This window comes from Amphiura filiformis, chromosome 11, assembly GCF_039555335.1.
Source record: "Amphiura filiformis chromosome 11, Afil_fr2py, whole genome shotgun sequence".
In the NCBI taxonomy this organism is placed as follows: Eukaryota; Metazoa; Echinodermata; class Ophiuroidea; order Amphilepidida; family Amphiuridae; genus Amphiura; species Amphiura filiformis.
The window spans coordinates 15,093,879-15,201,112 of NC_092638.1; the positions used below are offsets into that span (position 1 = coordinate 15,093,879).

Sequence of the window (107,234 nt, forward strand, 5' to 3'; positions counted from 1 at the left end):
CCCATAGAAACCAATGGTTAAAAGAAAAATTGGGCGACTTTTCGATTATTTGACCCGCGATTCGGGCTGAAATCTTTTGGCAACCCTGTGTGCAGCCTTCCCCAGCCAAGTTGCAGCTAATTGCAGCCACAATACTTAAGCTCCCATTGAATAAGGGATTCCCCAGTCAAGCTGGGGTATGCACATTGGTATGTTGGTATGTTCCCTTAGGTCCTACTAGATTTGAAAGGAACTGGCGATTATGAAGTTGTGTGTGTGTGTCATTCTGTTGATATATAGTTAAGCCCATAATTTACTGTTGGAGATTTGTAAAAATGTTACCATGGATTGAATTGTGTAAATTACTCAGATTTATTGTATTATTAATCAGATCTTCACTTAAAGTGGTGGAAAAATCAGTGTTGCAATGAAACAAACCCTTTGTGCTCTCAGTGTATTGATGCTTGTCTAGAATTAGACTGATCATCATCCAGGTCAGCTGATGCTTCTAGCAATTCAAAGTATGAGTTTTTGTTGGTAAAACTAATACATGTACCGTCCCCCGTAGAATTTTCTTGGCCAAGAAAATTCTATTTTAGGTTTTTGGTGGGATTGTGATATTGGGCTATTCCATTTGAAATCCACACTACTTCTGTGGAAGATTTTGGAAATATCTTCCACAGAGGGAGTATGATTTTATATGGAATTAGCACATTAGGCAGCTTAATTTGAATTTCATATACCCTCTGAGAAAGATTCAACCTGAATCTTTCACAGAGGGAGGGTGAGTTTCAAATGGAGCTGCATAATGTGCTAATTCCATATAAAATTCACACTCCCCCTGTGGAAGATATTTCCAAAATCTTCCACAGGGGTAGTGTGAATTTCAAATGGGAATAGCCCATTTTAAGCTGGTTCTAATAAAAGGGTGCATTTAAGGGGTACTACACCCCTGCCCAATTTTGTGCCTATTTTTGCATTTTTCTCAACAATTATATCGCATTGGTGACAAGTAAGATATGTACATTATAGGGGCAAGGACTACAACTATTGGACTGGAAATTGTATTTCAGTACAGACAACAGTTGTGGAGTTACAGTCAAAAATAAGGGAAAACCAATATTTGATCAATAAATCAATAACTACTTGCCTTGAATTGCTGAATTTTCAGTGCAGTAGTTGTAGTCCTTGCCCCTATAATATACATATCTTACTTGCGCTATAATTTTTGAGAAAAATGCAAAAATAGGCACACAATTGGCCAGGGGTGTAGTACCCCCTTAACACTCTGCCAGTGTAATGCTCCTTTCATTTGAACATGTCACATGCTAGTTTCGGCAATTTTGAGAGTAATATAGTTGGCGCTCGAGAGTGTTTTTATTGAGAAATCAACAATTATTATGTACTATGTTTCATCCATTTGCAGGGTTTGTGCGGCCCAAAATATAATCTTTTGTTTTAACCATACAATCTGTCCCAGCAAAGAAATGGGCTATTCCCCGGGGCTATTCCAGTTGAAATCCATACACCCTCTATGGAAGACATGGCCTTAAGGATGCACACAGGATCACTGAAGTGTTACATGGCCAAAATTGAGTTTTCTTCACTAATGTCATCTTCAAACCGTATTTTATCTTGTCATTAATAGATTTTAAAGAAATCTTAAAATTTGAACCATAAGAAAAGCTATTTTAAAGACCCTTCTTCATTAAAAATTTGTCAAAATGCAAAAGCAAATAAATCATTGTTTTCCCGCAATAGATCGCGTTCTCGTAACGCGTACTGCGGCGTACAGCTAGCAAAGACACGCACACATGGTAAACTGGATGGGCGAGGTGATTACTGATTGAGGCGCTGGAGTCGCCAATCGCGATCTACCGTATTTTATCGTATTGATCTCTTCCAAGGTAGGTAAAGCTTGCACCATTGCATTGTGAAACTGAGGGCCGACAGACCACCACCGTCCCGTCCCAGAATCAGTAGGCCTACTCGATAAATTTCGCCAAAAAAGTGCTGATTATAGTGGTATAAATTTTAGTTGTTTTTTTATATGAACATAATAGTGAATTTTTTGTTTGTTTTTGTTTTGAAAAGTGAAAAGATGAAATTTATCTGTAAGAAGTAGTTACCCGTAAGAAGCCCTGTAATGATTACGTTAATCTGGTAGATCACGATAGAAAGCGTAGGCCCTAAATATTTTGCTAGTAGGCTAGACTTAGCCCGTATAGTACATCATTAGGCTTATTATTTTATGTTTAAAAATTTGTTTTGTTATTTCATTCATTCATTCATTCATTTCATTGTTATTATTTGATTTACCAATTAGTTGGTGTAGTTGGACAAGAATATAGGCCTATTATATTAGCTTATATTTAATGCAGTCCCAGCCTTGGTTCGGGAGCCTCTCCGGTCGTTCAGTCTCGTCTTCATTTTGAAGTCCATAAAAAATAGGCAAGCAGTTACTATACCGGTAGGCCTATAATTATAAAAAAAAATATTAGATACCTAAGGCCCTGAATAATGTTTCAAAGTGTTATTAAAACACGGATTTAAGATTCGTTTTCAAACGTTCTCTACTCCCGATTGACCGTTGACAATTCAATACATCATATCGACCATCTAGGCATAGGTCGAAAATGTCGATATTTGAAATCGGCATAGCGAGCACGCGTTTAATATGAAAGCATTTTCATGAATGTTTTAATGCTAAATAATAATTTCAAACGAGAAATATAATCGAAAGCATAAATTCGTGCTTTTTCATAACCCATTTTAACTACATTTCCATTAGTAGGCATAGCGAGCACGCGTTTAATATGAAAGCATTTTCATGAATGTTTTAATGCTAAATAATAATTTCAAACGAGAAATATAATCGAACACGCAAATTCGTGCTTTTTTTCATAACCCATTTTAACTACATTTCCATTAGTAGGCCTATTAGGTCTACCATATACCATGATTGCGATAAAAGCCTTTGGTTTTACAACACTTTTTGCGAATGTTTTGGCGAATGCCTTTTTATTTGCAATGTTTGTCTGACTTTCAACTTTCACGTTTATAATGTTTTCTGCATACTTTAAAAGGTAAACTGCTTTAAAGCATGCACTGTTTTAAAACGCTCTTTATAGCATGATGTCTATATACGGTATATAGGCCTACTGCATAAACCACAATCTATAATTTAAAGCCATAAAGTGTTCCGTTTTCTACTTTTGAAATTCGGTTTTGTTAGGCTATGTAAATATCCGTGGTTTTTTTTTTCAGTTTTCTTGTGACCTCTCCGTGTTTTGCCCATTTAACATATATAAAGGCCTACTTTTTGTCCGTTTTACAAGAAGTTATTCAAGACATATTACAACTTTTACCCCGCTTTTTACATGTTTATTTGATTGAAAACAACAACAGGTTTTTTTTATTTTTGTTGTTGTAGTTTTATTCACTTTTTATGCGGTACAAAATATTTTACAACCTATAGGCCTAATAGGCCTATGACTTTTGTACGTGTTTGATATTCCGTAAAAAGTTAAAAATAAAATATGATAACAACAAACAATTACAATAACAAAAACCGAATATTGAGTATAAATGCGACACATCAGAATCCTTTAAAGTTTTACTTGGGATTCCTGTGGTGTAGGCCTAGCTATATTCAACGGGTGTTAAAAATGCCTATCTTTGGTAGCGGACGGGCCGCTGTGGTGCCTCTCAAGCACCAACTAAAAAGAAAAAGCAACGAATAGTAACAACATCATATTTGCGGTTCAGAAAAGGACAATGAACATAAAAATGCAATATTGTCAACACCAAAAAAAAAAAAGAAAAGAAAGAAAATCACCAAAAACGATAAATTAAAAACATTGCATTTTTAAAGCAATAGGGCCTATTATGAAAATTAGTACAAAACAGAACGCAATTATCATGATTATATCTCAATTTATTCATACAACTTCCTGATTATCTGCTAAAATAATTGCTTGTCAGTTATTCTATGCTAATTTTAATGTTCTGGTGTCCGCAAATTTTGATACAGAGCATGATCTTTTTTTATACTGGAACAGGACAAAATTGTGCTTAAAATCATGGTTTCGTTCGCGGCAACACGACCATGCACTGTGCAACTTATTCGCGTAACCTGTCTGTCTGTCCGCGCGCCCTGTCGCTCCTCAAGCGCCGACGCGACGCCGCGACCTTGCCGGAAGCTCTGCTGCACCATGGAAACAAGACTGCAGTAAATAAAATGGCTGCACCATGTGGATAAACATCTGCCGAATGTGCACGGATAATTTTGTCATATTGTATTTTTTACCTTCTAAATCACCAAAAAAATGCCAATCTGCTGCAGTTGGATGCCCTTCTCATTTTCTAACTTGACCAAGCGTCACAAGTCACGGATTATATCTTTATGGAATAACCTTCAAAATGGACCTAAAATCCGCTGTATTTTTCTAAATCGCGATTTTCGGCAAGTTCACTTTTGACCACTTTTAACCATTTTGGTCCGCCATAGCGTCTAAATGAAGCATCACTGAGGTAAGTTTTTAAGTCAAGCGTTTAGATATGGCCAAAATCTAGATAGTGTTTTTAATTTTTTTAAATTAGGGCCTAGAACTTTTTTTTATCACCCATGATTCAAAAATTTGAACACGGGTCACACGCGTTTTTTACTGATTTTTGCCTATATTTTAAAAACTAAGCAAAATTTGAAAAAAAAAAAACACTTTCTAGATTTATTTGTCTAAATTAATAAAATTCATGTTTTACAGTTTTTGATTTTCAAATAATTTTTTTATGGCGGACCAAATATTTTTGGTCAAAAAATCCGTTTTTAGGGATTTTTTCGAAAATTGTAGTTTTTGACCCAAAACTGACATTTTAAATGGATTTATGAGCTCATTTCCATTCAAAAAATGTATACTTTTATATACTTTACATAAATAGTTTTCGAGTTATGAGGTGAATAATAATGGATAATTAGTGACCCTGTGTGCCTCCTTAATTTTCCAGGGAGTAGGAATTTTTAATAGGGTTACCTAAATGGGTGACTCCTCTTGAAATTAATACTCCCTCTGTAGGAGATTAAGGTGTTATCTTCCATGGAAGATGTATCATGGATTTCAATTGGAATAACCCAATGCACTTATCTGGACATGTTTTAAATTGATAAGTTTATAAGAGAAAAATTAATCATCAGCTGTTTTAGAATCTGGTTTAATGAAGGTGGTTATTTTGTATTAATTATTTTAACATATGATCTCACACAAAATTAAGATGCCCCTTAAATTTTCAGTCACAACTTTGACCTTCCATCAGGAGACTGTTGCTAACCCAGGTTAGACATCACTGACCTTTCAGCCGCTTAACCCCTAAGTTAAGTTGATTGTACACTCTTGGTAACTTGTATCGACCCCATCGCGGCCACCAAATTGATTTGGACAAAGTCAAGAATCCTTCATAGGATGCAAGATACTTTGGAAGGAGTCTTTATACATCAGAGTCAACCAACCATACAAGTTACCAAGAGTGTATAATAAAATTTTTGGGTCAAGTGTCCGAAATTTAGGTCACTGACTCCTAACCTGGGTTGCCAGTCTCCTGCTGAGGGTCAAAGTTGTGACTGTAAATTTGAAGAACCAGTATGTCTTAATTTTGTGTTGAGATCATAGGTTAAAATAATGAAATAATGAAGTCTTGTAACACAGGTAAACCTTTATTCTAAGAAGGATCTTTCTTCTTTCTTTGTTCTGGCAAAAGGCATTTGCTGGATAAATTTCCTTTTTAAATGTGAATGATAATTATGAAATGTAATGCATGAATTTTGTTTTAGTACTTTAATAATGTACATTTCATGTGGATAAACGTTTTTATATAAATGCATCTGATGCCCTGACATCAAGAAAATTATATTGTATCAAGACTTATTTTTTGTAGCCTATATATAAGGTTCTTGAGAGAAAACTACATTCAATTACAATCTGTATGCAATGCACACCCCCGCAGCACAGATTGTATCTTCACTGGGTATCTATGCCTATGTTTGTTTTTCGTGCCCATTGGGGACATTTTAATATGTTTTTCCACACTAAACAGGAACTTCATGACAAGCGGGTCATTCCTGGTTGTCAATCCTTCACGTCCCTTTTAAGTATGCCAACAATTGCAACCAGGGACCTGTATGGGGATAAGGTAGAGGTCCCTAATTAGGCTGGGAAAAATTAAAATGTGTAAAAAAGAAAATTTGCAACATGTCCCGATGAGGCGATAGAAACTGTGTTTGTTCTCCGGTTGGCCAATAATTGCACAGTGCTTTTACACAGGGTGCTTGAAGCATGTGTGGTGTGATCAAGAATTTTTATTTTTAGTGGTCCATTGATGTGAAAAGACTGTGATTAACAGTTATTTTATCGTAAATTAAAGGAGAGCCAACAAATCATGCGAAAGGAGGTTGAATCAATTGATATTTACAAAATCATAAAGGGGTGGACTTTTTGACCTTAACATCAGTCTGGGCATGCACCTTTTGAGTTTATGTAGCTAATGAGCCAGCATCTGACATCAGCCTCAAGACGGTATGTATGAAGGCACCAGATAGGTCGTCACCTGTAATCAGAAGTAGGTCAACGGTCCTCCCCTTTTAGAGATCATCAATTTTATGATTAATAAACACAATGTTTTGAGATTTTACATTTAAAGTAAAAAAAAAAAAAACCAAATAAAATTTCATTGTTGGTAGAAATATGTTGCTGCCATTAATATAACATGTAAATTGTGTGCTCTTCCAGCCTGGTCATTTAGAGGAACTAGCAAGCACCTGGTTATTGCTTTCATTTGTCTGCACCATTTTTATTTATGAGGGGCTATGATGCTAGTTGCACCCTGGTCTTGTAAGCAAGACTTCAGGTTCTTTAATAATCATTATGACATCTACAGGCCTGAAGTCCTGCAGCAGTACATGGAGATACATTGTACTTTTAAGAAATCCAAAGTTGACGTATCAAGAAATGTACCTGGGATTTGTCAGTTTTACCTCGGAGATGTTGTAGATTTTCACTAAAAAAAAAACATCACAAGAGACTGCTACTCAACGTGATAAATCCAAATCATGGAAATGAAAGCAATTTTTTTTAGTACCCTTTTGACCACATCTGACAATAAGTATGAAGCTTGCAGGTTTTCTCAACTCTCAGAGTGTTGAACCCACTCAAAAGATGAGATCAAAAATCTCAAGTATATTGGGTATTTTTTTATCATATTTTTTAATGGAGAAAAGAAAATCTAAAGTATACAATTCAGGACTCTTTGGTACCAAAAATGTAACCATATGTTTTTTATTCCAATGTTCTGTATCATGAGCAATAAGGCTGAAGGACATGTCAAGAAGGGTCAGTCGATCAGGCATTTGGGGGGGGCAAACGACTCTAAAAGTCACCCAAATCTGCAAATATATAAATCCTGAACTTTGGATTAGCATTCATGACTTTGTGAAGGGACCCCTGATTTCTTTTCATCCTGGGATCTTGTTTTCTCATTTTATGATGCAATCAAACAAAACAAGGCAAAATTAATTGCTTTCTTGTTCAATATCTCATCTTGTTTTCAGACTACAAGATGCTGACAATTGCATTGACATTTGATTTATGAGTTCCTGTGGAACAATTATTTTTGTGTGGTTGGAAATGTTATAATTAATAGAAATTTGCATGTAATTAAACACTCTAAATGCAGAAGTTGGTTGTTTGGTTGTCCACCGCCCACACCAGAAAAAGGTGGGATTTTTGTTTATCTTTGTCTACATAATTTTGAAATAACAGGGAAAAAATATTTTTGACCTTTCGGGATTTTTGCATTAAAAACCCTCACAAAAGCAACATCTTTGATTTTGCCCCTTTCTATAGTGTGTTTCAAATAATTTGAGGCAAAAATGTGTTTTTGTGTGTGTGTGATTTTCTCCAAAAGTTGATATTTTTGCTTATATATGCTTATAGAGGCCTTGCATGTGACGTATCATCCCGTAAATATGGCGGACTACTCAAATGCATTCAACAAAAGCATGATTGCAATCTATCGCGACAGTTCGTCTCACACACATAACCGGCCTACACTACGATCAAATAGGTTGATGACAACATTTGATTGAATGGACTGCACTCCGCCATAACTACGGTGAAGGACACCGGCTCAAATCCTTTGTTTGGAGCCAATCGATAATTTCATGCAGGGCCTCTATATTTAGATTCCTCTAAAATTCCTTTCCAAAAATGTATACTTTAAAATATTTTGCATGAATAATTAAAACTTTACAGCACCATAAATTAATGCATTTCTGAGAGTACACAGTCCCCTTAAATGATTAGCAAGTCGCAAATACATAGTATACATTAAATGAGATGCACAGTAAGGTCACAGGAGCATAGTGGTCATAACTGATGGTACACTCAACTCATGAGCACAAGGTGGCTTGGTCAACATGATGTATTGTGTCCTTGGGCATAAAACTCTATCCCACTCCACCCAGATGTAAAATGGGGAGCTGTTAGGGGCTAGTTATACCAGTGCTGTTATTGTTGCCTGCAGCCAAATGGTGTAATATATCCTAGTGGCAATGGAATCAATGTAAAGTGCTTTGATATCTGGTAAATTAGGGATCAAAGGCAATATAAATGCTTAAATTCAGTTTATTTGTTTTTGTTTTGTTTTTTGGTTTTTTTAGGGGGGAAAACCTGTCAGATCTCTCTAGAACTTTGTCTTTAATGTACACAGAAGAGATGTAATTTTAATATTGTGTCTTTTTTAACTGAGGTTTTATTAAAACCAAAATGTTAACATGTGAAACATGTTATTTTATGTTTACGTATTGTCCTATTATTTTCATTTGTGTGAGAATTTTTAATTGTGATGGCTTTGTTCAATATTGCATCATTGATATTTTATGGTATAGTTGATTTCATGTTGCCACAATTTAGGTCTGTTTATGTGTAGGTATGTGGTTAAGGAATGCCACAGCTTCAAGATAGTTGCTATCTCTTTGGATGCACCATTGGGTTTCATATTGTCACAGCCTTTTAAAGGGGTGTAACCCAATTGACAGCCTCATCCCTCACTGCACTTCACTGCATTAACATGCAGATTTTGGTATTGGGGTGAGGAAAGCTTGTATTTTGTTCATAACTCCAGTATAATTTGAGTCCTAAATTATGTTGTTTCATTTAATAGGCAATATGAACAACAAAAAGGTGTTTGGTGGTATACCAACCAGGAAGTCATGTGATACACCTTTTATCTTAGTCTCCGAACAAATTGAGCAATATAACTCAAAACCGGGAATAATATTTGGGTGATGGGCTTCAATGTGAGGTAAAAAACAGCATGTGTTAGTACAATTAGACAACACACCTTTAAGTGGCAGTATATACACAACCAGATTCCTATTTCTGCAGACCCCAGAGGTATACTGCTGCCCGGCTACTTAGTGTGGCTACTCTGGAGTTAGTGCAGCACCAGTGTGTATACTGTATGTGTAATTCTGATGTGTGTACTATAGAGTACCCACACAGGTACTGTAGACTACCAATGAAGTAGATGCACAGCAGTGTACCTCTGGGGTGGCAGTACTAAGAATCTGGTAGTATATATTCATAGTTTGATGTTTTCCATGTGTGGTTTACTGTTGTGACAAACACAGCAAACTGTAGGAATTTTCTACTGTGTCAAAAGTGAGCTATTCCAGTTGACATCCATACACCCCTTATGGAAGACATGACCATAATCTCCCAAGGGGCGTAAACTTTAGATGGAGTCACCCATTTAGGTAAGCCCATTTGAAATTCACACTCCTTGTGTGGAAGATTAGGGTCATGTCTTCCATAGGTGTATACATTTCAACTGCATAACATGATTCTGTCTGATTGGAAAATACCAGGTAACAATACAAATTCCACTCAAGATTTGAGGTCCATGTATTATATCTGAACTAACTATATATTATTCTTGATGAAGAAAGCATGGAAACTGTTACCCAGCACAATCATTGGTGACAATAAATCCTATCATTACCCAAGGTTTGAGGTTAGGATTTGTATTCCAATTCCATAACTGAATGTACATGTGTTACTTTATCTGATTGATGCAAGAAGATTAAATGAAACCCAACACATACAAATGACTCCGTACACCGGACGATCTTACCGTTTCCGATGTTGATTAAGATACTTCTTGCATCGATCCCGAAAAAAAAAAAAAACCAATAGTCATTTAGTCTCACATGAATGAATAAATAACAACACCCTGCCCCCCCGATCCCGCGGTGGAATCACCTTTTCGGTGACGTAAAACCAGATAATCAGTCCTTATCCAACTTGGGCTCCCCTACTCGGACTTTTTCCGCATCTCGGGATCAATGCAAGAAGTATCTTATCAACATCGGAAAGGTAGGATCACTCCGGTTTGGAGTCTACAAAACATTTCTGTTTTGGACTATTATATATCATCAGATCATAATCTCATACCTAATTATAGAGCTCTGGGCGCTTAAGTCTGTCATTTTCAGGGGTACCGGGTGCGCTTATTAAACCACTAAATTTGGGATTATGAAAAATACAGTCTATTTGAGTCATAATTATGATAATCCTAAGCCAGAAAGTATGTAATTTTGTTTAAACTTTTAACCAAAAATATAAGTTTACATGTATGTTGAAAACGGGGCACTTAGACAGGTAAGTTGAAACATTTTGCAGGAAGGGAGAAGGATGCTAATTTGGTAAAATATGTTAATATTGGATCTGGATGAAGAAAAAAGATAATGGATTCACAAAGGCATCGTATATTGATATTTTTATTAAGAAACAATTGGATTAAAATAGATGCATTTCAACTATGTGACATAACCTCATTTTGTGTTATTTGTGTAGTCTTAAACAGAAAATGGTACATTATTTAAATGCCCATTCAGTGATTCCAGCGAAAGTGTAAAAAAATTTGCATAAATTGTTAAATATATGAAGGATAACTCATTAAAATGAAACATGGCTAAAAACGAGGAAAAACAGCACTATAAAGTCCCATTCAAATTCATGAAGCTGGTTTGTCTACTTCACTTCAGTAGAGAAATTACAGATTCATCAGGGATCTGAGAGTTCCTCTTTTCAGCTGATTTCCTCTTTTTTTGTTGCCAAAATTTACACATTTTCTTTTATTTTCAGCCCAATGAGCCCATTTACGCTGTTTTTTCAGCGTTTTTTTTTGTTGTACTTTTCCTCTGTTTTAATCTGTGGCCTTTCACACCCCTGATTCATGTAAAATATCTTATTTTGTCTTTAATACATGGTGTATGGCTCAACCACTAGCAGGCTTTGTTAAACAAAGGTGCCAAAATCCGAATTTTATAATGATTTTTATGATCATCAGGATGAGCAGATCACTGAATAGGTCTTTAATGTACCATTTAGAAACGTTTACAATTCGTCGGTCGCAACATATAGTGGCGTAGAGTGATATTTGCCGTTTCACATAGTGACCTAAAGGTTTACAGCTAGCTTTATCCTCTGATATTTATTCCTTTTTAACAATTAAAGATGCATTTTAATTTGAACCTACAATTTCAAATGGAATCACACCACTGAGAGATAACAGTGGGGGAGTATTGACCCGTTATTAGTAACATATCCTTCAGACACGTTTTTCTCGGAAACATATTTTGTCTTCCACGTACGCCACTCTGTGTTGTGAGCGACAAATTATTCCTACTTACTCTACAATGGTATGAAACTTTTCACTCAATATATTACCCAGCAAACAAAATGTTTTAATTGTCGGTATAAACAAGGTTAAAAATGTTTTCATAACATGTTCAAAAGTTGTCACTAAACATTATAACAATGATAATTTTATTCACTTGGTGATTAAAGAATGATTAAGGGACAGTGCACTAACACTTGTTGGGGGCCTGATGTAAAAAGGGAGGCCTCAAAAGTTTTCACCCTCCTAAGGGTGGCCTGAAAAAAAAGGTCCACACATTTTCCTGGGAAAGTTGAGTTTATATGCTTTTCTATGGGGTTGACCCATAATTTTCATGTCAAAAAGGGGGGCCCTGACATTTTTCAGATCTGAAAAGGGGGGGCCCGAAAAATTTTCATGATGAAATTTTTTTGCATCAGGCCCCACCGTAACAAGTGTTTGTGAACGGCCCCTAAGTGAAACAAACCTTTTTGAGAAAAGAAAACATGCATTTGCTGGGTTATTGTGCAGAATCATATTTAAACATGGTTACATAAAAAAGTTGGTAATTCCCAATTAATATAAAGGATAAACTGTGTAATGTAATGTACAAGTCCCTACAAGTCCTTACCTCAAATATACTAGGTATTGAATGAAATTGATGTACGTTAAAAAGGAGGCTAACATTTCGGGTAAAAATTCTATAGAACATTGGAAACATATTGGAAATATATTTTAAAAAATACAGTAGTACTTTTGGGCTAATCACTGCCGCTACCCTTAAGGTCCGTATGCGCAAAAGAGTTAGACTGGGTCTAAAGTTAGACCTGGTCTAAGTGGAATTTACTTCTGTCAGAAATGGGAATTTAATCACATTTTCTGCATAAAATGACAAGTAAATTTTAACGATTCAAGTGTAAAGTTCAACAACAAATCAAAATAATTCATCTTGGAATACTGGAAAATATATTTTTTGGTGAAACTGAATTCCACTTAGACCTGATCTAACTTTACTCTCGGTCTATCCCTTTTGTGCATATGGACCCAAGAGATTAGAGTTTAGGGTTAAGATCAGGGTTAGGGTTAGGATTCAACTTCTAACTGTGAGGTAGCTCAAGGTTGTGGGTTCAAATCCCCACAGCATCAAAGTGTTGTGCACTTAGGCAAGGCTCTTCACTCCTATTGCCTCTCCCTACCCAGGTGTTCAAATGGGTACTGACTTAAAACAATACGGGGAAGGTAACAGACTCGCTGTGGAGGAGGTGTAGCGATCTCCCCACATCAACAGTAACTTTGAAAGACAGATTTTCCTATGGGATTTTCTAAATTTTGCAATCGATGGGGGCACGTGTCCCCCCCCCCCCACCCGTGCCCCGATGATGCTACGCCACTGCGCCAGTGTGTTGGTATTCATTCATACTTTGCCAAACAGTTATTTAATTATATCTGGCACCAAAATTAAACTATGTATACATAATACATTTTTATGTAGGTTCTGAGTGCATAATTATGATCCCTGCCAATATATTTTGCATAATTCCGTTAAAAATCGTAAGACTAACGAAAGTTGATTCGAAGTTTCCAATCATTCTTCTTATCACTTTTTTATTTAGATCAAAACTTAAATTATTTTCATTAAAATGTCAATTATCTGAAAATGTAGATGGAAATAATCCAACATTTAAACTCTCAAAATGTCAGCAATGTTCTGCTGGTGATTTCTGCAGTTTGCGTCAGTTGTAGGGGTAGATAATGTAGTCAATAATGAAAGAAGTTCCTGGTGCTTACTAAAATGCAAATTTCTTTTCATTTTAATAAAAACAAACTTTTCTCAATCTGTTGCAAAATGTCTGTAAAGATGATTTGAAGCATGAACCCTGGTTTGACATGGTCTTACATCCAATAGGTAATAATAAGCTACAATGTATAATAATAAAATACAGTAAAATAATGATGAAAACACTTGCCTCCATAGGCGTAGATCCGGTCCGGGGAATGGGGGGGATAAATCCCCCCAATATTTTGCCAGGGGAGGATGCTCCATACAATCATCCCCCCGAATGTTGACGCCTGAATATGGGTTTCTGACCAAATTAACCTCATATTTGCCCATTTTAGCTCCAAAATTGCAAATTTTCGCGCGCATTTATTCCACTTTTGCACCATATTTCATCAGTTTAGCTTCAAAGTAGCAAAATGTACCATAAACTTATTCTGTCGCTAAAAAGGTGCTGGATTTCAAAAAAAAATTCGAAACTTCAAGAATATTTTTCAACTCACCCCTCAAAAAGAAATCTACGCCACTGCTTGCCTCTTAACTCGACAACAAATATATGACTGAAACTTAAAATCAACTTTCATTAGCCTAATGTAATATAAATTTGACTGTTAGAATTCATTGAATTGGTTTTCTTTATGAGAAAGATGCTTATATTTGTAATTTTATATTGAAAAACAAAGCCTACTACACTACAATCTTAGGTTTAGGCCCCTATACCTTCATACTTTACTACAGGGTATCCCAAAAAAAGAGAACCCTCGTTGCACCCTCTTTTTCTCCTATTTTTGAAAAGTTGATCAAATATATTGTGGTATGTAAAGAAACATTTAATCGTTAGCTTTAAAAACTAAAACAATTATTTCAATCAGCTCATAACTTTTGAAGATATACTCTTTTAAAGAAATGTACCCGTTTTTCACTCTGTCCACGGAGGTTTGGCTACTTCAAGATTGAAAAGGATTAACGTACCATGCATGAGAATCAATTATTCCTCAATGATAACTTTTTAAAATAACTTTATTTAGGGAATGGGCTTTACCGATGGGTTTATGGGCAATGGATTTTGTAAAGTGTTATTAATTTCTGGGTAACATGGATGCAGAATGGGACTTCTTTTGCTATACTTGCAATTACTTATTTTTTCTTGGTTATTTATGCCTTTTTGTTTTATTATGTTTCTTACTTTGTTGTTTCTTGCTTTCTTTTTATTTACAACATATGTAATTTCTCTTTTTAGGATAAAAGGTAGCCCTGAAAAGGGATGTTTGGTATGTCTTTAGTTCTTCTGAAGTAAATTTACTGTGCTGCTCTGCCCTCTACCTGGTTGCCGCCTTGGCGAATACAGGTTTCAGCCCTGGTCCTCATTGCATCAATTGCGTTGCGTACCATATTTGTGCGCAGGATACCTGTGAATGCAGCAGTAATACGGTTGCGAAGATCTTGGATTTTGGCACAAAGGAAGAAATCAAGTGGTGTGAGGTCTGGTGATCTTGCAGGCCACTCCACAGCATGACCCATCCCAACCACTCTGTTTGCTATCCGTGGACAAATGAAAAACTGGTAATTTTCTTTTAAAAGGCATATCTTAAAAAGTTGTGAGCCGATTGAAATAATAATGTTTTGGTTTATTAAAGCTAACGATTAAAGGTTTCTTTACATACCAACATATATTTGATCAACTTTTCAGAAATAGGAGAAAAAGAGGGCGCAATGATAAACAAATCCCCATTCCCCAAGTTTAATAATAGGCATAATAGTGAAAACTTGTCAACGAATGGCTTTAATTTTGCCTTAATTTCACCAATTTTCGGCTTTTTCAAACTTAAATTGTACACAGTTATAATACCAAAATAAACTCCTCAAAAAAAGGTTTGGAAACTTTCCAAAACGGCTATATATCAGAAATATTTTAAATCTATTTCCGTATTTCATATCAATACAAACATTGTTCTTTCCTGTCAAAAATGACACAACAAATTTGAGACCATAACTTATTCCATGGTTGAGTAACTGTCTTTCAAAGACAAGGAGGTCTCAAACCAAACGTGTCAAATCTGTCATTGTCTGCGCCATTTGCACCAGTATACATGAGTTAAGGAATATCACACTTTCATTCAAACAATCGCCACTTACCTAAAATCAGTAACGAGTAGAGAGCCCATACGCGTACACAACAGCATTGTATCTCCTTCTCATGCTTCTTATTAACCTGGCCACACACTCCTGAGTGATGGCATTCCACTCTTTAAGCAAGATCTGTCTTAAACCAGCCAAGGTGGTTTGATCTGTCGCTCTAGTGCGCACAACCCGAACAAGTTGGTCCCAGAGATGTTCTATAAGATTTAAGTTCGGGCTATTAGCTGGCCACTCCATTCGTTGAATTGCTTCTTCTTGCAGGAAGTCATTTACAACTCTTGCTCTGTGTGGTCGAGCATTATCATCCTGTAGAGCACCTTTCGGTCCAAGGTTTTGCAAAAACGGGACTGCGACTGGTTATAGGATGTCATCTCGATATTTGATTGCATTGAGATTTGCATTGACTACAACCAGTCTGATCTTTCATGTCATCGATATTCCTCTTGACATTGACATCTCCGGTCTGACGAAACTTGGCTTTTAGCGTAGAGATCATACTGAGTTACCAAAAGTTGCCTCAACTTGATTCACTGGAGGTATCACTAGTGGAAAATTCAAAATGAGAATTGTTTCAAAACGATGAGAATTGGACAAAAGTATGAGAATTTAAAATTTTCTCATTCATATAAAATTTTCTCATCCAAATGAATGAGAAATATTAATTACCGTGTCAACAACCTGTCACAAGTGGTTAATTTTCTCATTTAAAACAATGTAACAGGTGGTTGACACGTTAATTGGTATTTCTCATTCATTTGAATGAGAAATTTTTACATGAATGAGAAAAATTTAAATTCTCATACTTTTGTCCAATTTTCATCGTTTTGAAAGAATTCTCATTTTGAATTTTCCACTAGTGTATGCTAGCCTTAAGCTGACCAATAGCTCGAGCCTTATCCAGATCTGATAATCGGACCATGGTTGATTAGAACTTTCTTGCAAATGACCACTAGAAGTGACCAGCAAGAGAGATTGACTTGCGTTGATCCATTTCGATCCAGAACTGTTAATCCCATCCTAGCATTTTCCATTCAAAATGATATACTCCAAACAATTTTTCATTCATTCTTTTATTCATGCATTAACCCATTCATTCATTCATTCATTTATTCATTGATGAGATGAGCGCAGACAATGGTCAGTTTGGCACATTTGCTTTGAGACCTCTCTGTCTAAGTCTTTACTCTTTCAAAGAAAGTTACTCAGTCGTGGAATATGTTATCGTTACAAATGAGGTGTCATTTTTGACAGACAACAATGTTTTCACTGATATGAAACAATATGGAGATAGATTTCAGAAAGTTCTGATATACGGCCGTTTTTGAAAGTTGCCAAACTGTTTTGAGGAGTCTAGTCCACCAAATGGCTTCAATTGGGCTTTCATTTTGCAAAGGGTTCTCACTTCTGAGGGGGCACATCTCAGCTCTCAGACACCCCATGCGTCGTGCATGACTTGCCCCCCACCCCTACACATACACTTTCATAATCGCTCCGCCGCCGCTGCATATCTGTATATTATTCGATACAGCAGTATTGATTATTCTGGCACTTAGATTAATATCTATGACCAATTTTAAAAGGGCATTTCGTGATCCACAGCATCATCCCCCACTTTTCTCAAAAAAGTTGAGATTTTTATATCACTGGAAACCTCTGGCTACATAATGTTTATATACAAAATATTTCTTGCAGATTACTTCGTTTAGCAAAGATATCAAGAAATTTGAATTTCGTTCTGGTATACCAGACTACAACACCAAATTACAACACATTGTCTATGGAACAATGTAATACACATAATCATGATAATCATGCATAACTCGCAAACGCAAAATCGGAATCAACTGAAATTTTGGGAATAAGCTTTTTTCGTGGATATAAAAAGAGGATGCTATCACGAAATACTCCTTTAAGTGAAATCCCGTTTTTGCCTTGGTTCCTTTCCGAGTAAATAACTTCCCGTATTAGATATGAATAGTATGTTAAACTCCTATTCTGTAGAATACAAAACTTAATATGAACCCGCCGAATCTGACTTAAATGTACATAATATACATTGAACCAGTTATCATTTAGAAGTACCCATGACGAAAACCACGGTTGTTAGTTCCTGAATCGGCTCCAAGGATAGGCTCCTCTTCATCTCTTACGTCACTGTTTGAGCCGCCACCATTAGATCTCCTACCATCACCGGAATTACCGTCCAAACCAGCACCGTTTTGTGTCTCTTCATCTCCATGCATTTCGGTATTGTTCATTTGATTGTCTTGTTCATCATTCGCGTCAAAATTGATATCATCCTGTTGATCTTCTCTTCGTCCCAAACGAATCCGCTCAACTTCCGACAGCGGAATTGTGTTCGGAGCAAAAGAAGATCGTCGCATGTCTGGCTTAGTAGGTTGTGAGCGACTGTTGTCGCGTGTGTCGTCGCGCGCAGATGTTACCCGTTTCGTATCGGATGAAAACGTTTTGGAACGTAAACTAATGAATTTGCTACCCACACGTGCTGACCAATATCGACGAGCCTCTGGACGACGTATTACGTACACCATAAAAATGAAGTAGCCTTTCATGCTATTGAGTAGGCAAAAGAGCAGTTGGAATATAAACGTCGCAGCTCGAATCAAAGTCAAATACCCAACAGACCACGTGAGACCCAAAAGCAACAAAAATATCGCGGCATTCTTCAGTCTCGTTGATGTTTTCGATCGCTTTGCACGACCTACTTTACCCGGAGTAGGTTTTGAGAGTTTGATCATGATGAGAACGTAGATGATGATGTTGAATATCAGCATAATGGTGATGGGACCTATGACAGAGGCCAAAAGAGGAACTGATTCCAGAAAACATCTGCAAGTGAAACAGAACAAACATTGCGTTGTCGATCATTTCAACATTATAACATATCGGGTTGATTCAAAATGTTCGGTACTTTATATCAAAAATTTTGGCCCTTGTATGTGAAAGCACTTGCTTTGTCATAAATATCAGCCTGTTCAAAATTCGAGACCATATGAAGTCTGGAAATTTGAAATTTTGATTACCTTAAAAGATTTTTAGTGTTCAAGTTGTAAACTAGGACTATTCCAAACTGATGATCAAAATCTAGGGGAATGTTGATAAGTAACTGAAAAATTTAATTCCAATATTGAAATAAATTCTACTTTTTTGAAGCATCGCAATTAAGCCACAACCCAAAATTGATTTTCTACATTGTATATATTTATTGTAGTGATCGCAGATAGCATACAACTTATAAACCGTCCGCATCCCTGTATATTATTCTGACTTCAGGGAGTGACAGTGCAAAGCAGTTTTTACATATGAATCTATTGTTTGCATTATGCTGAAATCATGACAACGTGACATTATTACTATTAGTCAACTTACGCATCACGTCTCGCATAGTTTTCTCTGGTAACACCGGCTGTAATTCCAACTACCAACAGTGGGCCACCTGTGTACCAATTATTTCAAACGTTTTAATATGTAATAGTACAGTGATTCGTTAGGTTAATATCATCATATGATATGTAACATTTTTCATGAATACATTGCACAAGTTGTGTTTTAATTTGGTGTGTATAAGATATCTTTAAAAGTATGAGACAAAGCCATAGAGAATTACTTGGAGAAGGCACTGTTTATATATAGTATTTACTTATTCACTATTTTCTTACCCAAAACAAACAGAAGGGCCTTTCGCATAAAATTCTGAATATATACGTTGAACACCTTGACAAAGAGCAGGTACATATTGACTGCTTCAACTACCGTCCACGCAAGCGTAGATAACAGGAAGAAATGAACCAAACCAGCAAGAATACTACACGGAATCACTCCTAATTCGGCCACATTTCTCGTAGTGTCCATCGCAATCATAATCACTGTTGTGATGTACAGACCAATTAATGAAGAACAAAGACCTAGAAGAATTTTATTAGGCAGTTTTGCCCGCTGTTTTCTGAAAGAGTGAAAAAGAAGAAGCAATTATATTAATAGCTATTATTTAAGAGTCGAGTGTCTCACAAATTATCCGAACGCTAGAAAGGAAACTTGACAGGGTTAGTTTTTCTTTCGTGAACAAGTTCAAGAGTGAAGATATTACGGCGACAATCCCGAGTTCACTTATGTGCGATTTGGCGTCACCGCCAACGCGAACGTAATCTCTTGCAGCTCTCTATTGCAAACTATTATATTGTAACCAACCATGCTTTCAGAAAACAATATGTCATACACACGGTTAGGGCATTGGAAAGCGAGGATTTTGCTTTTGGAAACGCTTTAATTTTTCTTGTTGTTCCCATAAAGATAATTAACCCAGGTTGGCATGCTACTTGCCTGATAAGTTCATTGACTGTTGTGTTGTTTTATACCACCCTCTTTCAAACACTGTTTATATAAATCCAGATATTTGCTTACTTGTCAGGAGCGTATGTGAATACTGTGATGGTCAACCCAAGAATGGAAAGACCACATCCAATGTAACTCATAAATCGTAGAATATCATCCTGAACGGCAGTCAATCTAGTGTCGGGTCCATAGATATCCTGAAATGATGAAGATCTTATAACATGTATAATGCAACTGCCGGATCACTCACTCGAACAATGTTATGCATTAAACAACGTTATGTCAATATTAAAGCTTTATTGCGCCAGAGACTGAGATGTATAATTGAAGACTGAATTTAAAAAAAAAAAGACTAGTTTGCGTATGACGTCCTGTCAAACAGACCAAAAATTGCTGTACTGCGCAGGTCAGCAACCAATCACGCCGCGTCTTTGCGCTGACGTCAAACGCAAACTAGTCTTTTAAATTCAGTCTTCAATTATACTCGGACGTCTACCGGCCGTTTTGCCGTTGCCACAGATGCATCGGCTAATTTTCCTGTAAATTAGCAGTTTTGTGGTTGGCGGTTTTTTTTCATCCCATTCTGAGTAATATGAGGAAAGTGCCTCGTATATTTGTGACAATAATAAGTTGTCAAAAAGGAGCATAACAAAACTCACAAAATAATGGGTCTTTACATTAAAAACTAAATTACAACTACTAACCATGAGCGTAGCAAAGTTGGTTAGATGATTACATCGGCATTGCACGATGTATTTCTCTGTTCCATTAACGAGTTCACATCCTTCACGAGACCAGTTTCCTCGGCCATTATCTGCTGCGAAGTCCCAAAATACGCACGCTGAGTTGTTGACATGGTCACCATACTGTTTGAATATTAACAACATGATGACGTGTTACAGTCAAAGTAAGATATCTTTAAGTGGAGTATTAAGTTTAAACTAAGATGGGTTAGCGGATTTTGTACGGGACCGACGTTGCTTTTACAATGAACAAATCGCATTTTCGATTAGTTTTAACTGTCCATGTTGCACTAAGCCCATACAAAAATAAATTTTTGTGCGTAGTATATGGTAGGTCTGTAATTTTTGTAATTGTAAAAATGAACATTCCCATGAGAGCCGAGCGGATTTCCTTCCATTATACTGAATACATTTCAATAGAATTTACTGCAACTTTCAAAACTTGGGTTACATTGATTTAAATGTACGCTGCGGCGTCAATATTTAGACAATTGCTACAAACGAGGTGTCAAAATACGCAAAAATAAATTCTGCTTCCAACGCATTTTACAGATTTGTAATACAATCGCTCGTTTTTGAATAATGACCATTATTTAAGGGGGATTAGTTACTTTTTTTCAAATGTTTATGTGTGAATTATGTTCACATATTATGAAGCAATACAATGGAACTCATGAACCCGGGTCATGAACATGATTGTTTCTGAAACTTATTTTGTTTGTTCCAAGTATGTTCATTTTTTGAACACGCACTTCTTGATATACCAGTATCATGCAAGCAATTCATCAATATTTCAAGTTTTAGTTTTAGTTTGAAAATAAATTTGATGACATATTTTGTAACAAACCTCAATGAGTTGATAGGTCGTCGTGACAGGATCCTGAAGATTTGTGAGAGGTTGTGTCCCGAAATTAACGGATACAACTTGAGTATTTATAGTCCGATCGTGATAATTCAGGGTTCTATTTCTTTCTTTCATCATGTGAGGTGCCACGAAAAGCGATGCATCTCGATAAATCGTGACCACTAGTCGTGTAGAATCGTTCCCTTTTGAAGAACAAGTAAACATATTTTGTCAAAATGTTGAACCTGGATTTGCTGATTATATTATGGTGTAAATCAATCGGTGGGTTCCTGACCGTGTTTTGGAACGCGCCCTTATTTCGTGAATATATGTGGTGAAATTCAAGCTGAATTTTATGCTCAGTGGCCAAAAACGACGTTGTGTTTGCACTGAACATGCGTTTGGTTAACTTTTCTGCAAAAACGATCGGATATAAATTTAGCTTAAGTAGAATACTTTTCACGCAGCGAGCAGAATCTTGGACAATTATCCTGTTACTACCACACGGAATAAAGCAATTCTATCGTCGTAATCGGATAGTTGTCCGAGATTCTGCTTTCTGCACCCTTCACTCCTTATAAAAGTTGTGTCACTTGTCTCAACCTATTTTTGAATTGGGTATTCTCTAGCAACCCCTATGGAGGTCGGGAACTACTTGCTGGTAACCCCTGATACATGCAATGATAAAATTAATAACTACGACAAGAAGACAACAACACCTATAAAGATGATGATGGCGATGACTACGGTAAGAAGACGACAGCAACGATGATGATGATGATGATGATGATGATGATGATGATGATGATGATGATGATGACAAAGATCATGTGATAGACGACAATAATGACAGTACTATAGTGGTGGTGTACAGGTTGTCCCTGAAAGAACTGTATCGGCGTAAGCTTAATTGTTTGGGTATTTTTATGGCAGAACTACATAGCCTGCTTTATTTTGAAATTTGACATTTGACCACATCGTTTTTGAAATATAAGAATTTTACGAAACTCCCTCATTTGCCAACCTTTCCACGGATTCAAATATCAATCGATGATCTGTAATCGGAGTGCAAATCGCTGCGCACCACCAGCTCATGAGGTGTCTATTGATAGATATTTGATAGATATTTGACTCCTTGAAACGGATTAAAAATGAGGTAGTTTCGAAAAACTCTTTTATTTCAAAAACGGATCGGTACATTGTCCAAACTCAAAAAGTATGTGATATATTCCTCAACCACGTCAGTTATTTAGTTATGCTTGGTTTATGCCTTAAAATACCCAAAAATCATTTCCCGACGATACAGTTCTTTCAGTTCTGATAAAGGCCCTTAAAATAAAATTTTAAAATTAAAACCTTGTAATGCAGGATGATTTGCTATCGATGCTGGTAGCTGTAATGATGACGCAACAGTGTTCGCGTTAGCTGCTTCTCCTTCTTGAACTGCGATGGTCATGTTAGGCTCAGTAGATAATGTTGGGTTAAAAAACGATAACCCAAACTCTAATCCATCAACAGGTATATCTCGAACTTCCAATCCAAGATTTGGTCTGTTTTGCATGTACATCCCATCGGAGAGGTCCACTGTATCAAGAAAACTTTCTAATGCTATAACTACTCTGTTGGTAGCGCCATGTGACATCTGAGAGTCTGCGAGTGTTTCCGTGTCAAGATCCATAAGATTGTCAACAATTGAAACTACCATATTGGTAATCTAAACAAAACATTTAAAAATGCAGGTAATATCTTAAATACAATCCCATCATGAAATATTCGAGGGGCCCGCCACTAAACTTTTCGACGGCTCAAATGTCGGACTTTACCATGTTCACGGGCCACTTTCAAAATCGAACAGGCCTTGGGCATGTTGGGATTAGGTTTTGTTTGTTTGTTTGTTTTATTTCTTCTTTAACCTGGGACACTCAATCAGTTGAAAACACAATTAATCATCTGTTCTTCCTTGAGGCCCAGGGATCAATACAACATTTACATAACATAATTATTAAGGGTTTTTAAAATACTACATACATTCAAATACACGATAATATTGCAAATTTTGATAAATACAATGCTTACAAAATAAATCAAATTACAATGTGACTTTACAACATGTTTAAAATACTATAGGTATAGTCCATGATGGAATAAAGGGCAAAAACTTTATTCTTACTATATGGATGCAATATTAGTTAACTTCCACTTCGTATGTCGAGTTTATAATATCTATGCAAGTTTTAAACTTTAATTGAGGTATATAGCCTATTCAGAAAATGTAAACAATTAAATTAGCATAAATGTTCACAAATGAATTGTAAGCTTACCATAGCATCAGCCGTGTTTAAATCACTAAGTTTACTTAATATTGTTGCTACGTCATCCAGGCCTTCTGAACTAAACTCCATATCGTCCATTGAGGTTAGCCGCTCAACACGCTCTGTCACAAATGGAGCTACTTCTGGTGTGATGTCGCACTTTAATAATAATTTTTAAGAAATTCAGTTAGGTTGATCTTGGAACAGATACGAATTTATTTTAGTCAATGTTTTTGCTCCTCAGATGTAGTTACTGCAGGAACATTATGAGGAGTCATCGAATGTTGTCGATGATCCGAGTAGACAATAAAAGACAATCATAGGGTGTCAAACCCCTACAAATCAAATCAAATCAATTTCACATCTTATTCCGATTGTATCACCTTGTTGTTGTTAACGTGTGTGGTGTTGCACAACTGCGCCGATGTCGGTGGGGTAAGTGGGTGACTTAAAAAACATCTGGGTACAGACCTGGAGTAGTCCCTCAAGAAAGGCCCCACGAGTGTGTTACAACGACAAGCCACGCCGTAGGCTGACCGGGTGGATTGTCGTGCTAGCGCACTGGGTCCTTTTTGATGGACTACCCAGCACAAGACCAATGATGAGGAAACTCACACTATCACCAAATTGTTCCACTTTAGTAACGTCAGAGATCAAAATAAAACAGTCACTCGTACTTGAGTATAAATTGTGTGCGAGTATTTATGTGATGGTATTTGTTTCTGGGTAGAGAAGTGAGTGTAGGTCATGTCACAGCCATTATGAATGAAATACATTGGCTGCCGCTTCATGTTCGCATCATCATGGAAGACATGATCTTAATCTCCCACATAGTGTGTGTAGATTTCAACTTGTAACGTACCTCTTTTAATTCTTGCAGTTGTTCCATGGGACTACCTGTATCACAATTCAATCTAATGTCTGCACAGCTTAACTGTGGTGATGATATAAAGTCACCCAGACACTCGACTTGTCCTATTGGTTCAGAACCTTGACATAAAATAACAAAGCGTAAGTGTAAGTAAGTGAAGTGAATGGTTAAAAAAATCCAAAGTTGCTTATGGTCATAAAATATATTTTGTCTTGTGGTCTTGTTGGATGATATTTTAACTTACCACAAACACATGTGCCGTTGCTATAGATGACGTCATTGACTCTTCCGGAAGGAAAAACGAGGAACCCATATTCCGTTACGCATTCCAAGCGTTCACATATAGCTATGACAAAAATAATAAATCAATATTACTGAAGAAAGTCACAAGTAACTATAAAATGAAATCTATACATTAAATTAAAATAATTAGTAAAAAAACAGATCAAAACATGCTTTATTACTAGAGTTCTCATATCAAATCCAAACACACACAATAAGCGGTGACTGGCTGGTTGCTTCTTCTTGACTGAGCTGTGTCCAGTACTAGCATTGCTGTCTTCGCTGTAGTGTTGCCAATCAACAGGCATCACTACATACAGCTGATACAGCAAGTGCTAGTACTGGATACAGCTCTGTCAAGAAAAGCAACCAGCAAGTAAGGTTGCGAAACGTCAGTACTAATCGTGAGTACTTGGATTTGATATAAGAACTCTAATAATAATTTAGAAAATCCTGAGGAATCTCTTCAATGAGATCAAAACATGCTAATTGACCAGGTATTAAAGAATAGGAGGCAACCTTAACAGTGGCGTACCGTGGCCGCCCCAACCCCGGGGGGCTGAAGAAGAAACAATTTTGCCGCCCCTTCCTTAACAGCCCGAAAAGGTTGACCCAATTTTTTCACGGTCGTTTGAAAAAGTGAAAACAATTTTATGCTTTGTCAATTTTTTGCGCCCTTTTTTATTTGCTAATTCGTTTTGCCGCCCCCTTCGTTTTTGCCGCCCCTGTTTTTGCCGCCCCTTTTTCTTCCGCCGCCCCTTCGTTGTTGCCGCCCCCTACTTTGACCCCCAAAAAAAATACGCGCATGCTTAAGGGTGAAAATGACAAAACAATCGTCGATACGAAAGATAACACATTAGTATAGCGCAAAAGCAGAGATGAGGTACGCACACGCGAGCACCCCCGCATGCACACACATACACCTACAAACACCCGACTCGCGTGTGTCTAAGTTATAGTTTAGGACGGTGAAGTATCTCGTCAAGAACTGATATTCTTAATATGACTAGAAATAATAAATCATTGAAAAGAAATACGTACAATACAAATTGTGTAAAAAAACAAAAATGACAAGAACATTGACAAAGTAAACACGTTAGTTCTTACCAGTACTTTCAACAATAATGGAATCATCATCAAGAAACCCAGCAGAATTTCTGCCAATATCTACTAATGCAGAATGCAACATATCCCGAGCTTCAAGTTCACGAGTTGTTTCAGAGGTGAATATATTCATATTTGCTATAACACTGCCAGATGACAGGCGCTTAATTTGGACCATTGGCGGAGAATCTATACCAGGAAAATTCTGGAGTTCTGGTTCAACCTACATGATAACAGTACAGTCACAATACATCAAAACAGATCGTAATAATCAGAAAGTATCATATGAATTGCTCAATTTGTGGCTAAATTTAGAATAGTACCATGGTAAATTTATATTGCATAAGTGAAGTCATACTAGCAACTCTGACCGGACATCTGGCACCTCCCTCAACACTTAGACTAAAAAGGTACGTATATATATGCTACTTTATAAGTTGAGCTTGAGTGCTTTTTAAGTACGAGATAATAAAGAAGTATACTTAAAAGTATGCTTCTTTTATTATCTCGTTTAGCCAGATGGTAATGATGGTGAAGATGATGGACGATGATGATTTGATTGGATGGAAGTATATACTTTAGAAAATTTAGAACATCACTCACAAAACGTTGAATTTGCTTCACAACGAGCTTGAAATAGTCCGACTGCGAATCAGCTAGGCTTTCATTGTATGCCAACGTTGGGAATCTTGCTGAAGTTGGAAATGTAGATACGCCTGAAGAAATATAACGTTTGTCATGATTTAAAATGTATCTTAATTTTTTGTTTTAAGGGGGAATAATACCCTGATTTTCATCAGTACCCTCTTCTTTTTTCTTGCAAATTTATGAAGTACATAAATATGTTCATCACCTCATGTCCTGCACTTATAAAATATATCTACATACAAAGTGCTTTTTTAAAACCATTTTAGTAAGTCATTTTAGCCCTATATATATTTTGTTTACTGTATCCTAGTAACTCAGATGCTTGTTTCATAACAAACCATAATTTATTCTATTCAACATGTTCAAGTAGGGTACATGAATAGAATACATTAAATCCTTTGTTAAGTTAAGCTTACGGAAAACTACCCAATATGGTGGTATAGGTGACAAGAAATACAATTTTTTTCAACATTGCTGTAGTATGGTTGTGGTAACCTGTTACCTGTGGCTTAATTAAGTTTCAGTGAAATAATGTCGCAAGTTAAAAATACAAAATATAGCTCAACATTGAAAATAGAAGCATTTTAACCAGTTCCTTTTTGATAGTTGTGGAGCACCAAGTTCATGAAGTCATAAAAGAAATCAGGAACCACTTATTCCCATTTTACATATCAACTTTACTTCCCTAATGTGTTAGCAACACATACCCAAAATTTTAACGAAATCCGTTGATAGTAAGCTTTCCAAAACGAAGTGAATTTAAATCATCAGTGATGTACCACCTTTTGGCTTCTACTTTTAAAAGCATGTAAGCTACGTTGATACCGATGCCACCAATAAAACGAGAAGATTTGCCCCTTCATTTTGCATACCACTTTGTCCAATTTTTTTTTGTAATTTCTTCACAAAATGCAAAAAATGCAAAACAAATCAATGGGTGTAGTACCCCCTTAATGTTACAAATTTATATCGGAATTTGGATAAAGTGCCAATAACCTTAGTTAAATAATCATATTGAAATTATCCATACCTTCTGTTCGCACTGCTGCTACACTCGTACTTTCAGTCTCACCATTAACACCTTCCGCTTCACAGAAATAGTACCCTTGGTCTGACGGCGTAGCCATAGATATCCGGAGTCTATTCTGATTCTGTGCATCTATGATTGGGACGCTATCATGATACCATGTTACGCTGGCGGCGTTATCAAATTCACAGCTTAGAGTAACAGAGTTATACACTTGAACATCATGGGATGTCGGGTGCTCAACTACTTCTAGAACACCTACAAAAACACAAAGTATCATAAAGTATCTGTTTGCTAATTTCATTTACAAAACCCTTAATATAATTCTTAATCATCCGTGCTAATAAAACTTGTTCCTGGTGCCATAATGCACTATGCAAGTGCATCGTAACATTAAGATCATCTTGCCCAGATGTGTTTGAATAATACTTGACCACAAAGTAATGGAAGAAGATGCAAGATATATTCTACAATCGTATTTATTTTAGTACCCGCAATTTCAATTCGAATACAACTACTATTTTGTACGAGTTGTGTAAACTGTACATTCTAATAGATTGAGGTGGCTCAATCGTTATGTCGCTATACTAAAGTGTATTGGCGCTTGAGGATTCGAGTTCAAGCCCCGATGTAGTCCCTGTTCGAGAATTATTGAGCTAACTTGGAATTCCATTGGGCAATGATCTGATTATTTTCATGATTGCCGTAAGAGAAATCGGAGAGCTGATCCTGAATGCGAAGGTTTATTGTGGTATACATAGTATGTACGCATCTTAGCTGTAAATGGTTAATATAGTTTGTCATGTGCCACGTGGTCAGCGAATTCCTTTAAAGTGTGCCGAGGCTTGTGGGTTTTGCGTAGTGCAATATAAATCACAGCGCTTCTTTTTAATACAAACCTGCTGGTAATTCCTCTATGTCGCAGTTATTTCCAATAAACCCTTGTACGCATGTGCATCTATATCCTGATCCTGGTGGCTCTGATACTAGGTTACATTCACCTCTATTAGCACAGGGTTGCTCATCACATGGATCCGAGGGTTCTTAACAATGTAGAAAAAAGTGTAGAAAAAATAGGATTAGAAAGACACTGGTTTTAATTATATATCTCTAGATCCCAATATCACATTGTTACCATTGCAATTAATAATCATCGTGTTCTTATATTTCGAGCTTTAAATGTTGCATATTGGGTATAACATATCAAAATATTGTTCATATTTCTGACTGATCTTCGTCTTCCCGAGCTTTTTTATGAAGGGTCTTATACTAGGCTTATATACCACGAAAGCTCGATTATGTCTAGTGTAATTCGTTCTGCATCCTTACACCTTAAATGATAAAACTAGAATTGGTTCCATATTTTTCTATGCCCTATGCATCCCACGAACTTCATAATGGGGACAAAATTTAAACTTTGTTCTGTCATGTAATACCTCAAATAATGATCTTCTCATCCCATGGAATTTAAAAAAGTCAATTGTCATATTGTAATAGGATGCCTAGTTAAGGAGTTATAGAGTAAAGTAGGTCAAATGTCAATATCTCATGCACATAGGTCGATTTTCTACACCAATCCAATCGTAACTTGTCTCAATGCACTCCTTTAGGCAAACGATATAGGAAAATAAATTGTTTGAAAACTGCATTACCTCAAAATTGGATGAACTCATGAGTCAAAGATGCATGTACATCTATAGGTCGTTGATTGTATTAACTTTGAAGGGGAACATGACAATATGAATTGCACCAAATTTGAGAATGAAGTATATGTTTGAGATTTCTTATGAAATTTGAGATCAGTTTCGACGATATCGGACCATTTTTTAAATTTGACCTCTGTGCATGCATTTTTTGACATATGACCTATTCGATATTATAACCCCTGAACTAAGCACCGTAGAACAATATGACCATTTTAGAGGAACAATTTGAATTACATTACAACATGACAAGACCATTTTTGAGTTTTGGCCCCGTCATGACCGTCGACCCCTCGAGGGAATATAAAAAAATGAAACCAATTTTAATTTTATTATTTGAGGTGTAACGATGCCGAAATAACACCACAAGCACACATCGCTATTGTACTATCAAATATTTTGATAATGCAAATACCTGGGCAATTACGTCCATTGGAAGCTGTTATAGAAGTACCTGGACACATACATGTATGACTTCCAATCTCATTGACACATATTGCATTCTCGCCACAATTATTAAGTGTGTCATCATTGCATTCATTAATATCAAGACAGCGAGTGACTCCGCCAGTAGAAACATCTCTGTAACCGTTACGACATATGCAGGTGAAAGAGCCTATATTATTCTGACACAGGCTAACACTGGAACATGATCCACTGTCTAAGCATTCATTGACATCTAGATATTGAAATCAAGATATAAATATTCTATTGGAGAACAACATTGTCAATACCTACAAACATAATATAATGCATGTGATAGTGAAGATAAGAGTTTGAACAAAAATAGCAAAGTGTAAAATATATATTGAAGGTAAAAGTGCAGAGATCGAGTTACCCTTAAAATCCGCAATCACGTCAAGTGTTTTCACTAACTATGGTGTATTGGGCAAATTTACATGGTAACAAAAGTGATAACGTGTAACATTAAATATGAGAAAGGTAACATTAAAATGTTTGTACAATTCCACTATTTTTGCCTATCATCATTTAGATTGGCACAAAAACACGGGCAAAGACGCAATTGTTGGTCATTTTTTTCCTGGTATTTTGAGCCGTGTATACTCCCACCTTGCCCCGGACGGTACAACACTGGACATACATACTGGACAAGATGTCATTGAATTCAAAAGTGAATCAATATACACATGGGGGTTAAAGTTGTAAATTTGTACTTAGTGGGAATATACTCACCAACACAGGCTTGCCCATTGTATTGAAACCCTTGAGTACAAGTTATCGTCGGTTGCTCAGTTGTTGTGGATTTTCTCCTCGTTGTTATTTGTGTTTTACTTGTCATAAGATTCGGACCATCTGATTTAGTTCTAATCGACGGTGTAGGCGTGGACATATCTGATGCATTCTGATCTGTCTGTGGCGTCGGACTTGTGGCGGCTTCGCTAGATTTGCTAATGCTCGTGGAATCCGTCATTGTGATATCTGTTACAGCTGGGGTAAGTTCTGAAGCTGATGAAACTGACGTTCTGGCTGACGTCGCCATTTGAGGTGGTAAAGTTGTCGAAGGTATAGTTGTAACATCTTGCAAAATTATCAAACACGTCAGAAAATGATTAAATTAACGAACTCGTCTTGCCAAGAAATAGAATACCAGAAGTGTGCAATGGATATAATATAGAATGGCATAGAACGAAGAATGTCTTCAAAACAATATGTAAAATGGCAATGTATCATAAATGCTAGCGAGGTTAAGATTGACACGACGAGACCATATATATATATGTTAACTAATGGTCATTAGAATAAGACCACACATATAATAATAATAATAATAATAATAATAATAATAATAATAATAATAATAATAATAATAATAATAATAATAATAATAATAATAATAATAATAATAATACCATATTCAACCAATGTCACAACAAACGAACATTCCCCTATGTTTCCTGATGAATCAGCAGCCGTATAAGTCACCGTCGTTTCGCCACTTTCGAAGATACTGCCAGATGCGATATCAGACTGTGGTCTTTCTGTGATATCACCAGAGTTGTCCATTGCCGTGGCATCATCCCATGTTACCGTTGCCGTTGTCTGAGAGGGCTCAAATGACATTGTTATATCGGCAGGACAGGTCAAGATGGGTACCTCGGCGTCTTAAAGAAAGATTTCAAAAGATATTTATAACGCTTTTAAGCAACTATTTGATCATGATATGGTTATCCTCGCCAAATAAATATTGCTAAAACAAGTAAATCAACAGAACCCAAGAACAGAACCCAAGAATGCACCAAAAGTTACATAGGGCCTCTATTAAACATTTTGCACTATGTGTTCATTAGACAGGTTTTGAAACACATGTATACATGTTTGACAATACATCCTTACCTACCCCCCCCCACACACACACACCCCAACTTTATTCAACCCCTTACACCAATATTCAACACTTTACCGGACGTCTGGTTACAACACTTTGTCATATTGGCAATGCCTTTGCACCTTAACATACTCTATGACCAACTCTAAGCGCGAATCATTTGTAAATATATATATACCTAGTATTCTCACTGTGAATGAACAAGACGCGGTGTTCCCTTCTAAATCAATGGCATCGTATGTAACATCATGTGATCCAATCGGAAGACTAGAGCCAGGCTCTATGTTCGACTCTAATGTTACATCTTGGTTAGAATTATCAACCACATATGGGTCATCCCAGGTCATTACCGCAGTATTCAAACCACTCTCAGTTTGGAACTCTTGATCAGGTGGACATGTAATCTCAGGTGGTTCCATGTCTGTAAAGAATACCGGTATATCGATTTACAATGCAAGTATGCAAGATTGGACAACAATGTATATAAAAGCGTTATACAAGTTAAAATTTTAATCATTCGTAATATTATGATCATCGGGTGGCATCCTTTTCAAAATAATTATATCTAACACAAAATTGCTGCTGAAATTATATTAAATTTTTCTATGATCTTAAACTTTGAAATTATAATAACAAATGGTATGGTATTTATAATCAAATAAGCCCACAAGACGAATAAGTTGCTAACCTACCTATAACCTTTACAGTGAATACACAGAATCCTCTGTTACCAGAACTGTCTTTAGCGTAGTAAATATATGCCACTGATGGACCGATTGAGAAGAGTCGATTGCTAGGGATATCAGTTGAATACGGTGTGATTGATTCTCCTGAGTTATCAGTGACTGTGGGTGTGTCCCAGTCGTATCCAGCCGTAGAGCTACCTGGATCCGCTGTGAGTTCAACACTTTCCGGGCATGTGATTTGTGGTGCCTCATCATCTGATGGTAATAGACAAACAACCTGGTTTGAGAACTACTCACTTTGGGAAAATGCTTGGATTACGTCATATTTCTGTTACCTCAAACAAGGGGAAATAATTATGACTATCATCGAATTCTAATAATAAGCTTAATGTCACAATAGCTTTGTGATCTTTTGCTTAAGAGGAAAGGTTCGCCATACAACAGGGGCATGGCAGATAAACGTATGGATGTGTGAATTTAATGAGCTCTTCTACTAGTCGTGCACTGACTAAATTGTGTCATTTCAATACTTTGTGCTCAATTCTGCCAGTCATTTTTGTTAGCGAGTCAGCTATTGACACCTACCAGTTATTGTAACCTGGAAAGAACACGACGCACTATTATTATCGGCATCAACCGCCTGAAATTCAACAGTGTGAACTCCAATAGTGAATAAGCTACCAGATTGGGTTTCATCAGCCGTGGATACCTGCACCAGTTCATTCGAGTTATCTCTAACGACGACGTCGCTCCACGAGACTCTTGTTGATGGTTCACCTACATCTGCAGACTCATCTATGTCCGAAGGACAGGTCAATGTGGGTGCTTCAATATCTGATGGAAAATTAAATAATGCAATACGTTGTTGCAATTGTCATATAGAGTGGCTTCACAAGGAACAGCAGCTCTCTTGTTCTTTGTGCAGCCACACTATCTTTACGCAGCCACGAAAGTCAACTTTCGTGCAAAACCATCAGTGGAAGAAGTTTGCAACCTATAATTTGGTAGTTTGGTAGTGACGTCAATGCTTTTTCGCGGTTGCGTCACAAGCGTGCTGACAAAGCGATCTTGTACGCGAAAGTGTATGCTCTGCGTGATTAATTTTACGCGCGCGATTTACTACTGTGACCAGCGAAATACCCACACACACGTCACTACCAAACTTGAGGTGAACCAAATTATATGCGTATATGGAACGACGTTTTTGATCCACTGAATTTATGTGACAAATTCATGACATACATTGGTTAAGTATTGCACTTCGCCACTTCATCCGCTACAAGTAATTTCTCCATTTATACAAAATACAAAACAATACAGACAACGTCATACCTATACAATCGTTTGTATCCTTATCATACAAATATCCTGTTGACGGACAATCACACGAGAAACCACCTTGATATACGTCACAGAGTAAAATATCGACACATGGCTGCGAAATGACACCATCGGAGTCTATGCAACCTTGAAGAGTAAATAAGAAAAAAAGCAAATAAATTTTTGAATAGATATTCTTAAAGCTTTAACAGTTTGCTGCAATATGTTATAACAATCTTTGAGTTAGCGTGTGGCCATAGTCTCGAACCCGCAACCTCTAGTCCAATCCAACTTCAAGTAACTTACACTGCATAGGCTAATCAGGCCGTTTATAGCTGGTTCATGTCATCAGCTAAACAACTTATTGGTGAATCGTGAAGCCTCTGAAAGCATTTCAGATAAGTCTGTACAGAAATTGTTTATACAATACATTAATATACTTTTAAATACCTTCACATCGAGTGTCGTTGAAACCAGTAGGGCAGATACAGCCATAGCCATATAATACATTGATACAGATTGCTTCTGAGGGGCACGGGGATTCTATACAATCATTGGTATCTGAAAGAACAACGCACCAGATTGCAATTTACTGGTATGGATCAACAACACATTGAAAACCAAAAAAACACAAGAACGTTTTTATAATACTCTCAAAATTACAGAAAGGGTTGCCATAAAACGTTTAAATGTCGGGTTTTATAAAGGTTATAAAAAGTTGTTTAGCATTTTTAAAACACAAGTTTACAAAGAAAACAATGATAAATAATGTGGCTAATTAAATACACAAAATATAGTTAAATATTTTAAAAAGAAGTATTTTCACAATTTGGGTTTTTATTTTTCTCGGTTTTTTTTCTTTTTTTTTTTTTTTTTTTCACAGGTGGAGCTCTGCTAATGACCAAGTTCGTGAAGTCATAAAAGAAATCGGGAACCACTTTTTTCCATTTTATATATTAACATTATTTCTCCAATGTGTTAGCAACCCATTTCCAAAATTTGAATGAAATCCGTTGATAATAAGCTTTCCGAAATGTAGTGAATTTAAAGAAACGACAATGTGCTTGAATGTGTTAAAGAAATCAAAACACTAACAACAAAGATTTCCCTTTGGCTCAGTATAAAAAGATTACTAAAATAAAAATTCTTAGACATTTACTGTTAGACGCACAGTTTATTTTTTCCTGCGATATTTATAATAAATTTGACGGTGGCTATCTGCATGAAATTGGAGGACAGATTTTGCCAAAACATTTAGTATCCTTAAGTATCATGTATACATACCAGAGCAAGCATCGTTGGTGTCCGTGTAACCCTCTGGACAAAGACACTGGTGCCCGGTGTTTCCTATATCAGAACAATACGCTACCCCAGGACACAATGGATCACCATATTCTCTTGAGAACTGACAAGTTACCGCAGCTGTAGATACGAAACGAAATATGAAGATATTAAAATGTACTAAAGGATTGAGGCTTTATCTGTGCTTTAAATCTTTAGCAATTATTTACTTTGATTTTGTTGTTGAATTTTTGTAAGATGCAGAATTAGGTTTGGCAATTCACCAGATTTGTTATTGCTTGTTATGCGTTTGACTTGTTGTTGTAATGATTTTATCCAGATGTACTTGTGTGTGAATCAACAATGATGTGGGGTTTTTAAGTGACTTAAAAATCTTACTAATATCTTGCAACAACAAAGTTAAAGATGCATCGCCTTCTACTAAGGCAGAGGCAGAGTTACTAGCCACACAAGACATTTCTTTCCCATTGTGACTTTCAGTCGTCAACGTCTTGGTCAAGAGGGTGTTCACATTTTCAAGTCCAGTTTTACTCAATACAGTGACATCATCTGGGGTTTGTTCCTGACCATCAAACATCCACATTACATTGGCAGCTGGTTTGGTGGCATTAACAACACACTCAAACTCATATTCATCCCCAGGATGGTACAAACAGATGGGTGGATCGCCAGGTACAAGAGGTGTGTTTGCGTTAACAACTTTGAGCGACATCTGTGATGATCTAGGTGCAACTGTATGACCAGAAGTAAACATTGTATCATGTTTCATACTCTCCTAGAATATCATGGAATGCACTATGGAAAGTGCTAGAAAGTTACTTCAAACGAATCTTATATACACACCATTTCCTCTTTATCATGTGCATAGACTTTTTGCATCTTTTTATTCTCTTCTTTTCTTAAATGTTCTTTTCATCGATTCTCTTCTTCTGCTTCGTCACTCTTCTTTCTTTCTCTACTTTTTCATATCGGGCTCCTTTCTCTTCTTCTCTTTCTGTATGTTATGTATCATCTTCTTCTTTTCCGTCTCCTTCACATACTTCTTCCCGTTTCCCTCTATATACATCTACTTCAATCTGCTTCCACAAGACATTATCAAGATTGATAAAGAGAGACAAAAAATTACCATCCACGTCTAGTATTATTCCCGTAGAAACAGATGTAGTCGGATCATCATCACTCTCTGTGGAGCAAGTCAATCTCTTTCTGTTGTGAGCAGCAAAGTCTGCAGTGCCTATAGAATACTGGCTTTGATATATTTCTGTTGTGCAATCAGTTGTATTTTCAGTGTCATAGACAAGGGCCGTGTCACGACCTAATGTCCATGTAAATCGTGTACCCGAGTCAATTGGGTTGGTTGTCTGGCAGGTGTACCCATATTCCAAACCTTTGATTACTTTTATGACTTCCCCCGATGAGTGGACTTCTCCATCTTGAGACGAAATTTGAACCGATTCAGGCAAAACTGTTGTAACAGGAAACAAAATATGACTTTTTTAAAGATATGCTATGAGCCTGAGGTATATAAATGTGTGATTACATTTTCCCACAAAAAGAATTTGACATTGTATCTAAATGTTAGATCAATGATTTTCGGTTGAGAATTTATGGGATTGCAAATATGGGATATGGAATTGAAAAATTTGAACAGGCTGATAATAATACCCAGCCAGGAGTATATTTCATACCTGCTACCTTGATCATGGCTGAAGCCAAAGGTCTGACATTTTCATCGTTGGTGGTATCAAACCAACAGGCTAGCACTTTATTGCAATCTTCTTGAAGGACAACTTTATCAGGAACGCTAGACGTTAGGATGATATTCGGATCGTTATCCGAGAGGACTGAAGCTTTTGTAGCAGCAATAACGTCTTCATCAAGTGTCCAATACATCTCCGGAGACCTGCTGACACTGGAACTTATTGTACAAGAATAAGCTAACTCTTCACCGTTGCGAACTACTAGCTCATCAGCTGCCGAAATCATACTGCTGTATCCTGTTAAAAATAATTTACTAATAGTTGAATGAATTAATGTATGGAAGAATGCAAATAAATTCATATTGATATGATTAAGGAAAAGATTGTGCGTTACGATTTTGAGACGAATTCCTCCCCATGCACTATACTATTACGATTTTTCATACCAAACACGTTCAACGTAAAGGAACACAACGCTTCATTTCCCGCTTGGTCTGTAGCTGTATAAACAATGCTGTATTCGCCAACCGAAAATGAATTCCCGCTCTGAAAATCCATGTCCTGTGATAGAGAGGGGGAAAAATAAATAAAAGAAATTGTCAAATCAAACATATAAATTACCTTTAATGGGTTAAGATTCTTGTAGTTAATAAAGAAAAATTACATGAATTTGCACATCAACCTCCTGTTCATCATTATCATTTGCGGTAGGCTGTACCCACTCAACTATCGCTGATCCGTCAAGTGATTCTTGCAATACCTCAATGTCATCTGGACAATAGCTAAAGGTTGGTGCTTCATCATCTGAAAAGAGAAATCAAATTTCAAAGTGTTTGCGTCTTTTGACCCTACCCTCACATCCATGCTTTGTGTATTTTGCACACATTATACATCGATTACTCAACCTTGCCAACATTTGCGTTTCTACAACCCCCTACAACCTGACAACAACACTTTGCCGTCAATAGCAAATGGACGATGGATTGGTCAGTAAACATAGTTAACGATTTTGTGTGCTTATGAGGGGTTGTCTGAAAAAATATAATTTTCGGCGAATTTCGTGCTCTCTTATGTCAATGTAAGATTAGGTTATGTCACCTAATATATACTTCGTTGACAATCAAGCAGTAATGCTCTCAACTCTTGTCTTTATAATGTGAACTTTTAATGTTTATTTTGTCTTCTTACGCCCACATTTTGAATGTTAATGTACAGTTAAAAACAAACATTTTGTTTTGCAAATCCAACCCAGTTTCTGCTGCTGCATTAATTTCATTCAAATTTACCCGTAAGTTAATCTTTTTACCCATGAGTTAACGAACGCAAAAGCGCGTGAAATGGTAGTCTGTGTATTCCCTGTACCTACGAGACACGCATACTATGTCACGAGCCAAGTCTTTAAAAGATCTCTTAAACCGAAGAGTCTTTTTTTAAGTCAGACCTTAATCAATTATCTCCAGGGAGGGTAGGGGATGTACTATCTGATATTTTAAGAGGATATAAGAGAGAAGTCAAGTAACTATACTCTCTCTGGTAAGATGATGATGAAATGCGGGTCGCAGTTCACTTACCGGTACAGCTTAATCCATCTCCACTGAATCCTGCCTTACAGGTACAATCGAAACTGCCATGGGTGTTGCTACAAGCTGCGTTAGTATCACATGGACCATTCAGGCATTCATCAATATCTACAAAGGGGATAGGAGCGAACATCAACTAATTTGTATTAAGTAGAGAACAAGCTGGGTAATATCTGGAAGGGTTCTCTTAAAACCAGAACTCTCTTTACGAGCTTTATGTGGATCCTTGTATGGAAGGGGATGGATACTTTATCTAATATTTGTGACATGTCATGTCAAAAGCAGACACTTTTGGGCAGGTTATCAATTTCGAGGTTTTTACATATCTTAAATAAAGAGATATTTTGCTCCACAACGCCGTTTTCCTCAATGAAATCGGACATTCCTAAGCGAAGATATTTAGTTCGTAAGCTATGGTATTATAAAATAATAATTGAGATATCGGCCTTCAAAAATATTATTGACAATGTTGAGAGTAGGAAGTACCTTGAAAAATGTCTCAAAAAATTCAAGATGCCAGTTATATTCCGGTCTAAAACTATCAGACAATATTTTTAACATTAATAACATCACGAATTCGCAACAAACCCAAATTGTTAAAAAATCACCCGGGGCAGATTTTTGGCTATTTCTCCATTTACGATCCTGCCCAAAAGTGTCTGCTTTTGACATGACACGTCACATTTTAAGTAGGTATTAAGAGTTATTTTCACCCTTTTAGTTCGTTTAAGACCTCATTCGTTGAAATCGGTAAGGGATTAAGATAGGTTGATCCAAAAATCCCAAGAACGATGCAAGTTTCAGATCGTTCGATAGGATGCCCTATTGATTTGTACCCAATGCGCCCGGGACAAAGTGTTCTAGAACATGAGAACTAGCTCCATTCATTAAAGCATTAAAATGCAACTTTTCATTTCGTTTCTTACTTGGGTTTGTAATCACCGTTTGACTATTGTCTGTGTTTTGGATATACAGGGGTGAACATAATTGGAACCTTTTGCTGTCTGAATTCTTTGATGTGGAATGTACACATTGTCGCCCGCATCACATACTGTCGTACGTTTACTGTCAAAATTCTTTTGGAATACACTTGTTTCGTGTATATTGCTTTATACGTGTATACTTATTTTGTAGTAATTAATTATAAGAAAAGACTAATTTTGTTATGAAGTAATTTTCTATAAAATTACATCACGTTTTCCATCTTTACTAAAAGTCATAGATCTCTATTTGAAACACTTTTTTCCAAATCTGCTCCCGATTTTTGTCAGAGTATGGCGATCGCATTAGATATACAGCATTATGTAAAATTAGCATTTGAGATACGACAGTATGTGAAATTCAGTTGTGGGTGATCTTGTCCCAATGTTGCGCATACGACGCAAATAGGACACTATGTGAAAATGCGTATGTGAGCATAAGGCGATCGAATTAGATAGTGTTAGAGATACGACACAAATGCGACAGTATGTGAAACGTAACCCTACCCCAAGATAATTGGGGTAAACGTAATTACCTAAATAATAGCCCACTAATAGGCCACATTTGGATTTGAAATTTGGTGTATTTGTAGTACATAACAATATAAATACATGTGTCAAATATCTCTATGTCCTGAAGGAAATAGTAATCGCAGCAGGCACTGAATGCCCATATGCGATAATGTAACTTGGGAATGACAAATGAAGTCGGTCTTACGTCAATCTGTAACCAGCGCTAGAAATAAGGCGCGTCCTTGCGTCAAATACCCGTGAAAGTAGGCGCGGACCCGCAAATTTCCTATGGTACGGGTCCGCGTGACCCGTAAAAATTGAAACAAGCAATCCTACTTTTGTTGTTCCAATGGAAAATCTGGTTCACATAAAAAAAACGATATCAACTTTCAAGTAATTACGACTGCTATAATGTTAGTGCGTAAGCAGGAGTGCTTGCTATTGTTTCTATAGTCCACACAAACATTTAATACTTCATAATAGTCGGACCCTTGACAATTGGCGAGGACCCTGGAAATTTCAAAGGCAAGGGTCCGGACCCTTGGATTTTTTTCTTATTTCGAGGTATGTTACATACTGTATCATAGCTGCTGGCGAATCATCTAAACATTTGGAAGTATATCTTCTTAGTCGTATTTTTATGATTATTTTCAATCTATTATAATATTCAATTTACCAGCACAGTTAAATCCATCCCCACTGAATCCTGCATCACATGTACAATCGAAACTGCCAGGGCTGTTGCTACAAGAAGCATTGGCGTCACAGGGACTGGACAGGCACTCATCATCATCTAGAAAGAGATAAAGAACCAATATCAATCACATTTGTATGAAGTAGAGAACACTCACAGGCAAGTGTATGACAAGCTTATGTATGAATGATGCTCTATGAATTGAAATTTAAACATGATCAAGGATGAACAAAAACTCGCACTTGGTACCGAATGACTATTCATTAATATTGGAAAAGTAAATAGGTAAAAAGTTTATAAATGTTAACGATGACGCCTAGCATCAATTTATCCAAAACTTGTGTTTTACTGTTATATTTTCAACCTATATAAAAATTTTTTTATAAATTTTACCGGTACAGCTTAATCCATCCCCATTGAATCCTGCATTACAGGTACAATCGAAACTGTCAATGTTGTTGCTACAAGCTGCGTTAGAGTCACATGGACTTGACAAGCACTCATCATCGTCTAAAAAGATGATAAGAAACAATATTAACCAACTATGAAGTAAAGAACGGGGGGTAACATCTTACACGAAGAAGTACGTGACATAACAAGACATGCATCTGTTTTTGACATAATAAGTGACATAATAAGTTAACAGTACAAATGGTGCAAAAATGGAATAAATTCACGCGAAGCGCAAAAAGAAATTGCACTTTTGGGGCTAAAATGGCCAAATATGAGGTTAATTTGGTCAAAAAACCACATACATGCGTCAACATGGCGGGGAGGGATGATTGTATGGACCATCCATACGGATCTGTCTTTACGATGTCCTGACCTGGCCCGTGTGACAGGTTTTCAGTTGAACGTGATTTATAAGGGTCTTTATAGTGCTTTTCTCGCTTTTAATAAAATATTCATTTCTACCACGAAAATCTATTTCTGTACCGCATGGTAGCAAAATTCGACAACCATTACAACTGAGTTTGACCTGATTTTCCAGTCCGAGTTTGGAAGGTCACTTCGGGGTCACCAGGGTTATCTGAGGTCAAATTAGTACAAACTGTCGTATGGGCATGAAACTTGGTTGGTACAGTCACCATCAGCTAGGTAATCGAGACAGCCGAGAACTGACAAATACGGGTGACCGTTTAGTTCCTTTTATTATGCATGAAATAACAAATTACAAACTTGTCATTATTATTATCGGCCAGCTGAAAGTTTTGACAACTGGCCAATTATGGGCCAGCTGAAATGCTGGCGGGCCAGCTGAAAGTTATAACAACTGGCCCTGTGGGCCAGTTATTAAAAAAGGTAAGCCCTGGGCTTCACACCAAAGAAAATATTTTCATACTTTTCATACAGTGCAACTTTTCCAACAACTAAAACGAGCATTTTCTTGCTTGGAAAAAAAATCTAATCACTTCGTATCATTGTGCTTCCGGATTCAGGGACTAGTCACTCCAATTCATAATATCTTATTTTGGCCCTGTTTTGATCACTGTAAGTCGACAAACTTATACAATAAAATCTAAACAAAATTCTTTAAAAATAAATTTAAATGAGAATTAAAATCTCGTGATCAAAAAAAGTAAACAAATATATGAGTTCATCAGTAGTTTGACCAGCGTATAGTATATGTGGCAAATTATTTGAAACAAATATACTGCGCCAAGAAAGTATCCTTACACTTGGAAAAATAATCACAATTTCAATACTGAACCATATTGGGGTAAATTTGTTTTTGTAATAGATGCACTATACAAATCTACACATTATGACACCACATTGAATCCAATGTGACCTCAAGAAGTAAAGTTACAAGCACTGAATAGACGAAGTTCCAGTTTTAAAAGTGACAAATTGGCCTATACACGGCGCAAAAAAGATTCCAACAAGGGCAACAAAGAGACTACACAGTGTCTTCAAAGAAACTTTATTTAAAGCAGTAATAATTTCAGTTTTTACTTTCCATAACTTGCATTTTGATTGTCAGCTCTTTTGTTTCAGTTTTCTTTTGTTCCTTTTGTTTTAAATTAAAGGCACACACAAATTAGCCATTTACCACTCTTAAATCAAATGTCTTGTCCGTGGAGTTTTGAATAGGCCAGTGTGTCATTTTTAAAACTAGACCTTCGTCTAATCAAATGCTTGTAACTTTGCTTCTTGAAGTCATATTGGATTCAATGGGGTGTCAAATTGTGCCGGATTAGATAGTGCACCTATTAAACAAACAAATTTATCCCAATATGGTTCAGTTTTGAAATTGTAATTATTTTTCCAAGTGTAAGGATACTTTCTTGGAGCAGTATAGTATATATGGTACAAAATATACTAACCTGTGCATGTTACTCCATCGCCACTGTAACCGGCATTACATGCACATGTAAAGGAACCATCGGTATTGGTGCAAGCAGCATTTGCGTCACAGTTATCAGTATCGAACATACATTCATCCATATCTAAGTATTAAATTTATTACGTTAACAATTTTAAGGTACTCTGAAATATAATAATAGAATTAAAATTTAATAATGTTTAAATAAATTTGTTTTGCTTGCCATCAATCACAAGTATTGGTATGGACACAATTTGTTTTTAAATTTCAATTCACCATTTCCAAGAGGTACCGTAAAAATGGGGTCGGTCAAATATATTTTCGTACAGCAGCATTGTTTTTAGTCATATTTGGTGTCAATTTGTTAAGAAATATGTTTGGAAGAAATAATAGTCGCTCATGTGTAATTTCCTTGAAATTTACGAAAAAAGCAGGATTTGTGACCAAAAATCAGCCTTTTTTTACATTTTTTTCAGAAAAAATAAACATCGATATTTGTGAGCAAAGATGTGTGTTTGATTAATTTTGCAAGGTGTCAAATGTCACAAAAAAACAACAACTTGCCCATATTCAGCGTAGATCAATTTTTTTGATTTTTTTTCCTTCGTGGATTGTAATACTGTGACCAAAGTTGCCCCAAAGGCGGGGTAACTTTGGTCAGGTCATTTTTAACCCCTAGGGCACCGTTACAAAATTATTTAAAAATCTTTTTCAACTTCAAGGTGTAGAAGGGAACCCTAATGTCACAAAAAAGAGTTAATTAGAAATATAATTGGTTTTGTTTGGAAGCAGTGGTTTAAAAACTCTGAAAAGTGCCCAAAGTTACCCCATTTTACGGTAGTTTCACACACGTAGAGTATAGGGGACAATTATTTGAAATAAATAAAATGGTGATATGGTACACAGTGGATTAATAAGTCTATTTTATTTCATCGCCACTGTAGCCGCCATTACATGTACATGTTAAAAGACCGTCAGTACTGGCCAAAGCAGCATTTGACAACTTCAAACATTTTTTGATTGCTTACATCACAAGTACTCAATACTGGTACTGAAACAAAGTTGTTTTTAAAAACGTAGATCAGTAATAGCAACCGACATTATTAGACTACCAATTACAGCGAGCGAAATGTTGTGAGCAATCGGAGGAATCGAGACCGTGTGACCCCTACTTCCAAGAACCTGCGCACGCCACTGTATTGCATCTTTTTTGATTGATCAGATCACACCCTCTAAATTGCAATGATTTAAAAATAATTCCTTAAGGTTGTAATTAGGAACCAATATATTTTAGATTTGAAATTAATTAAAATTTAAATTAATTAATTAATCTGATATATTTGAATTTTAGATCTTGAAGATTTAATTTTAGATCTCTAAGATTTAATTTTATATCGAAATTTAGAGAGCAAGTATTGGTACTGAAACAAATTTGACCAGCGTATAGTACGTGACAATTATTTGAAATAAATAGAATAGTGCAGAATATACTGACCTGTGCATGTTTCTCCATCTCCACTGTAACCGGAATTACATTCACATGTGAAGGAACCATCGGTATTGGTGCAAGCAGCATTTGCGTGACAGATATGAGTACCCAACATACATTCATTCATATCTAAGTAATAAATTATTAGGTTAAGACATTGATTTGGAGGTACTCTGGAATATGAAACAGTTTTAATTCAATAATGTTTTAATAAATTGGCTTTGCTTGACAGCATAATGTATCAACTTTGATATCACATCACATGTATTGCTAGTAAAACTAATGTTTTGAAATTTAAATAAAAATGCACCATTTCCAAAAGGTAGTTTGACCCGCGACTGCGCAGAGGCTTGCACTCAGCTAACCAAAATCTTTTTGAAAAAACAATATCGCATACCGGTCATGGGGCGTGGGGGAAAGATCATTTGATGTGTCAGTTCCTTGTCTGTGGATTTCTGTGCTTCTTCTCCTTTGAATTGAACGTATAAATTGATCAGATCAAAAATATTGGTAAAAAAAAAAAGTTTTTAAATTTCGACAGAAATGCACCATTTCTATTAGGTAGTTTGATCCCGGGAGTTTGATTCGCGTATAGTATAGGTGACAATCAGTTGAACTAAATAGGATGACGATATGGTACAAAATATACCTGTGCATGTTACTCCATCTCCACTGTAACCGGCATTACATGCACATGTAAAGGAACCATCGGTATTGGTACAAGCAGCATTTGCGTGACAGTCATGAGTACCCAGCATACATTCATCCAAATCTAAGTAATAAATTGTTAGGTTAAAAAAATTGATTTAGAGGTACTCTGAAATATGATACAGTTTTACTTCAATAATGTTTAAATCAATTGGCTTTGCTTGACAACATAATAAATCTGCATTGATTGATCATATCCAAATATTGGTACTGACACAAATTTGTTTTGGAAATTCAATAGGAATGCACCATTTCCAAAATTTAAAAAAATATTTCTTGTACTCTGAAACATGATACAATTAAACCTCAGTAACTCTTTAATAAATTGGCTTTGTTTGGCAACTTCATCATTATTGATTGGTTACTTCCCAAATTATTGGTATTGATACAAATTTGTTTTGAAAACTTAAAGCAATCACAGTAGAAAATTAGGATAGGAATACAACATTTTCAAAAGGTAGTTTGACTAGCGTATAGGTTACAATTATTTGAAATAATATAAAATGCCAAAATGGTACAAAATAGACTAACCTGTGCATGTTACTCCATCTCCATTGTAACCGACTTTACAGGTACATGTGAATGAACCATCGGCATTGGTACAAGCAGCATTTGCGTCACAATTATGAGTATCCAAAGTACATTCTTCCAAATCTAAGTCATAAATTATTTGGTAATAAGTGGAATTTATGGTACGATCGAACGAAAAGTAAACCATTTCTTGTACTCTAAAACATGATACATTATGACTCAATAACTCTTGAATAAATTGGCTTTGCTCTACAATATAATGTATCAGTGGTGTGCGCCGGAAGTGGGAGCCCGGATTACGACCCCAGCCACTTTTATCAGTTATTCTGGGCAAATTTTTAGAGCACCAATTACAAAAATAAATGTTTTGAGCAGTTGGGGAATTGAGACACGTGCTACCTCCTTACTTTTGTAACCTGTATACGGCACTGTAATATGTCATTTTTGATTGATCTAATCACAAATATTGGTACTGGAACAAATTTGTTTTGAATTTGTATGAATGTATCGTTTCCAAAAGGTAGTGTGACTCGCGTGCGTATAGTAGTCGGGTATCTACCAGGCTTTAATGTGCATCCCCCCCAGGACTCTACCAAACCAACTTTTTTAGCTTCCTTTTATGGTCCTATAACACATTCAAGATGTTAACAAAAAATATTTCCCGGCACTCCGGCCATATTCAAGGTTATAGGTCAACACAGGGGTCAAATTTCAAAGTTGCTCAAATCTGGTTAACAAGCACACCAAATTATTCCTCTCATTGCAAGGATTCAGAAAAAGTATAGTTTGACCTACCTGCGACTTACCGTTCTTGAGTTATAAGCAAAAAGGTCAAATTTTGAGCGGTGGTCAGTTTTTTTTGCCACACAGGGGCCAAAAATTAAAAATGCTCCGATTTCAACGCAAATGGTCTCAAATTGCTCGTCATGCAAAAGCAAGTCAAAAAGGAATTGTTTGCACTGTCTAAAATGCTTCGTTATTGACAAAATTGGCCATAAAGGTCAATCCCCCATTACAGCCTATTGACCACAACCTATGTTGTGACGTTTCCTAGGTAACGAAACATCCTACATGGTTACAACTATTCCTTATTTGACTTATTTTTACATAACAAGCAATTTGAGACCAATTTCGTTCAAATCGGAGCATTTTTAATTTTTGGCCCCTGTGTGGCCAAAAAAACTGACCACCACCCAAAATTTGACCTTTTTGCTTATAACTCAAGAACGGTATGTCGCAGGTAGGTCAAACTATACTTTTTCTGAATCCTTGCAATGAGAGGAATAATTTGATGTGCTTGTTAACCAGATTTGAGCAACTTTGAAATTTGACCCCTGTGTTGACCTTTAACCTTGAATATGGCCGGAGTGCCGGGAAATATTTTTTGTTAACATCTTGAATGTGTTATAGGACCATAAAAGGAAGCTAAAAAAGTTGGTTTGGTAGAGTCCTGGGGGGGATGCACATTAAAACCTGGTAGATACCCGACTATAGTGTAAGAGACAAATATTTAAGATAAATAGAAAGACGATATGGTACAAAATAAACTAACCTTCGCATATTATCCCATCTCCATTGTAACCGGTATTACATGTACACGTGAAGAAACCATCATCATTGGTGCAAGCCGCATTTGCGTCACAGTTATGAGTACCCAAAGTACATTCATCCAAATCTTAATCCATAAGTTATCAGATTAACACAAAATTTCAGGTATGATCAAAAGAAAAGTTAAATCCAGTGTTGGATTTCCTCTATTAATGGTGACGCATGTGATAGAGACTACTTATTTTCTTTCACAACTGTCGTGATAAAAGTGTCTTTTTTCAATGTAGGCCTACCAATTGAGAATAGGGTAAACAAAACATGTGATAGGAATATGCAATCAATTCTTAAATATTACGGCTACTTGCATAGCAAAGTCGTCGATAAAGACTCATGTAAACAAACGCGATGGAGAGGCCCTGTGGGGCAGAAAGGGGGTGGACAACCCCGGGGGACAATGTCATCAATCGCAATGAAGGAACTTATTCGTTGAGTCATGTTTACGATCAGCTACTGCAAACAACTACACACCCTGGGGATGAGAGTAGGAGGACCAGAGGTGGTGCAGCGGCTGTATCGGCGCTTTAATGAACTCTTCCGCACGGAAGATAAAACGTCTAAAACGTGAGAAAATTTCTGGACAATGTACAACAAAATCTGATATTTAACATGGCTACTTTAGTTTTCACAAGGAACGACTCTCAATGTGCGACCGTTGAAGCAATTCATGTACTCCGATAATCACTGCAGGAATCAAGCAAACAGTTTTCATTGATCACTTCACATAATATTGGTACAAAAACCAATGTTTTGAAACCTTTTTGATAGGACTGTACCATTTCCAAACGTTACCTTGTCTTGGGCATAGGTTATAATTACTCTAAAGAATATATCGTACAAATTAGACTGACCTGTGCATAATACTCCATCTCCACTGTAACCGGAATTGCATTCACATGTGAATGATCCATCGTTATTGCCGCAATTAGCATTTGTGTCACAGTTATCAGTATTCAGGAAACATTCATCCAAATCTGAATCATAAATTTATTAGGTAAAAGCAAGGTTTTAGGGTATGATTGAAAGAAAAGTTTAAATATTTCTGGTACTCTGAAACATGATACAATTAAACCTCAATAACGCTTGATCACATCACATAAACGAATACTTAAGGTAGTACTAAATCCGTGAAAATTTTGTGACTAATTTTGCATTTTTCTCAAAAAATAACTACACACTGGTAACAAAAGTTATGCATATTATAGGGGCAAGGAATCCAATTACTTCACTGAAATTTCAGTGATTCAAGACAAGTGGTTCATTATATATGTTAAGAAATGAGGTACATTCTAGCGGTACCTCTTTTCTTATCATAATTATATAACGTACCGCTTGTCTTGAGTCACGGAAATTCCAGTGTAGTAACTGGATTCCTTGCCCCTATAATATACATAACTTTTGTTCCCAGTGTGTTATTATTTTTGAGAAAAATGCAAAAATAGTCACAAATTTATCAAGGGGTGTAGTACCACCTTAAGCGAATTTGTTTTGAATACACAATTTCCAAAAGGTAGTTTGACCAGCGTTATAATTTTAGGTTACAATTATTTGAAATACTGTAAGTAGAATGGCGATATGGCACAAAATCTACTAACCTGTGCATGTTACTCCATCCCCACTGTAACCTGTTTTACATTCACATGTAAAGGAACCATCGGTGTTGGTGCAAGCAGCATTTGCGTCACAGTTATGAGTACCCAATAAACATTCATTCAAATCTAAGTCATAAATTATTTGGTAAAAAAGGTTTTAAGGTATGATCTAAAAAAGTTTTAAATATATCTTGTACGCTTAAACATGATATTAATAAATCTAACAACGCCTGAATAAATCTAATTTGCTTAAAAATGCATCATTTTGAATTGATCACATCACATATATTGGTACTAAATCTTAATATGTTTTGAAAAGTTAAAGCAATCGAAGTACAAAATAGCAATGCATCATTTTCAAAAGGTAGTTTGACTCACGTATAGTATAGGTGACAACTATTTGAAATAAACGGTACAAAATAGACTAACCTGTACATGTTACTCCATCCCCACTGTAACCGGCATTACATGTACATGTGAATGAACCAATGGTATTGATGCAAGCAGCATTTGTATCACAGTGATCAGTACCCAATATACATTCATTAATGTCTGTACAAAATTTATAGAATAATATTGTGGCGGAAATGGATGTCGACGATAGAGGGCCTCCTTCAGTCACGTGGTTTCATTGGCTATATAAGCGGAGTGCAATAGCACTCTGGGCCAGTCTGTCTGTAGCCGTGAGTATGGTTGGTCGATGACTGGTCAATTAGCTCTCCCTATCTTCTAAGCATCCAAGCCGCCGCTCCGCTCCTGAATCCACTCCGATCTTGGATCAGCCCGAAGCCCAATAAAGGTGTTGAGCCAATTGATCTCATATCTGTGAGTGTGAGAGTGTTTCCTTTGCCAGTGTCAGGTACGATATGTTTCGTACACCTACTACATCATAGGCCTTACTTCGCTACCATATATACCGAAGGCCGGTTCCGCTACATTTGGTGGCAGCGGTGGGATTTTTATGACACTGGACTAGTATCAACATCTCAGGGATTGTAGGACGAGCAGGTAGAATGGCGTCCAACTTCGACGATGATCAAGATTGGATGGAGGATTTCCACAGCCAGGTGCAAGAGGAGGAAATCGAACGACTCCGGGAGCGTGATAAGCAGTTGGAGTTACAAGCAAAGGAAGCAGCGAAAAGGAGTTTGGATTTACAAGAGGAGATCAACTTACTGAGAGTGAATGGCGAAGACGAGAGGCAGATATTCGTTGATGAAATCAAACGCTTACGGACAAAATTAACTGAGAAACAAAAAGCAAGTGATTTAAGGCAACCAATGATTGAGCCACCGCCAGAGTTCTGCTCAGAAACAGTGTCTTCTGCTGAAAGAAATCCCCAGCAGCAGTACGGGGAGACGGTCAATGTCTCCGGAGGGGAGAGGCATGTTGCAGCTCGTGGCTCAGATGAGGCTGACCACGTGGAGTATGCAAGAGCATTAACTCCGGGAGAAGAGCAGGAGCAACGCAAATTTCAGGAGATGCAAACGATTCTCCTGAACAATATGCCAGACAAACGCAACCAAGGACAGTTGGACAAATCGAGTCACAAAAGGCATGAAAGGACACAAAAGATGCGTCGTGTAGCCCGATGGAAGATGTGAGCGTTATGATGGAATCAAGAATGGTTCATGAATTTGAAAGGCCACTGGGATTCAGAAGAGCAACGGCATCCGACCAAGATGTATTTATCCGGGAGCCGATGCAGATCAACAAATCTATGAAAGAAGAGCAGCTGACGCAAAGCTATGAAACTCCAGCGGTTCCATATGCATCAGCAAGTGTTAATTATGGACAAAGATCCCAAGTCGGAGACCGTCAGGATGCGGAGGTAGAACAAATGAAGTTGGAGTTGGAGAATTTGAAACAAGAAAGTAGGGAGCTCCGTCAAATGCTAACGGATCAGGTGCCATCCGACAGTCATAGGAAATATAAGAAACGGGCTCCGACATCACATCAAGTAGTCAGCGCAGAGGTCCGAAGGAAGGATGGAGGTGATATGACCCCGGGTAATGTCAGCATAGCACGACATAAAGGCAACATCAGAAGAGTCAAAGAAGAAATGTCGGATACAGAATCTGTCGACTCCGAAGAAGAGGAGCCACATCACAGCAGCGGACCATGGAGGTTAAGGCGAGAAGATGGCATAAAAGGAATGGATAAATTCCGGAGCCGAATGGAGCGGCCTAAGCAGAAACAAATTACGCCCGAAGCATTCAAAGGAGATGTGCCTCTACAGGAATACCTTAGCCAATTTGAGTCTGTCGCCACTTGGAACGGATGGACTGACAGCCAAAAGGCACAGCAATTATTTATGAGCCTTCGTGGTCGAGCCAGAGGTGTAATTCGACAGCAGGATGAGTGGAGAACAATTACTTATCAGGAGTTGGTAAAGCGCTTAGAAACCACATTCTCCGGCCAAGCAGAACTATACTTGGCACAGCTTCGTGGTCGCCAACAACAGCAACAAGAAAGTCTGCAAGATTTTGCACAAGCTGTTAGAAAACTAACAGATAATGCTTACGTCGGCATGGCAGAAGAAGCCAGGAACCGGATAGCACGAGACCACTTCATGGGTAACATGCGAGATAGGGAGATACGATCAGCGGTGCACCTCTCCCGTCCTACTTCTATGGAAGCAGCATTACAGACTGCATTAGAGACAGAGGCGTTTTTGACAACCGAAAAGCAAAAACAACCTACGAAGTTTGTGAAAAGTGTAGAGCAGAGTGATAGAGTATTAGAGGATCAGTTGAGGGAAGTCATTGGGTTGTTGAAGACCGTAGCAGAGGAGGCGTCAAAATCGGAGTCGAGCAAACAGTCGGAGTTTACTGAGAAAGGACAAGCGGCAGAAGCCCCACAAGCTCCTAACTACGGCAGAGGGAGCGGAAGGCGACGAGGAAGTGGTAGACAAGACCCAGGCAGAGGAAGAGGTTGCTACAGGTGTGGAGCATTGGATCATTACAAAGCAAGCTGTCCTCAAACGTTTCGCAGCTCGAGAGGAGGATGGAATCATCCGGGAAACGATTTTCGGCCCAACGTAGGAGCCCCGGAAGGGTCGAAATCAGTAGCGTGGGCTCCGGAAAACCAACAGTAAACAGAAATGCGACTACAAATCAACAGAAACCGTCAATAAACCCAACATCTGAAAATGTAGAACGTGGTCGCTCTCTAGTTGTAGAAGGACACATATCCAACTGCTCAGTAGAATACTTGGTGGACACGGGGACTACAGACACTATTATTTCCGTCCAGATGTATAACAGTATTCCGGTTGACTCAAGGCCTGCTCTTTTTCCCATGAAAGAGGCAGCAGAACAAGCAGATGGAAGTCCTCTAAAGTCTATAGGATGGGCATCAATGAACGTCCACATTGGACCCGTTTCTATGTTCACGCCAGTAGTAGTGGCCGAAATAACAAACGACGCTATGTTGGGTATGGATTTCATGTATATGTCAAAATGCACCATTGATCCATATAAGGAGCAGTTGAGATTCGGAGACAAGGTTGTGCAATGCAACGTTAAGACATCGAGTACACGCACATTTTGTGCCAAAGTCACCCTTCGTCAGAACATAACAATTCCTCCGGGGCATGAGATGCTCATACCTGGAAAAATTAATAAGACTCCGGGAATTGAAGGACTCGGAATCCTAGAACCGGGGAGCAGTAAACTTAAAGAAGCCGGAGCTGTGGTAGCAAGAGTGGTTGTAGACCTAGATACAACAAAATCTGATTACATACCCGTCAGAGTATTCAATCCAACCCTGTCAAACCTAACAGTAAAGAAGAATACAGCAATTGGAACAGTAAGCCCTGTAGTAGGTTGGGAGACTGTGAACAAGATAGACCAAGAAATAAATAAACAAAAGTCGGAGAAGAATGTACCAGAGCACCTGCAGACGTTGTATGAAGTGAGCGTACAGGAGTTACCAAAAGAGTACCACGCAGGAGTTGCGAATTTGCTGACGGAATATCAAGATGTATTTTCAACCGGAGATGGTGATCTTGGGAGAACCGGCATTGTCAAACATCGGATAAACACTGGTAATGCTCCACCAATCCGACAAAAGCCGAGACGACTCGCACCCGCTATGCAAGCAGAGGCTGACAAGCAAGTTAAAGACATGTTGAAGAGAGGGATAATTGAGCCATCCGAGAGCCCTTGGGCCTCTCCGATTGTTTTAGTCACAAAGAAAGATGGCTCCCGGAGATTCTGCTCCGATTATAGATTGCTTAATGAGGTAACTGTTAAAGACTCTTATCCGATTCCTCGTATTGAAGAAACATTGGAATCATTATCCGGAGCACAGTGGTTTTCAACACTAGACCTCGCCTCCGGATATTGGCAAGTGGAGTTAGATCAAGAAGCTAAGGAAAAATCAGCCTTTGTAGTGCGGGGAGGATTATACCAATGGACAGTTATGCCCTTCGGGTTATGTAATGCTCCATCGACTTTTGAAAGGCTCATGGAAAACATAATGGCAGGACTTCAATGGGAAAGTCTTCTGATCTACTTAGACGATGTGATAGTGTTCGGCAAGACAATAGAAGAAGAGTTAAACAGATTGAGGAGAGTGTTTCAAAAACTCAGACAAGCTAGTCTGAAACTAAAGCCTAAGAAATGTGTGTTATTCCAGAAGAGTGTGCTGTACCTTGGACACGTCGTGTCAAGAGATGGTATTGCTACAGATCCGGAGAAGATCCGAGTTATCCAGGAATGGGAAACTCCGAAATGCCTCAAAGATGTGCGTGCCTTCCTCGGCTTAGCATCTTACTACAGAAGGTATGTGAAGAGCTTCTGTGATATTGCCAGACCACTAAACCGCTTGACACAGAAGAACATCGCATTCAATTGGACAAATAGTTGCGAAGAGGCTTTCCTTGCATTGAAGCAGTGTTTAACAACAAGCCCTGTTTTAGCATATCCTACATACTCCGGCCAATTCACTCTTGACACGGACGCTAGTGCATACGGGATAGGAGCTGTGCTCTCCCAAGAACAGAACGGTCAGGAAAAGGTTATTGCTTATGCCAGCAGAACGCTCACGAGAGCTCAAAGGAATTACTGTGTCACACGAAGAGAGCTACTGGCAGTAGTCTTCTTTGTTCGGTACTTCAGACCGTACTTATATGGCAGACACTTTACGATCCGCACTGACCACGGATCACCCGTTGGCTTATCAACTTTCGAAATCCGGAGGGTCAAGTGGCTAGGTGGCTACAGATACTTGGAGAATACGACTATGAAATCATACATCGCGCCGGGAAGAGCCACCAAAACGCCGATTCTCTATCCAGAAAACCTTGCTCTCAATGTAATAGGAGCGACTCCGAGAGCGAAACCACTACTCCAATAGAGGAGGAGCCGGAGCCAAAGAGAGACATTACAATGTTGAATAAATCGTGTCAATTTCCCCCGGAGCAAAATAGCGCTCCGAACTCCGGAGAAGGACGACAAGAGAACAACCATCACCCGCAGCAATACGGTGATCATGACTCGACTAACACAATCAATGGGAGCCATTCCGGAGCAAGTCCGAGGATAGTACCAAAGAAACAGACATCCAGTAAAGCTGCTCCGAGGAATATCAGTGAACACACGGATCAAGTAAGTGCTACCGAGCGATCTGTTTCAGCCAGCTGTAATGACTCAGATCAAGTAGAAAGCTCAGCAGTTCCAAATACGCAGAAGCATGGAACAGCATCCGTTAGTAAAAACAGCTCCGGAACAGTGGAATTAACAGACAGTCAAGTAAACCAGACAAGAAAAGTAAGAGCCATATGTCCTGCACCAAAATGGACGAATGAAGAAATGAAGAATGCGCAGATCAATGATTCCGATTTGTCATGGCTTTGGACGGCCAAGGAATTAAACAAGAAACCGGAGTATGCAGTAGTATCACCATTGTCAAAAGCTGCTAAGGTCTATTATCTAGAATGGGACCGAATAGAGCTGAAAGAAGGTCAATTGTATCGACGATGGGAGTCTAATGATGGTAAAGTCATAAAGTGGCAGTTAATTATGCCAGAGAAGTACAAAGAGACTGTGCTTGAAGAATTGCACAACTCCAAAACAGCAGCGCATTTGGGAGTAAATAAAACCAGGAACAAGCTGAACGACAGGTTCTACTGGTTTGGAATTAGCAGTGACATTCGTTCTTGGCTCCGAAAATGTGATATTTGTGCCAAACGGAAATCACCTTCTACAAGAAGAAAAGCCAAGCTACAACAAGACATAGCAGGACATCCAGGACAGAGAATAGCCATGGATATCCTTGGTCCACTTCCCGTAACTCCGAAAGGTAATCGTTACATTCTTGTTGTCGGAGACTACTTTTCCAAATGGGTGGACGCATATCCTATACCGGATCAGGAAGCAGTCACCTGTGCCAATAAGTTAACACATGAGTGGATATGTCGGCACGGATGTCCGAGAATTCTTCACAGTGACCAAGGGAGAAACTTTGAAAGCAAAGTTATGGCAGAGGTATGTTCATTGCTTGGAATAGACAAAACACGGACCACTCCACTGAACCCCAAGTCAGATGGCTTCATAGAACGATTCAACAGAACTATGCTGAATACGATTGCAGTCCTGTTGGATCCACAGAGGCACCAACAGGATTGGGAAGAAGTTTTACCTTTCGCTCTTATGGCATACAGAAGCTCCGTGCAGGAATCAACCTCTGAAACACCACATGCTATGTTGTATGGAATGGAGATGGAACTCCCGATAGATTTAGCATCAACTCCGGTCGAGCCAGAAACAGATAAAGTGTTTAAGACAGATTATGCTCAAGCAATGCGGAACAATTTAAGAGCTGTACACGGCAGAGCTAGAGAAAACTTACAACAAGCAGCGAAGAGACAGAAAAGGAACTATGACAGAGGTATCATAACACAACCTATTCAAGTAGAGTCATTTGTATGGCTACATCAGGAAGTAAGGAAGAAAGGACGATGTCCAAAGCTCCAATTCAAGTGGGATGGACCCTACTTAGTTACAACTAAGTTATCTGATGTTGTATACAGAATACAGAAATCGCCACAGTCGAAGCCCAAAGTTGTTCACTTTGACAGACTCAAGCCATACGAAGGTGAACAATTAAGAAACTGGTTGAAAAATTTAAAAAAATGTGAATTTCAGGCTCCGACGCTCAGATATATTCAGCTCCGGAAATCCGGCGCACAGTTACTCTAAGCTATTATGGAGTCAGATGCTCCGACACTCAAATATATTCAGCTCCGGAAATCCGGCGCACAGTTACTCCAAGATATTAATGACTCATATGCTCCGGTGCTCAAATTATTTCAGGCTCCGGAAATCCGGAGCATAACTCAGTGGCTCCGAGATATGATAGGAAATCCCTATTCTGATAGAGGGCGTGCATCAAGAGTGTGACGTCACTCTGTAGTAAATATATTAAGACGCCACGCTGTTTTGACCTCAGTTGCTTCTTGGGTGTCAGACGTGCCGTACGATATTTCCAGTCCACAAGTAAAACACAGATGGTTCGCACAAAACATACAGCCCGAGTAAATCCTGAATACAGGCCACAGGGAACGCTGGCGACGTATTCACCCCGGCGAGAGGCGATGGAACCTAACCAAATACAATGCCCACAATGTGACCGGAGGTTCGCCCATAGACGCAACCTCTTGCGGCATCAGCGCAATTTCCATGGGCCGGTAACGTACAGATATGCTTGCCCATTCAGCCCGGCACGGTTGTTCTCGAGACGCTCGGATCTGAGAGTCCATTATACAGCCCAGCATCCGGAGGCGGATGTAGAAGAAGTAGAAGAGCTTGAGATGGCGGAAATATCAGGAACTCCCGCAGTAACTATTTCTTCAGCATCTCTTCAAGCCCAGTCAGCACAATCTGAGGGTACGAGTGAAATGGGGACGTCACCAAAGAAGAGAGCGCGTAAGTCCAAGACTCCGGCACCATGTACTACTACTAGTACTACAGCTACTACTACTACGGAGCAGCCAAGGGGGTACCGGGAGCCCCCGGAGCATCAGGACTTCTCCCAATGAGTCATCTTGCAGATGTTGGAGGGCGCAGGGGAAAACTGGTGCGAATTACAGAGACTATCACCAGAGAGTATACTTTTGAGTAAAACTTTGAACTGAAACCATGAGCTCCCAAAATTATGTATTACAGTAATTCATGTCATAATTGAGTGCCGCTGATATATTTAAATTGTTCATTTCCATTTTGTGCATTCCATTCATCTCATTTATCATCCGTCCACATATCACTACATACATTTATTCATCCCCATCTACACCTTTCTAATCATAACAGTATGTAATTTTACAATGTTCTAATTATTCTTGATCGATCATTGAAATAATTGAAAGTGGTACATTTCGGAGTCAGTTACATAGCATCGTTATAATGTATGCGTACCAAAAATATTTTAGCATGTTTAAAACAGGGTAAAGATGTATATAGCATATGTTATGATAACATATTACTGCATGACTTATTATGATTGTATAGACGTTACAATCTACAGTGTTCTTTATGTTGTAATATTTTGTAAAGTACTTATAGGAGCATGGCCATGCAGTTTGTTAAAACAACTAATCAGGTTAATTTTGTATAATTTTATGATTGCTTTTAAATGATAATAGCATACATTGTTTGCTCCGGATGGGGATTCGTCGGGTCGGAGGGGGAGTCTACCGGTGAGTGGTATGTGCACTAGCGAGGATCGTTAGCCTGTCATAGATGATCGATCTATGATGACTCCTCCTGTGCTCTTGCTTTTCACTGGCCGGCTCTTTTTTTGATGTGATGGCTCCGTGAAGGAGTAAATGGTTACTCCTATTATTTGTGTGTGCACTAAAATACACATGTAATCGTGGCAGTAAAACATTTTTATGATCATTGGTATTAGTACCGGAGCAATTATACAGTTCCTTTAAAGCGACTCCGGATTTGTAACTATAATGTCATACAGGTTACCAGCATATAATAATACATGCTGTGAAGTTATGTAGAACTGCTTTGTTTAACAATTCAATATCACAAAGCATGACAACAAGTAAGTTTAAAATTGATGATAATATGTTTTGGATATGCCAAATTACTTGTTGGATATATTTTGGGAAATTCAGTTAATTCTCCCACATATTTTTATATGTTATAAAGTGTTGAAGAGTATCTTTTAATATAAAGATGATAGTTTTAAAGGAAAACATCATTTACTCCGGATTTCGGACCCGGCGGAGCACCGATTGAATCCGGGAGCAATATGTATGAGCACCGGTGAGGGTAATGCACGATCATGGTTGATCGTTCCATGTTCGTATCCTCCCGCATGCTTTTGCATGTCGTTGTCTGGTTCTTTTGGTGGTCCTCGCTCCGAGTAGGCGTAAGTGATCAATCCTTCCCGAGTCGAAACGATTCAGTTGCGTGTGATTTGATCAGCTCTGAAATACAATCACCGCCCATTTTCCGCCCAGGCCCGACTATGTACGATCCGGGACGTATCGGTTTGGGGAGGGGAGTGTGTGGCGGAAATGGATGTCGACGATAGAGGGCCTCCTTCAGTCACGTGGTTTCATTGGCTATATAAGCGGAGTGCAATAGCACTCTGGGCCAGTCTGTCTGTAGCCGTGAGTATGGTTGGTCGATGACTGGTCAATTAGCTCTCCCTATCTTCTAAGCATCCAAGCCGCCGCTCTCCGCTCCTGAATCCACTCCGATCTTGGATCAGCCCGAAGCCCAATAAAGGTGTTGAGCCAATTGATCTCATATCTGTGAGTGTGAGAGTGTTTCCTTTGCCAGTGTCAGGTACGATATGTTTCGTACACCTACTACATCATAGGCCTTACTTCGCTACCATATATACCGAAGGCCGGTTCCGCTACAATATTTTGCTTTTCAAAATGGACTGATAAAATTTAAATAAATTTATGAAAAGGACAAAGTCAACCTACACATGTATTTACGACGAAATTGTGACAAGTCAACCAACATTCTTGAAGTCCTACTTCTCAGCCGTGTTCTAGGATTATGTTTTCAACCTACATTGAATATTTGACTGGATATTCATACATTATATTGGTGCATAAAATTATTAAAGACTTTAATTTCCGAACGGGTTGATGACACCATATGATTGAATCGCAATATAGGTTTGGATCTACAAACCAGGAAAAAAAGGTTGGCACACTTTGCCCGTCTTTTGGTATATCTCTTCCCCCGCTCCCCCAATTCAATGTTGGACCAAGCCATGTTGTCAACAGGTCCGTGAGACCTTCCAACATTGAAGGATGGGGAGTGGGGAAGGGTGAGATATAGGGGGGAGGCTGTACTTCACTTATATTGCATGCATGTTTCACTAGCCTCTCCAATTTTGATAGGGCACGCATTTCCATTGTTTAGTGCAAGTGTGCCAACTATTTTTTTCCTGGATTGTAGATCCTATTTGGGATATCAGATTGCTGCCCATGGAGGGCGGTGCGACGTCATAACATCATTCTATGTCGTCATTTAGGCAATCATGCGACGTAATCGCGTAATCCCTATTGCAGAAATCATTATATAAATATTATTTACCGGTACAGTTTAATCCATCTCCACTGAATCCTAAAATACAGGTGCATTCGAAACTATTTAGGTTGTTGCTACAAACTGCGTTATGGTCACATGGACTGGACAGGCACTCATCATCGTCTGGAAAAGGGTAAGAACCAATATTAACCGATTAGTATAATGTTAGAGAACACTTACGGGTAGTGGCTACGAATAATCTTTTTGTAAGTCCGACCTTGACATAGATCGCAGTTGGGATTGATTGCCAATATTCATTGATATCGGAAGAGTACGTGTAACAAGGCAAGAAAAAAACTGGACACATGTTGTCGACGAAGCAGCGACCAGTCATCCAAATAATGTTTTACGGTTGAAATTTCGATCTATGTGAATCTATTTTTCGTAATATTCACCGGTACAGCTTAATCCATCCCCACTGAATCCTGCATTACAGGTACAATCGACACTGCCAGGTGTGTTGCTACAAGTTGCGTTAGGGTCACACGGACTAGAGAGACACTCATCATTATCTAGAAAGATATAAGAACCAATGTTAAACACATTGTAAGACATAAAGAACACTCACGGGGTAATGTACTAACATTAAAGGTTTTCTAAAAACGAAAACATTTTTTCCCGACATATTCGGCCCAAATGTGATAAAATGATCTAACTCAAAGATAGACTTTCTACCAAATTAAAGCTGTGCTGAAAATTGTTGAAAAGCTTTAGTGTCCTTTTTTCTCTCTAAGAGTTCAGCTAATAAACATGTATCTTACTTAAGTTACTGGTTTTCAATAATTTAGAGCAGAATATTTTGCAGGCTTTGAGATCATTTTACCAAATTAGGGCCGCATTACATAAAGCAAAATATACTCTCTTAAATTTTAAAATATGCTTTCAAGGATGAATCAAGAGTCGAAGTTAGCATTGAATGTCGGAAAGGTAAATATACCATGAAAAGGACACACTTGCACACGTGTTGCCGACCATGCAGTGCCAAGTAATCTAAAATGTATGAAAGTCATCTTTTTAGTCGTATTTTACGGTTCTGTTTGCAATTTACCTGTACAGCTTAATCCATCCCCATTGAATCCTGCATTGCATGTACAGCCGAAACTACCAGGTGTATTGGTACAAGCTGCATTAGAGTCACACGGACTAGTCAGGCACTCATCAACGTCTAGAAAGAGAATAAGAACCAATATCAACAGGTTTTTATGAAGTATAGAACACTCTGGGTAGTGTCATGAAAGGTCTTCTTAAAGCAAGGACGTCTTTTGCAAGTCCCAGCTTTACGTGGCTCCGGGAGCGAATGGAATCAGCCGGGGGAATCAGCTTAAATTTTTAAGGGTGTATCAAGCTTGTGCATATATGCAATAAAGTATACAGTACATCTTTAATTTAGAATTGAAACAAATCTTCAAGGATGAGTCAAGAGTCGCAGTTGGCACTGAATGCCAAAATTCTTTAATATCGGAAAAGTAAATGTAACATGAAAAGAGCAAAATGGACACATGATGAAGAATCAGCGACAAGGCATACAAATATGTTTTACAGTTACAAATTTCAGTTTATATGAATCTATTTTCATCATATTCACCGACACAGCTTAATCCATCCCCACTGAATCCTGAATTACAGGTGCAATCGAAACTGTCAATGTTGTTGCTACAAACTCCGTTATGGTCACATGGACTAGAGAGACACTCATCGTCGTCTAGAAATGGTAAGAACAAATATTAACCGCTTAGTAAAGCGTAGAGAACACTCACGTGTAAATTTTTAAGTGTTTTCTTATAAAACGAATAATCTTTTTGGTAAGTCCGACCTTGAAACTCTGAGGACTGAAGGAGTATGCACTATCGAATATATTTATAGAGGATGTCAACTTGTCAATGAAGTAAATTATACTGGAGATGAACCAACAGTCACATTTGGCACTGAATGCCAATATTGATTAATATCGGGAAAGTACTTGTAACATGAAACAAACAAGAAAGGACACATGGCGACGAAGCAGCGACAAGTCATAGAAATATAGTTTACGTTAAAAATCCAATCTATATGAATCTATTTTCAACATATTCACCGGCACAGAGAAATCCATCTCCATTGAATCCTGCATTACAGGTACACTCGAAACTGCCGGGTGTGTTGCTACAAGTTGCGTTAGGGTCACATGGACTAGAGAGACACTCATCATCGTCTAGAAAGAGATAAGAACCAATGTTAAACACATTTGTATAACATAGAGAACACTTACGGGCTAATACAATTAAAGGTTTTCTTAAAAAGAAGATATTTTTGCAAGTCCGACCCAGTGCATGAAGCAAAATATACTCTCTGTGAAGATTAATATACCAGGAAAATGACACACTTGCACACGTGTTGCCGACCAAGCAGTGACAAGTCATCTCAAGTTTGTGAAGTTCATCTTCTTAGTCGTGTTTAGCGGTTCTGTTTGCAATTTACAAATATTATTTTCATAAACTTAACCGGTACAGCTTAATCCATCCCCATTAAATCCTGCATTACATGTACAGTCCCCAGGGGCACTCAACTTTAGAAGTGACGGGTATGTGCCTACCGGCGTCACGATGTAGGGCCTATCGGGTACAAAGCGTTATTCTAAAAAAGGGGGTCAATGGGTACAAACAAAAGGGGGTCATTGAGTATAAGATTTTAAAAAAAGGGTAATTGAGTAGAAAATTGTGAAAAAATTGAGCAAAATTTTGAAACTTTCAGCATTATTTTTTGGCATTTTGATGATGCTCTTCCAGAAAATCTAGAAAAAAGGGGGTCATTGGGTAGCCGCAACTGAAAAAGGGGTTGTCATCGGGTATTATCGAATTCAAAAGAGGCGGCCTATTGACAGGCACATACCGTCACTTCCAAAGTTGAGTGCCCCCCCGGGGGTACAGCCGAAACTACCAACTACCAGGTGTGTTGCTACAAATAGAATATTAAACAACCGATATCAACAGATTTTTGTGAAGTATAGAACACTCTGGGCAGTGTGATGAAGGGTTTTCTTAAAGCAAGTACTCCTTTTGCAAATCCACGTTTTACGCAACTCCGGGAGCGAATTGAATCAACTGACAATTTTAAAGGGTATCAAGCTTGTGCATAGGCAATAAAGTATACAGTACACTCTTTAAATTAGAATTGAAACATATCTTCAAGGATGAACCAAGAGTCGCAGTTGGCACTGAATGCCAAAATTGATTAATATCGGAAAAGTAAATGTAACATGAAAAGAGCAAAAATGGACACATGACGACGAAGCAGTGACAATTCATACAAATATGTTTTACGGTTACAAATTTCAATCTATATGAATCTATTTTCATCATATTCACCGACACAGCTTAATCCATCCCCACTGAATCCTGCATTACAGTTACACTCGAAACTACCAGGTGTGTTGCTACAAGTTGCATTAGGGTCACACAGACTAGAGAGACACTCATCATCGTCTAGAAAGAGATAAGAACCAATATTAAACATGTTTGTATAACATAGAGAACACTTACGGGCTAATATATTGAAATTAAAGGTTTTCTTAAAAAGAAGATTTTTTTGCAAGAATTTGATATCGGAAAGGTAAATATACCATGAAAAGGAGACACTTGCACACGTGTTGACGACGAAGCAGTGACAAGTCATTTAAAGTTCTTGAAGTGCAACTTCTTGATCGTGTTTTATTGATACATTTGCAATCTTCATAATGCTTCATAATATTATGTCTACAAAATTTACCGGTACAGTTTAATCCATCCCCATCGAATCCTGCATTACAGATACAATCGAAACTACCAGGTATGTTGCTACATGTTGCGTTAGAGTCACAGGGACCAGTAAAGCACTCATCAACGTCTAAAAAAAAAAAAAAAACCAATATCAATTAATTTGTATTAAGTAGAGAACACTCTGGGCAGTGTCACGAAGAGTTTTCTTAAAACAAGGTCTCCTAAACACTGTGCAAGTGTCTTTGACGCTGTTGTCTTCTCGTATTTTGATAAACAGACGTCTTATACTTCTTGTCCAGTTAGTCAAGAAGCTTAGTCAAGGAGTTTTTAAAAACGCAATATCTGTACACAATGCTAATCTTCCTGTTCCGTTTGTACCTAGTTTGGCAAATATCTGTTATGAAAAAGATTATTTCTCAATATTATTGCGTAATAATGGGCGTTACAATTAATTTTCTATTGTGGTCTAGTATCTAAAATGCCATTAAAACATTTCATTGTTTGACTTTAATAAAACAATATCTTAACAGAAGACCAGTAACTACACATCTTTGGAAGCTACCCAATATTGGGCATTCCAGTTGAAATACATACACCCCTTTTGGAAGGCATGACCTTAATCAAATGGGAACACCTGAATCTATGACTCCATTTCAAATCAATACCCTATGTGTGAGAGATTATTGTCATGTCTTTCACAAGGGTGTGTGAATTTCAACTGGAATAGGCTTTGTTATACTAAATTCATACAGCCTGTTGTTGTCCTATATAGATCAGTGTAGGAGTAGAACTATCTATGTTGTTTATCAGAAATCACGCATAATCCATATACCACACCCTGAATAAATCATTACAATAATTTAAAGTATGACCGAAAGAAGAGTTTATTTCTTGTATTCTGAAACTTGATACAATTTAAAGTCAATAACGCTTTAAGGGGTTTAACACCCCTGGGCCAATTTGTGCCTATTTTTGCATTTTTCTCAAAAATTATAGCGCATTGGTGACAAGTAAGATATGTATATTATAGGAGCAAGGATTACAACTACTGCACTGAAAATTCAGCAACTCAAGGCAAGTAGTTATTGATTTATTGATCAAATATTGGTTTTCCCTCATTTTTGACTGTAACTCCAGAACTGTTGTCTGTGTTGAAATAAACTTTCCAGTGCAGTAGTTGTAGTCCTTGCCCCTATAATATACATATCTTATTTGTCACCAATGCGCTATAATTTGTGAGAAAAATGCAAAAATAGGCACACAATTTGGCAGGGGTGTAGTACCCCTTAATATACCCAGCTATGTGTACCCTATGCGCCGTCTGCGTAGGGTACCCAATAAGCCAGATATTTCTCCCATCACATTATTGCGCAGTAATTGCAGTCTGCAATTCCAGCATTGCGTTTCATCTATTCATGGTGATATACCTATTAGTCTTTTTTTTTAGTCTTTTTAATCAATGTATCAATTAAGGATCGGGTGAACAAAAGATGTGATAGGAATAAGCAGAAACCATTCATAACATTTCTGGCTACTTAAAAGTTTTCACATTGTTTCTATTCTAGGAATGACTTTCAAGGTGCGAAAATTTGGTGCGTCCGTCGAAGAAATCCAGGTATTCCGATTATCACTGCTAGAGTGAGTCGCCGAGACAATTTGTATTGATCACACCACAAATATTGGAACTAAAACAAATTTGTTTCGAAAACTTAAAGCACTCATACTAGAATATTTCCATAGAAATTTACCATTTCCAAAAGGTAGCTTGGTTTGCGTATGTTACATTTAACTGAAATAATTTAGCATGGCGATATGACACCAAATATACTTACCTGTGCATGTTACTCCATCTCCACTGTAACCGGTATTACATGCACATGTGAAGGAACCAACGGTATTGGTGCAAGAAGCATTTGTGTCACAGTTATCAGTATCCAGAGTACATTCATCCAATTCTTAGTCATATATTATTTGGTAAGATCAAAAGAAAAGTTTAAATATTTCTTGTAACAAATTGGCTTTGCTCAACAACATAATTTATTGATCATTTTGATTGATCACAGCACAAATATTGGTACTGAAACTAATTTGTTTGAAAAATTAAAACAATATAGCAGAACGGTTTGATCGGATTGCACCATTTCCAACGGGTAGATGGACTCGGGTAAAATAAATGTGACTTAGGGGCTGTGTAATAATTATGAGCCCCCGGGCGGGGTAAAATTTGCAAACGGCTCGCCAAAAATCGCTTGCCCCCCCTCGGACCGCCAAAAATTCTCCCCCCCCTTGGACCACCAAAATTCTTCTTTGCCCCTCCCCCAACATGCTAAATTTTTGGGATCCCAATTTGCAAACCTTAAATGGTCTAGCTGTATGTTGCGAGCGGAGCGAGCAGTAAAATTTGCATATTCAAGCATTTCCGTACGTAACTGTTTTCCTAAGCCTTTTTAGAGCGTTTTATTAAAAAGGCGCCCCATGAATATGTGCCAAAAATCGCTTGCCCCCTCCCCCTCTCGGCTTGAAAAAAAATGCTTGCCCCCCCCCCTTTCGGGTCGCCAAAAAATTTCTTTTTACCCTCCCCCAGGGCTCATAATTATTGAACAGCCCCTTATTATTTGAAATATACAAAATAGACTAACCTGTGCATGTTACTCCATCTCCACTGTAACCGGCATTACATGTACATATGAAGGAACCATTGGTATTGGTGCAAGAAGCATTTGTGTCACAGTTATCAGTACTCAAAGTACAATCATTGATATCTACACAAAAATATATAAAATATATAAAATCAGATTATTCTTTTTCAAAATTGATGAGAAATTTGCATCGATTTATTCGGTTCAAATGAAGTATAAATCAATGAATGTAATAAAATCTTTTTACAGAACACCATATTTTGAGTACGTACATCTGACTTCGATGAAGAATGAACACTCTGCCTCTAATCCAACACTATCAACTACGTGATATGTTATACGCTGTTGTACAGTCCCTGTCAGAAACAAGGTGTCTCTAGGAGGAATGACAGTAACCTGAATAAAAAGGCATATTAATCAGTGTTATTATAATTCTGAATGATATACAAGATCAAAATATCACATCTGGAATAACAGATAGTAGTACAATTCTAGTTTACCCTGTGCACCATGTGTTTTAGTGTTAGGGTTAGGGTTGGGGTTGGGGTTGGGGTTAGGGTATACCAGAATTATTCCGATTTTATACCTGAAATCTGTCACTGTTATCGCTTATAGTCGGCTCTGGGTAATCCACCACTATATAACCGTCTACTTCAGAAGTATACTCTGTATAGTTAACGCAGTTCGTAATGGCGGGTTCTTCGTCATCAACTGTAACGGTAGCAGAAAATATTTAGGAATGAGAAGAATTAGATTGAGATATCATGTGAATCAATGACACAAGTATGCCGCTTATTTTTTGGTTTGATATTTATATGTCTATCAAGATAATTTCTTTAGCCACTAGATAAGCGAAGTGAAGATATGGCCAATTATGTAACCTAGTCATAAAACCACTTGGGCCAGTTTTGTCCGAGTATAACAAATAAATAGAGTTGAACCAGGTGCTCTTCTAGGATCTGTGTTTGAACAATGGGGTATTCAAAGTGGTAAAAATAATTACATAATAGAATATCTCCTTGAGATTTTGAAAGTCACAACTAAGCACTAACATAACAACCTCGTTTACTAGGAATCGTGGCTGCAGCTCAACAACTTCAACCCCAATTCACGTTGGAAGAGCGTATTTTTATGGTTGTGACATTCGGTAGCACATGGAGTCAAGCTGAAACCATAAGATGGTTTATAGTCTTCCATCAAGGCATACAAATACGTATAACTATGAGAACTTTTGAACCCAAGCTAGTAAAGAAACCAACTAAACGTCTTCTTTTAGCCAAGATATCACTGACTGTATTGCATATAACATTTGTGCCATAACTCTTTTAGTTTTTTCCTGAGAAGTCAAAATGCATAAATAAATTTTATTGCTACACCCTGTACAACGTATTCTTATATTCTTGCTTAATTGACTTAGTGATCATGCATACAGAGAGTAGATATGTGAGTGGACACTACGAATGAGCCGTAAACTCGGTAAGTGTGAAGGTAGTATTCATAGCTATCTCAATTCAGTGCGACAAGTATCTCATCAAACACTGTTTAAATCAATCAATAATACTATTGCTGAAGAGGATAATAAGCATCTACCTATTTCTATAGAATAGTTCTTGTCTTTCTTTGCTTTGGCTTAATCCTGTTCAAGTGGAACAGGATTAACAAAGCATCGCATTTTGTCTTGGTATGTATAATTAACAATGAGAGGACATTCCTGAACCTCGTTGACTTGGGGATGATTTGAAATGACCGCCAATTATGACTTTTTGATATTTATTACCAGAAAAGTGGGAAAAGAGACACACGTAGAACCGATAAAAGGTACAATTTTATTGAAGGAACAGAGTTAAACAAACCATAACCCCACTTCTGGATATCGTTTGAAGTCAAATCATATACCATTTTAAAGCTTATGATATATATTTTCTAAACACGAAATAAAACAAAATTGACCGGGCCGACTTTACGGCTGATTCGTGGTGTCCAGTCACATATGAGAGTGCACTATATTCACGTGGTTTCTTTTCCAACGCAAAAATATCACAAGTTTTGGTGGTTTGCGAGCACTATCGACTGATTACATAACTTATTTATAGGTTTTTCTATGCAATCGCCTCGATCCATTAGCAGCGATTAGTGCATATTGAAAGTACTTGCAATAGTAGCCTGATGAGTTCAATGAACTACGCCCTGAAACCGACGGAGTTTTACCTCTCTATACATTTAACAAACAAAATAGAAGAAGGCCAACCCATATGACCTTCTGTAGTGACATATGTGGCCGTACACTACGAATTAGCCGTAAAGTCAATTTTGTTTTATTTCGTGTTTAGAAAATATGCATCATAAGCTTTAAATGGTATATCATTTGATTTCAAACGATATCCAGAAGAAGGGTTATGGTTTGTTGAACTCTGCTCCTTCAACAAAATGGTACTTTTTTCGGGGTTATGGTTTGTTTAACTCTGTTCCTTCAATAAAATTGTACCTTTTATCGGTTCTACATGTGTCTCTTTCTCCACATTGCTGGTAATAAATATCAAACAGTCATAATTGGCGGTTATTTCAAATCATCCCCTGTAAACGAGGCTCAGGAATGTCCTCTCATTGTTAATTGTTGGTTATACATACCTAGACAAAATACAATGCATTGTAACCCACCACTTGAACAGGATTTAGCCAAAGCAAACAAAGACTAGAGCTATTTAAGGATTCTATAGAAATAGCTGGAAGTTTATTATTCTCTTCAGCAATCGGATTATTGATTGGTTTAAACGGTGTAAATGAGATACATGTCGAACCAAATTGAGGTTACCTATGAATACGACCTTCAATTTGCCGACTTTACGGCTCATTCGTAGTGTACGGCCACATATTATATGAGTTTAATATCGTAAAGATAAGTATTCGTTTGTGCATATAAATTGCACATTGAAGATACATTGAAAATATTAGTCATTAGTCATTATAGTTTAAACAAGAAGTGGGATTTTGACATATGTTATATACATGGAATAAAACGACTAATAAATTCTTCCATCATAGCGTCAGGTCAATGGTTCATTATATCCCGTATGTTTCTCTGAATTCATTAATATTTGAGACCAATTTTGCTACTCATTTATATGTACACATGCGGATCTGTTTTCTTTTCTGCACAGGGACTGACGGGGTGGTACTAATTTAATACTTTTAAAAGGTATTTTTAGTACAATGGCTCTCCATACACAAATTAACAAACACAATCGAGGGATAATCCATCCATGCAAATGAGTAAGTGTCACCCCTGTGATGCATACTTTACCGGGATACTTTAATGGTCTGGTTATTAAAGTTTTAATTATTCAATTTTCGAGACAAATGTTGGTAATTATTGAAGGAAACGATTATTTAAGGTGTAAAACGAAAAAAGAAACATTTTTAAACACGAGCTGCCAAACCTCACCTTTCATTTCTAAAGTACTAATACACGTTGCTGTATTCCCAGACGCATCGTATGCCGTATACGCGATAGTTTGATTAAACTCAACGGATATAAGGGTGTCTTCTGATGAATTACTTGTTACCTGTATAATAATAATAATAATAATAATAATAATAATAATAATAATAATAATAATAATAATAATAATAATAATAATAATAATAATAATAATAATAATAATAATAATAATAATAATAATAATAATAATAATAATAATAATAATAATAATAATAATAATAATAATAATAATAATAATAATAATAATAATAATAATAATAATAATAATAATAATAATAATAATAACATAAAAAATTCTTTTTAATGTTTATGCATCCAAAAAAAACCCGTCTGAAAACAACCTGTTGAACGATTACTTTTTGGAACGTTGTACTAAAAGTAATTCACAAAGCACAAACAACTACGGTACATTTGACAAAAACACTCCGCATATGAAATTATATGAAAAACTATTTGCATTACGTGATTCAAAATCAATTTTGACCACATTGATTTATAGGTTAATGAACGCGTATTACTTATTGCTCGAGAAATTAGACAAAATAATGCACTTGTGCTGATGTTGATGGCCGGTATTCACAAAAGAAGACTAACTTTAGTCCTGGATTATCGCTAGTCCGGGACTAGTTAGTCCTGGTCTAAGGATGATCCACGGACCAGGACTAATTGGTATTCACAAAAGCTGGACTAACAAGTCCAGGCCTAACTCGCGATCTGAAAGTTAATCCGCGGACTAACTTTTCAGATTGCGCGTTAGGCCTGGACTAACGCGAGATCTAAAGGTCAATCCACGGACTAATTGAACTGCACATGCGCAACAGCGTCGTCAGAGGCCGCACATCATCGATCGCGTTTTTTTTTTTATGGTAGCTCGATAAGGATGTAACAAGAAATCAATCTTGAAACACCCTGTTTACTGTTATACATTAATACATATAAGTATTATTTTTATGTATGTGTTTATATTTATTTATGTGTTTTCTTTCTTTATAGGCTATTTAAAACATTTTTAAAGTAGGCCAACGGGATTTTGAAAGAACGGCTGCCAAAACAAATAGTTACATTAAACAAGTAAAGGTAGGCCCTGCGTTTATACAGTAGGCCTATTTAGTAGCATGGATAGTAATAGTAGGCTTTGTATAGCGTATATAGGCCCCCTATATAGCGTATATAAAAGTGAAGGGCGGAGGGGCAGTAACAGAGGAGTTATTGCCAGAAAGAGCGGATCCAGGTTTGACAAATTTTACCTGCTCGTGCTTCGCTCACCCCAATTTTCACGGCAAATTCGACTATAGGGCCTACTGGCAATTCTGAGATGAGCTCGAGGGATATGATCGATCGGAGTTGTAAAATTTTGCAACAGTTTTATCAAAATTGCCTGGTCAAAGTGAAAACATTCACCTTTTTGAATATTTTGTGAACATTTCAGAGCAAAAACACCTTTTTAAATCGATTTCGCGAAACCCTCGAATGCTTTTTTGGACAGGAACACGTAGGGCCTACAACTAGTCCCGAAACCGAGTTAAAATAAGCATTTCGAGCAATATTGCGTGCATGATAAATAATTGGATATACATTATGCACATTTATTTTACTTGATTTAGACGAAGAACACCTTTTTGCACCATTCTGAGAATTTGTTTTGAAAAATGAAACTTTTTTGTGCGTCCCAGAAATCATCCCATATTTTACAAAATTTCCGACGAGCATTAATAACGGCAGATAATCATACACGGGAGTACAGGGACCGTGGGAACTGGATTCGCTCCTGGTTATTGCCCGTAATGTAATAGTCTACTGCAGGCAGTGCCGCCGACAAGGAGGGTTGGGGGGGGGGGGTGTTACCCCCGGGCCCGGGGTCCTAGGGGGCCCCGTAAAAAATAAAGAAAGCATACCTTAATGGGTCCATAAAAGCAAATAAAAGATACCTCAGGGGGCCGTAAAAAGGGCCCGTGCGATCATTTTATCCCCGGACCCGTACCGGTAATGGCTCTCGGCGGCACTGACTGCAGGAAGAAAAGGGCCTTCTCGTGGTTTGAAGATCCCAAGGGGAGCGTATATTGCAGTCAAGCGGCTCTTGGCCCTTACCCCATCTCCCCTCCACCTGCTCATCAAATTTTCAATAGACATACAAGTGGAATGTCTACATTTAACCGGGACATTTAAAAAACTATTATTTTCTGGTTGTGCAATAATTATGAGCTCTGGGGGAGGGTAACATGGGGGGGTGATATTTTGGTCAGCTGAAAGGGGGCACAAGCTATTTTTGGCAAGACATAAGGGGAAGAGGAAAGCGAGTTTTGCCACACATTCATGGGGCACCTTTTTTTAATAAAACGCTGATAAAACGCTGTAAAAAGTCTTAGGAAAACAGTACGAAAACGCTTAAATATGCCAATTCCAAATATTTGGCATATGCATTGGGGGGATTTTGGCAGAGCGCGGGGCGGTTATTTCTTGATCTGCCATTTGGAAATCCCCGGCTCAGAATTATTGCATAGCCCGGCTAAGGACAAAATTCAAAGTAGGCCCTAACCATCATCATGAAAACTTATTGCCAGCCCTGCCTTAATTAAATAATAAGATGTGTAACAAAATACCATTGCATATAAACATGATAAACAACGGCTTAGAACCAGAACTGCGTATGTCCAAAATAGATGTTTTGTTTTGCAATGATGAGTTCAAAAACTTTCTGATAAATAGAATTTCAGCAAAAAAAAGTTGTTTTGAAATATAGGGACAGAACACTTCTGTCAATTTTGTCATACGTCAAATAACGACTTCTGGTTAGTCCCCTCGGTAATATTCATAAAGGTGAAATATATTAAATTAATATTATGTTACCCAACTTACCAAAATTCAAATGACCATAAACACACACCCACACATAAGTTATTATGGTTTTCATTTTTTTCTCTTAATTTTTTATTATTATTTTTTCTCTGTTTTTAACATGTTTACCAGGAACATCAATATCTTAAATTTTACAGGAATGTCTCTAAGTATCGATTTTGCTGATGATAATATTAGTATCAATATATAAGGTCACTGTGGGGCCAAAACTTAAAAATAGTCCCATCATGTTGTTATGTATCTCAAATTGTTCCACTCATCACAGGGAATAAAAAAGTCAATGGTCATATTCTTCTTAGTTCAGGAGTTATAAGGTCAAATTACTCCCTTGGGGATCGTTCACAAACACTTGTAAGGGGGGGCTGATGCAAAAGGGGGGCCCTGAAATTTTGGACCCTCCTAAGGGGGGGCCCTGAAAAAATGACCACAAATTTTCCTGGAAAAATTGAGGTTATATGCTTTTCTATGGGGTTGACCCATAATTTTCATGTCAAAAAGGGGGCCCTGAAATTTTCGAGGTCTGTAAAGGGGGGGGCCCAAAAAATTTTTGTTTTTTTTTTTTTTTGCATCAGGCCCCCCCCTTACAAGTGTTTGTGAACGGTAACGGTCCCTTATTATACGAAATCTCAAACATATACTTAATTCACAATTTTGGTACAAATTTTCATAGTCATGTCCCCGTTCAGAGTTTATGCAGTTATACATTTCTCAAACGAATTGTTTTCCTATACTATTTTGTTTGCCCAGAGGAGTATTTTGAGACAAGTTGTGATTAAATCGGTGCACTTTGAAAATTTGGCGACTGTGCATGTGATATTTGACCTTTGACCTATTTTACTCTATAACTCCTGAACTAACCATTAGTTCAGAATGACAGTTGCCTTTTTTTTTATTCCAAGCAATGAGAGGAACAAACAATTTGAGGGATGGATTGCAACATGATATAACAAATTTGAATTTTGGCCCCATGACCCTTCATGGGAAGCACAGGGGGCATAAAAAATGGAGAACCAATTCTAGTCTTATCAGTTGAGGCATAAGGATGCAAAAAAACATTGGTTCCACTAATCATAATGTAGCAAAACTAGATCCCAAATATTTATTACCCAATAGCGCCCTGTACTACCATGGCGAAAACAGACAAAATGTTCACTGAGTAACTACACTGCATTTTGGGCAGCTAAAGAATAATAAACAAATGTCAACAAGAAAAGAGGTTACGGTTATCTGCTTTGGCTTAATAAATAACAATATCAATAATAACAACTTCAAACTTTAAACTGCCACCATAGAAAGTTGCATTAAAATATACAAATTCAAATTGTATTAATAATTAAATAACAAACATTTTTCACGCACTTGAAATGAAGAGGCATGATTATGCTGATTTACTGGAATGGTCCAGAAAAATGTTCACTGCAACTTTGCAATCTATATCAAATTTAGTGGTTCTTTAACATTTTATGTATCATTTGCATGTACATTGATTTCCTTTAAAAACATTCACAGAAGAGATCTTGCACAAACATCTTTAGTCATCCAACTGGAGGTGTCAAATATTACTACTCATCATGCTTGAAGATACCTGTAACAGGAAAGAAAGAAATAGAGTAGTTAAAAACTCATAATATTGGGGCTCTTTCTAAACAGGACAAATTTCAGGCCCAAAATTTCACTGACATTATGATAAATATATGAGTTTTCTTCTGGTACCAAATCTCTATTTTGATAGGATAAAGTGGGAGGGGAAATGAGGCTGTCAATCTGGCTATGTACACCCCTTTAAATAAACTGAGTCATCACTTGGGATTTTGAGAATAAACCTGAAGTTGGAGTCATTTGGGATTTAAAACTTGAGTCAAGTGACAAATCCCAAAATGATGAGCCGAGTCCGAGTTGAGTCGTTAAGTCTCGGGAAATTACAACATGTTACAATGTGATTGTAGGTTTCAATTCATGTAAATTTCCAGTTTTCTCAAAACTTACTATGAAATTGAAAGAATTTACATCTCATTAAAATATCAAAATTTTATGGATTTTATGGTTCTTACAAGTAACATTGATATTAAACATGTTAAAAGAAACTCACCATTTATAGATTTATGCTAAGGCTGTAATTTCTTGCTTTCTGTTCAACCAATGTCTCACGGCACATCTGAAACAACTGAAAACAAAATAGCAACATTTTAGAAATAGGTATCATCTTCAAACATTTTGAACACAAAATTAACATTTTTCCTGTGATGAAAACCAAGTTTCAAACAGTTTGTCATGAAATTTAACTTGGAATTCAGACATGTTATTATAAAAGTTTATAACCAAATAACCAGTATATCATCATGGTACTACCAAGCTCAATTTTAAATATTGGGCTAAGCCATTGGGCAAAGTCACACACCACCTGTTGAAGATTTAGACATATCTTCCACAGGGGAGTATAATTTCAAATGGAATTAGCACATTAACCAACACTATTTGACACTCACTCTCCTTCTATGGAAGATTCATACTGACTCAAATGGAATTCAAATGGAGCTGCCTAATGTGTTCATTCCATTTGAAAATCTTCCACAGGGCAGTGTGGATTTTAAATGGAATAGCCCAATATTACTGTGGGTGGGGTGTGCATCCTCACAGGTGATGTTGAAAAGGTGACTATGCTGGTATGGGGTGGGCATTTGGAGTGGGGTGTGGCTTAGTGTACAGTGGACTGTGCATGAGTCTATGTTGGTTTCAAATCATGCAAATTTCCAGATTTCTCAAAATTTAAAGAATTGACATCCTTTTATCATGTTTCCATTGTTCTTACATTGTATTAAACATGTTAAAAAAGACTCACCATTTATAGATTTAGGTTATGGCTCAGGCCGTAATTTCCAGTTTTCAGTGCAACCAAACCAATGTAGCTTTCAGTACAACCAATGTCTTACACCTCAGAAACAACTGAAAACAAAAAAATAAAATAGATACCATCAAATATTTGAACATTTGTCCTATCATGAAAACTTACTTGGTAGCACTAGCAAGTTTTCTCCTGTTTTTCCATGAAATTGAACTTGTAATTGAGACATTTTGTTATTGTAAGTTGAAATAAACCAAATTACCAGTAATATTGGGCTAAGCCATTTAAAGTCCACACTCCCCCTGTAAAAGATTTTGAAAAATTGAAACTCGCACTCCCTCAGATGCTGAATCTTTATCAGAGGGTGTATGGAATTCAATGGAGCTGCCTAATGCACACATTCTATTTAAAATTCATATTCTCCTTGTCAGTGGCGGCGCTTGTTGTGGGTATGCACTCGAAGTTATTGTGGGTATACACTTGCGTGCGCAAAGTTATTGTGGGTACGCACTCGTGTGCGCAAGTGTACATGCGAGTATGTACAAGCGTGTGTGAGCGTAATTACACACGAACCGCATATTTGGCCATTTTAACCTCAAAAGTGCAAATTTGTGCGCGCTTTGTGCGAATTTATTCCACCAAATATGCTAGATTCACTATACTTCAAGAAATTTGAATATGCCACTACGAAATCCAGCAGAATCTTCAGCGGTCTGAGATTTGGCACTGTTTTAGCATAAACAAGGTTCTGATTGGCCAAATCAATCATTTAATACATCAACACCTCATTCACCGGTCAAGCAAGGTAACAAGTCATGACCGGTAGTCTATCTTGTGCGCAATCTTAATCCCGCTGGATGTTTACACACACGTAGAAGGGCGATTTGTGCATACGCTGGTGACTAAACCGCGTGAATGCATTGATTCGAGTCTGCCACCACTAAATCCAACATGGCATAACCATACACTTGAGATGAAACACAGTATAGTTCTTTTTACGGGAACTTGAGATAATCAGCAAGAGCACTCGGACACTGCTGAAGGCAGCTAGCTGTTTCGCATGTGCATCTGGGAGCTAGGACCACTTTCTGTGCACCCCCACAGGACCAAACCAAACCAACTTTTTTAGGTTCCTGAGATGACCCCAAAACATAATCAGGATGTTCCCAAAAATATAAACTGGCCCCAAGGGGGGTAAAAGGTCATCGAACTTTGCATATAGGGTCAAAATTTCAAATTGTGTTGAAAACCATTCCAATGTATTCCCCTAATCACAAGGATTCAGAAAATGTATAGTTTGACCTATCTAGGACGTATTGTTCATGAGTTATAACCAAAAAGGTCAAAGGTCACATTTTTGCTCTATAGGGGTCGAAAACAACAAAGTGCTCCGATTTTGCCAAAAGAGGTGTCAAATTGTTCGTTTTGGTTAAACAAATCAAATAAGGATAGGATTGTAATATCTTGGATGCTTACGTTACCTAGGTAACACAGCAAAATAGGTCAAGTAGGCCCTACCATTGAGGCTGTGTTACCTAGGTAACGAAACATCCAAGATGGTGCAATCCTATACTTATTTGATTTGTTTCATCAAAACGAACATTTTGATACCTCTTTTGGCAAAATCGGAGCACTTTGATGTTTTCGAAAAAAAAAAAAAAAAAAACGTGACCTTTGACCTTTTTGGGTTTCAACACAATTTGAGCAAGTTTGAAATTTTGACCATATGCAAAGTTCGATGACCTTTTACCCCCCTTGGGGCCAGTTTATATTTTTGGGAACATCCTGATTATGTTTTGGGGTCATCTCAGGAACCTAAAAAAGTTGGTTTGGTTTGGTCCTGTGGGGGGTGCACAGAAAGTGGCCCTAGCTCCCCGAGTAAGCATGTGCGTGTGTACGCCAGCTGCACTTTGAGCAAACACTTAAGATTTGTAGCTGCGCCCAATGAAATGGGCACTTACGTCACTGCCACATTAGGGTGGATAAAGCCTGGGTGATCACTACTGTACCAGCACTGCTTTATATGGCTTTATACCATCAGTTAAAAAATCAACCAGGCGAATGTAACATTCGCGCCGACAACAAGAGCTACCAATCACAGAAGCGTGACGGCATCGCGTAGGCGTGTGCATTGCCATAACGCGCAGCTTATACACGCACACGCGCTCAGAAGTCATTGTTGCGCGTCCGGAGTCATTGTGAGTTATTAATGACCTCGCAATTAGTGCGCGGTCAGGCAATCAATTTCTTTCGATTGGATTACAGGCTTCGCGTATGAATTTCTAGCAGCCAATCACAAGCATGCATGCATGCAGCATGGCCACGATATCGCAGCACAATGCGAAGAAAGTTCAACTTTCATCCCCGACAAAATTTCCACCACATGATGAGAATTTTCACCGTCGAGCATGCAAGCTTGTAAAAACCTGGCTGCTCAGATTTCATAGAACTAGAAGTATCGCAGCATCAGCGATGTCATCGCACCGCACTGCGACATGGATGGAGTCTAAATCAGACTGTACCCTAGTTTGCTATTGCTAGTTAACCTAACCATGTTATGATGTCCTTCTGATCGCCGTGATCCAGTGTTTACCTTTACTTGTTTATACATGTATTATGTAGGCTAGCATTTCAGATACATGTATTATGTAGGCTAGCATTTCAGTATGGCAAATACATCAGGACATATACCTACGTACATGCGTAAGCTTACGTGGCATGAAAATTTAAGGTTGAAAATAGCTCTGGTTACGGCATACCTGGCTACTAATTCACGTCTATGCTTCATTACTTTGCAGACCACAGTCTCCGTTAAATCTTACACGAACGAAAATATACAAAATGCATTTTTAGATGGAAAAATTGGGCATTTTACCCGAGTAATGTGGCGGTAGGTATGTCAAAATTCCAATTAATTACGGGCATTAATAAAGCACTTCCGGGAACTGTTGATGGGCGGGGCGTTACTAATTTACATGTTAATGATGTTTCGTCACAGATGATGTCCTTTAATGTTTTAATTCGTTTTTTAAATAAAAAAAATGAACAAATAATCACAATACTCACCGGAAATTTCAGCCTTTCTTGTAGTTTCGCGGCCCGATTCCCGGTTTGGTGAACGAAACTCGGCCTATAAACTTATTTACGTAGGTTCCAAGGTGACCTTTCATAACATTTACAAAGCTGCTGTAAGTTTTAAAGTTCTGATCACTTTGTTTGCCCCTGACAGTATTTTTATTCAACAAAATGCTTAAAAAAGTGCCCAAAACTGCTATTTCACAGCCACCGGTCACCGCTTAGTCCACAAGTTAAACCTGCCCTCTCAGTGGACTAAATTTGGTGCCGTTTTTGCATCATTTTAGTCCAGGACTAAGCCTAGTCCACTTTTGTGAATACCAAATAACTTTAGTCCTGGACTAAACCTCCGATTTAGTCCAGGACTAAAGTTAGTCTCCTTTTGTGAATACCGGCCGATGCGTCTAATGCACGAGCCCCGATTGCACAATATACACAATCAATGCATGTTTCGTACTTTTCTAACAGCTTTTCTGATTGGCTGCTTTGATATAAGAGTGTATGAAATATAGATCAATCAAGATGTGGATAATTTCATTACCTGATATTGCCCGCTGTTGTCGGTGATGGCAAGTAACGTGTTATTTACAGCCACCGTGGTGTCAGAGGAAAGAACAAACTGAACGAAATGCTCACAGTTACCTATTACTGGAGGCTCCGTGTCATCTATTATAAAACAATATCGGAAATACAGTAGTTTGACGTCGTTTAAAGTAGCCGGTGTGCTTATTTATTGTACCACACTCCTTTTATGTAGAGTGCGAAAATCTCAAATGTGATGAAGAGGAGTGTTAATTATTAAAGAGTTAAGCATCAGTTGCTCACTTATGGTGAAGTACAGAAATAACATACTTACTCAACGAACATGTGTTTCCAAAAAGTCCAGTACCACATGCACATTTACCCCCTGTGAACTTACACAATCCACTGACACTAATACACGATCCATCTGAAAAGTTGAAGAGTTTTCGTTAGACTATTAACGTACAAAATAATTAATTAAACTTATATATTTCAAACTTAGTTATAAAATGTTCATAAGCGTCCATAAAAATCAAATTGAACTTAAAGTTCGATAGATTATGTATAATATGATTTAATTATGGAATCAATATTGGAAAATATTTAGTATGCTGTTTTAACTAAAATCAGGAATTGTTGTAAAACTGGTGAAAGAAAACATTTCAAATTTCTACGGAGGTTATCAACCTCACTCATGCGTGACCATATAATCTCAATAAAACGATGTGAATCAAACCTGGTTCATATTGTTCTGCTATAGCCTCAATAGAGTATTCTCGTTCCCCTACGCCTGCATTGATGTCCAGTATTTGATTTACCACTAAACTTCCATAAAGATTTCCACCAAGCCAACGAACACGATAACTACCTCCGTAGTTACGGGTTAAAGCAGAAATTCCAAATGACCATCCTATGACGTCACCAGGTTGTACCCTAATACGCTCAGCTTCTGGAACATTATACGTTACTGGTATGTGTTGAGCTCCAACTGGTATGTCATTAATGCCTATAATTTGAAATGCAGTATCACTTCCTGGTATTGGTCTCCATACGATAGCTGTGAATGGATTGTTTCTCCCATAATAACGCCATGATGTAACTTGCCCATAACATTGAAACTGTTGATCAGGAGATACCATTGTCCAGCCTGCCGTGGCAAAGCCACCACGATTAACTACTGGCCATCCTGGTTTACAAACTAAAATAATAATGAGTAAACAATGAGAACAAAAAAAAACAATGAAGAGAGTAAACATTGAACCTAATTCCTATATATCCATCCAATATTATCCGATGATTACCGTGTATAAAATTCAACCCTATATAGACGGTATTCATACCCCCATCGCCTTTGAAAAATCGACCAGTCACTTTTAGCTTTACCTTCACTTTTGCAGCTTGGCAAAACAATAGGGTATACACGACCTACTAATATACACGACTCTGTTGGCGAATTTCGGCATATTAATATCAAGAAAATTCTGACTTTTAGACATTTAACAATGTTTGGGCATATTGTAGCTGACTGAGAGTTACACTTTTGTAGTTTCCACTGCAAAATTTCGTTAATTATGATTTTAAATTTGCTCGTGCTTAAATGCACGAGCAAACGACCATTTTCAATGGGATAGCCTAGGACCACTGTCCTAGTGCATGTATATATACATGTAAGCCAAATAATTAAGGTACCAGTTACGTTCACCCCCTATATATCCTAAACAAAGATCTATATGTCATAATTGGAACCAGCAGCCAATATCCGCATCCTTTAGCTCGAATTTAAGACCTCATTCATTGAAATTGTTTAAGAAATAAAGACACGACGATCCAAAAACCCAATGAAGATATATTAAAGTTGCAGTTTGGAACATTGCACGTCCTATTGATTTGTACACAAAGCGTTCGCGAACAAGAGAACTAACGCTGCGCTTTCATTGATTAGCACGAAAAACTAGCATCGTGCTTTCATTGATAAGAACACAAAAGTGCAACTTTTTATTTCGTATCTTCATTAGGTTTTGGATCACCGTTTCTTTCATTCTCAACCAATTTGAACAAATAAGGTCTTAAATCGGAACTACAGGCATCGGATGCATGTTTTAATTTTGATGCATTTGTCTTTATTTAGGATAATTACAGGGGTGAAAACAACTGCTACCTTAATTCTTTTGATTACTGTAGTAATGCAATCGCTGTGTGGTAATCAGTATTGTAACGAGTCGTACTTGACTCAAGGCCAAAATCACCTTTTACCCGAACTCACACGAATGCACAACACAAATACACTGTTTGATTAAGCTAACATAATCTAAGTCTTTAATTGAAAACAAAGTATGCTTGGTACATATAACAACAATATTCACTAAAATCACACAATCAGTTTTACTCTATCGGTACTTAACCAGCGGTCTTCTTGTTGGTGATTCTAGAGTTCTTGCAATGTTCTGGACGACTGATGTAATATGTGACCGTACAGCACGAATGAGCCGTAAATGTCCTCAATTGTATTCTGAGTTACAGTGTAAAATGGGCATGAAGGTCGTATTCATAGGTACCTCAATTTGGTGCTACGTGTACCTCATTTAATGAGATACACGTAGCACCAAATTGAAATACCTATGAATATGACCTTCATGCCCATTTTACACTGTAACTCAGAATACAATTGAGGACATTTACGGCTCATTCGTGCTGTACGGTCACATATATCCTTATTCACTTGTCCTGCGAAAATCAGCGAAGTCCATAGTACACTTGCATTTATAAATCCTTGCGTATAAAATCCTCATACGAAAATGATGATGCTTCCTCCAATCTCCTTTGCGCTGCTATCTCCACAAATATATCTCCTTACGCTGCTTTCTCCACAAATATATCTCCTTGCGCTGCTTTCTCCAAAAATGGTGTTTCTTTCACCAATCACTCTTTTCCCAGGGAACAGGTTTCTTTAACACAGCTCCGCTGTTTTTTGACAGATGCGTGGCCTTCACAAACCCAGCAAACTCCAGCAATTTGACAGAAGAACTTTTAATCCTTTGATGAGGAAGAGCACTTTTGTGTGCTCGCTGTCTTCTTCGTTGCTGTATTAAAATTAGCTCAATTATTGGCTATATAAACTGGTTAAAATGCACTTCTTTTTTGAAGCACGAAGACCATCACACACATGTGGAGTTTCTCTATCTCCCACGGCATTCTGTAAAGTCCCAACAAAAGCCTCCAGCTTTTTATATCAGTACTCATGCAAAAAACCCATCATCTATTAATAAACCATTACTTCGATCACATTTTCACACCATTGCTGCAATCTTGGGATTTCCCAATATTAATTATACACATTCACCTTTCACATTACATCAATTCCTGGGGGGGTTTCTGACTATGGTGCAATATACTGAACTGGGGATTTCCAAGTTCCAAACATAGATCTGACTTTGTTTACAATAATTTGGGGGAATACCAAAATGACTTTCCACACCATTGTCTTGCACGTACAAGGGGGTTTCCCATCTCATGAAATACTTTCAGCTTGTAAACAAAGTTAAATAATTAAATTAAATCAAATTACTCAGGGCACATCACAGTATTCTCCAGCATTTCGCCATAAATGTATTCAAGTAATGAATAGAGAACTCGATAACGTCCCATGATATGAGATGGTTACAGCTCGCACTGCCCTCACACACCGACATCACCTGGTTAATAATTACATTGTAAAGCAGAGACACTAAAATGAATAACCGGGATCGATACACGTGAATGTGTTATGCACGATTTGATATTCAGACAATAAATCTTTGGATACCGGTGTAAAAAATGATGATTATCTCCCGTAATTTTTTTATTCTAAAGAAGCCATACTTTTATGCTTGCACTTGAATATATGTGTTGAAAGGATATGATAGTCGTTAGCTTGCGTATTGAGAAAGAACCGTGCGTATTCACCTCAAAAACTGACAAAAATTCTGATTTTATATGTGCCGAACTATAGCGCAGCGTAGGCCACTCGTGGAGGCAGTCTAAAAGCAGATGACCTCATGGCGTATACCATGCTCACTGACCGTACAGAGGTCAGTCACCAGGCTATTGTCAATAGCCTTAGTCTGATGTCCCTCGTCGGAACAGGTCGGAACAAAATAGCCATGCGTGGCTGTGGATTCAACCTACCATGGCGATTTCTGCCATGAACATATCGGGGCGATGACACTGTGCCAGTCTTCACCAAGCTGACACAACCCCGGGGCACTCAGGCCAATTTCTACAAACTTTTACGTCTTTCAAGAAATACTTTTTCGTAAGACTTGGGTCTTGACAATCTGTTTTGGACGATACAATATTTACTCTAGAACTAAATTTTCCGAAATATCCTGGTCGTGGTGATTTTTTTAAAAAGAATATCACCTCCAGAGCTGTCCGTATGGACACGGAAAACACTGTGACAATACGTAGTGTATTGTCACGGTGAAGACCGTGCTTGGAAGAGTATGCTGTATGCTAGCATACGTATTGTCAGAGTGTATACCGTTGTCAAAATACCACGTACTTTAGTACAGTAATAAAGCCCTCTGTTGGTCATAATTACGTATTTTCAACGTAGTGAAGAAATATTTGAGATAATATGCGACGCCATAGAATATAAAAAGCAGAATATTGGTATGTTAAAAATCAAAATGAGGAATGGGGCTGGCTGGGGGTGGCTACGGGGCGTTATCTCAAAAGACAATATTGCTAAGACAATATTGTTCAAGGTCGCGCCGCAGGCTTATAAAAACAATGTTGCTCCAAAAACAATAGCAAACAAGCTTAAACTATAAATTAGCCCCCGATAGAGGGCAGGGCCTGAAGAATGAGGGAAATTATGGGGTAGTAGTAGGCCTATGAAATGGGTGACGAGCTGTCCGTAAATATAACAGAATTTTCGTTATCAGTTCGTCATCCTTAAGGTTACTCTTGCTTTCTTGACCTGCGGGGCCCTTATATTGGGGTCCCACTTGGAGTGTTTAGTCGTCGTATGGAAGTCTCCGGCCTCGGGCCTTCCGGCCCTGCGGCCTTGATGTTTTTAGTTGATACTGGGCCCCAGCATCAACAAACAACAATGAGTAACCTTAAGGGTGACGGGCTGTCTCTAATTTGTTTTTAAAAAAATTAACCTTAATGTTAAAACATTGAGTAACCTTAATGTAACGACCTTGAAATGTAACTTCTAAAAATACTAGTTTTTATATTCTATAGTGTTATATTACCTAAAATATTTCTTCACTACGTTGAAAATACGTTTTAAAGTGAATTATAACCAACAGAGGGCGCTATTACTGTACTATTACTGTACTAAATACGTGGTATTTTGACAACGTTATACACCGTGACCATACGTATGCTAGCATACAGCATACTCTTCCAAGCACGGTCTTCACCGTGACAATACACTACGTATTGTCACGGTGTTTTCCATGTACAATATGTGTGTATTGGGTCAGGAAGATCAGCTCACCGGCCGGATTTAACGATGATGAAATTGGAAATGAAACTAGACCGCGGGAAGTCCCAAGGTCGGAACAGAATGGCTGCTATGCCTGTGAAACCTGTGGAAAAGAGTGGCCCTCAAGCCGCAGCCGGGCAGCACATCAAGCCCATTGTAGGAAAGCGCAGGAGGAAGTAACTTGAGCAATGCCTCTAAGTCTGCACTCCGACGAGTCAATCAGGAAATGGACAGGTACATAACCACAGAGCCAACCTGAAAGATGATTACTTCCTACATCAGAAGAAGGACCAGCTGGACATCAAGAAAGTCTGTGGCAAGATGGAATATAAACCGAGATTAAATCTACCCAAATCTGGTGACAAAAGGGCATGGAATGAGTTAGATAATGAACTGTCAGAAGCATTGGAATCACTCCCTATTTACAAAGACCCAACAGTAGAGCTAGAAAGAAGAGAAAAATTTATTTACAACTTCCTAGAAGAAAAATATGGTGCCAAACATCCACCCAAAGCAAAAGATCAGAAGAAAGTGCAAAAGTCTCGCTAACAGAAAAGATTTCGCAAAATGAAACAAGATCTTAAGAAAAAACTCAAGAAAGCAATGAAAGACAACAAATCAGACCATTAAATACTGAAAGTGAACCAAGAGTTCCTGAAAGCAATGAGACTTCATAACAAGATCAGGAAAATGGAGCTCAAAGAGAAAGGAAAAAGAGAAGTCAGCGACATGCACAGGAGGCGTTTAATAAAAACCCTCACCAGTACGCTAAGAAGCTCTTTGACCCCAAAGCATCGCAAGGAGCACCATACTTCTCCAGAGATGTAGCGAATAAGTATTTCAGCACAACTTATCAAGACAAAAAGCGAGATTACCGATACAATCCCTTGAGAGGCATTCCAAAACCTGCAGCTCCAAGGCACCAACTGTCGGAAGATTCGCCATCCATGGCAGAACTTGAGGAAGCAATACTGAGAAAGAGGAATAAATCTGCTCCAGGAACCAATGCCATCCCATACCTGATACCATGGTATCCTCAGAAGAGTTTGGAAGAAGGGCAAAATCCCCCTGTCATGGAGAATTGGAGAAGCAGTTCTGATACCAAAAGAGGATGATACACCAAGGCCAGAACTGTTTAGAAGCATAACTTTGACAAATGTTAGCGGGAAGATGTTCTTCCAAGTGTTTGCAAATCACCTGTTGTCCTATATGACAAAAAATGGCTATATTGGTTGCGTTGAACACACTCAAGCCCTGATGCCCGGCCCTGATGGAGACCCTCCTTGATGCTAAACAGAATGCTCGTGAGATTGTTGTAGCATGGCTGGACCTGGCTAATGCATATGGTTCGGTTGCTCATAACCTGATCCAATTTGCACTGGAATGATACAACGTCCCATCTACCACTCGTGAGCTAATCTTTAACTACTATGACGAGTCCGATATGGTGTCGAGTCCAAACTGAAGACTCTCCTAGAGAGAGTAAACAATGACCACGTCAACAGTATCGCTAAGATGTGGATATATGAAAACCACATTGTGAGCAGGATATCTTGGGAATTCATCATCTACTGCTTCCCAGTGTCATTCGCCCAAAATCTTCAAGCTGTGGCTACACGCGACCTCAAGAGATGGGCAAGCCTGCCGAAATGCGCCAACACCTCTATTTTCTACAGAAAGAGAGTTAACAAGGGCCTTCAACTGAAAGCTTTAACAACGCATTTCAAATGTATGCAGTTGGTGAAGTACCACATCATGAAATGATGGACGAGGAGACACAGTTCATCTATGGTCACATAGAGCAGAGGCAGAGAGGAAAGAAACGTGAAAAGGAATGGTGTGAAAGAGCTACATGAAAGAGAAAGTCATCTTTTTATCTACGAGCTATGCAGAGGGCAACATGGTCGCCAGGGCCTGGGCTTCATCAAGAAGCGCCAAGAGCAGATGTCTAAGCAAGAGCATAGGAGCACGCTATCATCCATTACTAAAGATGTCTCAGAAGAGCACCTACTTGTCTCCTTATATGGAATGGCAAAACAAGGTCGCTTCCTCGGATGGGAAACAGCCATGCACATGGACACAAGATGGAATAGTCTCCTCTACTCCTGGTCACCTGAGATGCTGAAATTTTACCTCAACTCAATCCAAGACACACTACCCTCACCTGCCAACTTGAAGACCTGGAACAAACACCCACTAGATCAGTGTACTCTCTGTGGCTACAACTGCTGCACAATGCTGCACATATTCAACTGCTGCCAGTACTCTCTTAAAACAGGCCGTTACAACTGGAGACATGACATGGTACTCCGAGAGATAGTCCACCAACTAGTTCCTGCTGTTTTGAAAGCTAGATTTGGGACAGTAGGCGACGGAGATCAACAGAAAGTTACCGGCATTTCATTCAGAACTGAGACTGGAATGAAATACAGAAATGTAGCATGGCACAGAACCCAGAAAGACAACATCATCCAAAGCTGTGAGGACTGGCAAGTAGTGTGGGATGAAGACAATCGCCCAGCTATGTTCCCTCCAGAGATAGTGACAACATCGAAAAGGCCAGACATAACTGTCTACTTGCCATCAGACAAGCAAGGCATCATAATTGAACTCACAGTACCTGCTGAGGAGAACTTAGCACAGGCCAACCTCAGAAAGAAAATGAAGTATGAAGATGGGAACTTAAATACTTCCCAGTAGAGGTGGGAACAAGAGGATTCATAAACAACACACTTCGAACCTGCTTCAAGTTGTTTGGCCTCACAAACAAAGAAACCGAAAAGGCACTGGATACTGTGGCGAGAACAACATTAAGAGCAACATACACTCTATGGCTTGCACGCAACAACAGACACTTTGGAAACTGGGAATTGGTGAACCGTCCGTATATGCCACCACTCGACCTACCTGAAGTTGAATAAATGACCAAGCTCTACTTCCCTACATAGGACCAGGATCCTGTGACCAGCCTAACCTCTAATGGAACTTGCACACATCAAGATGTTACAGCAGTGCAAATCCTGCCCTGCAGATCCATGACAAAGGGTTTGCTTGGTATTGGGGGTTAAGTTTGGCACGTTGGTTTCAACACCTTATACCGACAGTTACTGGTCTGAAAGAAGTGAGTTACCTCTACTGTAATGTGATTTCCTGATGTCAACAGTTGCTGCACTGGAGAGGGGGGATTCCCGGGAACAAAGCGCTCAACCAACCACCGCCCGTCCCAAGTCGGGGGCAGTGCAGCAGAATGTTAGATTGATGAAACAGGATTTATAATATGTCTACCTGGGCTTGATACAGCAAACAACAACTTGCTTCATCTGTACACGTCTTTAAAAAAACGTCGATTGCAGATCAAGCCAGGAAACAGCCACTCTACGGCTATGGAATTTCACTCCTATATTTCGAAATCAATTTCAACCAACAGTATCTCATCATAATATTGGCGTTCACCAAATAGCGCGCAACAATTATTGTTCATGTTGTTAGGGTTTTTTTTGACAGAAAGTCGAGTTTTGCTAATAGAGTCGTGTGTACTTTATTTACTTTCAATGTTGTATTTTCGAATTCTTCAGTCAGTAGCACGGCTCAGCTTCAGATTTATTGAATTGGCAAGTTTGATACCATAAAAATGGTTTATCGTCATAATGACGAACATATCCAACATGAACATTTAAATGCACAAATTTCAATTAAATATGATAAACTTACACTGGACATCAATATCATTCGTACAGTTGTTTCCAAGATATTCAGTGCCGTTTACACAAGATCCAGTCGCAAAGTCACAAATTCCATCGCAACCAAAACAAGATTCATCCGAATAGTCTAAATCAATACACAACACAATACAATACAATACAACACAACACAACACAACACAGAGCAAGGCGTCATTAATGTTTTGTACAAAAATTGTTTTGCTTGCATGCCCTCCACCGACCGACCTAAAATTGGCCAAAATCAGGGTTGGCTCTTTTCAACAAAAAAATTTGAAAAAAATGTTAGTTTATATTTTTGAGGTTTTTTTATTACTTCGTCTGCGTGTAAATTTCATTTTAAATCTAAATTTGGCCAACAACGTTTTGTTAAGAAGAAAATCATCACCGTAAACTCATATAACATTTCACAATTTATTATAACTGGCCATTCCTACATCCATGTTATGCCTGTAAGTATTTAGTCACCCCTAATTGAATCTATTTCTATGGTGTGTCATGCGTATTGGACGGTCTGAAGTATCGATTTATCTTTCCACATGACCCATGCCCATTGCCTAGCCTATGCAGTAGTGTGTCATTTAAAAAATATTCCGACCTACCGACCCACCCCAAAAATCCCACTGGAGGGCAAGCAAACAATTTTTTTGTTTTGGTCTAATAAGGGTAATCGAAGTAGCAAAACTAATTGCCATTTCGAATTATGTTAAACGTCGATGTAACGCTATTACATATTGCTATTTTGTATAGGGTTATGGTGGATAATTAAAACACTCAGGCGGTCTATGAGCTATGTCCAATCCAAAAGTAACTTATGAACAGTCCATTAGTCATTTTAAACCTTATCTAGGACATTCACTGTGATGCTGATACTCTTGCAAAACAATCAATCAACCTGACATAATTCCACTCCTACCCCCTCGTCGAGATATCATAGAAAATTAAGCGGATACTCACCAGATCCAACAGGCACAATTCTAATGTAAAATCCAGTCCCCAAGTCTTCATCATAAAATTCATTGTAAATATCATCAAAGCCACGATACGAGCTGCTACTGCGAATGGTTGAAGATAAACGCAACGTACCCGATGTTTCGATTTGAAAATAATCTGGCTCCCCGCTTTGGCAGTTTAAACTTCCTAATTCTGTCTGGGATTCCTCGTCGATGATTCTGAGGTCTACGTTACAATCGTATGCATCAAAATATCGCTTGAGCCGAAAGATTTCTACTAAAAAAGCTTCAGTCTGATTTGATATAAAAATTTCACATGGCGTGTTCAAAGAATGGTGCAATATTTCCGTGAAACCGTCAACTTCTATCAATTCAGGTGATTGGTCCAAGCATACCGGTTTTAAATGGAACAGGCTATCGGAAAATAAAGCAACCTTTTCCTTTTGAACCACACGCAAAGGACTCCCCAATGTTTCTTGAATGAACACGTTGCTAAATATCACAGGTACAAACACGACATGGTTCAATAGTATTCCGTCTGTTGCGCAGCTGGACACTGTTGTTTCACTCAAAGTCAATTGTGTAGTAGGATTGTCAATAAAGATGCCAAACGATGCACAGTCGATAACTGACAGGTGCTCAATCTTGGGGGAAACATGACGCAATAACAACCCTGGGCTGTTCTTCTTGTGTAATTGTCCAGCACCAATGATGTCAACATATTGGAGAATCGAGTCAGCTTGATGTAGATTTGAATTTCCAATAATTCGAACTCCACCCCAGAAGCCCGTGTGCCCTGTGCTTATTGTTTCAGTTCGATTAAGTGGACTACACTCCAAGATTAAGTTATGCCTATCAAAATCAGTGTCACCAGAGATGCAAAAGTAACACGGATAAAGGTGGTAATTTTGGCAATCTGCAAGTTTTTCTTCATGTCCATTGCACTGGATGTTGCTATGGTACCAATAGTGCATCTGCAGACTTCTTCTCTGTAAATTCAATTCGTAAGCGTAATAACTTCCAACTGGTGGTCCTAGTCCGAGTTGACGACACGCTACTTCAGACTCTTCCTGTTCCCAATAGTATGTTTGTAGATAAACAGGCAGCCACAGTCCTCGGGCATATATTTCCAACCTTCCATACCATGATGACGGTCCGTCAGTAAGACGTAGGTCACCATATATGGTCGGATCATTGTCACCAATATCCATGGGCCAATCAACATCTACAGCTGGTTTAAACTTTATTCGGTTCTCTTTACTTCCCAGCGCTTTTAATTGACCAAGAATGAGAAGACCTACATGCGGTTGGAACTGAATTTCAGTACCTGCTTCGATAGTAAGGGTGGTGTTATCCATAACTGTTACATCTGCAGTAGCTAAATATGGTCCATTTGCAGCTGTCAAAACGATATTGTCGTAAATCCGTCCACCAAAAATCGACACTTGGTTACTTCTATAATTACTCTCCGTTGTTAAATTTGACGGATCAGATAAAAAGGGTTCAAAGGATACGAGCGGCCTGTCGTTCCAATCATTGAAATCAAAGATTTTAGAAATGATTTCAGCCTTGTCGAGAGAATGCCATTGGTTGAATCTGGCGTTAACCGTGTCGTGGATATCTAATAATGGATATGGGTGTGGGCATAGTTCAAAAGGATACTCTACGTTGTTAAAAACGTTGTAGTGCAAAATTGTATTTTCAATTCCAGTGGAAATTGCGCAATTTAAATCATCATCATCATCCGTCGAGGGTTTGTTATCTTGGAAGATGTTACCTTCAAGAACATGAGAGAGTTGATTTGTAGCGGCAGAGGTTAGAGGTTTGGCGTCGAATATGTCAACAATATGGACTCCCGTGTTGTTCCAAAAAGTATTATTAAAAATATTACAATGTGACACGGTATTTGGAATATGTATAGCTGTTTGTTTATTATGTTCAAACAAATTATTGTTGACAATAATAGACGCGCCTTCCAATTGAGAACCGCCAGCACGAATAGCGTTTCCATTTTCAAGAAACCAACAATCGTCTATACTGTAGTACTTTCCATATCCAAAACTATACTGATTGACCTGAGTTACATGGATGGCTATGTCATAGTTATGAAAAAAGCAGTTAGATATATTCCACAATTCAGCATCACCTTGGTTTTGGCTTTGATATGCATCTCCCGTAGATGCTATCCATACAGCTGATCTGCTTTCACTATGACCATGAAATTGTGAGTTTTCAATTGTTCCCTGAAATCTGTGATGATCATCCGGTTGCAAATATTCATTCCGATGATACTGTATAGCTTGTACATAATTGACAAATGTGCAATTACTAGCAATCAAATACTGAAGATATTCAAGATTGGCATATGTATATATGTCCCAATTAGAGTATACTTCTATTGCCATCTGGCCTCCCGTGTCAGCACCGAAATAGCAGTTTTCAAAAATGTAAATCCTCTGCCATTGAACAGTCTGTGGGATATCGAAGTAAATATACCAATATTCATCATGATAAATTCTCACTGGATACTCGTAATTGATAAATGTACAATTTCTAACAACAAATTCATTCCGTACCACATCTGACGTTTGATACTCACTGGTGTAGAAACCAAATTCAAATATATCATTTTGTAAGTTGACAGTGATAGCTCTTTCCGGTGAAAAGTCACTCCTGAAATCACAATTTTCAAATACTAAAGAATATCTAGGGAAAGGATCATAAATGGTGTCTGAATCGTCATAATGGTCTCCAAATGAATCTTTTGAGTAATAAATAGAAACTGCGTCACCAAACTTTTGCATAAATTTACAGTTTCTGATGATCCATGTGTTGGTGTCTTGTTGTGAAGATATGCCATGACCATAAGAGTGACTCGTGATGGTAATTGAATTATGTCCATACATGGAACTGAATTCCGAATCTTCTACAAGTATTGTGTTTAAATTACTTTGTATACCATTTGAGCTGCCATAAAAATCACCATAAGAATAACCACGAATACCGATATCGTAAGATTGAATGTCACAATTTGTAACAATCAATTGAGTCTGAAGTTCGTCAAGATGTTCGTGAATTCCCGTATTAACAGAAATCGCGTACTGTCCATCCGAGAATTGAGAATTCTCTATAACATCAGAAACTGATCCGTTGATTGGATTATTTTCATATGAATAAATATCTCGATCGATATCTATACCATAACTACAGCCCTGAAATATACAACCGTCAACATAAACATCGTCTTGGAAATCGAGTATCGATCCAAAGTTATCCAGATGTACACGTATAGATATCGCCTGGTAGTCTGCACTAAACTGTGATTGCTCAATTCTTACTGACCGATGAAATATTCCATCATTTGCCGCTGCATCCCTCAGTTTAGTGAAGCTAATTCCGTTATTGTAATTCTCCATTACGGAGTTTGTGATTATCCATAATCTGTCCGACCTCAGAGTAAGACTTTCGTCGACTTTGATGGCTGTAGATCGACTAATATTGCTTTGAAAATCCGTGTTGCTGATCACGTTTGGCTGGTCCTGAATAAAACTTTCGGTGGCTTGTATTCCGAACTCTACATCCATAAAAGATGCATCGGTAATAAGCAGTTGAAAATTCACACAACGTGAAAAATGAAATCCATTTTCCGAATTTACAACTTGAGAATTGCGAATAGATATCAGCTTTGAGCTTTGGGAAGATGAAATCACGTTTCCTTCTGTAAAAAATAACAAAAAAGCGGGCAATAAATATTTATGTGGATAACATACCAATATTGCAAATAATGTTAATAATGTTTTACAATCAGGTCCGCCGTGCTCTATTCCGTGTGATGTGATGTACCGTTCTCAAGTTATAGGCAAAAAGGTCAAAGGTCAAATTTTGCGCTCCACGTGGGTCAACTTCAAAAAAATGCACCGATCGCTTTAAAAATGGTCTCAATTTGTTCGTCCTTAAGAATAATTTGCCATATCCTGGATGTTTCGCTACCTAGGTAGCAAGCTAAAAGTGGTCAATGACCATTGAACTCTATTGGCCATGACCCATTTTTCGATGTTACCTATATAATTAAACATCCTAAACAACGAACAATTTGAGACCATTTTGGTTAAAATCAGAAATTTTTTAGCTTTTGACCTCTGTGAAGCCTTGACTTTTTGGCTTTCTGAAATACATAGTAGTGAAAAACATTGTTGCAATTAGTGGTGAGTCAAAAGCCACTTTGACTGGACTACTAACCATCGTCTCCGGTAAGCAGGCGTTAAAAACGTAATTTCGACCATAAGTATTGATTATTGCAGAAAATGAATCGTCCCCCGTACATGCTGTAAGAACTCTTTTTTCCTATGAAATCAGACATGTTGTATACAGAAAATGTGTTGATGTATAAATTTATCTCATTTCATGCAGCAAGCCCTTATAACTAATATTATTATCGCATTAGTTTCAAATCTGAATTATTGTTATTTTAACTTACCATTGATGTCCGCTACTACAACTACATATCTTGCGTCATTGTAAGACTGGCGTCGAATAGTAACTTCATCGCCATTGGAAATAATGCTTCGTTGATATTTGTATGGTTGTTCTCCATCGATGTAGAGTGTTGTATTACCATATTCCTCGACGGCTACGGATGTGTCAGGATCTATCAGTAAAACGGCAACTCCAAGACGGTTTCCTGCGGAGGACGTGATGATATCGGTACAAGTGTGATAATGTTCAGCTTGAGGTGGAGGGAAGACAAGTACGAAATCATCTGCATTCGCTGTGCGACTTCCGTTGCATGTATCAACAATTTGGTCCATGTCTACGTATTTGACGAAATCGGATTGCAGCAAAGGGACACCATTATCGTCACCTAGTTTCAACGCGTTAAAACAATGGTCAATGTCGATGGTTTCAAGGGAAATCCCATTCACGATGTTTGAAAATCTGACTCCAACTTCCTCTGGCTCTAGAAATTCTTTGTCTGGATTACATGACGTTACGTTGATGCCAATGAAATTGTTATCGTAAAATGGTGCAGGAATAAGAACTTCCATCCCAACGAGTGCGGGTGATTCGATGCTAATGTTTTCAAACATATGATGGTGCATATGTACCAGAATTGCTTCACGCCCGATGATACCGACATTGGTTTTCCACTGCAGCTTATAACCAGCGTCTCGTATTACTACGTTGCTCAATATGCTTTGAGATTTCCCTAATGGAAAGAAGAGGCCACCCCACTCCGGTTTGCGACATTCTATAGCTACATCCATTGAATGATCACCACATATCCCAATTCCTTCATCGATATCACAAAGCTGAAGATTTGATTCGGTACCTGTACACGATACTTGATGATTCCATATCTGCCCTGTGCCTTGAGATACTGATAAATAATGACTGTTTACCACACCATAAAAGCCAAGTTGAAAACAAGCAACCATCGCATTTTCAAAGGTCCAATCGTTGCCACATACTGTGTGCCATGCGTCATTGACGAATAATTCTAGTCTTCCATTCCATTGGTTGATGCCATCTACGAGTCGTATTGCAGGCTCGTTATGTTGATATGGTACCAAGCTTATTTGATTCTCAATATTACCTTCCGCAACAAGTTTGCCCTTTACGAACAAAGACGTGTATGGTGCGAAATGAATGGTCACACCAGGTTGAATTACAAGTTGTCCATCGTCAGGTACGATAATATCGCGATCGGTAGTGTAATCTGTACCAGACAAGTAGAATGTTTCATTGACTACGCCACCAATGATATTATTTCTTTGAAACGCTAGATTTTCCCTGGGTGAATCGTCAGAGACCACATTACTTCCATCAGAGGAAAGGAGGTAAGGAAAATAGTCAATAGTTCCAAATTCATATCTATCTGAAAAATCATAGATTCTTTCTTGAATTTGAACTTCGTCAGTAGTTCCCCACCAATTTCCAGTGGCGTTGACATTCTGGCCATGATGTTCTCCTACAACCATAAGTTCCGTCGGAAACAGCAGATTATTGAATACATTTCCGATAACCAGGGCTGATGGGTTGTTAAAGATGACCGTTGCAACTTTTAGGATATGATTCAAATGTGCCAAATATATCCGTGGCTCATTCGCTGTAAAAGTGTTACCTGATACTTGGAATAGTCCTTGAAAACTGTCGTATTGATCATTGAATCGAATGTCCAGAACACTGAAGCTGTTTCTATTTTCTTCGAAAATGTTATTTGTTATGTACGTTTCAGTAAAACCACCTACGAATTGTTCGAAATTTACACTGATACCGTAGTTCGTATTTCCAATAACGTTGTTTTCTTTGACGGTCGTAAACAGGTCGCCAGATGAATTACAGAAGTTTTCATAAGTTAGACTGACGCCTCCTTCCGAATTCCAAGACATGCAGCAATTTTCAAGGACAACCTGCTGACTAGATGATCCACACTGAGTCACTAGAATACCATTTGCGCCATTATCCGACACAGAAGAGCTTCTTATCGATAGATGAGTGGCGTGATTCGGAGTACCTTCAATCCCAATGCTTATTCCGTGAAATGTGTTGTTTAGGAAAGAACATTCATCAATGTCAACCTTGTTAAAATCTGTTACAACATCTATTCCCGATTGTCCGTTGTTTTCGCTGACAGTGTTTCCCATTATTAGTTCACCGTAGCTTTCACCCAATATTAGACCATTTTCTCCATTGCCAGCCAGAAACGAATCTGTTATCAGCAGCTTACGATTTGACATAGATACGTCTAATCCGTTGAGGGCATTATTTGTTACATGGACGTTGTTAAGCGCGAGATCGTAATCGACACCTGTAGTAAAAAAATGAAAAACACAAGGAAAATTTCTTGACGCGGAATTGTTGTGCATTGTTTTACAACAGATATTTCTTCATTATTATAAAAATTTATAAACACATACCTTACAAAACGAAAATCCACTCTTTTTTTGTGATTATATATAAAGCAATAAAAATAATATGAATAGCATACATTGCATAGCATATATGCTAAATGATCATAATAATAAGTTCCATTGCTGAACAAAAAAAGTATGCTTGAATGAGGGGGCAGGAGATACATTCAACAGTTCATAGCAGTGGCAAACAAACTTTAACAGGGGCAAAATTGCACAACTGACTTCACAGGGAAAGATGAGCATAGCGCTTGAACACTTTGCAGGTTCAATGCTAAAATGGGCCGAAAGCGGTTAATTTAAACCTACAACAGGCTAAAAGGAAGGTGAAAATCATATTCTGTTGTCGCCACTAATGTATACACACACTGGCCAAAAGTATTGCAACATTGCTGAAAGTTGACCATTAATCCAAAATTCACATTATGTGCTAATATCAATTTTCTTTGCATAAAATAAGTAAAATTAGGCTAATCAATTAATCGTATTTCGGTGCTTACAGTGGCTGAAAGATGGAAACCCGTTTGCATGCAGTTACGAAACTTTAGTCCACAAAATGTCTAGATACCTTTAGACTGGTCCTCCAAATGATTTATTTGCTTGATGCAAAGTATCAACAAAATGGTTGTGGGAGAATGATTCGTGGATGTGTCGGATCACCAACTTTTGAAGACAAATGCCCTTCAAGGTCGGGGGAACTCGAAAAGAGGCTACTCCATACGGCACTGGATGACCTTGAATTACACCATTGTCTTTTGTGTGGTGATTACATGTTTAAATGCAATCGTGTCCTTTATGAAGTAGCCGCGTGACCTTATTAATACAATTGAAATTCCAGAGTCCCCCATTCCTTGCAAGACGTCGGCCATATTCATGATATTTGACTGTTATTTCCGTCCAAGCACCACTTCCGTCCATCCTTGTTTCGAAACCATTTTCCTGATACTTTTACTTGTATTTTAAAATACATAGATGAACAGCGAGTAAAGTTCAAACAGTCATTCAATGCAATGAATACATTGAGATTTATTTCAATATTTCGACGTGACGTGAAGACGCGCATCATCTTCAAGAGAACTCCGGAGAGATGTCAACTCCGTCACAACATCTCTAGAGTTCTCCTAATGTGGAAGTGTGTCGTCAACTCACAATATTGGGGTAAATCTCAATTACACTTTACTTGCTTAAATTTTGTATTGCTAACCCAATTGAACTTGAAGGAGAAAAGGTTAATTATAACAAATGTTTTGACAAAAGCTGATATTAAAAGGAAAAAATCTTACTGGATTGAATCGTGATCAAGAGCGTTAAACTTGGTATGGAAAACGCTGACTCTGGTACCTCAATGCTCATCGCATTTGTTGTACTGCTGATTGGATGCCCATAAACATCTTCAATACCACGAGTCGATATCAAGTCGTCTTGAGTTGTGCTGTAACCGTTCCAGAAGTTTAGTAATGTATAACTGTATGGATCAATGCCAGACACAATGTAAACTGTTATCGTACTGCCAGGTGGCGACTGCAAGACCTGGAAAACAAAGGTGTTAACTTGTAAGAGCATAGTTTCATTTGCACATGCGCCGTTCTATATTTTGTAAGACGAATTAACTCTCTCTTCAAATAGAAGCACACGCATACATCTGTATGGTAGGAATATTCAAAGGCACCCAATTTAAGGAAGGTATTATCAACAATCGTTTTCTAATCATCAGAATAACAAGCTATTATATCTTTTGATAAGTCCAGACCGGCCCATATTTCGCCTGACTAAAACTCGGACTACAAATAAATTTAAAAAACGCTAAATGGCATACGCGGAATTCAGTGCAAGTAAGTAAATACTGCTTTTCAATGCCTGTGTATACAACACCTACCCTTTGATATTGTTCATTAATTTCCATGCTTACGTACCTGAAAGCATTCGTAACGATCCACTTCAACATCTCTTTGGTCATAATACAATACCACGTTCTCTGTGAGATTATATTGGAAGCTGCAAAATCTATGTCGTGGAATGTTCGTTGTATCTGGCAAGACGAAACTGGTAGCGATACCATCTTCATCGTTACCGTCGACTACACTTCGCTCCATATGCAACCTGCCGATACCATTTGATGTAAAAAGAAAGTCCAGATCCAGCGTTGTTGGAAATTTCACAATCTACAACTTCTGCTGTCATTGCGATATCCTGCCAATCCACAGCATCACCATAGTTGTCACTGACACAGACATTGCTGAGAACTGGTGCAACATGTATCGCAGACAACGCCGGACCTGCTCCTTCAACGAAAGACGAAGAAGGCTCTCCGACGAAGAAAGCTCCAGCAAATTTAACATCGACGTAGCTCATCATGGACGCAGAGCGCGTAGTTACGATAAAATCTACGTATTCTCTAACAACATCAGCGTCAGATGCCCATTCAATACCAGACCAGGAATATGGATATCCTTCTGTCGTTGATGGGACAGAAGCAATAAAAGTAATTCGTTGAAGATCTAAGCCTATAGCTTGTAGCGAGCCTTGAATAAGCATACCAACACCAGGATTAAACCTGAGTTCAGCTCCTGGTTCAACTGTTAGAGTCACATTGTAATCGACAACGATGTTGTCTGTGACACTATATGGACTATTAGAGAGAGGTAAAGTTGTATCAGCTGTAATAGTGCCACCTATTTGTGTCTGACAGCTGGCGTAGGAAGCAATACTCAAGCACGTGAGCCAGAAGATCACGTCTGCTTGAAAGTGCCCCATGTTGACAGCGCCGAACACGATCGCGGACGCTCGCGTGGCGAGCCTTATAGGTGTCAAGGTCTAGCCTGTATGGAATAAATAACATTAAGAATAATATAAATTATTACTCAAATTAAGAACCAGTAAAGCGTTTGATTTGTCACTGAAAATAACAAGAAAAAAGTATTCACAAGACTTCACTACTCTACCCCTTATTCCAGAAAAAGATATCACTAATCCTGTTTTGCCAAATGAATCATAACTTACAAAAATATTAACATTTGACTTTTATTGCCAGTTAACTACATGATTAGGATTTAACTATGTTTCATTTGACAAAACAAGATTTTTTTAATTCCAAAAAATTAGTGTATTTTTATGGAAACAGGAGTAGCCATAATTTGCAGTATAGGTCTATAGCCTAAGCATAATAATATCCAAAACAAGAATTATGCGATGCATAATTGAGTGGCTCAATATAAAAATGACCTATCCCACATGTGGGTTATTTTGAGAAAACTGAATATTTTATGAATTTTCATTACAACTCATTACAATTTCATTTTTTAAAACTGATTTTTCAAATTTTCATAATGATGTTTCATGTTTGTATGTTTGTAATAATCACCCAAAAATCAAAAAATCAAAATTATTACAAAAAGAGGAGGATTGGAGGAAAAGGCTGGAAGACCAAAAAGGCCTGAAAGCTAGCCTTTCCCTAAACTCAAATAAAATACCAAAACAAAGGAACGAAGCCCATTATTATTCATTGATAATTTCGGGCAAAATATGCAAATACGCTCATTAATATCTATAAATATCCAGATAAAACCCTAACACATAGCTATACAGCACCAAAGGTCGTCACACTGTACCACCTTGCCAAGTTTGAAGTTCGTAAACTCATGCGTTATGGAGGAGGAATGCATTAAGGATATTCCGGACTGCCGGACGGATGGGCGGACGACCTACTATCCATCTATGTTATAACATAAGCTACACACAACACATGTATATATATAATACAGAGAGAGAGAGAGAGCTTAATGTGTACATTTCTTGGGCGAAATGCTAGGTCACTAATGGAAACTAATGAGCCTTAGGAAGTGTAAAAAGTGTAAACCTGTCATTTCTATTCGCTATCGTAGACATGACGTCATATTGGTGACCCCGGAGCGTTACCATAGCGACTGGATCGTGCTTTCATGAGAACCGCAATGGCGATGTCAATGTATGGAATTTATTTATCAAATTTTTTAATTACCAGTCATGTTTATGACCTCATGATTTCAGAAGGAAAACATCTTGCAAAAGCTTACTAGGCAATGAAACCCATAAGAAATGGCTAATTGATTTTCAAACAGCAGAACATCAAAGATAGCGTTGTTATATGCAACCGGTTGATCTATCTCTACGGAAGTAGTTGTAACCTCGGCAGGAAGTGACGTCGGACTACGACAGCGAATTGTTGTACTCCTGGCTATACCCCAGAATTGAGTTATCGTCAACAGCACTAATCCTAACCGTAACCACAATTCTTTGGAAACAAAGTAATTGTGCTCCTGGACCACTGTTTGGTGGCGATAACTCAATTAATTAATTAGCCTAATCTGATTTCATGATTTTCATAGGCGTAGATCCCGGGGTGATAAATCACCCCAATATTTTGTCAGGGGGATGATCCATACAATCATCCCCTCCCAATGTTGACGCCTGATAATGGGTTTCTGACCAAAATAACCTCATATTTGCCCATTTTAGCCCCAAAAAGCGCTTATCCCCCCATATCAAAATGAAATCTACGCCACTGATGATTTTCGTTTCGGTGTAAGCCAAGGGTGTACATCGCCCGCCAAAACCGGTAAGAATGATCTGTTAATAGCAGTGATTGAGCCTTGGAATCCTCAAAACAACGTATTTTAATTGGCCCTAAAATTTTATTTTCATCTTCAATAGATATCATTCAAAGACCAACTGGACTAGTATAAAATTAGTATGTGTATGGTTGTACTTGATTTGGCCATATGGCTGCTCTTCCGAATCGAATCCCCTTGCATTCCATATTATTTAAAGGTGAAAACTATCTTCGTGAATATAATTCTTTTAAAGGAAGTACTGCATGTACAGATAAATAGTCACGCGCGCCATTTCTTAATATATCGGAACCTAAAACTGACATGCATTGATAATAAGCTGGCAGCACTGGTGCATAATGCTGCCTTGTTTTCTTATTATTTATCGCTTTTCAACCATGGATATATGAAACTTATTAACAATGATAATGCAATGCAAAAGTATATTCAATAGAAGTTTTGATGATTCAAGTTTAGGTCTCTATTCAGATACATTAACGACAAGTTTACGACAATGCTGAATACAACAACAACGGTGTTTGCTGCCAACAAAATTGTATGTGACATTGTTCTTTTTGAACTTTGTTACTCAATTTTCAACTTATTCCAACCAATCTACGTGCAAAAATCATACTATGTTCTGATAGAGTAAATAAACCTAAGTGGCGATCTTTGTAGAACAGAAATTCCAATGACTATACAGAATAAACCATGCTGCATAACGGCATTTTTCCTTTTCATCCCATAAGATTCAGACTCATATTTAACAATATTATACAACAATAACATGCTTTTACAATGCAGAGCATGAGAAAACTAGTAATAAAATCCAGATCCGTTTAAAAAAATTAAAAAAACATACCATACTATTTAAATAGATAAGTTTTCAAATTATATTTAAAAATAGTCAATGATGCTTAAACACATAATCATGTGAAAACTTATTCTAGAGTTTAGGTGCTGGACAACAGAAAACACTATGTGACCATAAGATTTTGTTCTAAAAAGGACCAAGTATTAAGTATTTGTACAAAGTACGATATTTGTAAATAAAGTGGTATCATTTTACATTGTGGACATGAAATAATATTTAATAAGTTAAGTTAAGTAGATAAGTGACATGTTGGATCCAATCAGATAAAAGGAGGCAATTTTGAAACTTTACTTGAATTCCCCATCAGCTTACTCAGTAACTGAGCAAACTTATGATGAAGCCTGACATTCTAAGGGTACAAGGTCCCTGTTTTTGCATTATATCCCGGGGGGGGAACTTACTAAAAATGGGTGACGGGGATGTGCGGCCACATTAACCCCCATTTTTCAACGCGCTCTCACGCAATGACCCCCTTTATGTTTACTGAACTCCCTCTCACCCATTGACCCCCTTGTTTGTTTTCTTGTCACCAAAATACCCCCCTTTTTTTCAAAAATTTTGGGGAAAATTCTGATAATCTCTCACTGAATGACCCCATTTTTTTATTATTTTTTTTTAATGTTTTTAATTTTTGTATCAACTTTGTCCCAAAAATGTTCCCAGTCTCACAGAATGACACCCTTTTTGGTCAGATTTTCCCCAGTCTCACGGAAAGACCCCATTTTTTAGAACCTTCTCACTAAATTAGGCCCCCCTTTTTCGGTGTCTAGGCTCTCACCCCCAAAATTTTTGAAAAAAGGGGGGTATTTTGGTGACAAGAAAACAAACAAGGGGGTCAATGGGTGAGAGGGAGTTCAGTAAACATAAAGGGGGTCATTGCGTGAGAGCGCGTTGAAAAATGGGGGTTAATGTGGCCGCACATCCCCGTCACCCATTTTTAGTACTTAACTAGGGGCGTTTAGTAACATTCTTATATTTTAAGAACGGTATGGTCAATTTTCAAAATTCAGAAAGTATGTGATAGCTGATTCATTCATCAACCACCAGTTGCATTTAGTTGTGGCGTTAAAATACCCAAACAATTACGTTTCCGAATATACATTTCTTTCAGGGACACCCTGTGCTCTACGATAGTGGAGAAACATTAATATCTATAAATGTTTCACTGTGTAGTTGTCCTACAGGGTGACTTTTTACTCTGTAGTCATATGGCGGTGTATAAAAGTAGTTCTACGGGAACTTCTTTTTAAACTGTGTAGTCCAATAATGGGGGGATAACTGTAATGGTGTGTAGACCCAGCAAACACAAAACGTTTTCGACATCATTCGGAAAAGGTTATAAAATGTTGTCAGAAAACGTTTAAATGTCGGGTTATATAAAGGGTATAAAAACGTTTTAATAACATTCCAAAAACATTTTTGAAAACATGATACAAAACATTCTAAACAGAATGTTATTTTGGGGTTGAAAAAATATTTTGCGAAAAATGTTTGCCCAAAATATTTGCAATAACGTTTTAGAAACGTTTTTATGACCTTTATATAACCCGACATTTAAATGTTATTAAAACGTTTTGAAGAAAACATTTTAAGAACATTTCTGTGTTTGCTGGGGGCAAATATTTTAACATAATATTATTGACGTGTTGGCAAAATATTTGGCAAAAATGTTTGCAAAAATAGTTTACAATAACATTTTTGAAAGCATTTTAGAAATATTGCTGTAGTGTGTTTTTATACAAAACGTTTTAAAACGTTTTCATGACCTTTATATAACCCGACATTTTAATATCATTAAAACGTTTTTACCTAAACCAAAAGCCAAAATATAACTTATTTAAAACGTTTTAAAAACGTTTTTGTGTTTGCTGGGGAGATGTGTGAATGCCAGAGAAACGCAGTTCGTGTAGAATTGTGGCACTCATTTAATGTTTATAACGAAATAAAGTAAGTTTATAGCATTAATACAATATCAAAGAATTTTTAAGGCACAGAATACATTAATATATGATTATTATTGCAGTGAATGTCAAAATATAAGTTATAACAAGTAAGCGGAAAAGTGTGCTGAGGCTTGTGGATCAACGTCGAGGCGTTGTGCCTGTGCGTAGCGCACTATAAATCAATCACTGCGCTTCTTTTTAAGCAAAAATGATTTAGGCTGAAAATGGCAAATAATGCATTTATACAGCGCAGGTATAGAAAACAGCATGTCAGAATCTATCAATGCGTTTTATATAGAACAAATATAGTCTACACAGATATAAACAGGCAGGCAGACAGACAGACAGACAGACAGACAGACAAAACAGTCCAGAAAATAAGGAATGATACAGCAAAATGCCAAACTACTTGTGTGGGGGTGTACAGTATTCGTATTCTTTTACATTGGTAAATAACGTCCTGGTAATATATCGTGTCAAAAGCGCAGAAGAATTGTTCATACCGTTACGGTTGGCAACATATTATTAATATACTCTTCGAAATTGAATAGCGCTGTAGAACAAAAGTTCACGAGAATGAAGATCCGGGTTCATTTGAGGTAGTTAGCTAGTTGTATCTTGCAAGTTGTATCATACCTATTTTCAGTTGTAATTATATTTATCCTGATATTCTGAGTATTTATTTATTTGTTAAATTGTCTGTTTACCTATTTACCTTTCTTAATTATTTTTACAAATTCATTTCCAATATGACCCTAAACCTTACATAGGTTTTTTTTTGTTAAACATAGAAATATCCAGTGATACCAAAATAAGTACCAACATCCCATACATAATGTCGCTATGGTATCATAATGCTCGTGCGCTCTCGCAATAAATAAGGAAATTCTAGCTATAGTCTGTCTCGTCTGAAGTTGAGATAGTAGAGAGGCCACTTTGTGGCTACTTAGAGTCCTGTGCATCAGTTTTGGACAAAGGTGCCAGTCGGGGAACTTAGAATTAATCGTCAGAGTGTCCTCTATCTGTTACCCGGCTGGCAATTCTGAAACAATCGAATTTTCTTGAGTTGGAAACGTTAAAGAGGATAATGAGCATGCGCAGATCGTAAAATTTCAGATGATATATGGCAACGCTTAATTCGTAGTGGCAATGAAGCGTACCTTTTTATCGTATACGGGCGTGTGCTTAGCCTGGGTCGCTTGGCCTATCTCGAACAAAATCGTGGCTGTTAAGGGCTGGGGTATGAACGTTTGGACAGTATTTATTTTGGGACATTAGAGCACATCAGACATATCGAATTGCATTCTGAATACGAAGAATGTCATTCTGATATCAAATAATTTTGATTTTTGAAATTCGCAATTTAATACACATTTTATGGCAAATCATTAAAATTGATATTTTTGATATTTAACAGTACTTGAAGTAAACTTTATAAATCTGATGATTTATACTTAAAGTGTATGTAGGTGGGATGAAAAGCCGACGATCAATTGAAAATTTTGACCTTTCGTATTGAAGATATGGATTTTTTTTCCCCAAAACACCAAAAAAGTTAGGTCTTTTTGGGAAAAAATCCATATCTTCAATATGAAAGGTCAAAATTTTCAATTGACGTCGGCTTTTCCCTCCTGCTACATACACTTTAAGAATATATCATTAGATTTATATAATTTACTTCGAGGACTGTTATATATCAAAATATCAAATTTTTATAATTTGTCATAAAATTTGTATTATATTGTGATTTTAAAAATGAAAATTATTTGATAACTGTAAGAAATTCTGCAGAGCGACGATGCAGGTAGATAGGTCTGACGTGCTGTCCGGCCCAACAAAAAATACAATAGAAACGCAATAAACGCTCATTTTGGATCCCTTAAAGAACTAGTGGATTCGCCCTACTATCACTGCAATTTTTGACATGAAGATATAGGGACGATGACGCTGTGCGAAACTATGAAGCAATGTATTGCTGTAGTTAAAATCTGTTGGGGTGTGATAGTGCACCCCGGGAGTGCACCCCAAAACCCAGTATAAATTCTGTTTTATCACTCTTTTTCGCGAACCCCTACGATATGTTATAAAAGTCACATGACATGGTAACAATGAGCAAAAAAGGGCAATGGTAAGATTCTCGCAAGCCACGCGGAGTTCCCGGGTTCGAATTACATTATTTTAGCAAATAACTATTTTGCATTACGCGGCTAAAACGGGGAACGGGTTATAGCGTCTGTACTCCCTTTGCCCCAACGAGACTCCGGGTTCGAGCAACGGCTCTTCCCAGGCGGTTTTATGTACATTTTTGGATATTGCTCCATATAATATTGAATATTGTCGCTGTGATACAATATAGAAAGTGTGGAATTACGGTAAGGGGACGAACAACAAAACTCTATCCTAAAGATACTAACGGGCAAACCAAGTAGAGTCAGGCTTTTTAATGACCCTCAAACATTGTTAAAATCACTTATTAATGTAGAAAACTATAGGGCTTCACTGACCCCTAATCTCGTTGTTTGATGGGTGGGCTTACCCCAGGTGTGGTAGGCTAAAACTTGTATCACTAAAATGTAGTTTTGCCAAACAGCTCAATCCTACTCTCTATTTGATGAGCTGATTGGGAATAATTCTCAAATTTGTAATTTTGGTTAATGTTTTAATCAAAACGACTCAAACTCGACGTTTTACCATTTTTAGTGCTATAACAATTAAGAACATCCGGATGTGCCTACATTTGCTTGGGAATATTACCTTGTGAAGACCAGAGTCAGGGCATAATCCGTGTGCAAACCAGGATTTGCGAATAGTTTTCAAATTGTGTCAAAATGTTTATAATTAGATAATTAGTGATTTTATATATCATATAACTATTCTTTTCACAATCATCATCAAACATATAATAACAATGACAGGCATACATAGGCCTATGTTTTGAGGGAAAGATTGAAAACTGTTGAAATGTCTGATGTTGACAAATTAAGTCCCCGAGAATACTTTACATGAATTTTGTATGAATCCTTTCTATTTAATTTTTTCTCGAGTGATCTTCTTCCCATCCCAAAATAAGAAATGCCATTCTTTGTTCATCAAAGTTTTCATCAAAAAAAACCATTGGAGTTGTTAAAATGAAGAAACAAATGTCTGCTTACCTTATTGCCGTATCGTCTTATTATTTTCCTGGTCTACGAAGTGCAAATAATATCCTTGAATGATCCGGGCCGCGATGTGCCGCACACATTATCACATTCACTCACACCGAGTGTGAGCTCTGTTTGCCGACTACGACAATCGTCGAGTAAACCATTCAACAGTGATAATACGATTATGACCCATATGACCTGATCAATTCAAAACTTCAGTTTTGTACGAAAACAAAGATTTTTACACAATTGTTGTTTTTCTTATCCGCATTTACTATCCGTTACCACACAGACAGGAACTAGTTTATTAATATGTTGACAATATTGATTTGTAGAACGTTTTTTTTTTCTTCAAAATTCTCGAAGTACTTTACATAGTTAAAACCAATTAGAAACAAATATATAAAACAAAAGCATAGTGGTACATATTATACATCCAAAAACAAATTGCAACAAGATGTAACGAAGAAAATAATACTGAGACTTAAAAAAGTCTGCCAATTAATTAGAATAAAGCAAAAGAATATCACACAAAGGCTGGTAAACACAAACTATTAAAGTCAAAATAACTTTATAGACCATTCCTAATCGTATTCTTTCCTGCAGTTGTTAGGGGAACATCGATATGACAGATATCACGTGATTACTTCGTTATTTTATAATCAAGTGATCCCATGTGTGTCCTCACTTTTGTTATTTTATCAATGTTGTTTTGGCGGTCTTTTTGAGCTACTTACATCAAACATGTTTTATTTAGGTATACCTTTTTTCTTCAATTGACCACACTACAATTATAATCAAAATAAGCATTAAGGGGGTATTACACCCCTTGCCAATTTTGTGCCTATTTTTGCATTTTGTTCAAAAATTATAGCGCATTGGTGACAAGTAAGATATGCATATTATAGGGCAAGGACTACAACTACTGCACTGAAAATTCAGCAACTCAAGGCAAGTAGTTATTGATTTATTGATCAAATATTGGTTTTCCCTCATTTTTGACTGTAACTCCACAACTGTT

At 37.7% G+C, this 107,234-nt stretch overlaps 2 protein-coding genes and 2 long non-coding RNA genes across 4 annotated transcripts; all 4 read right to left on the reverse strand.

Annotated features, from left to right (window-relative positions):
* Window positions 1-10,794: 10,794 nt before the first annotated feature.
* Window positions 10,795-13,679, reverse strand: LOC140164399 (uncharacterized). The gene is made up of 2 exons (XR_011860522.1): window positions 12,736-13,679; window positions 10,795-12,470 (listed from the first exon to the last, which is right to left on the reverse strand). It is a non-coding gene; the product is annotated as an uncharacterized lncRNA (long non-coding RNA).
* A 2,982-nt stretch (window positions 13,680-16,661) lies between these two features.
* On the reverse strand, window positions 16,662-90,707 carry LOC140164401 (uncharacterized). Its single transcript, XM_072187678.1, has 56 exons — window positions 88,761-90,707; window positions 87,796-87,912; window positions 79,345-79,806; window positions 78,943-79,035; window positions 78,628-78,752; window positions 69,257-69,377; window positions 66,401-66,525; window positions 66,087-66,210; window positions 65,815-65,937; window positions 65,008-65,130; window positions 63,186-63,302; window positions 62,786-62,902; window positions 61,516-61,632; window positions 61,027-61,143; window positions 60,490-60,606; window positions 59,837-59,953; window positions 59,448-59,564; window positions 49,297-49,419; window positions 48,871-48,993; window positions 48,127-48,249; window positions 47,223-47,345; window positions 45,671-45,793; window positions 45,081-45,203; window positions 44,438-44,560; window positions 42,944-43,066; window positions 41,010-41,126; window positions 40,599-40,715; window positions 38,421-38,537; window positions 37,514-37,653; window positions 37,296-37,410; window positions 36,838-37,146; window positions 36,276-36,614; window positions 35,528-35,881; window positions 35,132-35,269; window positions 34,298-34,408; window positions 33,860-33,994; window positions 33,113-33,361; window positions 32,534-32,782; window positions 32,020-32,262; window positions 31,366-31,617; window positions 30,689-31,033; window positions 29,910-30,173; window positions 28,691-28,834; window positions 27,795-28,049; window positions 26,720-26,832; window positions 26,120-26,339; window positions 24,975-25,076; window positions 24,722-24,849; window positions 23,869-24,018; window positions 22,904-23,261; window positions 21,551-21,750; window positions 20,665-20,826; window positions 20,030-20,157; window positions 19,288-19,571; window positions 18,998-19,064; window positions 16,662-18,457 (listed from the first exon to the last, which is right to left on the reverse strand). The coding sequence occupies exons 1-56, from the start codon at window positions 90,112-90,114 to the stop codon at window positions 17,680-17,682; spliced, it is 11,253 nt and encodes a 3,750-aa protein (XP_072043779.1). The 5' UTR covers window positions 90,115-90,707; the 3' UTR covers window positions 16,662-17,679.
* On the reverse strand, window positions 72,749-77,904 carry LOC140164400 (uncharacterized). Its single transcript, XR_011860523.1, has 4 exons — window positions 77,771-77,904; window positions 75,009-75,112; window positions 74,259-74,333; window positions 72,749-73,754 (listed from the first exon to the last, which is right to left on the reverse strand). It is a non-coding gene; the product is annotated as an uncharacterized lncRNA (long non-coding RNA).
* A 231-nt stretch (window positions 90,708-90,938) lies between the features above and the next one.
* LOC140163503 (uncharacterized) lies at window positions 90,939-106,380 on the reverse strand. The gene is made up of 6 exons (XM_072186817.1): window positions 106,223-106,380; window positions 97,581-98,486; window positions 96,951-97,197; window positions 93,234-95,564; window positions 91,279-92,474; window positions 90,939-91,055 (listed from the first exon to the last, which is right to left on the reverse strand). Exons 2-6 carry the CDS (start codon window positions 97,758-97,760, stop codon window positions 90,939-90,941), a joined length of 4,071 nt encoding a protein of 1,356 aa, XP_072042918.1. The 5' UTR covers window positions 97,761-98,486; window positions 106,223-106,380.
* Between the last annotated feature and the right edge of the window lie 854 nt (window positions 106,381-107,234).

Bases quoted from the DNA above. Each gene is read 5' to 3' on its own strand.
- LOC140164401 (XM_072187678.1), bottom strand. From the start codon at position 90,114: ATGGATAACACCACCCTTACTATCGAAGCAGGTACTGAAATTCAGTTC. The intron at 66,526-69,256 runs GTGAGGTTTGGC...CTACCGTTACAG, and splicing joins TAGTACTTTAGAAATGAAAG to TTGATGACGAAGAACCCGCC. The intron at 36,615-36,837 runs GTATGAAATATA...CTGTTACAACAG, and splicing joins AGCCATGATCAAGGTAGCAG to TTTTGCCTGAATCGGTTCAA.
- LOC140163503 (XM_072186817.1), bottom strand. From the start codon at position 97,760: ATGGAGCGAAGTGTAGTCGACGGTAACGATGAAGATGGTATCGCTACC. The intron at 95,565-96,950 runs GTAAGATTTTTT...TTTTTACTACAG, and splicing joins CTTGATCACGATTCAATCCA to GTGTCGATTACGATCTCGCG. The intron at 92,475-93,233 runs GTAAGTTAAAAT...TATTTTTTACAG, and splicing joins TGTAGTAGCGGACATCAATG to AAGGAAACGTGATTTCATCT.